This window comes from Pezoporus flaviventris, unplaced genomic scaffold, assembly GCF_033815535.1.
Source record: "Pezoporus flaviventris isolate CSIRO_AGI_PZ_B2104156 unplaced genomic scaffold, CSIRO_AGI_Pfla_v1 ptg000036l, whole genome shotgun sequence".
Classification (NCBI taxonomy): Eukaryota; Metazoa; Chordata; class Aves; order Psittaciformes; family Psittacidae; genus Pezoporus; species Pezoporus flaviventris.
In genome coordinates this window covers 39,968,746-40,112,924 of record NW_026892584.1, presented here as the reverse complement: position 1 = coordinate 40,112,924, position 144,179 = coordinate 39,968,746, and the positions used below count along the sequence as shown (strand labels likewise).

The 144,179-nt window shown below is 39.2% G+C and overlaps 5 protein-coding genes and 1 non-coding gene across 21 annotated transcripts in view; 2 read left to right on the top strand and 4 right to left on the bottom strand.

The window, feature by feature from the left end:
• TECPR2 (tectonin beta-propeller repeat containing 2) overlaps nt 1–41,835 on the bottom strand; it is a 42,020-nt gene extending 185 nt beyond the window's left edge. Inside the window, exons 1-19 of one of the 2 annotated variants that reach the window (XR_009745188.1) lie at nt 41,524–41,835; nt 41,286–41,414; nt 40,741–40,872; nt 39,627–39,784; nt 38,210–38,522; nt 36,771–36,903; nt 35,230–35,625; nt 33,599–34,590; nt 31,985–32,168; nt 29,887–30,060; nt 24,761–24,941; nt 23,273–23,414; nt 21,573–21,813; nt 20,670–20,759; nt 19,658–19,891; nt 14,373–14,521; nt 3,718–3,859; nt 1,846–2,483; nt 1–534 (exon numbers count right to left, since the gene is read on the bottom strand). The exon at nt 1–534 is cut by the window's left edge and continues 185 nt beyond it. Coding sequence is in view for 1 of the 2 variants with exons in the window: in XM_061464022.1 (XP_061320006.1) it covers nt 2,263–2,483; nt 3,718–3,859; nt 14,373–14,521; nt 19,658–19,891; nt 20,670–20,759; nt 21,573–21,813; nt 23,273–23,414; nt 24,761–24,941; nt 29,887–30,060; nt 31,985–32,168; nt 33,599–34,590; nt 35,230–35,625; nt 36,771–36,903; nt 38,210–38,522; nt 39,627–39,784; nt 40,741–40,872; nt 41,286–41,414; nt 41,524–41,832 (4,320 nt within the window). In the remaining variant the exon portion in view is untranslated. Of the gene's footprint in view, nt 2,484–3,717; nt 3,860–14,372; nt 14,522–19,657; nt 19,892–20,669; nt 20,760–21,572; nt 21,814–23,272; nt 23,415–24,760; nt 24,942–29,886; nt 30,061–31,984; nt 32,169–33,598; nt 34,591–35,229; nt 35,626–36,770; nt 36,904–38,209; nt 38,523–39,626; nt 39,785–40,740; nt 40,873–41,285; nt 41,415–41,523 lie in introns of both variants that reach the window. The other variant, XM_061464022.1, reaches the window with a different exon arrangement.
• Nucleotides 41,836–47,918: 6,083 nt separating this feature from the next.
• On the top strand, nt 47,919–53,093 carry CINP (cyclin dependent kinase 2 interacting protein). The gene is made up of 5 exons (XM_061464051.1): nt 47,919–48,094; nt 48,642–48,810; nt 49,426–49,549; nt 51,172–51,301; nt 52,766–53,093. Exons 1-5 carry the CDS (start codon nt 48,085–48,087, stop codon nt 52,966–52,968), a joined length of 636 nt encoding a protein of 211 aa, XP_061320035.1. The 5' UTR covers nt 47,919–48,084; the 3' UTR covers nt 52,969–53,093.
• Nucleotides 51,166–68,256, bottom strand: ZNF839 (zinc finger protein 839). 6 transcript variants are annotated; one of them, XM_061464029.1, is made up of 9 exons: nt 67,522–68,256; nt 65,661–66,593; nt 63,416–63,670; nt 62,588–62,680; nt 62,078–62,230; nt 60,367–60,507; nt 59,199–59,337; nt 57,035–57,475; nt 51,166–51,299 (listed from the first exon to the last, which is right to left on the bottom strand). In XM_061464029.1, coding segments are annotated over exons 1-9 (2,775 nt in total). In that variant the 5' UTR covers nt 68,140–68,256; the 3' UTR covers nt 51,166–51,297. The 6 variants fall into 6 exon arrangements, with proteins under 6 accessions (XP_061320013.1, XP_061320008.1, XP_061320010.1 ...); XM_061464024.1 differs by lacking the exon at nt 51,166–51,299 and adding an exon at nt 55,601–55,694 and having other exon boundaries at nt 56,522–57,475; XM_061464026.1 differs by lacking the exon at nt 51,166–51,299 and adding an exon at nt 55,601–55,694 and having other exon boundaries at nt 56,522–57,475; nt 59,232–59,337.
• Nucleotides 68,257–68,740: 484 nt separating this feature from the next.
• On the bottom strand, nt 68,741–68,814 carry TRNAI-AAU (transfer RNA isoleucine (anticodon AAU)). Its single transcript has one exon. It is a non-coding gene; the product is annotated as a tRNA-Ile (tRNA).
• Nucleotides 68,815–73,722: 4,908 nt separating this feature from the next.
• MOK (MOK protein kinase) lies at nt 73,723–95,851 on the top strand. The gene is given in 17 exon segments (XM_061464305.1): nt 73,723–73,797; nt 74,412–74,425; nt 74,644–74,736; nt 76,461–76,507; nt 76,510–76,549; nt 78,147–78,217; nt 79,081–79,083; nt 81,886–81,905; nt 81,907–81,961; nt 82,468–82,515; nt 83,444–83,512; nt 83,515–83,575; nt 83,607–83,654; nt 86,769–86,849; nt 86,851–86,865; nt 87,268–88,940; nt 94,930–95,851. Coding segments are annotated over 16 exon segments (942 nt in total). The 3' UTR covers nt 87,470–88,940; nt 94,930–95,851.
• On the bottom strand, nt 92,136–142,918 carry WDR20 (WD repeat domain 20). 10 transcript variants are annotated; one of them, XR_009745193.1, is made up of 5 exons: nt 142,588–142,916; nt 110,527–110,709; nt 104,280–105,557; nt 102,467–102,533; nt 92,136–93,026 (listed from the first exon to the last, which is right to left on the bottom strand). XR_009745193.1 is itself a non-coding variant. In XM_061464032.1 (5 exons), the coding sequence occupies exons 1-5, from the start codon at nt 142,632–142,634 to the stop codon at nt 92,973–92,975; spliced, it is 1,638 nt and encodes a 545-aa protein (XP_061320016.1). In that variant the 5' UTR covers nt 142,635–142,769; the 3' UTR covers nt 92,136–92,972. The 10 variants fall into 10 exon arrangements, 8 of the variants coding, with proteins under 8 accessions (XP_061320016.1, XP_061320014.1, XP_061320017.1 ...); XM_061464032.1 differs by lacking the exon at nt 102,467–102,533 and adding an exon at nt 141,673–141,748 and having other exon boundaries at nt 142,588–142,769; XR_009745194.1 differs by lacking the exon at nt 92,136–93,026 and adding an exon at nt 101,167–101,996.
• Nucleotides 142,919–144,179: the final 1,261 nt, after the last annotated feature.

Below are 144,179 nucleotides of genomic sequence, written 5' to 3'. Positions count from 1 at the left end.
ATACAGTAAACAAACAACTAGCAAGCTCAAGCCATTACTAAGATGACTTTGAAAAATGTAATACAAAAGTGTCACTATTAAATACCATCATTGTACTTGAGCATCTGGTGCTTGGCAGGGCACAGAGAAATACTCATGTCCCTTCTCCAAAGTGATTGACTCACATCTGCCAAAAGATACTTTTAAGTTGAATTCCAGCTTCTTGGAGTTCCAAGATATCAAGCTATGCTTGCATAAAACAGACTCGGTTACTTCACAAGCTGATTCCATTACAATCCACTGCTGGACAGGCTAAAAAATTCCTATGGGGTAATCTCCATATACAGATGAGATAGCAATGAAGAAAACATAATTTGCAAAAGGGAAACAAATCTGTACTCCCTGTTAGACTGAAAGGTAAGACTGAGAACTGACAGCCAGTATCACAAGTACTACTAAAGCCAAACTGACATAACTTGGTTCTCTCCACGGATTCACATTCTCACCTTGCACCATGTTTGTTCCAAGTTTAGTGCAGTACATGCATGAACTATTCTGAAAGAGAAAAAGGTTAAAAAGAAAACGCATCGTTTTCTATATGTATTAAGTTCTCAAAACAGAAATGTCCCCACTTTTCAACACTCAGCCTTTTCTGAAACCGGCTCTTTTACAGTATCGGTTAGCAGCTGCTTAAAACATTCTGATGATTTACAAGCTTAGAACAAACACAAAATAACTCCTCCACCTACATACTGAACTCAGGTTCTCTCATCTATATTTCTATTGCTTAAAAAAGATGAGGTATCTTTCAAAGAAGATTTAGTTTAAAGAAAAATAAACTACAATGATTAACTTAGGTTATTTCCCAGTTCATCACATACCTCTGTTGCAACATCTGTCAAATATAAGACACTTCAAAATTTAGCTAACATAGCTAAAAATCAGAATATTGTTAAGTATTTTCTCACAATATCACAATTTTTAACGGGATATATAAGTAATTCTATCAATTACCATTTTGCCTTTTAATACATCTAAGTACAGTACTCAAAACAATTTGAGTCCAAATGTTAAAGCACTGGCTGGAGGCACAAATACAGCACAACAGGAATTGTGAAAGCTGCCTTATACGTTCCTGCTTTGTACTACAACCCAACACGCAACTTCTTCCTATTCCAAAGTGGGACTTACCCCCCACAATCTGTCAGCTTCCTGATGGCTATGAGAAATGGGCAAAAGTCCCCCTGATAATAGGTGTAATCCAAACTTCTCCCTTATGAATGACGTCAAATTATGAACCAAATTTCTACAAATGGAAGGTTAGTATACCCTTGCATATATTTATATGGAAATGGATCAAACCGAGTTCATTTCAACACCAATGCTATGTAATCATGATGTTCTGAGATCCTGCTACGAAATACTTTGCCACATTTTCTTCCATGCTGCAAGGGAAAATAATTCTAAATATATGTACAACAGTCAGGTAGCATTCCAATCAGTTTGGAGTTCCAAGTACAAGAAGAAATTGAGAAATGCTTAATGTTTCTGCTGTAGAGAAATATTTAATGAAACAGAATTTCTTCTCAAAAGACGTACACATGTATTAGTGTGCATGCTGTTGTGAAGTAGTCACTTTCATTGCTAGTAGGATTAACTTAAGAGTTATATTTCCAAAGGATGTTCTACAGTAGTATGGTACAACAATTGTGGTATGCCACACCTAAAGAGTCTCTCAAGAGATAAGGGAACAACCAAGAGAACTCACAGCCTGGGGCTATTAACCGATAAGTTTTTTTAATACAAAAGTGCTAATATCACAGGGTCCAATATGAGTGGCTTTTAGATCCAACATTCTGTACATACGTTATAGAAATTGTCCTCCTGGTTTGTTTTTTCTTCACTGCTTCATAAGCTTGAGAGACTTCATATCACTTCCCATTCATCTTCAAAATCATCAGGGTGAAGCAGAACAGAAGTGTCATTATTTTTCTGCAAACTATGGGAATGGCTAAAGGTCTTAGTGAGGCGCTGGAGAAGGGATCCTGAAGTACTGATTGCCCACAGTTCATCCAGAGATGTCACTGCAAAGCATAAATTACCCATCTTTTAATTAAGGTAGCAGGTTCCAATTATAAACATTAAATAAATAATATTTGAATCTGTTTTTCTAATAATACCCAGAGAAGATTTTTCCTAATGTGATAAAGAACCCTTGGTGAAACTCATGGTCAACAAAGCATTTAGAGTATGCAGCTCTCCCTGCACATCTGAGCACATCTCTCAGAGCACCAGCAGGCAGAAGTCAAAGCAGACAACACAATGTTTTGGACTGTCAGACAGAACCAACTTGCCTGTTAAACGTGAGACATTTCCAGGAATCTTCTTCCAGTAATCTCCTGCTGGATTCTTGTCAGTAATGCCGTATCGACGAGCTACATCTCCATTAGGACAGCGTGCCCAGACAGTCCTTGTACTTATGGCCAGCTGACAAGCCTGTAAACCTAAAGATAATTGAACATGAAGAGGGAATAATCACAGGCTTTCTTATATACTAAATACACTTGCAGAAAAGTTCATTAAGAGAAGATGGCAAGACTGTGACTGGTTTTATATATTCGTATATTAATAATAGAGAAGACCTCTCCATTATAAAAGGCATAAAGAAATACCTAGTTTTCCAGGAGTTTGTCTCAGAAATTATTGGCAAGGAGAAATTCAGGACTATATACTTCCTTAAACTGACTTTAGGGGAGTTGAACAGAGCAGATGCTACTGGAATCTGAGCTTCTGGACCTGTGTAAACTGAGTATCAGCTTACACGTAGGCCACTTGTAGCACATAAAGCATTGGCTAACAAAAAAACTTTTTAATTGCAGACTTTTTACTCACAGCATGTATTGACCATAAGGATATCACGTTGTGGATACATCTTGTTATGTGGCCACAAGCAACAACCAATTAGAGGACCTTTATAATATACTTTTGGAGATTCTGCTGTATTTTACTACCGCATAGGGAATAATCCAGCAGTTGCCTAAAAATGGTTAATGTTATAGACCTTGTGGACTTTTTCTTTCCTCTTCCCAAGAAAGCAAGTACTCTCCAACTATGTGGCATGCATTTATGCAGTGAAAGATTTTTAAAAAGCAGACAGCATCAACACACAGTTACTTAGAAAGAAACAAGTAAAATTTAGTCTTCTTTACAGGCAAGGCAAAAATGTAATTACCTAATCCAGAACACATCCAGCACACAGGACTGATAGAAAGATGTGCAAAATAGCATCAGGGTTTTTTTGTTAGCCCCATCTAGAAAGGAACCATACATCGTACCACATTCACAAATGTGAAACTTCCCACAGCATAGTACTCTCCTATTGCTTAGGAATACTGTTTTCTAACTGAAAGGGAACTGTACCATTTATTAATTCAGTGGCAGCAGCCTGAAATAACACACAACAGAAGTTCATAAACTTTTTCATAAACTATTTCAGTTAGCTACTGTTTTTAAGTAAAACCAAGGTCCCCAACAAAAGGACACTTATCAAATATTTTACTGTGTTCCTTCAAATAAGAACATTTGATAGCTGGAAAAAAAATATTTGATTTAGGAACTGCTATCCAATTTGAAAAGCAACAGGGAAAAAAAACCAAAACAACAACCACACAAACAAAAAAATCCCACAACAATGACAAAATGGCAGAAAGAACAAGGAACCAATGCATTGATTTTTACCTGGTACATGTTCCCAGTCAGTGCCTACAGGCATTTCATCTGTAATTCCAACTCGTACATGGACATTCCATTTGTTATCAATTGCCCACAACATCTGATCATTCGGACTTGAATGAATGCTGATCAGGTTGATCCCTACTGGCTATAAAAATTAAGCACAGTATTTAAACTTTGTACTACTCTTTGTACTATTCTAACACTTGTTCTTCACAGAAGTATGCAAGAGAAGTAAAATATTTACCAGATACTAAAGACAGGAAGAAATGTAACTGACAGTTTATCTGTCATTGTACAAAATTACCCATTTTCCAAAAAGTCAATCCCTTCCTAAATAGGAAAGAAACATGAATAAATGTCATCCAAAGTTACTAGTAAAGATAATGTTCAGCATCTGAGTATAATAATATTAGTATCTGCAGTCAGGTAGTTTCAATTGTAAGCTGAAGAGGAAACTCTTCCACTGAAATGCATAAAGTGCATTATTTTCCTCTTCCCAGAAGTTTTTCTAACATAACTCTGTATTTTATTTCTCAACATATATAAGCAGTAAATTTGTACAGTCTGAATGCCTTCTCTTCACAATGAAATGGCAAACTGCTTTCTTCCCTGTACTCCATTCTACAGGAATAAAACCATGGAACTCGCTGCAGACCACTGCAGTATGGGAACAGCCACACCTGCAGGAGAGTATCCACAACACTGTTGGTAAACTCAAGTGAAACACGCTTCCCATTTCCACTCTGTAGTCCTTGCTCTGTTTGCTTCCATAGAGATTTACCTTTACTACTGGTGAAAATCAGTGTTACTGAGCACATTTTACAGACATCATGACGATGACTTTGAGCAGAATATATCAGCCAACACATTTAGTGAATGGCAAATATCCTGCAAAATATATATTTTAAATAAAATGCTAATAAGAACACGAAAAAAAGCTTTTCTCCACATCAGCCTAATAAAGGCACTGAAGAAGACAGGAAGATGCCCTGAAATACATTATCACCTCATGAAGAAGCCCCGCATTTCTGGCCTCACAGAACTTTCACTGTGATAAATAGAAGAACAAGCAGCTCTTCACATGTATAAACCTAGGAATACAGAAACATAGTCTGCATGTATCTGTAAGGACCCAACCCAGTCCCAGATGGGCCTTTTGTGTACCTAACAGTTACCTGGTGGTTTTTGCTTTTAAAATTCTGGTGCTGACATGCGTCTGACTCAGCTATAACCAAGTTCAACTTGGTTCACCAAATCAATCCTGTCTATTCATGTCACAGGCCTTTGAGACTATCTTCTCATGTTTCTGTTCTCATTAGGTACTTGCCCTTCTCTGGAATCTTGGGGCTGGCAGAGGGTTGATGAAGTGTTTACCTCTGGTCACAGTACATTCGTAATAGCTGCAGTCTGAAAACTTACAGCATGCTTTAAGTATTCTATAATCTATATAACAAGAAACAAAACAGCTGCTGTTAAAGATTAGAGTTCTGTCATAGCAGAACTCTGTGCAAAATCTATAAATCTGCTGATAATATTTCAGAGACTGATATCCATGAAAATTAATGAATTATTTCAGTGTAGCCTTTTCTCATCTGGTTTAACTTCCAACAGCATTCATGAGATTTATATACCTTGACTATGGTATGTGTTGTATTTGTAATCTACTGTAGATTGTGGAATTTTAAGGAATCTGTCACCAGTCTCTCAGCCTTCCTCCTCAGATGCTGACACACCAAACTGTTTATAGGTTTATCCACAGTACTCATCACTGTGACAGACTGAAGAAGCATTAATGGATTTATTGTTATCTAATAAATAATGGTGGAACACTGCTTTCATTTGACTTGTGGTGCCAAAAATTTCTAAAATCAAAGTATCTCAAGAGACTGACTGCTTTAGCCAAGAACAGAACACAGATCCTCATGCCCACTGGTCTTGTACCTCAGCTACAACTCTGTCTTTTGAAACTGTAGATTTTCCATTAGAGCCATGGGCTGCAACACATACCAACTATGTACTTTTCAACATTTCAAAACTACATACTAACAGCTGTGAATATCTTTATTATCTGCTACAAGTTAAACCAATTCAAAATAATATGCTAGTATCCACATGTCTGATGAGAAAACAATGCTGATCAAATTAAGTAAACTTGAAGGAGGCACTTCAGTGACAAATTATTAAATAACAAGAAGAAATAGTATATATTTAAGCTATAAAGTTGTCCATTAGCTTTATAATTCTGTTCAAGTCATTTCTGTTCTTTCTGCAAACCATGGAGAAATAAGCTTCAGTCTAAGAACTTCATTTAAACAATAGCAAATAAAACCCAAAGTAAAAGCTAAGGTGTTCACCCCTGCACCTCCCCTGCCCTACTACTCAAAAGTTTTGTCTTACCATAACTACTCCAAACCACAGCTGAACCCAAAACACAATGGTTCAACTTCTTTGTCAAGGAGGAAAGACAAACACATGCACACCAAGAGGCCATCGGAACATTTTCTACATCACTTTTCAGGAGCACAGAGTCCATATAATCAGCAGACCTCCACCATCTCCATTCTGCTGCAAATATCCAGGATAAGGAAGCCTAAACAGAACATTCCCAGTCTGCCAAAGCCCAGTCCTTCTTGTAATAGGTTGGTAGCTACATGCAGCACAAATATTCTCCTCACCTTCAAAAGACAAACTCAACAACTTCAGCTGGTCCAGGCCAGGCTGTAAGAAGGTCATATCAGACATACTTCTCACAATGTTGAGCATTCTCTGTGTATCAGACTAACTTGACTATTTTCATGGCTAACACACATCCAGACCTATTAACTAGAGTAACAAAGAATGCCACGTTGCTTAATAGAGGCCTAACTATTTGTATATTATTTTCTGAGCTCCATTTGAATGAAGGTTGTGAAGCAACAAGAGATATCAAGAAACCACGAGCAACATATCGACTAGAATGAGCAGTACTGGCTAGAATGTTTTACATTCAGACTTTGAGTAGAACAGCTTGGTAAATTAAGTGGCCCTTTTTTCTCTGCAGAGAAGTTGAAGGCAATACACAGGAGCAGGAAAGACGAATCTATGTTTAGTCTTCCTAGAAGCTACATGTTCTTCAGTAACGCTTTCACTGAGTAGTCAGAAAAAGGTTATTACTTACTGACTGAAAAACTGGAGCACTACTTTTCTCAGAAGCCTTAAAATGACATGACCCTTTCCCCCACTTTTGCCTTTAGTGAATAAATAGGCAAGGGCCTTAGTTGGGTATCTTTAGTATACAGGTAGCACAATCAGGAAACAAAAGGCAAAGCCGAGGAGACAATTCTTTGACCTCTCCTTTGTCAACTCTAAATTTTTCATTCCAAGGGTTTTTATTGCAGAAACATGGTAAAGACTACAACATACAGTATCAAATACTAGAAAAGGTCATACCAAACCCATGTGACCATGCAACATTATAAAGCTCAACAGAATCATAAAATACTTTCAAAATATTTAGTACAACTGTTCCTTAGAAGAAATGAAAAAGAAAAAATAAAAAGTAGTAATGCAATCACTTTAAAGGTCATACGAACTACAGGCCTGCTCAGGTGCGCCCAACTTAATTCTGGTCACACTGTCTTATACCTAAGATTATGAACTGTAGTTTAGGAGATAAGCTGTAATTACCACTGCATGTAATTTTAATAACATACTGAAAAAAATGAACTACTGCAACAAGAATAACTAAGCTTTTATAGAAATTAAGTAAACACTATGTGCAACAAATTCCCATGAAGCTGAACATAATTTAGCGCGAGGTAATAAAAAACTTGGTTACTCAGAGCTTTGCCTAGACAAGGCATTTGCTTTGTTTCCTAAAAACACAACTTTAATGAGCATCAGTAAAACACCCTCTCATGCAGTCTATGCCAGTAAAGTGCACCTCTCTAGTTTCTGAAACTGAAATACTCAAACCATGGGAAGAAAAGCATTTTTGTAAGTTAAAACACCCACGTTTTTAACTTCAGTCTCAGGGTACAATTACTACTGATCTAGTCATACTCATCCAGTGCTAAAGCTGTAGGCTAAGTACTGTCCCAGGTAAAGCATGGGCCCCAAATACAAGGCTATGCAATGTGTTAAACTACTGGATAAAAACAACAGCACTAGAGGGGTCAGATATCAGAAATGAAGTCACTGCCTCCCAGACAGATGAACTCTTTACTAGGTTACACACAGTCCAACCCCTTCTGCCTTGCTTAATTCTTAGCCTCATTAAATTTGGGTTCAGCAGACAGGGCCTTCCTACAAAACAACTATTTCACAGATCTACAGCATGGGCCATCCAAACATGAGAGACCCCACAAGCCAGCCCCCCAGCTCCCAGGGAAGGCAGCCGATTGCTTGGCTGGTCTGCAAATAGAGGCTGTTGGCAACTCATCTGCTTACCATAAAATGGGGAGACAGTAATACACTATGGGGAGAGACCTCCAAGTCCAGCAGCCTTCCCAGGGTGTCTCCTTACTTTGTGTGGATTTGTTAGCTCACTGAAGCTCTCTTTATCGACCATACACTCTGAGCTTAGCACGTATCTTTGCGGCCCCAGTTTACTTCACAAAAGCTAACCCCTAATTACAAACCTGTCAACAAGATCCAGCCCCTCCACAGCTTTAAAATCAAGCAAGCTGAAGATTAGTCACAAAAAAAAACAAACAATAAAAGCTGCTCTAACCAGAATTCAGAAAATGCAGAATTTAATGAAAATGAAACAAAACAAAAATTCCCCCAAACTCTTAGTTTATAATAGCATAAGTAATTATTTTTTACGAAAGTCTCAAAGTCACAGTTCAAGTATTCCTATTAATTACATACTTCAGGCTAGCACTTCCTACAAACACATGAACAGTTCCATGGAAATCAAAGCACATGCTTGCTAAATCAAGACACATACCCTTTATCCATGAATTTTTTTCACTATTACATTTTTATTTTCTAAATAGAATAATTCTGGAAAACTCGCAAAACTCAATTGTAGTTACTTTATTTACCCAACTAATGTTCAGTATATTTCTTAATTGGCTCCCAAAAATAATTAAATATGAAATTCTGTGCTAGCTAACCAAAATACAGGCACATTGGAAGAGTACAGATATGAGACTGCTTCTAGTACAGAAGAAATGAAAGTATGAAAACTGAAGGTTCTCCTTCCTACATTTTTTGTTTCCAGTGTAAGCTAGTCTCATCAAAAAGCAAACACACCATCTTGACATCATATTTAAAAGGAAATGGAATGATGATCTACTCAGTTTTCTGGGCGTATCATTTTGCATACTTTTTGTGATCTGAAGCTTCTGGTGCTGATAATTGGTATCTAACGGGACAGGCTGCACGCACGCTTTTCTGAACATGATGATAGCAATGCCTTAAAACAACTATCAGAAAGCTCAACTCTAAAACAGAAACAGACAGTACAATGTAGTGACAGCAGTTTTCTTAACTAGCAACAAAACAGAAATAATAAGCACTGAATGAGCAATGAAACTGCGGTGTGAGGCAACTTTAGTAAAAATGCTAGAATTGCATTTTTTCAATATCTAAAGCACCTTTTCTGTAACTTAGGATTTCTCAGAAACGCATGCCTGTGAGGAATAGTACCCATTTGAACTTAAACATGATGGTATTTTAAATCAGCTAAATAAAATACACTGCTGCAGGAACTTTGATCTCCTGTACTTATTTGTGCCCCACCTTGATACAGTTACCACTGCCAAACAGTTTTTATGTGCATCACCTTGGAACATGCAGTTCTCCAAGAAAACCCTCTCCCTGTTAATGTCTTCAGGAGGCCTCACATGACCAAAGATACGTGGAACAACAGACTAGCTAGCCTGGTCTGTAAATAACCAGAAGGTTTTATGAGCGTATTACCTCTTCAACCTAAGCAGAATTGGTCTGGTCTAGTAAAAGATACTTCCTCTGCATCTCATCTTAGCACTCTAAAGCAGAACTCATAGCAACTTAGATGTCTGTGTAACAGCTGGGTAATGCAAGCTAGTCTGTGCTAATGAAAAATCAGACTTGAAAAGAACAGTCATGTACATTAAGAAAGAGCAGTTTTTCATGCTCAAAAATAGCATGAATGATTCTGAAGTAAAAGTTATGAAGCATTTTCAACAGAGTACCATCATCCTCCAACACCCAGTTCTTAAAGAGCATTTCAAACAAACCCTTCCTACATTTCAGCTTTGATTTTGGCACCTACCGAAAGAGATGTAATGGCAAAATCTGATCTTGAGGAGGGCTCGTTGCTTCCTCCTGTAAGTACCACTTAACACAAAACTGGCCTTAACAGAAATCTCTCTGAAAAATGCAAAGGCAAGGCAGATGGCAGAGGAAGAAGGTCTCCAGATTTGCATTAAGTGTTCTCTAGAATTTTATTTAAAGAGAGGAAAGGAAAAAAAAGCTCATGACAACCATTTCTAACAAATCACCACTCATCCATAAGGCCCAACCAATCTCTCTACACCAGATGCAGATTAAGAAAACGGAAGGTACTGAAAACAAATGAAATGTAGTGTACATTGATTTTGCAGAATTACAGACACATTTCCTAAACTGTAATTGATATTTTTAACTACCGTTTGCCTCACAGTCTTAAGAATTTCTGAATGACAGTGAAAGCATGAACAGTCTTAATTATCTTTTTTGGGGGGGTGGGGGGTGGAAAGAAGGGGGAAGGGATAATGAGAAAATAGCTCCTCCTAGATCAGTAAGCATTTCTACCCTCTTCTCTTACCTGTAATAAAGTTACACAAAGAGACAATCACGAGGTTGTTTATGGAAAGAGTGGTAATCAAGAGTTTCCCTAACTTGAAATGCATATACTGCACAAGACCATTTTATGGCAAGCTAAGTGAAGCAGTACTGCTCAGACCTTAGGAACTAGAAAGCATCAACGAAAGCTTTGTACAGCAGCCAAACATAAGCTCCTTTTACTCCACCGCTTGGACAAGCTATGTGGCTATTCAAACAGACCTCTTGATTTACCAAAATTGCTTTTTCAATCCTTTTCTTTATGACATTTGGTTACAAAAGAGCAAAGAGTAACAATTAAGCAAATGGCAATTAATAAAATGTTTTCATCTATTTTTAGAGTAAGACTGATTGTTTCCATGCAATAAATGATTGGTCACTCATTACAAATACTTGCCCCGATCTTTGTTTCCTTTAATCCTCTTATATAAAGTTCTGCTTATCTGATAGATCTCTTAATGTAAACCTTAGAAGGTGGTTATTATGGCCAGTTTTTATGTTAAGCAGCTCTTGTAGAAAGTGAGCTTTCTCAAGATCACCTTTTGTCTCATCTTTGTCAGAAAATGACAAAAATCGAACCTGAAATGTCAAAGGAATTTTTTTCAAACAAGCATTTTTATTTGATCAACTTTTGCTCCATAATAATCCAAATTAGTCTTATTTACTATAGTAATTTTATATTTAATTTTTAATTATTATTCATTTAGGCCAAAAATATGAAGCATTAAATCTTCACAACTATATGTGCACACACATATATGAGCATACTTTATAGTATCTACGTAATATTTATATTTCCTGCTCATTCTTTTAATTAAATTTAATGTATATTGAAACATGCTACATCAGATAATAATTTTATCCTGTATATTAACAATAGAATGAAAACAACTTTCTATTTCCTGGACTAAAATTGTTTCATCAAAGAATTTTCATCAGCTTTGACAATGTCCATAAAGAAGCTTCCAAAAAACTGCTTAGCTACACAATTATTTTGACTTCTATGACTGCAGAACAGAATGGATAAAGCACAGAAAACATCTACACATAAACTGCTACTGCTCAAGATGCTGTAATGATGCTATCAACAACTTCTGAAGCGTTGGATAAAATTAAGAAGAGGGAGGGCAGAGAACATAAAATGTTTTGATTTGTTTTGTTTTTATGTCAAGAGATACTGCAGTAGGGACTTAAAGGGAAGAGCAGCAAATGCAAATGGCTTCAGTCTAGATAAAAAACCTCCCAAACCATAAAGCATCACAGAGAAAAGACTGCACTTACACTGCAGTTACAGATTTTAGCATGAGTAAAACCTCATCAGAACTATTGCCTCTGAATATCTTTGTGAAGTTCTGCAAAGATGGATGCTCTGCAATTGCAGCACTTCTTTAACAAGAAGTGACACCATAAAAGCAGAGTCTGTAGCTGCTCACAAGATGCTCATGAGTCATAAGATCTGGGATATGGCAAGTCACATTGGCTTTGACATTTACTAGGGAATGAAATATCCATAGTTGGTTTTAAATTGCATTATTTGAGAATGCTCCTGTACTTAAAGCAAGTGAAAGGCAATGATTTTGATCAATGATTTTGTTCTTCAAACAGAAAATGACTGAATCGTTCACAAATACTTCTTAGAGTATTTCTGTTGCTCTGAAGATAGAGTGGTACAGCATGAACTGTGTCAAAGTCAGTTAAAGGACAGATAGCAGTAAGGTGCTTCTAATAAGCAAATATTGTTCATGGAATAGTCCACTTCTCAGCCATTGTGGTGTTATTTGTTATATAAACACTAAGCCAGCATTTGGAAATAATTTTAAAGCTCACATATTTTCTTATTTTGCATGAAGCCTTTGTAAAAGCATGAATGGCTGCTCCTTCAGTACTTTAATGTACTGTTTTAACATGTTAGAATTGTCTCAAAATGAACACGTAACCCACAAGCTTTCATCTTTCCAAACAATGTTTGAATTTTTGCCCTTTCATACTGACTCATTACATTTGCATGTCAGGTCTTGGCAAGATAACATGAAAGAGAATGACACTGTTCTGGGTATCAGAAGGTTATCATTTTGGAAGGCAACATCATCCAGCTTCCTGGATAAACTGATAGGAAATAATTTGATTTTCAACCCTGTCCACTTAAAGACATTCTACAAAAGGAAGTTACTGCTAAATAATGAGCCACAACAAATCCCCATTTCTTGTGAACACCTTAGTATTGAGTAATTTCATCTACTTCAGTGGAGTAGTAGAGAATGCATTTAATACGGAGAAAACAGTATCAGTGCAGAGAGACAGCTTTTCAGGCTACTTTCCTGGAGAGGAAAATCTTTGGTAAGAAGATACTATACAAGTTCAATCCTGTGTCTCTTGGCAAACCCTATTTTAAGTGGAAAACATACTGGAATGTGTTTTGCCCCCTTTCTAAGAATACTACCCTTATGGAAGCCATCATCCCCAATATCCCAGTCTCCTCTTCCTGCTGCCCTACCCCTGTTAGCAGGGAAAATTTGTCTCTTACAGATTAAAGAGTCATACTTGCAACACACAAAGAACGAGCAGTGCTACCTAGCCTTTGTTGCAAGTGATATTGGTACTTATTTACTAGTCTGTTCTGCTCTTCTGCAAAACAAGTTGCCATTTCTCCAGGTCTGACTGACTACATTCCCAGTACAGAAAAACAAGTCTAACCAGTGCTGTGCTAACTGATGGGATGCAAATCTGCAGCTTCATTTCCGTGCCTTTCTTTGCTGTTACACCCTGAGATTCACAGGAGCTAATAATTGGCCAATGAGAGATAAGCAGAACTAAAAGCAAATGATGTAAAAACCAAATAAACTATTGCAACTCCACTGCCACAGATTTACTTTTATTTCTTAATATGCCCTTTCAAAAGTACCACATATTTCAAAATGTTCAAAAGAAGTTCTGCAACATTACAAAACGTAAATCAAGTATGCAAACACACACAATGCTACTATGCTAGGTCAGCAGACAGTTCAACTGACTTTGTGCCAAGGAGCAAAGAATGAAATCAGTAGTCAGAGGTCAGCTCTATTACAGCAGTCCCAACCAACACCACAGATATCACTACCATTTCATAGTTTAACTTGCAAAGTATTAGAGCAGCAACAAAAGCAAATGCTGAGGTTTAAAGAAAGATTAAAAAGGGAACCAGATGCTGGAGAAACATATTTTGTCCACTCTCTGTATTCAGAAAAGATGTTCCCAGGGTAATTTAAGAGGTTTCTTTCCACTGTGATCCTCCCAGCTGGCAAGCAGAAAGGCTACAAAGTTTGCCCATTCAGGGAACTAGAGTGAAGAGCTGTAATTGTTCTACACACTCACTAACTACTGGATGAAAAGGAAAGTCCCTAAAGCCAGGCACAGCACCTTGGCAAACACCCCAGACTCACATGGGTGAGGACAAAGGAGGAGGTAGGCAGGCACTTCAGTGCCACGTCACTTGAGCTGAGCCTTCCCACACCTTCTGCTTTGTGCTGTTGGCCAGGCCAGACTTTTGGCTAGCATACAGCAGATACGCAATATGCAGTTTAAGGCTGTATTGTACTACGTGCCTATAAAGCTGAGTGTTACAAGAAGAGTAAAGTTTCATTAAGAATAGAAAGGAAAACAAAACCTTCCACTTTTGAGTTAAAAAAAAAGCTATTTGCAATTTGGGATGACATGGTGCTAAGGCTGTATATTCAGAGTACATTATAATCCTGAATTATTCAAACGTGGGACAAAGTTTTAAGCTACAGATTTAAAATCTGATGCTATTGTTTTTTTGAGTGTTAAAAAATTTTCAAACGCACAATGCTACACCACTATGCTATGAAGAACTGTAATCAACATTTTACCTGTATAGGTGGCTCAATCATTATCCATGCAGGAAGCATCAAACTTGGGTTAAAAGGTTGTGTTCCTACACGGAAATAAACACCACCACTGGTGTCACAGGCCCAAACATGCTGATTTCCACACGTCAAGCTGATCAGCTTTACAGTACCTAATAACAAAGAGACTATTAGCAACCTGGCATTTTCCTTTCAAATTCAGCTAATAATGAGAACTTTTATTTAGACTTGATTAAATCAAACTAGCTTTAAACACAATCATGTAAAGGTGATTAAAATTTAATGCAACTTAAAAGAGATACCCCCCCCCCCGGATACAATGAATAGAATCAGCAGGTAGTCTATGTGGGGTACTTCTCTTATAAATCTAAAAATAAATGGTTTAGTCATAGGATACTGCAAGTTCTAAAACACACTAAAAATATGCTATTAAAATAACCAAATTCAAGCAGGGAAACATTCTACGACAAATGTTATCACTGCTTAGAAAACTTTCACATGACCTGATATGAATTTTTGTCTGTAGCTGGCCATGTTTGTAGACTTCTGAAGGTGTTGATCTACTAACATATTCAGCAAAGAACATTCCTAATGCTACCAGCACTTTAAAAATATCAGAGCATATGGATTATGCATTTCAGTGTTAACACACCAGTGTCACATCTGTAAATAAAGGAGCCAATTCTCAACTGGATTTATGTTCAACAGCATACTTACTTATTACAGCTATCTCAAAAAGCAGTGCATTAACCGCACGTAAGTCAGCACAATGAAAACAACACTGCCAAATAAGTATGTTCTGGAATTTTGGGGTGGGTTGCATTTTTGGTTGGTTGGTTGGTTTGTCCATACCAAATCATATCCAAAAGTTTGCAAAGATAGTAGAGAAGCATAACTGAAGTTTTGGACTAAGAAGAACTAGCTAGCCGGCTAGCTGTCAACTGGAACCCCTACTCTTCCACATTCATTTAAAAATAGCCATGTGACTATATACATCACATTTGATTTTGTTTTTCCTCCCAGTGTTAGGACAACACCATGCTAAGTAATGGAAAACACATTCTACAGAAAGAGGGACCCAATCAGTACAGATGTACTACAGAAGGAATGCTCTGGTCAAACTCCAAACTTAAGATTCTATAAATAGGCTTTGCTGGCTGATTGAACATGCCAGTGCTGCTTGGGATATCCCATCCTTGGTAACAGTTCTCTCTTCAGTGATGTGAAATCTGGCAACAACTCCTTGTAAAGTGCACCAGATATAGCATTCCTGAAAGAAGGGAGCACAATTTTAACCCACAGAGTGCAAGTTTAAAGCATTTATTTCTGCAGAAGGCAGTATTCTCTGTCATTAAGGCTTGCTGGGAGAAAGAACAGGGAACAACAGGACTACACAGCTTTATCATTAGGTTTTCTGTAATAGTAAACAGATCTTGTCATCAATTTGAATTTGTCTCACCAAAAAATGTTCTTTCATTGTACAGCTTCACATTAAAAACAAATGACAAAATTATATATAAAAACTTTCTACTGCTTGGAATAAAAACATCTAGAACAACTTTCTTTTGCAGGCAGGGGCCTGACATTCAGCTACAAAGTCAAAATCCTATCTAAAACCTCATTATTCCTTCTAACATAAAGTATGACTGGAAGCAATGGCTTTGTCACATGTCTCTGCTGTTAAACATTCTGATTCAAACCAGCATCAGAGACTCAAATGGAATCACATATCACCTACTTGGCATAGCTGATATTATTTACACCTACAGTACAATTTGACATTCAAAAATGCAGCCCTTATGTAAATGTTTTGGGGTTTCTCCCTCCTCCTACCGTTTTTAGCTTAGGAGAAGGTCATACTAACCACATTCACCTACTGTTTAGAGAAAGTAGCATGATTCAGAGGCATTGTTTATTGTTGAAACCTAAAGGTCATTCTATTGTGTTTAGAAACCTTGATAGTGATAGTGGAACTATAATAAAAATAATTTACTCCATACTACTCCCAGTACATAAAGGCAAGAGGAAGATACTACCGACATAACATTCATATTTCAACATTAATGCTGGTAACGACATCACTTCCATACAGAATTCTCAATGGCATTTTACAGCAACTTGCGTCTCCCCCTACCTAATGTTTCTGGAGTAAACTTAAATATACACTTGAAGAATAACGATAGTTCTCCAATTTCTTCAGCCCCAATTAGTGCAAATAAAAGCTCTTATAACCCTGGATATGCAGTGATCTACCATCTGCATTTAATCAGAGGAAAACTGGCTAAAACATTTTCACACTTAAATGTTAACACAGAGTGACAGGTAAAAACTGGGTGTTTGAAGAATTTCTTCACCCCAAATTTTTGCAATACCACCACCATGTGCCACAAAGCTAACAGGAACAGCTGAACATAAAGGTTGAACTTTCTGAACTGCTCAAGTTCACACGACAGATATTACAGCTAGTGCCAATTACACTGATTCCCTTTATGATGCTTTGAGATTTTCAGACAATAGCAAGAAATTATTTACTATTTCAGTTGAAAAGTTATTATCTAAATTGCTGGAAAGTAATGGCACCATGAGAAAAGTTTCAAACTGCACTATGCAACATGAGAAGGAGAGTGTGGACAAACCTATCCTGTAGGTCAGTGAAGGTAAAAGGTGTCAAGCAGTGCCTAAACTATGGTACATTTAGCGATTTGGAACCAATTCATCAGGTCTGGAAAACATGGTGTGTAACTGGCAAACAAATTATTTCCATGATGTATTCATTACTAACTGCTCACTAAGACTGTACATAGGGCTTAAAGTCTGCCAGCTGTGTCTGCCTTTCCCTAACCCTGATGTTAAAATTGCTTGTCTGTTTTCAGACCAGACACAAACATTGTCATTCAAAAAATGGAAAAGCTGCAAAACAGTTGAATTATTTTAAAAATGGTACAAGAATGCTGCATAGTCTATATTTCTTTTATCTTCATTTGAAACAGGAATGAAGGTTAACATGAAAAATGTTTTAACAGTCTTACTATCAAAGAAATAAATCTACTTGGAATATTGATGAAGCTGTCAGTCTGATTACTCCACAGCCAAACTGGGAGGAGATTTTTATGATCAAAACATGGTCAACAGCATTAGCCTTACACGTAGGTGAGGACCTAGTTCGAGACCATCTTAAGAACCTGAATGTCCACAAGTCCATGGAACCTGATGAAACTCATCTGCGCCTCCTGAAGGAGCTGGCAAATAAAGTTGCTAAGCCACTGGCCATCATATTTGAGAAATCATGGCAGCCAGGTGAAGTTCCTAATGACTGGAAAAAGGGAAATATAGCCCCCATTTTCAAGAAGGGGAAAACTGATTACACAGGCAATTACAGACCAGAGTCTCCACTCTGTCCCTGGCAAAATCTCGGAGCAGATTCTCCTGGAAGGCATGCTAAGGCACATGAAAAACAACAAGGTGCTTGGTGACAGCCAGCATGGCTTCACTAAGGGGAAATCCTGCCTGACCAACTTGGTGGCCTTCTGTGATGGGGCTACGGAAGTGATGGACAGGGGTAGAGCAGTTGGTGTCATCTACCTGGACTTGTGCAAAGAGTTCGACACTGTCCCACACGACATCCTGGTCTCTAAATTGGAGAGGCATCAATTTGATAGGTGGACCACTCAGTGGATAAAGAACTGGCTGGACAGCCGCACGCAAAGAGTTGTGGTCAATGGATCAATGTCCAGCTGGAGACCAGTAACGAGTGGTGTCCCTCAGGGATCGGTGTTGGAACCAGTCTTGTTCAACATCTTTGCTGGTGACAGGGACAGTGGGATTGAGTGCGCCCTCAGCAAGTTTGCCGATGACACCAAGCTGTGTGGTTTGGTTGCTAACGCTGGAGGGAAGAAATGCCATCCAGAGGGACCTGGAGACACTTGTGAGGTGGGCTGATGCCAACCTTATGAAGTTTAGCCATGACGAGTGCAAGGTCCTACATCTGGGTTGGAGCAATCCCAGGCACAGCTACAGGTTGGGCAGAGAAGAGATTCAGAGCAGCCCTGCAGAGAAGGACTTGGGGGTGTTGGTTGATGAGAAACTGAACATGAGCCACAGTGTGCACTTGCAGCCCAGAAAGCCAACTGTATCCTGGCCTGCACCAAAAGGAGTGTGACCAGCAGGCCGAGGGAGGTGATCCTGCCCCTCTACTCTGCTCTCATGAGATCTCACTTGGAGTGTTGTGTACAGTTCTTGTGTCCTCAACATAAAAAGGACATGGAACTGTTGGAACAAGTCCAGAGGAGGGCCACAAGGATGATCAGGGGATGGGAGCACCTCCCATATGGTCTTTTCCAACCCTAACTATTCTATGATTCTAACCAAATGAAAAGGGCAGTTAACCAGCAGCACACTCATTATGCTGAATCAACAGATAGGTATAAACCTGAACACATGTGTTACCCGCTGCATCACTCACGGGTAATGCAACACTTTGAGCATAATTTTTCCTTGACAGGATCTTACTGAAACTTTGATCACTCTTAAGAATGCATTTAACCACAAAATTCAGGGCCTTGCATATGCAACTGCCCAGGACCACACAATTATGGTTACTCTGTAGCACAAGAACTAGAATCAGAATAGTTCAGGTTGGAAAGGACTAGGCTAATTTAAATCTACAGGTACACCTGCACAGCACTCTGTCAGGCCAAGGTACCTCAGACTGACAAACTGTAAGAAGACACATACATATATAAAGTATCCTGTAAACAGTAAACATGTTGTCTCCAGCAAAAGGCTAAATGAAACACTGAAAGCCATAGCTGTTTCTGATGCTTTACAGCCCCCTGGTGTGAGGCCCATTACTCTAAGGCTGCCCATTACTGCCCTGGATGCATTGACCACCGAATGCTCCAATCCTCTCTACATTGTATACAACAACTACAGTTGTATACAATACTAGCAGTGCAACAAAGACCTTGTTCAACTTCTCATGGATACCGCAGATCCATCTCAAAATTGCCATGCCAAAGAAAGTCTCCATCTCCCGCACGCAAGAGCTAAAAAGGTACCAGGACCGGCATCTGTGAAGGGACTATACCAAAACTCGGTTCCAAACTATAATCTGGACTGGAAAATTGCCAACTTTGATAATATGCACTTACAGGAATCTGTAAAACAGCTTATACCGCATTTAGTCCAGTAAAGGTAATATTCTGTATCAGCAACCAAAAGATACTCTGAAGGAAAATATTGGCTGTCAACTAAGAAAGTTGAAAGTCTACTCAATAAAAATGTCATACCTAGTTGAGAGAGATCCAGTTTTGTCCAGTGCATCCCTGTTGGACAGCTGGATGAAAGTGTTCTGATAAATACCTGCCCAAGACTATCCAAACCCCAAATGGCATCCTGGCAGGCAGAGTAGTGCACCATTTCAGCCTCTGGCGGTAGCTGCACCGTAGAAGGATGAAACTGAGGATTCTGATCATTGACACAAAACAGATCCTTGTTGCTTTGGCACAGCCACAGAAAGCTCCCTATGGAAAGGACATTCTTGTTATTAAAATAATTCCTAATGCACCCTAAGACAGCTTACACATCTACTACTTACGGCTCTGTTCACAGGCTAAGATTCTGCAGCACAAATACACATTCTAAGCCCTTATTTTGGTACTTAAATACTCCTTTTCTCAAATCAAATAAGTAGTAAGTGATCTCATTTGAAGAAACACCTCATTCAAAGAACTTAACAGAAAGAAGACACACAACAGTGCACCATCTCTTCCCTTTATCCCTTGATAACTGCCTTTGAAAACCAGCATTCTTTTTCAGCTCTAAATCACATATTTTTGCCAATAAAGCCAGTGTACTTAGATAATGCAGCTGCTAACTATTGTAACTAGTAGTTGAATTACCTAGTGTGGTCACATTTTTGCAGGAAAATGTGCCATTTTTCCGCAATAAGTGCACTGACAGGAGAAGTACTTGGTTAGCATAGGCATTCCAGCAAAACATGCTCCAGCAATTTAGGAAGTTACTGCTCCTAAAGGACAACCCATTTCTCTGCTGAATGCCACTCCACACCAAAGATGTCCAAGTGAACAATATGCGTTTGTTTTTTTTTTTTTTTTACCGCTAGTAGCTTTTACCGCTAGTAGTTTTACAGATTTATTTCCACCTTACTTCAAATATATTAAATCCCTGCAGAAGGAAAAGGCATCCAAACTCTGAAGTAATTCAAGATACTTATCATCAACTTACTCTATTTAAACATCAAGTGCAGGTATTACATATATGGACTGCTTACTCACTAACCTTCTTTAGATGAAGCTGTAGAAGCCAACACAAAAATCCATTTTGTGGCAGAAGCAGTGCCACGAGGCACAATATTATTCCAGTAAGTGCCTTGAAAGAAATAACAGAATGGTATTAATATGTAACTCAACTTTCTATTAAAATTAGTTACTATTTCAATAGTTACCATTGAAAAGAAATTCCATTGCAGTCAATTATTAAATATCATCTAGACAAGATTTTCTATGCAAATCTTTTAAGACACTGTTGGAGGGGAGAAGGAAAGCTCCTCTTGACCTTTTTTCCTCCTTGTGTATATGTATACATACACATATATATACATTTAAACACAAAAACACAGAAAACTGGGAATGCAGAAAGAAGGATAAGGAAGAAGTTTGATGGTCTTCCCAATTTAGTGACAAGGTTAAACAGGCAACGTTCTAGGTCTGTTCTTGGTTTTTACTTGATAAAAGAAATGTACTAAATCAAGATTCTATTCTGAGAAATATACCACGAAAAATAAACAGTTCCTCTATTATCACTGTAAAACTGTAACACTACTGTTTTACATAGTCACATTGGTCATGAACCAGATGCCATTGTGCTAGATATAACAGGTACAATAGCTTAAAATTGCCTTCTCAGCTCAGAAAAGAGGCAAGGGTAGGTACTAAAAGTAGTAACTTGTGCATGGTTCACTTGTGAAGAATGATTTTTCCACTAAAAATATTTCCTTTTAATGGAAAATATTTAAGACTATATGCTAAAGAATCATTTAAGTTAATTTTTAAACATGGAATTGTTTGTTATAGCTGCCATGACCCGCCTTCGATAATTTTTGTGGTGACAGAACTGTAGTTGGTTATTCTCCCCGATCTGTTTTTCTCAACTTAAAAATACTAGACGTAAAAGTACACCAACCTATTAAGTTTCCCTTTGCCACATGGAATTCATTTTTGCCAGAAGAGATCCAGACTCCACTGCCATTAACCCCAAGGAGGCTGGGTTGACACTGAAGCTGCTGTGACCAAAATGCCATTCGAAGTTTATCAGCCACCTTCTCTACAGGTGCCTGAGCTGCTGTTGCCATTGTTTGAGTTGCCTGGATTATGGTCTGGAACAGGCTGTACTGGTCAAACACCACATAATCGGTGATGCTTACCTGGAGGAAAAGAAAAAGAAACAAAAAATAAAATGTGGTTTTGATGATTAATTAAGCTTTTGGATGAACTGCAGAATCTTTCATCAGAAGCTTTTTCTTCTGTGTGTGTCTTCATAATAAACCAGAACCACTATTAAACATCATCTTGCAACTCCCTCCTATACCCAACAATCCACTTTAAATTCTGCATTTCAAGAAAGCCCTTTGTTTCAGGATGACATCTTACACTCTCTTCCTAAAAACATACTGAAATCTTCAAACTAAGGTGAATTTTCAGTTTCCCAAAGGAAGAGAGAAATGTGCTTAGTGCAGTAATTTAAAGATCAGAAAAACTTGTATGTAATACTCCTTTACAACAACCTCATGAGCATTTTAAGTCATAAGGCAGAAGCAGGTCTAAATAAGCAACTGCCAAAGTTCTGTCATGGACAACTAGACTGGCAACACTCTGTGATACTCCTTGAAAGGAAAGAAGTGCTGAAGAGCACAAAAAGGAGAGCAGTTTGCCAATGACCTCAAAGCCAAGCTATTCATGATGCCCAAATGTAAGAAGAGTTATATATGCACATCAACTGAAATTCTTCTAACTTAGATGTGCAACTTTTTCTACGCCCTTCTTCTTCACCCTTATCTCTTGGGAAAATAAAAAAGGTGGGGAATAGAGTCAGGAATTCTAAATCAACACCAGGAAGTACTTGCTTTAACTGAACTGGTTTTACTCACACAATCTGCAACTGAAGCAAGCAGCCCCAAATGGTTCAAAGAAACCTCACCTGAATGGAAAGATGTGGTTTTTTGCAAGGTTACTTACTACATATTTCATCTAGTTAAACAAAAGGCTGATACTAGATTGGATATAAGGACGAAGTTCTTTACTGTAAGGGTGATGAGGCATTGGAATGGGTTGCCCAGGGAAGTTGTGAATGCTCCATCCCTTGCGATGTTCAAGGCCAGGTTGGACAGAGCCTTGGGTGACATGATTTAGTGTAAGGTGTCCCTGCCCATGGCAGGGGGGCTGGAACTAGATGATCTTAAGGTCCTTTCCAACCCTAACTATTCTATGATTCTACTAAAGACAAAAGACTGCATTCAGCAGCCAGACTTGAATGCTCTGCCTAAACAGAATGCTCTGCCTAAACAGCACATCCTATTGCCATTGTTAAGATACCAAGCTACATGCACCATTGATATGACCTGATAGAGCATTTCTTGTGTTCTTGAAGATGGCTGTGATGCTGTTTGGGATGACCATGAAATTTTTTTCCCCACACTTTTTTACAGCAAAGGTGAAAAACGATTTCAGCCATGGCCACACTGCAAGTTTAATATCTTGAATAAAGAGTGCTATAATAGACCAAACAATTAATTGAATTTTATCTTAGACTCTCATGGGAAAACAATGCAAATAATAAACCCAAGGTGAAAGACTAAACTGAGAACAAAACAAAAAAATGCCTACTTGCCACCAATGGTTATCATCTCCTTGTGGTTTCTTTGAAACTATACCAGTTCTGAACCACAGATTTCCATGGATATCCAAAGCCCATAATGTCTGCTGATCTCCAAGCGTTATGCACACTGGTTCCAAAGCTTGCATTTCACTGGAAATGCAAACAGGCAAAAAATTAAAAACCTTACTTCAAATTTATGCTTACAGTATTTTGAGGAAGCTGCTACAACGCTAACAGCAGTTCAAAATGATTGAACTCAGTGTGCCCAAGCTCAAAACCACATTTGTGTTCAAATTTTCACAGTTATTCAGTAATTCAAATTTTATGAGTTTGCAGAAGTAAAAACAATTCAACAAGAGTCCTTCAAAAAATGACTTCAGATTTGAAACTTGGATACATAACAATGTAACTAAACAAAAACTGTGTTTAGTAAATAAGAAATAAAAAGTTGTGTTCTTGAAGTTTTTGATAAAGTAATTTCATAACTGTATCTCCTCCAACTTTCTTGACCTATTCTGAGAACAATATCAGCAGTTCAGGGACCATAAATAGAAAACTCAATTATATGGCAGAGATAAATGTCGAATTTAGGAATGTAAGTTTCCTGGATAAGTAAACAGTTTTGAAGCTTGGAAAGTCAACAGGATCAAGAGAATTAGAAGGTTGCCAACAATGCTATTTCTTTCAGAGAACCTTTCTCAACAATTTAAGAACAATGACAGATTGCTTTGGGCAATTTTAATACAAAGCCCAAGAACATTAACTGTACCTAAGGTGTAGGTTAAGCAGATATTTTCTTTAAATAAACTAACTGAAGTACATGTAAATTCCAGATTTGAACAAGGCCTTTTTCAAGGGCTAAATATCAGGCTGGGAGGTTCTACAAGTTAAAGCTTCCCAACAGGATATTAGTAGAAGATAAAATCATATGACAACAAGAACTGGAATTTCTTCTTGTATTTGTTTCAGGCTGATGCTATAAGAGAGACTGTATTCTAGGTTCTCTCAGCAGTAAAGACTCAGTGCTTTTAACTTTACCATCAACTAACTACTGCGTTAGTACAGTACAAAGCTAAATACCGATTGCCCAGAACGTTTATATAAATCTGTGACTAGGAAGTGCCTATCCCTAGCTGTGTGGATGACCAAGGAAATGGTGAGATTTAATCTCAGAAAAAATTCACTTGCATATCTGAAGAGCTCATTAAAGCCATTATGGCACAGATTAAAGAAGCAGTATTTGATAAAAAAAGTCATACTGATAGACATTCCCATCCCTGGAAGTGTTCAAGGCCAGGTTGGATGGGGGCCCTGCCCATGGAATGGAGGTAGGAACTAGACCATCTTTCATTATATAGCAGCCAGTCATCAACATACACATGGTATGTGTACATATGAGTTCAGGTTTCACTTTTTCAAACATCAAGGAGTTCCAGGATTGAAAATAATTTTTGTGTCATCCTGCTTATGATGCTGTTCCACCACAGTGTCATTACCTGACAATATCACTCTTCCATTGTTCTCCTTCAGGACAAAAGCTGCGTACTCCCTCCCGGTACAGCAGGGCCCGCTGCTCACTCAGTGCCCACACAACATTATTTCTGGATGTAACCTGCGACAGTGGACAAGGGCAGTCAACCTTTACTGCTCGGGCACAAGGACGATCCACACTCAGGCCTAGAAATTAAAAAATAAGGACTGCTTTACAAACTTCGGCTTTTTTGCAACTAAAAGAGAGAAAGCTACCCAACCAAAGAAAATAAGGAGAAGGAATATCCCTGACATGCTAAATTTTTTCATTTGATCACTCTCTTCATGATTGACTGTTCTTTATATAAACTATTAATCACTTCCTCTAATATAGCTGAATTTATATTTTAAGAACTATAACACTGTCCTTCAACATCCTGCAGAGAACACAAGTCTTGTAATTTCTGTTCCTTTTCTCCCCCTAGTGTTAGTATCAAGAATCTCCATTTATAAAGCCTGTATTAACCTTGACAGAAACACCAAAGGAAAAGGCAGTAACGGAAGAACTTTCACCCAGAACATGCTAGAGATAGAAGCAACCTGATCTGAATAGTGGCAGCAGAGCAATTACAAAAGAGCATGCAATGATAGTGTGTAGTACTGAAAGGAGACAGGTTCTGGCAGATTCACAGGTAGGTTGCACGCATTTATACATATAATCTAGAGTGACAGATCTTCACAATTATACTGCAGCTTGATTTACACAGCTGTATGTGAAACACCTCAAGACACATATAGCCTTTGCTTAATCTTCTCCTGCTGCCAAAGCAAGTATGAACAGACTCATCTGTCTGACACTCCAAAATAACAAGAAGAACGCTCATTTCCTAACCTCTGAGCACACACTTCTGTTATGGAAGTTAGACAGGACAGTGGAGGGAACAAAAAGATCCTAGAGAAACAACCAGCACTGGTTGCAACACATTAACAACAAAGATAAACTGAGAATTTTTTGGCATTGAAGACAATTTTAGTACCCTTCAAAGACCAGAGTGTAACCAGATGTAATCACACCAATCTCTCACAGGCAAAAAATTTATGACTCAAATCTCCACAGAGCCTTGTGTGACTGCCATCAAAAGTTCACTCCTTATCACCACTATCCATGCTTGTTGCCACTATGCATATGACCTTGGGCAGGTCCCTTGATTTCTCTGTAACTATTACACTCAATTAAAATAAGACTATCTTTGAAAAGATGCTGTCCATTTAAACAGGTCTTATTCAAGAAGAATGTCTTGAAGAAGAATGCCTGCTACAGCAATTAAATCCACAAGAGACATTAGGAAAGTACTAGAATTAAATGGAAAATAAGTAAGAATTTTGATAGCCACTCTGAAATGTCCTGCTTTAGTGTGTCTTAATGTTTCCCTCTTGGCCAGTCCTCCTCTTACTTCTCCAGTACTTCCTTTATCATGTTATTTGTGAGAATTAAGGGGCAGGCTGGCAGGGGAGATACTGTTGTGGGTGTCTGTTACAGACCACCAGATCAGGGTGAGGAAGTTGATGAGGCCTTCTACAGGCAGCTGAGAGCGGCCTCACAGCCACAGGCCGTGGTGGTCGTGGGGGATTTTAACTTCCCTGATGTTTGCTGGAAGGACCACTCAGCAACCCAGCCACAGTCCAGGAGGTTCCTCCAGTGTATGGATGATAACTTCCTCCTGCAAATGGTGGATGAGCCAACCAGGAGAGGAGCGCTGCTGGACCTCATCCTCACTAACAAGGAGGGTCTGGTCGAAGCAGTAAGGGTTGAGGGCTGCCTTGGTTGCAGCGACCACGAGATGGTGGAGTTCAGGATCTTGTGTGATAGGACTAGTAGAATAGCAAGTAGAATTGCAACCCTGGACTTTAGCAGGGCAAACTTTGGCCTTTTCAAGCAATTGCTAGGGGAAATCCCACGGGCAAGGCTGCTTGAAGGTAAAGGGGCCCAAGACAGTTGGTTGGCATTCAAGGATTGCTTTTTCCGAGCTCAAGATCAGAGCATCCCGACACGTAGGAAGTCAAGGAAGAGGGCCAGGAGAGCTGCGTGGCTAAATAGGGAATTGCTGGGTATGCTCAAGTGGAAGAGGAGAGTTTACAGGTCATGGAAGGAGGGGCTGGCCACTTGGGAGGAATATAAGGCTGCTGCTAGAGGATGTAGGAAGGCAGCTAGGATGACTAAGGCCTCCTTAGAATTAAACCTGGCAAGAAGGGTCAAGGACAGCAAAAAGAGCTTTTTCATATACATGGCAGATAAAACTAACACCAGAGGCAGTGTAGGCCCACTGATGAACAGGATGGGTGCCCTGGTGACAGAAGATACAGAGATGGCAGTTACTGAATGCCTTCTTTGTCTCTGTCTACTCTGCTGCAGGCAGTCCTGAAGAGCCCTGTACCCCTGAGACCTTAGATGAAGTCAGGTCAACGGAGTGGTTTGCCTTAGTCGATGAGGAATGGGTTAGAGACCAGTTGAGCAATCTGGACATCCATAAATCCATGGGTCCAGATGGGATGCACCCACGGGTGCTGAGGGAACTGGTGGAAGTCATTGCTAGACCGCTCTCCATCATCTTTGCCAAGTCTTGGGAAACGGGAGAGGTGCCTGAGGACTGGAGGAAAGCAAATGTCACTCCAGTCTTCAAAAAGGGCAAGAAGGAGGACCCGGGTAACTATAGACTGGTCAGCCTCACCTCCATCCCTGGGAAAGTGATGGAACACCTTATCCTTGGTGCCATCTTAAGGCATATCAAGGATAAGAGGGTTATGAGGGGCAGTCAACATGGCTTCACCAAGGGGAAATCATGCTTGACCAATCTCTTAAGCCTTTTATGAGGAAATAACACGGTGGATGGATGACGGCAGAGCAGTGGATGTGGTCTACCTTGATTTCAGCAACGCATTTGACACAGTCTCCCACAGCATCCTCACAGCTAAATTGAGGAAGTGTGGTCTGGATGATCAGGTAGTGAGGTGGACTGTGAACTGGCTGAAGGAGAGAAGCTAGAGAGTTGTAGTCTATGGGGCAGAGTCTAGTTGGAGGCCTGTATCTAGTGGAGTGACTCAAGGGTCAGGGGCCATATTATTTAATATATTCATCAACGATTTAGATGAGGGAATTGAGTGTACTATCAGCAAGTTTGCTGATGACACTAAGCTGGGAGGAGTGGCTGACACGCCAGAAAGCTGTGCTGCCATCCAGCGAGACCTGGACAGGCTGGAGAGTTGGGCAGGGAATAACTTGATGAACTATAACAAGGGAAAGTGTAGAGTCCTGCATCTGGGCAGGAACAACCCCAGGTTCCAGTATAGGTTGGGAAACGACCTTTTAGAGAGCACTGTAGGGGAGAGGGACCTGGGGGTCCTAGTGGACGACAGGATGACCATGAGCCAACACTGTGCCCTTGTGGCCAAGAAGGCCAATGGCATCCTGGGGTGTATTAGAAGGGGGGTGGTTAGTAGGTCGAGAGAGGTCCTCCTTCCCCTCTACTCTGCCCTGGTGAGACCCCATCTGGAATATTGTGTTCAGTTCTGGGCCCATCAGTTCAAGAAGGACAGGGACCTGCTGGAGAGAGTCCAGCGCAGGGCAACTAAGATGATTAAGGGAGTGGAGCATCTCCCTTATGAGGAAAGACTGAGGGAGCTGGGTCTCTATAGTTTGGAGAAGAGGAGACTGAGGGGTGACCTTATTAGTGTATATAAATATATAAAGGGGAAGTGTCATGAGGATGGAGCCAGGCTCTACTCAGTGGCAAACAATGATAGGACAAGGGATAATGGGTACAAACTGGAACACAAGAGGTTCCACTTAAACTTGAGAAGAAACTTCTTCTCAGTGAGAGTGACGGAACACTGGAACAGGCTGCCCAGGGAGGTTGTGGAGTCTCCTTCCCTGGAGACATTCAAAACCCGCCTGGACACATTCCTGTGTAACATTATCTAGGTGTTCCTGCTCCGGCAAGGGGGATTGGACTAGATGATCTTTCGAGGTCCCTTCCAATCTCTAGCATACTGTGATACTGTGTGATACTGTGATTTGTAATTTTTCCTTACCAACTCAGCTCTCTGCAAAGCCTGCATGCCCAAGAGTCCTTGATACTCTTCTCCCTTAACCATAAAACCTGAAGCTCATTTCTTCATCCTAGCTCCTTGTATTTACCCTGACTATTGTTTGCATAACACCTTCTTTGCATCCTCTTCTAGTCACTGAGCAGATAAAACTAAGGCTATGAGTTCAAAGTTGCCACTGCAGTATACCTTTTTTGATTCTTGTCCCATTCACATCCCATGAGGACGCAGCTGTAAAGATTGCTGCTCCACAGCCCATTCCATTCCTCCACTGGCTTTGCTTTCTCTGTCACATAAAATACGTATCACTCGCCTATACTTTTAAAGCACTTCATGATCTTCTGTCTCAGCATACCTTCCTTTTATTATCAAGTGGTAATCCTTACCTCCAACAGATCTGTCCTTTTCAAAACATACAGCCTCTACTTTCCTTTACTTTTGCCCCCCTCACCTTAATTTCTTCTGAAGAGCACAGTCAGTATAGAAATGGGTGGGGGAGTGGCTGGGAGACACTGATTGCTGCTCAGGGACAGGCTGGGCATTGGTCAGCAGGTGGTGAGTAACTGTATTGTGCATCATGAGTCTTTCTTGGGTGTTATTCCTCTCCTTCTCTTTTTGTTACCTCTTTTTTCATTACTTATTATTGTTATATTTTACTTTATTTCAGTTATTAAACTGTTCTTATCTCAACCCATGGGTTTTACCTTTTTCCGATTCTCCTCCCCACCCCACCAATGGGAGAGTGAGTAAGAGAGCTGGGGTTGCCAGCTGGGGTTAAATCACAAGACCTTTCCATGTCATAAATTCTCTATATTGTATGTACTCTACACCGCACAAAAAAACCCCAGAGTGGCCATGAACTGGCTTTTCCAGTCTCCTGATTACACAGAATCTCAGAACTGCTTTCAACCATTTCTCAAGATAAAAAGGTTTCTCTGTGTCATGGCTGTGGATAAAAGATTAAAACAAGTTGTGATCATTCCACAGACTTGAATTCTATTAATCTTAGCTTGGAAAAATTCAAAGTGCCTGCAATTAATTCAAGTACCTGTTTGCAGATACAGATCTCCATTTGTTCTGATAATCCAGGCAGTGTCATCACTTAAAGCTACAAACACAGCTTGGGGTAGGGCCTCATACCAATGGCGTTTTCCTTTTATAGTTACTTTTCCACAAGCAAATGCTTTGTTAGTCTTCTGCTCAATCTTCCAGAGAAGAGCCCCTGTATGAGGAGTTAAGAGAGAACATAGTATCACTTGGCAATTACTGTAACAGACAGCCACTTGTTCTACCTCCACCTAAACTAATGAGGGGAAAGACAAACTAGTAGCATTTAAACGAAAAAGGCAAGAGCTAAAAATACAGTTTTGTGGGTTTTTTCTACCGCAAGATCAGAACAGTGGCCAGCTTTTCTAGGAACATTTACCATTACAGCATGTGTGATTTTTTAAATGTTCAAATGCAAGTCACTTCTCCTTAAAACTAACACTGAAAACTAACAGAACAAGTTCCATACAAGGGCCAAATAAGCCTACTATATTTTGCTTCTGTATTAGTTTGGTACACCCTCAGCAGACAAAGGTAAAGGGGTTAATTGTAGTACTTTCACCTTTTACAAATACTAGTAGTAAATCGTAACTGTCTCACACTGAAGTGGGAGTGGTATTACGTTCTTGTTACGTAGCACATCACAAGCAAAGAAAACTAAGAAATGCAACTGTACAAATCCACCCTGAGAACTTTTTCCCTCACACGAATTAGCAAGGATAGCTCAGAAAAAGAAAACCAAATGGAATTACAAACTTAACTGCTGCCTGGTGTCCATGTCAGTTCGTACCTGAGCAGCACGTTGTCGTATGAACTTCCCTTTTATAATTCCACAAAGTAACATTTGATCGCATTTTAGTGTTTGTGGTTAACATGTTCTTGGGTTAATACACCCACAATTAAACATGGATGCTAGAAATTGCCATAGTTTCAACTAAAAAACGGGTGAGTACCTCAAACTGAGGGATAAAAAAAAGAGAGAAACAACCTTTTGCCAGCAATCTCTCAACTGCCAGTAATTTCAATCTGAAACCACCAAGGCCAAATGTCATAGATGTTAGACCATTTCTTCTACTTTTCTGCAGGTATCTGGCTTTGACCACTGTTAAAGACGAGATACTGAGCTGGATGAAACTATGATCTCACCTAGTACAGCTACTCTTAAATTTTTTTAACCATATAAAGGTCAAATAGGACATCTTTCTTCTTGAAACAGACAGCAAATCTTCCCCTACAGAGAGAAGGGAATATTGACATATGCTTTTAGAGATGACAGGGGAAGAAAAGTAGTGCCAAGGCAGGAGACTAAGTAAGGAAAATGTCTGAGAAACTTGTATTTTCACACCAGTCCTGGAACAATCTGGAAGGCCAAAAATGATGCAAGTTTATAACCAAAACCCATTTAATTTTAATCCAACATAATCCTTATTCCCAACCATCCGGAACAAGCTCATATGCAAATACACAAAAAATTAAGTTTCTTTCTTTAGTATTAAAAAAAATAACCACGAAAATCAACAAACAAACCCATGCACAAAACCAACTCTACATTTAAAGGAATTTTAGATTTGGGAATCATAAGCAACTCTGTAGCAAAACCCAAGCTTTATATAGACAAAGACATCTTTGTTCACCTCTGCTACCACTGAACTGCTACTTTTGAAGTTCATCTTAATCAGGCACACAAATGTTGAAAACTTTCCAAAATGCAACGTGAACCTGCTAGAAAGACAGCCACTTTAAAACAGAACATAGCACTATGGTACACAGAAGTAGTGAAGATGCAGTCATATCACCCAGTATGACTTCAAAACAACAAACAACAACAAAAAAAAAAAACAACAAAACCCACAACACTACTTTTACATGAAACAAGCCTCATACAACGCAGGTTTTGGAAATACTGTATTAAGATAATAATAAACTGCCCATGTGGAAATTATGCATGCACTGAACCATATCAGTAATCTCAGAAAAATAACCAGTTTCACCTAATAAATAATACCCATTATTTATAAAAAGATAAGAAAGAAACAGAAATGCACAAGCATGTGCAAGTTTTGTATTTATGGGTCACAGAGAAGAGAAAGCCAACCAACCTGAAGGGGAAACTGCCACTTGCTGTACCCCCTCCTCGAATTTCTGCCACCGCAGCCCTGCGGCAGGCAGTGCGCTGCAGTACAGGCTGCCTCTGTAGTCCAGGCACCAAATGTATTTTTCTGAGACAACCAAGCTCAGGATGCCATAACCAGGGCCAGAGTACCCCATCCAGCTCTCTGCAAACTGTAGAGTCAGAACAGTGTCAGGTGTCTTCAAACTGCACAAGAAAATGTCTATATAAGCATAGCAGCTCCCATATTTTGATTTAAGAAGTACTAAACTTAAGGTGCATAAGTACCTTCATCAATGAATAAGTCATCTGTCAGTGTTCTCTAAAGTTGTTTGCACTGTGAAATAAGACTGCCAGAACAAAAGTTTTAGCAATAAAACCCCCAACCTCCACACTGTCACCTACCTTCAAAAAGTGGAAAACCTTCTCTTATTAAAGAACACACACTTAAATACCATATGCAAAAAGAATACATAAAAATGTACAGTCTGTCTTGTAGCCCAGTGATGAGCAAAGGTAACAAGATAGCTGAAATGCAGGCAGCTAAATATTTAACCATATGGTAAATGAGCCACATATTGCAGAAATTCGGTCTACAGACTGCCAGTTTAAATTCTGATAGCTTGCGTGAGGTCATGTAAGCAGTGCATACACGATCATAGCATCTGTGTGTGCATACACATACAAGCATCTGTGCAGCTTTTCTAAACATTCCAGAGACTAAGAATATCATAACCTGAAACTAAGATGTCTTCTACACTTCAGGTTGCAGTTGTTATTAGATAGGATATCATCATCTTACAACTCAACCTTTACCAACAAGTATTTGGTTGATCTCAGTACAAGGCTGTTACAGATTTTAAAAGAAACACAACCCCCAACCTAGAAAAACTGTATTTTCTTCATAAGACTTCTGCTAAAACTCCTAGTGGTTTTGGCAATTTTGCAGATTTCATCATTAATTTTAGTACTTCTTTTCTATAGTTTATATGTGAATTACTATTTCTGGAAATGCTCATGCACAAAATAACAATGAAGGAATAGATAACAGAAACAACAGAAAAAGGCATTTAAAATGAATTAAAAAGAAATTTAAAATTACATTTTAAATAGTACTAACTGCTACCTACGGCACAAAGAAAGACTAATCCTTATTCTGAGTATTTGCAAGTAAAACAATCCTTAACCAGGGCCAGCCATGTGAGATAATGAGCATTAACTCCCCATTAATTCAGTTGAAAATGGGAACAGCATCATGCAGAGTTTGGGCTACTGGAGGTTAAAAGAAGGAGCAGACTTTGACTTGGTTTTGCTGTTCACTCTTTGATGGATGGGTTTATGACAGCATTTTTGTTGAGCTGGGAATAATACAGACAGTGCAGCTTCTTCACATTGTAAGCACACATCAACCTTTCTAAACTCAGATACAACACATTTTGTAAGAGTTACAGTATGTACTGCTGTTTGGCTTTATGCTTTACTTGTTTACTCAAATCAGGTAAGAAAAAAATTGCTTTCCTGTAGTAGTAAAGGATTGCAATTACATGAACGCTTCTTTCAAAATGCTGCAATTATGTATTTTAACTAAATAGAAGACACATACCTGGTCAGATTTTAACAGCGTCATTTCATCTGGGCTTTTCTTGGCCACATCCTGGGAACCAGGCCCAGCACCAACTTCAGGCATGCTGGTCTCTGAGGATGAATACGGTAATCCATGCCCATAAATATCCTCTTCATCACTAGATGCAGATTTCTCAGTCTTACTGTCATGAGTGTCTCTTACCCATTCAGCAGTGCTAGTACTAGATTTAGCTTTGATTGCACCTTCAAAATTCCACCCAGAAATGGAAGTGTTATCGGAATAAACATGGTTACACATGTCAAAGTGGAGCACAGAAGGATCTGACAGAGCACTGTGTATTAGAGAGAGTTGTTGGTCTTCCCTACCAGTTTCATCACTTTCCTTTGGTGTCAGTGATGTCTGAACACCAAGTGCGCTGTCACATGCCAAAAGCACTTGGTCTGTGAGGTCTGGCTCTTCAAAAGATTTTTCGGTATCCTCCAGCTTCATTTTATCCAGATTTTCATCCATTTTACACAATGTAGAAAAATCCTGCTCCTCCTCTTGGTTCAGCTTTCCAAGACAGCATTCATTGCTTACAGAAACTATGCTACCGTTACCTTCACCACCAACGCTGCTTGTCAAGTCTTCTGTGAGGATTAGAGGAGAGTCAGATGTCAAAGTATCTATAACAGTTGAAGTACCCGTGCCACTGTCACTGTTTGGAAGTTTCTGTACATCAACCATATCTCCATTTTCTTCATTAATTAGTACAGTTGCAGACTCAGGAGACTGTAGGACACTGAAAGTTTCCGAACCATTATCTTCTTGCAAGATGGTATGGTACTCTACGCTACACATGCTTTCCTGATCTGGAGATCCAGTACTCAAACGATCAGTGCTACCACTCATTAGGCTGGAAGTGATGGAAAAGGAGTCTGCATTCAAAGAATGCGGACTATCACCAGATAGCTGACGCTCATAAATTGGTGTTCCTTCCAGAGAGCTGTGGTTTTTCCTGGTGCCACTTTCTGTTCTCATAAAACAAAACAAAAAGAGGGAGAAATAAAATTTAAAAAATCTATTAAATTTTGATGCAAAGTAAGAAACTAACATTTTTATCGCTGGGGAAGAATGGAGTTAAATCTAAATTTTGACTAATTTTTTTTAACTTCAACGCTAAATATTACATATAAAGCCAAAATAGTCTTGCTAGCAAAACATTTTAAAGTTGTAACACCAACACAGTAAACAATTAAAACCATCAAGTACTCACACTATTTTAACAAAACAAAAGACACAGCAAAGACATTGCCAGATATTCTAAATAGGATGATTTAGAACAGATTTTATAGAATTCCAACATAGAACTGGAAGTGGAGTCCACTGTATGTTACCATTAACCCATACATTAGAACCTTAAGCATGTTTAAATAAAGGAGAACAAAGTTAAAAAAATAAAACAAACAGATGCAAAAAAATTTAATCAATTTATCACTTCAAAACAGGCTTTTATCTTAAACATAAATGGCCCACTATAACCACTCAAGTATCTCAAGAGCATGACTACAATACAAACAAAGCATGACAAACACACTCCTTTGTGTGAAACATAAAAAGCAACACGTTCTAATACTAAGCAGTGGCAGGGAAAGTTCTGCTAGACCTACCTTGTTTCTTCTTTTTCTTCTTTTTCACTTTAATTGGCTTTACAATGAGTTCTTGATCGAAATCTTCAGAACTGATTGTGCTGAAACGTTGTGAAGAAAACTGACATTCTCTCTGAGCTTCTGAAAATTGGTCTGCACATACCATAAAGCTAGAGCCACTGTCCACGGAATTGATTGAACTGCTCCTGCTTCTTGATTCACTTACTACAGAGCAGCCCCTTTTTCTTGTTTCATTGCTCACATCTCCCACTCTATCAAAACTTTTCTCCAATAGCGCTGGAGTTTCCAGCTCATCTTTCACTAAGGAATCAGAGTCATTTTTATCACCAGTAACTGAAGGGGAAGTAACCAATTTTTTATCTGTTTCCACTAAAGGGCTAGATGATACAGATGCACCTATTGATAAGAAAAGAAGGTATTTGCAATGGAAAAATATACTAAGTTCACAACATTTCAAATACATATATGCACACACAGAGTGTATATTCATATAAATAAATCTATATGAAATTATTTTACTAAAAGAAATACCCCAAAGCCTGTATCAAACTTCAGTTAGTTACATTCTGAATTTATGTTTATGTATGAAGAATGATAGCAGTCTTTAGCTTGGAAGACCCAACTGTGTCACACACTGAAGCGTCACCCTGTATCTTTAATTTCTTAATTCAAACACTCGGTATCTTAAAAAAAAAATCTGACTAAAGCTATCAGTACCTGCAATGATAAGAAAGTTAAGCTCTCTAGCATTCAGTGAGACTTCACAGCATATTTACTAGCATTTTGCTAATACAAAGCTGAGATGGAGTATTTTAAACGCGTAAGCAGTTTTCGGTTAGTGTAATATGCTGGATAACGGTGTTTACAATCTTTATGACCAAGAAATCAGAAAGCACCATCATCAAGAAAGTATTATTAATCCCCTTTAGAGAGATCTAGTAACACAGATGCTGAAATTGGATGGCAACAAATAAGAAAATAAACTCTGAAATCATTTTTGCAATTTTAGTGAGTGTTCTTCAGGGGTTTTGCCAGTTCCTTTTTCACTGCTGGGAAGGTTAAGATTTCCTCTGGAATGTAGGTGGCACAGACTCAACATATTCAGGTATCTCCAGCCCAGACAACTGAGATTGATCAGTAAAGAGATAACCCTAATCAGGAATATAGATTGCTTTAAGTTATGGTTTAGAATAAGCTCTCAAATACACAGATAAGACATGCCTGGATCATGCTGATCCACTCCCAAGGAAAAGGAACAACAATTAATTTCTTAGTGCTCCTATTCTCACTGCAGCCAAAACCAGAAGCTCAGATGATTAGATAAATCAGATCTCTAAATATAACCTGTAGAAATTGGCAAATAACTCTACAGAACCTGGCAAGTTTTTGTAATAAGCTGAATGTTTTTTGTGTGGGGGTTTGTTTTGTTTTTGGGTAAGGTTGGATTTTTTTGTTTGGTTGGTTTGGGGTTTTATATTGAAAAGTACAATAGGCACCATGCACCATGAGGTACATATTAAAATTTGCTGATCTATACAAACCTATTGATGATACTCCTTCAGGTCTACTTGAAATTCGTATTATGTCTCTATCTCCCTTTAAGAAAAAAATCTCATTCTTGGTACAAGACACAGACACAATATCACCATATCCTTCCAAGCCACCAATCAAAGCCTATAAAAATAACACAGAAAGAAATAATTGGCATCAAATTTACATACTCTTTAACAAAAGCATTCACTGGAATTTAGTCAACATAGAATCATAGAATAGTTAGGGTTGGAAAGGACGTTAAGATCATCTAGTTCCAAACCCCCTGCCATGGGCAGGGACACCTCACACTAAACCGTATCACCCAAAGCTTCGTCCAACCTGGCCTTGAACACCGCCAGGGATGGAGCATTCACAACTTCCCTGGGCAACCCATTCCAGTGCCTCACCACCCTTACAGTAAAGAACTTCTTCCTTATATCCAATCTAAACTTCCCCTCTTTAAGTTTGAACCCGTTACCCCTTATCCTATCACTACAGTCCCTAATGAAGAGTCCCTCCCCAGCATCTCTATAGGCCCCTTCAGATACTGGAAGGCTGCTATGAGGTCTTCACGCAGCCTTCTCTTCTCCAGGCTGAACAGCCCCAACTTTCTCAGCCTGTCTTCATATGGGAGGTGCTCCAGTCCCCTGATCATTCTCGTGGCCCTCCTTTGGACTTGTTCCAACAGTTCCATGTCCTTTTTATGTTGAGGACACCAGAACTGCACACAATACTCCAGGTGAGGTCTCATGAGAGCAGAGTAGAGGGGCAGGATCACCTCCTTCGACCTGCTGGTCATGCTTAGAGAATAAAGACTTTATCTTATAAAAATAAAATAGAAAAAAGAAACAGGAAAGCACCCTTTAATCATGATGCAGCTCTTTTTTTATACTAATTTTAATTCCATAGCTCTATTCATTTTCTCTGTCCAAACTAGCAGCAACAATATAATAATATATAATTTGGATGCAGAAAAAAGAGCCACGGTACAAAAGTAGCTTTAGACAAAGATACTAGATCCTCCTCACTTTCATATGCTCTTTTAAGAAAACAAAATAGTGAACAGCTCATTCTATACCAAATAAAATGGTACACTTGTTTTTTTTCAGATACCAACAGTAATAGAAAGGAACATTTTATAGACCTAAACCGCTTTTTGCATTACTGAATTTTTTATATATGTTTTGCTATGTATCAGAATTGATTGTGATGTTAACACCTGGACTGAAAGCTTTAAATATATTTAATTTTTATACATAATACACCAAGCTAGTTTGTGACTATATCACTGCAATGACGACTTGAACGGGGGGGGAGAATAAAGGCTTCTTTGTTAGGTTTAAATACGGATTTAAATCATCAAAGTGTAATGGATAACCCAAACAGAGTTTCATGGCATAACACGAACAAAACCAAGAAAAAACACACAGCCACGAGATTAATCTACCTGGTTCACAGTGTCTAGTAAGTAGATGCTGTATTCATTCCAGGTCAGCACCCATCCTTCTCGGAAAAAGCACGAAACAAGCCCAAGGTGTTTCTCTGGGGAACTGTAACTTCCTCTGTCAGGTGGTTCCAAACGAGGATACAGTTCAAAAGTTTTTATTCCTCCAGCAAATACATCTTTCAGTAAGAATGTGGCCTGAACAGTTCCGTGAACATCAGACTTCCAGAGACGAAGCCCAGGTCTGGCAGCAAATAGTGTCAGGTCACTCTGTTTACACAGACCAGGTATAAAACATGCTCCAAATTTGCCAGTGCTAAAATGCAAAAGAAAAACTTATTTTGAAAGCTATATACTCAACTTAGAAACAATTAAGAAAAAAAAGGCACAAACTTACAACTGCAAATTAACAAAAATAACTTTGAAGTATTCAGTCAAATGTCTGAAGTACATTTGAAGAAATGTGGTTACAGTAAGACAAGAACAGTGCTCCCAAATAACAACTTTTCCCTTTCTTCTAGATGTCAGATACTACATCTATTAGGTAAGTTAAATGACTTCTCCTATCATCTTCATAGCCTTATCAGTACTTTGCCCATCTCAAAGATCCTACTATGCAGTCATCCTTCTCCCAGAATTAATGAAAACCAAGAAAAACACTACAAACTACAGTTAAGAAACTGACTACCTCGACATGCAAGAAGCACTTGAGGAAAGACCTCAACTGTTAAAATCTTCATCTTTGATGCATAAAACCACTAGTACTATCACCCAAGAAAAGCCCTTGTACAGAAGATGGTCTTGGCATTCCTCTTACTATTCACATCCTGTATGAAAGACACATTATAAATCATCTTTCAAGAGTCATTTTCCTTTACTTCTAGATACAGTCATGCTGTTCTAAGACTGTGTTCCCTCTTCCTTCATATCCAAGAATGATTACCCAAAGGAAGATGCCAGAAAGTCATACAAGAAGTTCCTAGCCTTCAAGTCAACTTTAAGTGCTTGCTATACACTTTCCCTTTGAAGTCACTTCAGTGAGCATAAGAAAACTTTGGATCCTGAGTTGGCTTTTGCATCAGATATTATACCATCCATTAGAGGGACAATTACAATGCTTGCTCACACCAAGTGACGGTAAACCAAGAGGGACACTAAACTGGAGAGGAAGTTTGGCAGTGATTTCAGTCTAAACCCTGAGAAAACATCTTAAATATTTCTGCATAATAGTGGCCTGAAAATATGACTTTGACATATTTGTAAATTGTCATTCATGTCTGAGCACACATAGCTACTGTAACTTTTTATGAGCGGACTGCTGTGTGGTATTAATTTCTCTGCTTAGATCACTTTTTCTGTAATTCACTCTGAAAATCTAGAATTAATAGATGTGCCTGCACCAAGATTTTATGAGAGTTACTTTTTTCTGGGCTGTGTTCCAACTTGCTTGACAGATTTCTCTTCTGTGTAAAAAAGCAGAGCTCGTTGTAAAGTAGACACCAGCAGCACTTTCTGGTTGTAATCCAACTGGACAATTGAAGATGGCTCTTCCAATACAAGGTTGGAGTTGCAAATACCCTTTTAAAGACATGTGCAATTAACAAGAGTCAACCTTTCTAAAAATATAAGGTAATAACTAACACTTTGAAGAAATTAATAAACCAAAGAAAGAGAAAACAAATAAAGAAACAAATATACTGTTGCACAAATTTCACTTAAAGAATGTGGAGTTCCTTTATGCAGATAGGAGGGGAGTTAGACTGTATGTACCACAGTGGCACACTACACAATTCAATTTCTCTTGGAATACTAGCTAACACAGTTCAGTTAAAATCCACGGAAACTCCAGGACACATTTTTCTCCTTGTTCTCCACTGCCAGGTCATACAATGCCGACTCAATCACTACATCTGGAGATGTTAAACCTTTCTGTCAAATCAAATAAGGGAAAATCACAGGTAAATCAGAATGGATGTTCTTTAACCTTTTCTCCCACATAGAAATTCAAGTTAATACTTATTCTGTTGACATCCCAGGCCTGTATTAATTAACAAGACAGTAAAAAATTTCCATTTACTGCTAATATTACAGTCACACAGTAGAACCCAAATATTACTCTCATTCTACACTCTACACTGAGATGCTGAAGAATTACTGAAAAAAATTACTAACAGATTCTGAAAGATCACAAGGGCAACATCACACCATTCAAAAGTACCCTTTCCTAACAAAGGATAAAGTACTGGCTGAAGGAAGATATGATAGACATTTCAGGCAGAAATGTGATGAAGTGAGAAAGATCACCACTTTTGGGTTTACTTTTTGTTTTTTAAAAAGGTAAGGCAGTTTTAAAGGATATCCAACAGTTGTCCACTTGAGTGCATGCACAACTGGCCAAGAGTATGCATACCAATATGACTGTTCAACTAAACACGTGATACTAAGGAATTAACTAACTGCTAAATATTTAAACACATAAGCATCCTTTCAGAAAATTGTGAATGGAAACTGAGGTCTCTATAATAAACGCTCACCTGGTCTAGGTCTAGAGCAGAGTAGACAATCTTCCCTTTGTCATCCCCAGAGAATAATTTCATTCCATTGGGACTCCAAGCTAATGCTGTAATGCTACTTTTGTGAATACCAGCAACATCAAATCTCCGAAGCTGTGAAACAATACAAAAGCAATACAAGAATGAAAGGAAGAGAAAATGGAGATATAAAGCCCTTTCTCAGTGACTCTTACAAACTGGAGAAAAAATACAAAAGCGCAGGTCATTCTAGTTTTTATTTAATCTAAACTATAAAAAGCCCCCCACCACTGAACAGCTCAGCCAGTTACTATAAATAAGGAATTTATCAAAAGCATTTTTGATTAAATATATCTTTTGCAATAAAAAGCATGCTTTAAGATTATTGCTTTTAGAAGCTTAACATGTGTAGCCTAAAACATATTCACAGATCAGGCAAAAATCCCCTGGTTTTCACTATTACCAAAAAAAAAAAATATCACAGTAACGCTCAACTAGGATTCACCATATTAAACCTCAGAGAAGTTCAGCTAAATACAAAGATTTACCTGTTTGTTTCTTCCAGGTAATGAAGACACAAGCTGAAAAACTGCAACCCGACCTGAGGCTGTACCAACAGCAACCAGATCATCAAAACAACTCAACAGCTTTACAAAAGTAATAGATTCACACTTCCCCTGTTGAAACAAACCATACATAAAACTCACAAAGTTAATGACACATGAACAGCAGCTCAATTCTGAGAAACTCAGCTTCACTAGAAGAGACCAAAAAGTTAATATTTACCTCAAAATTGTATTTTTTCATCTGGTTTAATTGTCTGCAGTAGAGATAAAGCATTCCAATGCTGCTCCCCACAGCAATGTAGTCTTCATTGGTATCAAGCGCTGTGAGGTATACCACAATAGAGCGAAAGCCTTTTTGGATCTTTGTAGGAATGGCATTGAGAAGATAATATAAGGGACAAAACTCCTTAAATATAACTGGTGAAGCCACAGATGCCATAGCAAGCATTGGCAGCAGCAATTTTAAGGCTGAAATAAACACATCTACTTGACCACATAAGGAAATCTGAAAGAGAAAAGCAAAAGACATATTATCTTTTTTGGAAAGAGTAAATCTTAACAGAAACCCAACATTTAGCAAGTAGGGATGGGGAAATTATGTTCTGCTCTGTATAAAGAAGAAGCAAGTTAAACTTTTCTGGGGAATGTAAGTTATTCTTAGAAGAATCTTTTCTTTAAGAATAAGCTTATTTCTTCAGTTCAGCCAGTATCCAAGTATGATAACCCTAAATCTGGGATAACCACTCTTTCTTGCAGCTGTGAGCTCATCAAAACTGAGTTCAAATGCAGCATTTCTTCTCATCTGGTTACTGAAAGAACTGAAAGGGCTCTAACACCAAACGACCCATTTTTTAGTCTACCTGCAAACTCTACCCTCACTCCTCCCAGTGCTTAGAGCATGGAAAATGGACAGTGCTGAAAGATCAAAGTGTCAAACTAGTGTTTATGCTCAACTCTTTAATGCCATGCACCCCATGGTTGAGGAACAATTCAGTTAGAGCTACATCTACTACATAATCAAATTACAACCAAAAGATCACAATAGTGTGAGAAGAGAGGGGCAATGCAAAGATGAAAGAAATCCTAGTTTGGCAAACACAGGTAACATCCATGTAGCAACTGAATTTACAGAGATTCAGAGCAAACAGAAAAAAGCACCATATGCTCATGTTTCCATTTATGGTTAAGCAAATAACTTCATACTGATGAGTGACAATGTAAATATTCTTAGATACCAGAATCTAAGTGTAACAGAAACAAAGATTATGTTTGCCTTCAAGAAAAAAATGTAGTGAGAGCTCGTCATAGTAATAATGTACTGGGATCTTCAGAAAAAAAGCTGATATGGCCAATGATATATGAAAAACATTAAAAAAAATTAATTAAACACAGCAATTTTTCACATCATGGGTTCAAAGCCTTGACAAGAACATTTTGCAGCAGCAGGTACTCTCCTCCTCATGGATTACTTTGGAACATAGCAAAGCAAAGAAACTTTTACTTCTTGAATTTTGCCAGAAGCAAGTCCGATTAACAGAATGGTTTAGGATATGCTAAAAATACCTGTTATATTTATACACAGATAAATAATATATATAAAAATATATATTATTTACATATAATATATATTCTATATCTATAAATAATATATATAAAATAAAATACATATATTTATATATATATTAAAAAAATACCTGTTATATTTTTATATATATATATATATATAAAAAATGCAGTTTTCCAAGACAAGAATTCTGGATTTCTGCAAACACAAAAGTTCTCTATGATTGTTTAAGCACGTAACATTGATGATTTCCTGAAGTTTCAGCAGTTATAACTTCCTTAGAGAAATAAAAACCAGAAATAGTCCAATTGACATCAGAAACACTTCTAAATGCTCAAAATTATTCTGTAAAGTATTTCTACTGCAATTTATGTGCCTCATTTTTATTTCTCTAAGGATGGAATATGGTACTTGTTTGGCAGCTTTACATATTGCTTATGGTATAAATCAACTAAATTAGAAAAAAAATATATAGCTGCTCTAGTTTTATATCTCCGCTACTGTGAGAAGCTCTGATGTCTCAATTTTCAAACTATTCCAGTTATTGTGCAACAGGATTCAGCATGCTGGCTTTGGGCCCTCCAACACTTGCTGTCAAAATACAATTCCACTAAATCCAAAGGGATTACTTGCATGACATTACCCATTCAAACCCATGTTAGACAAGACTGCAGGAACTGGTTACTGGAGCTTATTTTGTGTTACAAAAAGTGCCAGTAAATGAGATAGCAGCTCTTATTACCTGTTCTTAATTGTGATAAATTTTACTGCTTGCTAGATCTTAGAAATTAATTCCACTCTCCTCCAGTGTTTACTACCTGTCATGACACGTAGTTCATAAAATATTACAAGGATTAGCTGATTAATGTGTCCCAGCTATTTTTGAATGAAGAGTTCCTTTCAGAGTTGTTTACTAAGTGCTGTGTTTTAACCCCAGTCAGCAACTAAGCACCTCTTTCTCACACCCCCTTCGCCCCAGTGGGATGGGGAAGAGAACTGGTAAAGAAAAAGCAGTGAAACATGTGGGCTGAAATAGGGAGACAGTTTAATAGGTAAAGCAAAAGCTGTGCATGCAAGCAAAGCAAACCAAGGAATTCATCCATCACTTCCCATCAGCTGGCAGGTATTCATCATTCCCCAGGAAAGCAGGGCTCCATCACGTGTAACAGTTACTTGGGAAGACAAATGTCGTAACTCTGAACATCCCCCCTTCCTTCCTTCCTTCTTCCCCTGACTTTATATGCTGAGCATGACAACATATGGTATGGAATATGCCTTTGGTCAGCTGAGGTCAGCTGTCCTGGCTGTGGCACACCCAGCCACTTGCTGATGGGGTGAGGAGCAGAAAAGGCCTTGACTCTGTATAAGCAATGCTCAGCAATAAGGAAAACATCTCTGTTGCCAACACTGTTTCCAGCACTCCTGTGAAGAAAATTAACTCTACCCCAGCCAAAACCAGCACATTAACAAAAAACCTCAGTGCATCACTATTTACAATATTTTCACACACCATCTATTTCCTATCCTATATTTTGGGTCTTCTGCCCTTCCCTTCAGCATTTACTACTTTCTGTCTACAGTCAACTAAATTAAAAGAGAACCCACTGCTAAAGTCTGTTGTTTGCTGTTCTACACATGCTGTTTTGCCAGTTTAGTAATTTTTACTAGCTGCTTTGTTTTTCTTTTGTTTTTCTAATAAAATGAACCCCAGCCTTTGTCCTGAGTCCTGTACAAATCTTCCTTTGTCCCATCTCAACTTCTGCCACTCCCCAGCTACTGCCTCATGAATTTCACATACTTTGGTTTTTAAGTCCCCTTTGTCACTCCTACAATTCACATCTGTCATCATTCGAAGCAGTTCTTTTAGCTGGAACCATCTCATACTCCACAGTTGCCAAAGGATCCTGCAAGTCCTCAAAATTCATTCTCGCTCTTAAGTTTCCATCACCTACCCTTCCAGCTCAACCATACTGTTAAAAACATAGGAATCCATTACAAATTATGGAATTATGGAAATCTGTATTATCCAGAAAAAGATTATTACTTTTTCCTCTACAACAAACAATCCTATCTGCAACCTGATGTATGTTTTGTAAGTTTACACTTTATTTAAAAACACAAGAAAAAAAAAGGGGGGGAGGGGGTGCAGTCTGTTAGGGTTCCCCCTCCTCGAAAAAAATGGGAGGAATTATTTCTTGTCATATACTAAGTTAAGTTAAAAAACAATCAAACAAAAAATCCAATGAAACCTGCTGTCAGCTTATGGCTCCCACTCTTCACAAAATCTATATACAATAGATAATTTCAATATTCTCCGATGGCAAAGTTGAAACTTGTAAAAAAATGAAAGTAAGTTTTGTTCTCTATAACCCATTCACTCCGTACAATCAAAAAAAGTCTTAATAAACTGTAATTTCTTACCATCATACACAATCAGTTTCATCTTGAGCAGTTTAGAGACTTACAATACATTTGCACTGCTTATGTGAAAACATCTAACTGAAATAAGGATTTTACTAAAAATACTGCTAATTAAGCAATTTTATCTAAGCCAAAAAAAAAATTATAAAGGAATAGAGAACTGGAATGTGGTCTATATATTAAAAATCCCTGTACAAACATCACAATTCTCTGCTTTTGAGCCAAAAGTCTTCAACATCCCCCTAATCACTGTTGTGTATCACATGCAGTCTCTTTATTAACAGATTATTTGTTTTCTGGTTTTCCTGCTTCATTAATCAAAGGCAAACAGTTGATATAATCTATTTTCTCAGCCAGATTCCAGGATTGGATGCACACATTCACCCAGTGTCAGCCACAGTTACTTTGAAGTACATAACAGCCATACAGGGCAAATCAGCTTGTGCTAAGCAGCTATCCTGCAGCAGAGAAAAATACCTTATGTTGCACATCAAAAACAATCACCAGGCAGAAAGTCCTTCTTCTCAACTCACAGAGTTCACAACAAGCTTTTAACTACTGCATTCAAGGCCATGTTTTAAAAAGGAAACTTTTATTTTAATTTTCTCTAGCGTCAGAAACAGGAATGAGGTTCGGGGCTGCCTAACAGAGGCAACGAAAGAGAGATAATTCTGCGGTTAGATAGGCAATGGTTAAAGGTTCAGTGCCAGGGTATGCCAGATCGACTGCAGGAAGCTAAAGCTGTCACTGCATTTCTCTGAGCCCAAGTGTCCTGTCTGTACAAAAACAGACAACAGCTGGTGTTTTTTTTTTATTCTTTGGCATAAAAACTTAAATTTAAGCTCTTCGCAGTATAGACAAAATCATATATATATATATATATATATGACCAGTCTCTGATCTCAGCTTGACCTTGCCAGCTAAGAAGAAAAGTGGTTTTATTTTCTAATACTTCTCACCTTTTTACCCTAAGAGCAGGCCACCCAGCTGCCACATCTCCAGAGAGCTGCCAAGCAGCAGGGAACACAAATTCAAACCTGCTGAAGGGGCTCTGCTCTCATGCTTCCCAGTTGTGGGCAGAGGAGCAGCCAGCCACAGGTGGCAATTACCTACTATGCAACACACACATAGAATCATAGAACGGTTTGGATTGGAAAGGACCTTAAAATCATTCAGTTGCAACCTCTCGTGGGCAGAAACACCTTCCACTAGACCAGGTTGCTCAAAGCCCCATCCAACCTGGCCTTGAGCACTGCTAGGGATGGAGCATTTACTACCTAAAGAGGGCAATCTCTGCCAGTGCCTCACTACCCTCACAATAAAGAACTTCTTCCTTATCTCTAACCTGAACTTCCCATGTTTAAGTTTAAACCCACTGCCCCTCATCCTACAGTCCCTGATGAAGAGTCCCTCTACAGCATCCCTATAGGCCCCCTTCAGATACTGGAGGGCTGCTATGAGGTCTCCACGCAGCCTTCTCTTCTCCAAGCTCAACAGCCCCACTTTCTCTGCCTATCTTCATACGGGAGGTGCTCCAGACCCCTGATCATCCTTATGGGCTCCTCTGGACTTACTCCAAGAGCTCCATCCAAAATTGCTTCACACAGTTCATAAGTGGTGCATTTCTGCTTCACAAGGGTTTACTGAGGGAGGAGAAAAAGCCCCCCAAAAAAACCAAACCTGGATAATAGAAATGGAAAGTTCAGAAAAAGAGACACCTGGGGTCACAGTACATGCAGGTATGCCAAATGGGGGCAGCGGAAACCAAGCTTTATCCACTGACAGTCTTGGGACACCTAGTTTCTCTACGAAATCTTCTTTCCTTAAATGCATTACTGTATTCTGGCAGACGTTTCCAACCACTCCTTCCTAATACGCTGCTTTCCAGCACTCTAGGGGTTGCAGCTCCTGGCAGGTAAGAATACAGCCGCGGACTTCAGGACGGACTGCCAGCAATGCCGCCTCGCTCTCCCGCTGGATTTACCTCAGCTTATGCCGGATTTACCACCCTGACCCAGAGCTCCAGCCGGGCCGGGGGGTCGACAGAGAGTGGCAAAGCTCCTCCAGCCGCTCCGCGGGTGCGTAACTCGGCCTCCGCCGCCCTCCCCCGGCACCACCGCGCACCCTCACGCCAGCTCTACCCGAAAACGAGCCTCCGAGAGGCGGGCGGGAGAGCTGGCCCGCTCCCCTTCCCCGCGCCGGGCTCACCCGCTCAGCCCGGCTGCAACAGGCTGCCACGACAGGCCCCGCTTACAGCAACCAGCGAGGGGAGCGAGAGCCAGGGCAGACCCTCAGGCGGCTTTCCCACCATCACCGCGAAAGACGCGGTTCCGCTCACCTCCTCAGGAACGCGTAGCGACTGTATCTACTGCCGGTAGGCAGGCGGAAAGATGGAGCGAAACCCGCGTCGCCCAAACCCTACGGCAGCTGCGGCGACCCCAGCAGCCTGCGCCGCTCGGCGGGGCCGGGTCTGGGCGGGGCCGGACGTGAGCGCATTTCCGCGGGCTGCAGAGCGCCATCATGGCGGGTGAGTGTTGCTTGTTTCGCTATCGGTCAGTCCCCGGGGCTAGCTGACCTCAAGGTGGGAGCGAGGGGTGCAGGGCTGGGCCTGCGGCAGCAGGGAATGGCCGGAGGTCAGGGCTTGGTGCTCCCTGGGCCGGTGTCTGCTGTGCCTGCCCGACCGCCGGCGCGTTACTTTAACGTGAGTGCGGGCCAGGAAGGTGCCTAGCACTTCTCTTTCCCTCGGGAGAAGCGAGCGACACCCGTGCCTTGTCGTGGTGTGTGGGCTGTATCTTTATGCCACTTTGTAAGCGTCTCTGTGAATAAAAGCTAAAACCAGCAAGTGTGCGGGTGGAGCGGTGGCGTTACTGCTGAGCTTCGAGCTGGGCTTGCGGCGCCTTCGTGCTTCTTGGGCAGGAATTGAGGCGTGACAATGGGGCGAGGCAGAAGGGGATGCTCGCAGGCCTCCCCCAGAGTGGTGCTCCTGTGTAAATGGGGTACTGTCTAGCAGTTCCCATTGCTGCCATACACTGTGGTTATCATCTGGCTGTCATACGTAAACAGAAGACTGCTAGACTGGCTGGTTACTGCAAAGCCACTGCTGTCCATGTTACAATATCGCATCGCAGAACATGCCTGCATTTTTTCAGTAACATTATTTTCTTGTAAGTAGTAATTAAGCTTATAGATGAGGAATTAGATTTCACGACTGAAGGCAGCTCATGTAAATTCCCTTTTGCTTTAATCAATATTCAGCCATAAAGCAAGGAAATCACTTAAACAGTTGCCAGAGAGCATGCTGATTTGTTTCTGTACGCTCTGAATGGCTTGAATTTCTTTATTTTCTCATGCAGCAAAAAGTTCTGGTGATGGTACTCCAAGAAGACCTGTTTTGCCTGTTAGTGCAAGAAAAATTAAAGATAATGCAGCAGACTGGCATAATTTAATGATGAAATGGGAGAGACTGAATGACAATGGATTTACTACAGCAAACAAAATAGTCAACATGAAGATTAGTGAACAGTAAGTATGCTAATACATACAAGTAAAGAGCATAAGGGTTGCCTTTATTGAGAAATGAATCACTAGAAAGTTTTAATCGCTATAAAGTTCTTTTTGGAGGTGGGAAAATGTATATGTCAGAGTGGATAAGCTAGCTCTTAGATCAAACTCAGCAGCAGGACCTTTTAGTTACATAAACCATTTACATCCAAATAATAAAAGTCTCAAGAGGATTAAAATAACTTCATAAAGTAATGATATTTGCAAGAAATTAACTATGTTTCGCATTAACTAGTTAAGCATAACAGACATCTAAAATATTTTTATAATGTACAAAATGAGAATCTAACCCTATAGATATCAGCCCATGTGAGTTCCCTTTTGCATATTTACACTGAGGCCAGTATTAATAAATTTCATTGAAGTAAAAAATTTGGCAGATTTTAAGAAAGAATTGGTGGTTTATATGGACAGAAAAGTTAACAGTGATGATTAAAAAAAAAAAAAAAAACACCACCCAAAAATACGTAGCTTGCAAGAGAGATTCTGTAGGACCAGACCACATGGATTTTCAATCTCACAGCTTGGGTAAACCCACGTTGAAGTTATTTACTCTGCCTTATGTTTCTACTTTAGATTTCAAGACAAAATGGAGATAGCATGTGATAACAATGCCACAGGATCTGAAATGCCAGCTCCAAAATATAATGAAGAACTGGACAATTGCTGTGAAGAATTACTTGAGACCTTAAAGCATATGGTAGTGCTGATTTTTCAGTCTTAGTCAACATGAATCAGTTCCAAGTGTGCTCAAGTGTGACATAAGGAAATGTCCTCAAGTATTTGTGGTAAATAGAAAATCAGGATATTTATTCATAGTTCTTTGGCTTCAGACCTAGATGATTATCAGTCTAGTGTGCACCATTTATTTGCTTGCTTGGTAAATTTGAAAGTTTTTTTACATCTGTCTTCTGCTTATAATTCTCTTCCTCCCTTTATGAAGTGATCCTCTGAGAACAAGTTGTGTAAAAAAAATCCATTCTGAAGCTACACCCATTTTGTGTTTTCTCATCTTGAATTTTCCTTCTGTTTAGAACTAAACAAACAACAAAGCATAAAGCAGTGCTTTACCTGCCAGCAGGTAAAGCTGCCCTGCAGCTATCTTTGATCAGACATAATGCAGTTATATTTTTAGTCTGCCTACCTGAGCTTTCTGTGCAGAATTCCTTCTCTGGAGAGTAGACAAAGATAATTATTATTTAACCTTTTTTTCTGGATACTGCTAGAAATTAATGTCAGCTGCCAGTTTGACAGGAAACAAAAAGATTATTTTTTTTTCTAACCTGATACTGTAATTTAAAATTCTTATTAAAAATTACTTGTACACCCTTCTGCTGAAGTGGAGGCCCATGAAGAATATGATAGGTCTATTTTTTTATATAGACTGGATATCAGTTTGGTATTTAGAATAAGCAGGAAAGCAGCTAGATTTTCCTCCAGTTTTGTTCTGTAGGAAAAAAGTAACAGTAATCTGGGTGAGGGGGTTTTGTTGTTCTTCTTTTTCTGAGGTAGTTTTGTATCTTACCAGATGTGTATATGGAGCTTTTTATTACTCCTGAGTAAAAGGAGTGTAAGCAGGCAGTGTTAGATTGGATACTAAACATAGCTACTGCAGACATTTTATTTTTCATTCCTTATAAGTTTGTACCAGCTTACAAGTTTATAGAAGTATCTGTATTTTAGCTTCTTGACTTAAAGATGTTGCCTGCAAGCTCCATTTTGTTGTAAAAAATAGTCCCCATCAGTAATGCACAAAGTCATATGAACATGAATGAAGTGGATGGAATGACCTGTTTTATGAAGCAAGCTGTTAAATCAGCTTAGATATATTGTCAGTAGGAGCTTAAGCTGCTTTACTCACCTGCTGCTAACTTTTTGAAATCAAATTTAAGTCGTCTTGACATGGTAAAGTAAGAAAGCATGTATTCATAGGGCTTGTGCCATGCTTGTTCATAGGCAGTCTGATGTTTTACCCCAATGTTAAATTGCTGTAGGAAAAACCCAGAGAGAAGTGAAAAATGAGAGGATTTTAATAAATTTCCACATGGGGGGAAACAAAAGAATGTTGCAAAATCACTAAGTCATATCTACAGTGTTCAGAATTTTTGGGTATCTCATATTACATTTTTATATAAATTCCAGCTTTGATTCCTGTCTGAAGTTAAAAAAAAAAAGTGAGTTAGAATTGTTAAGACTAAATACTCTTCAGAAATCATGTTTTTTTTTAAAAATAGAATCAAGGAATCAACTAGGTTGGTTTAAGATTATAGTAGTTTGATGTTCCTGAGATATTCATTAACATTACATGTTCATCATTTTCAGACAAAAATACAACTGAAAATGGAAAAGCTTACTTCAACTGCTAAAGCAGTCTGTGACTTGGAAGCATTCCACCATAGAGCTGGGAATTGCACAGCACCCTTCTTTCGTACATGGCCCACACCATACTTCTGTAAGTAAAATACTGATTAGCTCAGCTAACTGCATTGTGTCATTGATGTCTTGTAATTGAGGACTGAAAAATAAAATCTTTTATCTGGATGTCTTGCCTTAGAGAGAAAGTGTATCTGTCTCCTTTAGAACTGACTAATCAATAAACACGTGAATGCAACACTGGCTTAAGGTTACTGCTGGTGACTGCTTGTATGAATTGCCAAGCATTGTCTGACATGTAACAATTATAGCATAAAATCTAAGCTGATCAGGATCTTGCAGTGTCCAAGCTGCAACAGCCACAACTTTTGTAGAGAGAGACATATTTGCAACTTCATAGTTTTAAGTATTAGGCTTAACTTGTTTGACTTGTTACTTGACACTGAAATTAAATCCTTGAGTGCAAAGAATTTATACGTCAGCTAATTCTTAGGCAGCCAAAGAATAATACCTTTGATCTCAGTGTCAGTCAAGGCAAGTAAAGAAATGTTCATTTACTGTCTACTGTTAATACCAATGCTTTTAGAATTCACTTGATGGCAGAAGATATCACCTCCCAGCTGGTATTACTGCAGCTTTAAAACTGAATTCCAGAGAAGCCTGATTGCATACAAACCAACTGCCTTCTTTGTGAAATGAAAGTCAGTTTTGTGAAGCACTGCTTCTTACTTCACTACCACAAGTTTTAGTTTCTGACAGTTTAAAAGGGTAAGAATAACAAGTGCTGTCAAAACACTCATTGTGTTTGAATCATTTAGTGATGCTCTTTACTCCATGAAAGACTAAATCCTCCTAAAAATAGTAACAGTTCAGGCTAAGTTAGAAACATTAAGATCAGTCTCTCTTGAAAAATAATTTGTGTGCATATTTTTTTTAGAAAGTCAAACAAAGGTTATTACATAGGTATATTTTAACCACTCTACCAGTATTATTAACGTAACTAGTAACGACATTAGTTTTTATGTTAAACATGTCAGTTTTAATCTCGTTTTGGTTTACTGTTATTTTTCACTATTGGTATCACTTATTGGTGATCATACATTGCTAAAGTTCCTGACAGCATGTGAGGGCATCCTTTAGATTAGCTAAAATCAAAAGTGACTCTGAAATGCTAAAGTTGTATTTCAGGATAGCATTCTCAATTTTGTAAACCAAATTTCAGTTATTTGAAAGAATAGCTGTAGTTGATAATGTTGCAGTGGATCCTGAGGATCAATACCACTGCTTATTCTGGAATTAAGAGGGGACTCATGTTAAAATCACAAGTGTATAAAATATATCCGAAATCAGAGTGAATTGTTTAGCATTGTGTATTCTAGTATACAAACATTACTGATGCTGTAAAAACCAAGATGTCTAGATATGGGGAATAGTTGACGCAAGGTAGTGGTTTTTAACGATTATTATATTACAAGTATTATGTAACTTCTAGACAATTTCTGAAATGTTCTGGTCAATGTGGTTTTTTTTTCAATCCGTTCAGATGAGGTTTCTCTGAAGCTCTCTGAAATGTACAGGAAGGAGCTACAACTCAAGCAAACAATTGTACAAGAAATTGCTCATTCTGCTGACCAGGATCTGATGATGGTCTATTTATCATCATGGTTATACCAGCCTTACATTGAAAATAGCAGCAAACTACTACTTGAAGCCATGCTGCTAGAAACAGGACATAGACAGTGCTAGAATTCCAAATGCTACATGGCTTCTTGTAATGATGCTTACACGAAGCTGAAATGGCAAACTGCAAAGCTTACCAAGTAAACTGAATTTTTGTAAAACTTATTAAAAATATTCCTATTTGTATTTATTATTTTGTCTCAGTTGATACTCCTTTCTCTGCATGGGACAGTCTGGGTTTGGTCACTTTATCCATTTTAAGTGCAATAACAAAGCTACAGGTAGGAGGCTAAGTCTTCTATAATCAGAAAGAGGTAGTCACTACGTGCTGATCTGGGGGGAATTCAGTGCACAGACACCTACAGAAAAGAACGTTAACTATTTTCCAAGTCTTGATAGTCTAAAATATTTACATATTGTCCCTTTCACCACAGAAATTCAGCACTTCATCTTTTGTGGGTTTTATTTGCATGACTGAACAGGGTGTGTGCTTTTGTACTTGCCTTATAAATGGGGAAAGGAAAAGCACAGAAGGCAGATCCAAAAGGGATCCACATGGTGGATGTGAATGGTATGTGGTTTAGAAATGCTGTCACAGACGCTAGTGTAAGTTCTATTTGATTATAGAGTGGTTGGTTACACCAGTCCTGAAGAGTGATCCATGCCTGAAGGAGCACACTAGGAAGGTTTAGTACAACTCACTATTTGACAGTCATATTATGAAAAGATCTTGTCTCTTTTAATTCATTGTAGAGATGTTATATGAAAGCATTTGTTGAATAAAATCAAAATCTGATTCAGGCATGGCCTTATCCCATGTTGTTTGCTTACTGTCATGAGGCTCAATGAGTTTTTCCTTGGATTATTGTTTCTGATGTCAAGTGGTTTTGGTTTAAAGGTGTGCCCTGCTGGTTTTTGGTTAGCAGTTTATGTGACAAGAATCAGCAGCTCAAACTCCTGCTTTTCCTTTTTCATGCTGCTTTCTTGGAAAAGGGAGTAGAGTGTATTCAGAAGAAACAGTTCATACAAAAGCTAAATGCTGAAGTGGAATTCATTCCTCATAGTTGCTTTTGCTTCTAAAGACGTAATAATCACTGTGGTGTACCATTATGTCAGACCTGGGTAGCATGGAGAAGCTGCTACACTTGCCCAGCCTTTAATAACTGTTAGCTGCTATTGCAGATTATCACTTTTCAGAAAAGGGCATTACAATGTGGAAACTGCAGCTGTATCACAAACTTTTAGTTAAATTCTTAATGTGCAGTGAATTTAGGCCTTCTGCTTACTTCATTATGATTAATGATAATTTATTCCTCCCACTGATTGCCTGTGTGACCGATTCATATATAAACTGTTGATTTCCATCTCCTATTTCACACAATTACTTAGTGTTTTTAAGTGCTGTTGACTCACTGATGTGCCCTGACAGATGTCTACCCTCAGTTCTCTTTTGACCTAAGTGACACAAAATGCATGCTGCTATGAAGTGTCTGTAACAGCTGTGGTTTGACACTAGAAAAATCTGATTAAAACAGTGGGAGATTCTGGACCAGATTTCTGATAGGACAGGTAGGGCCACTTACTTGAATAGTTCCAAGCTAAAACCCCATAAGCTCAGTAAGAGAAATGTGTGAGTTTCCTGCAGTAACAGAAAAGACAGACATGAATTAGGAAACTTTTCTCAAGATGTTACTCTGTTCAACAACGAGGTTGTTTCTGACAGCTTGATAGTGTTGTATTCTTCTCACAAATACCTATTGTCTAAAAAGAATCAGTTATGAATAGCTTTGTTGGACTTCATTATTTTTCAGTGCAAGCATTCCACCTAGTTTAACAGCCACCTGAATTTATCTGAGAAGGACCAAACCCTTGTCACTATGGAAACACCTTCATAGTGGAAAAGTATTTTCCAGGGAGAAAAGGTTGGTTAACTTACAGGATTGTTCTTTTAAGATGTGAGTAGGTGTATTGTATTTCTCAGCATGTGCAAAGCAATAGGAAAGGCAGAATTGAAGCAAATTTTCATTTTCTGCACAGGTAGGAATTGCGTTGTTCTCTCTTCATGAAGTCATCTTCATGTTCACAGAGTCCTTTGGTCATTGACTGCTGTTGGACACAGATTACTGCAAAATTATTGCAAAAGATATTTTGCCATTATAGCTTTAAGCAGTTGCTTATATTTTAAGTCCTCAGGTGTAGTTATCAGTCAGTACAAAAGAATGTAATAAAGAACTGCTCACTGTGATCAGACTTCAAAAGACCTTGCTTTATCTTGTGTCCTCTGACCATTGTCATCGCCTAAAAAAAGGGGGGGGGGGGAACCAAAACAAAACCTACACCATAAAACGAACTGCCAGGCAGGAGCTCAGTAATATGTGATGACATGTGTCACATCCACACATCAAAAGGCAGTGTTTTGGCTAATCAAATTCATCTTCTACTTAGGCAATCAAGAAAAACAAAACAACAAACCCTAAACCAAACTATGTTAAAAGACGCTGGTCATTTAAGGCTGTTTGTTTTCACCTGCTAAGCTTCTTCAAAGTAAAGACAGTGCCTTGGACCAGAAGCTGCCAGGAATTCTCCACAAGAAAATATTATCATCCAAGCAACATACTGGAAGTGTGACAGTAATACAAGACAGACAGAAGTACGTAACTAGTTTGGTAAGTCTTCTGTCTGCACAGAGAAACAGGGATGATGGTCAAGGATACCTTTTTATTATGATTATTACAAGGCAGTGTGAAGTTCATAGGAAGGTCCAAGCTTAGAACTGATAAAGGATGCATCATCTGAAATTAAAAAAAAGTGTGATATAAGTCTTAACAAAAATAGACCATCATGGACTAAAGAGAAAAAAAGAATTTGGTATCTCAGTAAGGCAGATCAGATCACTACTTAGCATGTTCCCGTTTCTGTCTAAGCAGTTTTTAAAGGTGTGGCTGAACATTACACAAACATACTTACATACATTTCCAACAGTTTTTGTTGGAAGTTATTTTTACCTCTAACTCAGTGCATGCTTATTTAAGTAAGGATCAACTAGGCTGTCGCACTTTTCGCAGTTTATATTTAAAACTGCCTATTTTTCAGGCAGATTTATGCTCTTCAAGTGTAAAAGGTAGCTTGAATATTTATTAGCATCGAGAAAGTGCAATAACAGTGTTCTGAAAATTTAGTGGCACAGAAAATGCCATGGTTTTAATACAGTTATTTTACCCATACATAGTTTGCCAGTACACCACACAGCAGTACACACTGGACAGCAGTACAACTTCTTGCATTTTTAGATTACTAGAGCGAAAAGGAATTATATAACAAAAGGGAACAGTGCTACAGTTTTAGGGTTGACACATACCCACTTTCCATCCACCCCCAACATATAAAACACATAGAATGCTGTTAAATCTAAAATTTTTGGTTGCAGTGCTGCTAGATTCATATAAACATAAGTTATAAAAAGTACAGGGCATAGAAACAGTTTACAAATAAGTTAAATTTCAATTATTTCAGTATTCACATTAGAAAAATACACATTTGATACGAGTCAGAATTTTCCAGAAGAAAGCATATAGTTCTCCAATTTATGGCTCCAATTCACTTTGCAAGAGCGAAATACCTGCACTTTGGCCATCTGCTTCCATTTCCAGTAGGGTTTCCACAGTTTCCAAAGGCATCCCCTCAGGCGTGGGGATGTGCATTGTAATACCATTGGAATCAGTTACAATAACAACGTCTTCTGCCTGAGACAGAACAGCAGTATCTGGGTGAGACATGATAAGCCCATCTGAAGTCTGAATAAAAATCTGTTCATGTCCCTGAGACAAAAAATCACGGCTCTCATCAGTAATCTCAAAGGCTACAGTTTCATCCACAGTAACTCTGTTCTCTAGCTCATGTTGTTCCTCTGTCCCACAAGAACAGTCACTTGCATTTTTAAGAGAGTTTTCATGGTTCACATGAGCAGACACGGAGGCTTCCTGAGCAGGGCTCTGGTTCAACTCAGTCTGAGCACTGTGTGTGTGGTTTACTGGCACAATGTTTGTTGATAACGCTTTTTCAAGTCCCTGCATCTCATCAGTAATATTTTCATTATAGAGTTGTTCAGAATGTTCTTTAATTGCAAAATTACAATTTTCTTCTTGCAGTTTCTGGTATTTTTGATGGTGTCCATTTTCTTCACTTGTTGCTAAGTTATGGCTCTCACTGCCCATTGCACCCTCCGACACAGAGCTACGAAGCTGAGGAGCTGAGAGCCCACCAGCTGTATCCTCACTCACAAAGTGCGCTTGGACTAATCCAGGCGAGCCATCTGCTTCAGCTGGTAATACAACTTCATGTAGCAGAGACTCATCATCTGCCAGATCTGATCCCTGTATCACCACACATTCAGAATACTCTGCCCTTGTTTCCACAGACTGGGAGAAGGTAGCTGAATTTCCAGCATCGATTCTAACTCCTGAATCAGCAAGTGAATTATGTTGCTCTGCTGTCAGTAATGTGCTTCCGGTTGTGCAGCAAGTGATGTGCCCATCTTCTGAAAGCTGGATTTCTCCATTTAATTGATTAAAACCTGAAAAGGTAAAATAAATATAATTTTGTTGAGCAATCTAATATTGCATGTTCAAAAAAATTTTTTTCAGCAGTAATTTTGGAGGAGAAGCTAGACTGCCTCCCTGCTTTCCTCCCCCCAGTTAGCAAACCTGAAGCACCTTACAAGACTTTCACAGCAATTCCCAATGAGAAAGCTTGTAGAAAAATTTATGGATAGTGAAATATTACTGGGTATTTTCATAGCAAGGGACCTCACATCAGAAACAGCATTTTTCAATTAATCCTGAAAACAACCTGGGCTGAAAGTCAAAATCTGGCACACAGCTTAAAGACATTTATGACATTAAAAGATAAAGAATATTACCATTAATAAACTGACAGAAACATTTAAACTTAATAAATTCTGTATTGATAATCAAGCTCATCCTGGACTCAGACTGTATCATCCAGTAACTATGTATCTAATTAGGTATGCTAGCAGCTCCAGGAGCACTTTCATCCTGTGACAGAAAAGGTTAAAAGCACTACAAAATTAGTGTGTTTTACCAGTTATTTGACCTGGACCAAGACTCAGGTGACAAACAGTTGAACAGTAACTAGTTAGCTGCAGTAATAGGAGCTGTCAGATTTTATAATCGACAATCAAAAGGAACCAGTAGGTTGTTTGGGGGATTTTTTTGTTGTTATGAAAGATACCACTGCACAACAAAGGAGGCCTCACACTGCAGAAGGGATATTTTTTAACTTGTACTGCAGACTTGCAAAAACCCTACTAGAAGATGCAAGTGAAACCAAATTTAAAAAAACTCCTAGCCCAGCAGCAGTAAATCATTAATACAACAAGAAATAAGCATGGTCATGCAGAGAGTCTTTCAGAGAAAGAAAAATAAACAGAAAGACATAAACACAACCCCTGACAGAAAGATGTGCAGACAGCAAAGCAAAGCATCACACCAGAGAAAGGTCTTTACAAAGCAAAAGGATGGTACTGATAGACATATCTTACTAGAGGTGGGCAAGGGCTGAAATCTTTCACAACAGTGATCATAATGCCTCTGAATTACTGCAATGCTGCTGCGTCTAAGACCAGTGGAGTTTTAGCAGATTAGGTGGGGACCCTTCTTGCTTTCCTTTCTAATCCGCCATTACCTTGCCAACCTGAGGGGCAGGGCAAATGAAGACAACAAAGGGATAAAAAGAAAGGCAACCATCCAAAGACTGGTGCAGAATCCTGCCTAAATTCCAATCTTAAGGCCTCACATCCTGCCTGGGATACAGGACAGCCTGCATCAGCTCTTCCACTCCCCAGTTTTCACCAAGCTCTGATGATTCTGCTCCTGCAGCCTGCTGGGGCAGAGGAAGGACACACATGCTGCTTCCTCTTCTACTCTCCTGCTCCTGGCACAAAGGTCATGCACCTTCCCTTCTATAAGGGATAAGGTGAATAGGAAGCATTCAGGAAGCACACAGTAGAGGACAGTACTATGCTCATAATGCTGCAGCAATATTAATAACCAGATTATCATGCATTCAGAATTGAGCTACTGCTGTGTTCTGCATCATCCATTACTTCCTCCCACCCTGCCATGATGCCTTTCCAGTTAAACAGCTGCTTTTGAAGTACCAGGGAAGCAAGTTAATAAATTAAAAATTGAGACAAAACCTACAGTAGCTTAAAGAATAAAGAGATTTGTTCAGCTCCTCCATGAACAGAACAAAATTGTAAAATCTGAAGAGGTTACCATCTTTTTCAGACAGAGTACATAAATTCTCACTCTTTTCTTTCACTTCATCTTGACTGGCATTATCATTATTCACATTCTCCATTACATCTTCTAACTTGGTCCTTTTGGCTGATGGCAACAGTTCCTCCCCTGAGCTCTGTCAATACAAGAGATAATTAACTGGCTGCCACCACAACAGCTGACAATACTGGAAAAGACAACAAACTAACTGGCACTTCATGGCAGTGAACTTATACCCTCCTTTAAAACAGGATTTACACTAAAGGTCTTCCTAAAAGGTAAGGCTTTTAAACACAGCCATCACACTTTCCCAAAGTGCCACAATTACTTTTGATATTTAGTTGAAAATCTGCCCTTGCATCAACATTAAGCATCTCTCTAAGACTCAGTTGTTAACTGTATGGCATGAAACCTCCAACTTCAAATCAAGGGGCATACACAGTCTGCCCAGTATTGTTTGGTAATGAAGAAAACATGATTAGCTCTTAAATTTAACTACAGGCAGCAAATGAAAAAAGCACTATTGTTATTTATCCACTACCAGAAACAACGCTGGATTAAATAAAAAGTAGAACTGTTAAGGGGATGGACCAAAGAGATGTGATTTTCAAGAGGAAACTGAGCTCCCTGCTACAGCTGTAAACAGGCTAAATCTGGTCAGCTGCCTTGTTAGAAAGAAAGGAACTGTTTTTATGCCTCTCTGCCTACCACCAGTTACCACAGCGACCACTTCTCCAGCATCTGAGCCTGCTGCAGCTTCGCCTTTTTACTCCAGCACAAATTATTACAATCTGGGGATCCTTCTCACTGTGCAGCTCCCATTTACCAGCATCTCAAATATTCCTTCTTTCCTGTATCATGACATTACCTGTAAGAGATTCTGTCCTGAATGCTACCAAGTGTCTTCCCAAAGTACACCTTTAGTGTCTCACTAACTAAAGTGTTCATGGTATATGAACTACCTATATACTCTATATATACTCTATATATAGCTAGTTCATATGTTATGCTATGATACCACAGTATGGAGTATTTCCAAACATCATGAAAAGCCTTAACACGAGTCAGATAATTATTCCTTACAAAATCATACTAGTATTATCTGTTTTAACAAGTGTTAATTTGTCTTAGTTTCATTTTTAATTTTCACAAAGGTGTTCCATACCTCAACTAACCGTTTTTGTCCCAGTATCTCCAGAGGCACTTGCTCACTAACAGTTTTAATTATAGTTTGTGAAGAAGAGTCTGCACCTTGTGTCTTTCCTTGTCCAGCAAGTATTTCTGTAATTCCTAGGGATTCAGCAACCTTTACAGAAAAAAAAAGTAAAAGTTAGCTTCTCCAATCTCAATACATAAATGCTGAAGTAAGGATTCATTTTCTTAAAACTCAGGCCTAGCCTGACAATCTGTTGTCACAGCTCAATAAAGTATTTAGACTCCCATGTTTTCAATCAGTCTCCACATTAATAGAACATGACCTTCATTTGAGGGTGAATATTCAGAGGCAAACTCAAAAGAATTAGGTGTACAATGGTTATATATAGAATCCAGAGACAGTTACCAAGAGCAGGTTTAATAAAGAACAATGTTGAGGCTCTACATAATTTGCCCTTACAACATTCAGTCTTTCTGTTTAAGAGTATCTGTAAGTAGTTAAGGATTTCTTTTTCCCATCCCCACATTGTAATCCTGTGCTTCATCCTTATGTAGGTGTGCTACTACCCAGACTCTTAAGGCTGGGTTGTTTAATTTGGTTTTGGTTTTGTTTTGTTGGGTGTGGTTTGTTTTTTTTTTTTAAGAGCGTAATTCTGTATTAAGAGTGCACATTAAGACCGAAGCAAGAAAGAGGTTCCATTTTCAGACACCACTATCAACAGCATCCCTGTACTTGGTGCAATTTCATTTCACCAGATGGAAATGTCAGTGTTACAGAATAGCCAAATGGGCACTCAGTAATTCTAGAAATTTTTTTAGTAAATACAGTAAATGTCACAATTTATTCTGAAACATACATATTAACCCCTGCTAACAGTCCACACAAGACATCTTTTTTATTTTTTAAGCCAGGATTGTAAGAACCAAATTCTTATCTCCACCACCCCTACCCTAACTTTTCCAGTATGCTCCCCTCTCATGGTAGTTGCAAGTTCAGTGCTAACATACCTTAATGAGCACATCATTTAGAAATTTTGTTGAAGATATTGCACAAAATAGTATTTTCACTACTGGAAACTGAGAAGGGAAAGCCAAAAATATGTTAAGCACAAAGAGCTGTTTTATTCTAAGCAAAGGGAACATAAGATTGAGAAGAATCCATGAGGAAAAAACAGATCCACATTAAAAAAGAACAGCAATACAAAAAACAACCAGAAAACCAAACCTACACTTTCTAGATACAGCTGCATAAGCAATGAATTGAAGAATCATCGAAATAATAGTTTGCAGCTTTATTAATGTATTCACTACCTTTCACATGTTACTACAGCTGTGAACTGCATATATGCATTCAGTTTGTCCTCATTTTGCAATGGAGCTATTTATCCCTTTAAATCAAGGCCACTCATTTTAAATATATACCCTTCCTTCCTAGTTAAACAGTAAGATGCACTTTTATTAGCAGTTATTGCTGAGCCCACCTTGCAGTAACATGCAGCTTCATACTACCCCAGATACACAAGACAAGTACCAGTGCTGCTGGATCTTTTTAATCTACTGTCTAGTTGTATCTACTGCCATAAATTAGAACTACAGTTTTATTATGGATTTCTTTTTCTCTTCAGTTAGTTGTTGGATTTTTTACAATAATAAAAAAATAAAATAAAAATTAAAAAAAAAAAAAAAAAAAAATCACAGCTCCAAACAGAGTGCTTTATTACCTTAGCATCTCTTATTTCAACAGGCTGCTGACAACTCAGCAAATTTGAATTACTGAGGTGACGATAAGCCATTTTCTTTACCATATTATGCAAGTCTTCAAATTCCTTATACACATCTGGGAAGTAGGCTTTGCCTGGATACCCTTTTTCAACCTAGAAATAACAGGGGAAAAAAGGGTTTGTTTCCCCTCCCCCCATATTTTAAAACCAGGGAAATTAAAGTATGCCAGTTTGTTTCGTCCAATGTTTTAAAATAGCAACATTCAAGTGAAAAGGTTGTGGAGTATCGAAAAAGCCACTGAACCAGTCAGCAAAAAGTGAGGCTTTCAATCAAGAGACCTACAAGAGCTTCACCTGTATAGACTGAAGTGATGTGTGGAACAATGCTAACTAAGGAAATTCAGATACATCTCTAAATGAATCTTTTTAATGTATACTAAAGAAAGTCTCCCTAAAATAATTTAAATAGTTTTACATAAAAAGAAAAAAAAACAAAACAACACACCTCACCTTCATCAACAGAAATTCAAATACTGTAACAACTTTTGTGAGACGTGGGAGAGCCAGCTCCATTAAGTCTTCATTATCGCATTGTTGTATTAACTGTCAAAAGCCAAAGTTTATTAGAGCAGAGCAGCCTACAGGGGTTATTCATCCCACATTCAGAACATTAAATATCACTACTCTGTTTTTTAAGGATACACTATGTGTTTAAGCAGCTTAGAGAACAGATGCAAACATAACACCAACAGAGATAAATCGGAAAACTTCAAAACAGTTTCTGCCCTTATACAGACAAAACTCATTCCCACAGATGCTGCCAATTCATAAAGAGCAACATCAGTACATTTAGTAGCCATAAAGGATCTTCCACAACACACAGGAAACAAGCAAAAAATATGTTAACTGCATGGATTTTAACCCCCATTCCATCCTCCCCCAAGAGCTTCTTTGTGTGTATTTGTTTTTTTTTCTTTTCTTTTTTTTTTTTTTGATGTTTCCCAACTTCAGTTGGGTTTATTTCCTTTTATTGTGTTTGAGGAGATACGCAGTAATAGATAGTAACGTCATTTCTCCAGAAAAATGATAGCGAGAAGGTATCTACATTTCAAAAGTCCCTTTCCAGACTGAGTTCCCATATCCCCTTTGCCCAGTGTTCTGCTAGGTGTATTTTTTCCTTAAAAGACAATTTAATGTTTCCTTAGGCTTTCATCTTGTCAGTACACAAGGATGAAAAAAAAATAATTAAAACCAGCTTTTTTAAAAATGATTCCTTGAAAATAATAAAAAAAAAAGAGGGGAAGGTATTTGTGAAGTAATTGCAGAAGAGAACCATACCTCTTTTAACCTAGCTTTTCTTTTTCTGTATACATTGCGTTCTGCTGACACGCTACTGAGTGATTTTGAAGGGGATTGACCAGGTCTGCTCAGCCTTCCAGAACACCTGGACCTTCCACCCTTCTGTAGTCGACCATGTCTCCTTGATCGTCTGGGTCTTCCAGGTCCTTCTGGTGTTACAGGTTCCTGGTGCCCTGGACTGCTTTCTTTTTGTTGTTCTGCCAACAAGGGTCTGCTTTCTGGAGACTTACAGGTCTTTTTAGAAGAAAAAGTATTTATTTGCACCTTTAAATACTGTTTTGAGGAAGACAATTTTATAATTAAGTTCTTCATCTATGTAAACAATAAACAGTGTATTAAAAAAGGTGGATACAAGCAAAACTTCAAAGAAAGTTGTAGAATAAATTAAACTAATAAGTAAGATAGTTACTTTTTCAACACACGCATGCTATTATTTGCAAAGGTAGCATTTCTGATTTTTGATACAGAGATTAAGAGAACGCAATTGGTTTATGCCAGTTAAATACATTTAGTATTTTGTAAAGTAAAGTATGTCCTTTTCAAAAAAGAGGTTGTAGAAATAAATCTTAATTAGCAGTAAAACATACCCCCCAAAAAATCTGGGTTTCACTGTAACTAGGTCAACGCATGAAGACTTAATGTGAAAGACAGAAACCATGAACAGCAATGAAGAGTAACAAGTTTGGCAAGTAAAAAATCAAAATGTATTTTGGTTTCCATGTTTTAAATTCCTTACTCTTCCCTACAAACACTGCTAAGAAGCAGCTCCTGTTATAAGACCACATGGCAAACTCTTAGCACATTTTCTATTTTTAAGTTGCCATTGTGATTTCAGAGCAATTTTTTTTACTGATCAAAGCAAAAATTTCTCACTGAACACATCTTGTATTCCTTTTCATGTCAGAATTTCTAAGAATGTCCCAGTATTTTTTCTAAGAGAGGGGTTTAGAATAGTACTGAAGTACATCAGGCTTCTTTTCATAACCAGTACATTTTCATCCCCACGTTCAGTAGCTCCCTACTACCTAGTAGTTAGGAAGGCTCTAAAAAGGGCCAATTTATGTCAGTTCTATCCAAGGATTAAATTATTAAATTAGTTCTAAATATAACATAAGATTAGATTGAGCGTGGGAATCTTTACTGTCTTCCTGTCTGTATCAATGTACCTGCTTCAATAATCCTGCTAGTCTTTCTTACCTAGCCCAAAACTAGAACAAATCAATGTCTTAAAAGTGCAAATTTGCAGAATCCATATTTGGTAGTTAAAAGTAGCAGGTCCAATAGCAATCTAGCAGTCAGTAGTAGTATTATGTATGAGGTTGACTAAAATTTTTTCAAAATTCCTATCATCCTGAGTAAAATAAAGTGCTGCACAGGGAAGCAACAACTATGAAGTAACACAGAGAGCGGACTTCAGTATTCTGCCATTCCCTTTTTCCAAAGATCATAGAAGAGCATAGAGGATGGGGGAGGTTTGCTTGCTGCACTGGCATCTTAAGATGTAATTTTCACATTCTGAGAACAACTTCACATTTATAAACAAAAGTAACAAATGTCACACTGCCAAATGAGTATTTTTTTTTTTCCCCTAAACTGCAGCTGTATTAGTTCCTGCTGCAAGATGTTAGTGTCATTTTAATATTGAAAGACAAATTTTACTATGAAACGACCAGTTTAAAACATCATAGGGAAAAAAACCTGTAGCTAAAGTAGCTTCCAACCCAGGGACTGATGTGTCACCAGAGTTTGATTTGCAGGGGTAGCTAAGCCGCACTTTCAAACCCTGCTCTAGGAAAAACTGCAGTCCACTGCTAGATTCCAAATTAGGGATTTTTTCAGTAATGACACTTTCAGTAACCAAAACTGATAGAGGAGATGATGTCCTGCTGTCATGCTAAAGGTTGGAACTGAACAACACAATATTTTACACAAATGCAGAGAAGAATGCTATTTATGCAGAAAAGGTTTTCTCAAGCTGAAAACTTACGTCAGAAAACCATTAGCAAATGAACACTCAGTAAGCATTTTGTTTTATGTGCCTGTGCAAGAATACTGTTCCTGCAATACAGCAAGAAATAATAATTTGATTTTTAAAGCACTTCAATAGGAAATGTGTTTAATTTGTTGCGTTGGTGGGCATTTCTGAGCACTACAAGACTATGCAACTACAAAACCGCCATCCTACTTTCCACAGAACTGACAGCTTTTCTAAAGAACACATTACCTGTTCTCCAGCTTTTGAATCAACAGCTCCTTCCAGACTGGTAGTTAGTGCATTTTCCTTATTTAAAGTGGCAGCAACTGAATCCAAATGTGCTGGACTCATCATTTCCTCTCTTATTCCACAGTCATTGTCCACCAATATACTTCCATTAGGCTTATTTAAAGGTATTTTTTGAGGTGAAGACTCCAGCTCTCTATGGCCTGGGTTAAGTTTATAATGTCTTGTTAATCCTCCTTTTCCTAGATAGGATTTTTCACAAGTCTGACATTGAAACGTTTTGGGGTTCAGATCATAATTTGAAGAATGGAATAATGTATCTTTTCCCTTCACCTTTCCTTCTTCATCATCTTCTACACTCAGCTCAGAGTAGTCATCAGAATCAGACCGATGACCATAAGCCAAATCCTCCATTTTAATGAATTTATAATCTTTAGCTTTGTATCTGGGGGGGCGTGAAATCCGTCCAGAACGTGTTTTCACTTTCAAGGATTTTTTTAACTTGTCATCTTTTTGGTTTTTTTCAAGACATGGTACCAGAGTGTTTGCTGAACTGCCTGACACCAGGTTAACATTTGAAGATCTTGCAGCCGATCCTGTGGCACATGCAGCTTTCTGTCCATTTAGCATCTTAGGTGTGGGAATCTTTTTGAGAGACGCTGATCCACATGATGGTAAAGGTTTCTCCATTAGCAGCTGAACTGGAGACTTGGAAGAGCTATGCAGGAATAGCTGCTGCTGCTGCCTAGTTCCTGTAACAGGCTGTAACCTAATTATCTGGGGATTAACAATACCAAGTCCTGGCATGTTAGAATTCCTACTAACTGATTGACTCAGCCTTACAGTTTTGGGCTGGACTGGGGCCAATGATGGCACTGGCCTTTCAGTTTCCTTCATCTGTCCTGATTGAACTTGGACACGAATGGCTTCCAGCTGCTTTTGTGCAAAAAAGGAAGAGTTGAGATTACACAAATACAGCATTTATAAATAAAGACAATACTATCAAGGTGATTGATACACACCTTACATGTCCTTAAAGCAAAGGGCACGAAGAAAGCAATGCACATCATTAGTTTCCCATTTTAATTCATCAAAGCACAGATTCCCTTCAAGATACAGGCTTTTCTGCACATTTACTGTTGTGGCTGCTGTTCAACTAAAGCATGTGAAGCTTGCTCTTAGGCCATGTCACAGCCTTGTTTCCTGCTGACAAGCTTGTTCTGGAACAGCACAATCAGCATCATAACCCAGGAGATTCATAACCTTCAGCAAACCAAACACGGGAGAATAACAGTATGCTACATGACACACAGTCATGTATGACACAGGCCCAGTACCAGGTCCAGAACATACTGTAAGTGATCAGTTCAAAAAAAACCTTTGTAATGATGATTAAGGAGGAGTATGTGTTACTGATCATCTCCCTCAGTCTCTCCTCCTCATTCAAATTTTTGCCTCAGCTTGAATCAATTGCTTGACAACCCCTGCACCCCAAAAAGTGGACTGAAAGCCCAGGTACTGTCATCTTCCGTTAGAGGAGGATGCATTCTCCACCTGTGCATCACCACTTAACCACTATGAAACAGCTCTTCTAACTTGTTTTAGCTGCACGTGTATTCAGATCGAAACACTTACCACAGCAGCAAGTATTTATTCAAACGCGGATTTTTCTAAACCACATTGAAAGTTGTGTCTTCCAGCTGTGAGACTCCAGTCTGCACCCGAGGGCAGGTGTGACCGAGGAGAACGGAAAAAACCCTCATAATTGAAACCGCATTAACCTCCCCCCTGACGCCTGCCCTCGGCAGTGGATTTCATCACCTCCCGGGAGCCGCAGGCTCCCTCCCTTCCCAGCCCCGGTTACCTTCTGCGGGAGGAGCCGGGTGGCGGCCACGGAACTGCCCTGCTGCTTGGCGACCTGCTGGGCAACGCTCCGCAGCTGCTGGGCGGCGTTGTGCATGATGCTGGCCGGCGGCGGCCCCAGGCAGGGCTCCGGCGGGGCGGTTGGCGGCAGCTTCTTCTCCTGGGCCTTGCTCACCTGCTCGATGACCCGCTGGACCTCCGCGGGGGCCAGCGGCGTGGCGGCGTGCCGAGGAGGCGGCGGTTCCGCCGTGCCCGGCGACGGGCTGTCGGCGGCAGCCAGCAGCTGCTCCAGCAGCAGCCGCACCTCCACGGCGCTCAGCCGCTCACCCTCCACCACGCTCCCGTCCTCCTGCACGTACAGAACTGTGCCCGCTGCCGCCGATCCGGCTTCCACGGCTGCCAAGCTCTGCGCCAGCTCCCCCGCTGTCGCCAGCAGCTCTGGGCCCCCCGCAGAGGGCAGGGGGTTGGCGGGCCCTACCGCGCCCCTGCAATCCTCCTCCTCCACCGCCGCCACGCTGAGGGGAGCCCCGCAGGCAGTGGACGCTCCCCCGGGAGGCTTGTCCTCAGCGGGAGGAGGAGGTGGCGGAGCCTCGGTGTCCCCCTCCTCAGGTGCCGCCATCTTGGCAAGCGTCAGCGGGCGGGAAGCGCATCAATACCCCGGGAGGTCTCGGCGACGCGAGGCAAAGCGCGGGGCATCGGTGGCACGCAGGCCAATGGCGCTCCCGGCACAGACAGCCTCGCCCCTGGGGCGGGGTCGCCCGACACCAACGGCGGCCTCTCGGGAGCAAAAACCCCCCTAGGTGCGGCGGGCGCGGCGAGGGTGGTGGTGGGACCCTGGGGAGGTACGAATCAGCTGGTGGCGCGGGCCGGTTTTCCTCGTAAGACGATGTCTTCAGCCCGAGACTCGCTCTTTCCGGGCGGGGCTTAAGACCAACACAGGTAGCAAGTGAGCCATGAGTCACTTGGAACCCGCACGGAGGAGAACGCGCCTGATGGGGTGACCCGAGCGCGTTATCCTACGTGCAGGAGAAACATACTGCCGTTGCCGGCCCGGGCTCCGACAGCCCTCGATGGAGCGCAGCCCATGCTGTGTGGGGGTCTGTCCGTACCCACCTAGCGCACCGCGGCCGCGTCCTGGTGCAGGGGCAAAGCCGCGCCTCTTAGCGGGCAGCTAGGAGACGCGGCTATATAGTGAGAGCGAAAAAAGTTGACTGGGTCATTGGCCCGTACGGGGATCGAACCCGCGACCTTGGCGTTATTAGCACCACGCTCTAACCAACTGAGCTAACCGGCCCGCCGATAGCCAGCTTTTTTTTTTTTTCCTGCTGACAAGTAACAGGACCCCGGGGGCACACTGCCCATCCTGGGCGCGTCGGGAGTGGTGACGAGGCGAACGCGTTTGGCGCGAGAGCGCCGGAGCCGAGCCCACGCGTGGGAGCACACCTCGGACTGACCCTCTACAGAGCCGCAGCGCCACACAAGACGTGTCCAGGGTGTTCGCTGCCACTCCAAGTCAATAGGCTAACGCTTCCTGGATTTTCTAGTTTACGATTCGAGTTTAATAATTTCTTTTTTTTGGACATCTATTTTAAACCATTTACTCTTCTGGCTATTTAGCACACTGTTACGATCTTGGTTTGAGTGCAGAAATGACTCACTTTTTCCTAGTATTTTGCTTTTGGCTGTATACGCAGCATTTAAAGGACTTCTCATCTGTGAAGCCTACATTAAAATACACTGTGTCCGTTTAGCAAAGGCAGGCGGCATGAAAGGCGGGTGAGGACCCCTCTCCAAAATGCAGAGTTTGGAGATCGGCCCACCGCAGCTCGGCGCGGGGAACAAGGTTAATGCGGACCCTCCTCTCCCAAAAGCACTCCCCGTGCAAGCTGGCGGCTGCTGGTTTCACATCGCGCTCCCCCACAAAGCCTGAACGGCCGCGCCTGCAGCGAAGCGGCGAAACCACCAGGGATCAGCACACCACCCCAGATAAACCCGAGCTCGTCTGTGCGCTGCGGAAACCCAGCGCTTGCACAAGCCCGGGGACACTGATGTCGCCGTTGGAGCACTCCTCGGCAGGGACCACAGCCTGCACACACCGGTCCCTTTATCAGTGGAGGGCTCAGCTCCACCGCCCCAAGGCAGACAGGCAAGCGAGACGCGGAGAAAAACCGCTCCCCACAAGCACGGAACACGCGAAGACTGAAGCGCCACGGTGGCGCCACCCAGCCCCCGCCCACCGAGCAGCGGCGCTACACACACCCCCGCCGGCCCAGGAACCCGCCCGCGGCACATGCGCGGTGCACGCAGGCAGTGGGAGGCCGGCACTGCCTGGTGCCCACTGCGCCTGTGTCACCTCGCTCGGCGGCGGCAGGGCGGTTGCACTGCGCCTGCGTGGATCGGCGTGTCGTAGCGAGAGGGTTGTGACGCTGTCCGCGGGGGCGGGACCGGAGTCTGCGCGGTTGCCAGGGTGACGGGAACACAACATGGCGTACTGGGGGCCGGGCCGGCTTGAGCGCTGTGCTGTGGTCGGGCGGGGCCCCTCCGCGCTTTCGCTCACCCGAGACCTGCAGGAGAGCGCAGGACGAAAAGTAAGGGGGTGCGGAGGAAGTGGCGGGCCCTGCTAGGTGCGGATGCCGCGGGCTTGTATGAGGGGCACAGCTGAGGAGGCCGGCGGTTACCGGTGACAGTGGCCCCAGGGGACCGGGGTCCCGGGCGGCGCGGGGAGCACCCGAGCAGAGGTGGTCGCAGGGGCTCTGTAGGCATCTGCAGCCCGTTGCCATCTTCTAGATACCCCTGCCGTGACCGCACATGTAAACGCCGGTGTCTGTGTGCCGGTCTTCCTCTTCAGCAGGGTGCTCAGAAACCTGCCTCCCGTGGAGCTGTAGCCGTTTGGTCTTCTGGTCCCTCTAAGTACTCTCTCAGAAATTTCTAAGCTTTCTCATTCTTTGTTCAGCAAGCCTTTCCTTCCATTATGTAGCATCCCTCTTCAGATCATCCCATGTCACGTCCTACTCATTTGTCATGTTTCTGAATGCAATGATCATGTGTCATGGCCTCCTCATGACTGAACTCGTGAAGCTGAACTTCTTGTTGCTGGTTTGTTTTTGGGTTGTTTTTTTTTTTGCTGTTTCTCTTTTCTCACATGCAGCAAAGTCACCTTTAAAGGTAACAACATTTTTTTTTCCTCAACGTCTTAACATCTTTGCAACAAAATTATCTGGTTTGGGTTTATTGTTTAATACCAATGTTGTAGTGCTGTCTTTGCTGTCAGTCTGTACTGGATTCTTGGATTCTTTAATTCGAAACGATGATTGATTTTTCTGTGGTCTCTAGTTACAGTAATACAGGTGTGGTGCTTGAATTCCATCACTTGCCTATAATTTTAATTTATGTTCTTAATTTCCTGGGTCCTATAGCCTATTGCACTTTCAACTGTCCTCACGTTTTCATGGGCACTTTTTTGGTGTTGGAACAAGTTCAGATTGCTACAATTTACTCTTTCTAACCTTCATCTGCCTTCTCCCTATCCATTGTAAGTATGAACATCTGTGTGCTGAAACAGAGGGGAGGGAAGAGGTTAGGTAATACTTAGCTTGTTACAGATGCCATGAAAGAATTGCTAACGAGTGATTAGGTGTTCTTTATTCTTTAATGTTACATGCAAGCCTGATTAAATCACTGTTTATTTAATTTCAGCCCCAAAGCTTTCAGTCTTAAAATGCTGATAAACTTTTTAACATTTCTGTTATTCTTCAGCTTTGAATACCACAAACTTGGGTAAACTAATCGGTAATTAGTTATGGTTTGTAGCTGTAGTAAGTTTCATAGCTTAATATTGACAGGCTTTGTCCTGCTTGTTCTCTTTCAGTGTGTTTGAAGCCCGTTGTTCTGGTGGGGTTTTTGTCACCTGGTCACTCTCAAAGGACCAGTTATGTGGCGCTGAAGTGGATTTTTAAGAATCCCCAGAAATTGTGGCTTGTGGTACACATAAAAATTTGTATTGGATTGTTAGTAAATTTGGAGTCTAAATTTTACTTCTTATTTTATATAAATTTATTATTTCTAACAATCTTTCAGCTTCTCATTAAACAATAACTAACTTGTCACATGGTTGATCTCATCTTCGCCTTAGGGTAAAGGCTTTCTCATCTTCAGTGACCTGTTCTGTTGAGAGTTTACACGTTCATTTTCTGCATCATAGAGACATTTTGAATAATGTGACTTTCATTCTTGAGTCTTCCTTATTCAATCAGTTCAAATTATTCAGGTCCCTGCTGTCATTCTTTTCACTGGATGGCTTTCTCGTAAGTGCCAGGTTAAAGCCTTAAGTGTTTGTCATGAGTTTTATTTTGGATATATAGCACTGTATTGTAAAAGAATAAAACACAAACCTTACATGCTTATATGAAAAAATCTTTAGTGCTGAAAGTATATGTTAAAGTGTATAAAGAATTAATTCTTCTGAGACTATTAGAACTCTTCAGTTTAAAAATTAAAAAAAAAATCAAATTCTTTTGAACTGTCATTTGGACTTCTCTTATAGGAGCAAAATACATGTATAGAAGAATATACAAACAAAACTAAATGATATAAACATATACTATCTGACTTCTTTATAGATCTAAAAATATTTTCAAGAAATTTGTGCAATAATACTTTTCCTAAATTACTTCTTCCTAAAATACTTCTCTGCCTAAATACTTTGCTCCATTAACACCTATGGCTGGTGTATGTATAGATATTAAGATCTTATTTTCAGATAATAAGATTTTTATTTATTTTTTTTTAAGCCAGAGAATCAATCACTTGCATTTAAGAAAATGACATTATGGGGCTGCCATTTGTTAGAATCAAAGTGTAGGTCAACAAATAGCTAATACTTTTTTTTTGTATCTGCCTTGGGAATTTTTTGCCACAGCGACTGGCTCTGACATTACATGAACATATAACTTACTATGTATCTGACTGACTGGAGAGTATCATTTGCTACCAAAAAATCTGTCGAGACTTTTTCTTTGGGATTCTGAAAGAGTGGTATTTAAATATGCTGATTTATGATAGTCACCTTACATTTAGCTATTTACATAGGAAATTAAAACCTAAGGTAGGGGTAGGAGAATCGTGCAAACTGTGATGTCTGCTGACAAAGTGTGTTACTTGCTCAGTCACCTTGCTTGGTGAATGCTGAGGATCACCTTGCTTAAGGCACTGATTGACCAGTTATCAAGTAACAGCCACATGAATTAAACAGTCTCATGGTGTCTTCCCTATTTTGGAGTCTCTGTTAGAGATTGCCTCCTTACCCATAATGATTTTCAAATTCTGATTCTGCTTCTATAACAGTTCTACATGTAAACTGTCTGTATAGATTGCATTAGATGGGATCATTGAGTTTAAATTGATATGTTTTTTTTCCTATTTTCCAAATGTAGATGGCCTAATTAGTTAGTTTATGATCCAGGATGATGGGTAATGGTAGAAAACTGAAGCAGAATGTGATAAAAATTAGAAGAGCAACTGACAATACTCAAGTCCTGCTCTGCTGCTGTATTGGAGAGATTTTCAAGGGGAAGGTTTTGCTAATTAAAATATAAGCATTTTTTTACATGAGTAAGTGTGAAAGTTGGGGAGGAGAAAAGAAATGAAGACAAGACAAATTGATTGCTAGTTGGAGGACAGCGTTAGAATTGTCCCTGCCTAAGTAACTTTTCCCTCCACAAAATTCCTTGGCAGGCTTTCTCCACTGTGAGGCTGTATTTATACTTGTAAATTAAACATATCTGGAAATCATCTTGGACACAAAGTGCAACTGACATAAAATGGCCCACATGTATGCTAACAAATTCTCTTATTTTCCAAAACAAGGCAGTAGGACAAAAACTGCTTGAAAAATGACCTTAGGAGTCCTCACATCAGGCTGGGAAGGTGCCTCAGAGAGTAGTGGTTATCACAGGCCAAAGCCATGCCAGGGACTGTTGTCACAGTAACTAGTACAGACAACTACACTTCACTGAATTCTCTGCTGTTGATTATGTTGATTAAGACTCCTATGGTTATTTTGACTCCCATAAAGGTTGAATATGATAAAAGAGGTTTTGTACTCTGCCTCCCTTAAAATGACTACTTTCGATCTTTCTTAAATAATAACAGTGTGTCAGAAGCAAGAGCAGCATAAAGCTAACCAGAATAGGGTTTTGCTCAGATGGAATTACTGGAAGAATTACGAAGGATAGAATCTGTAAGTGCTAAAAATAAAGGGGACCAGGCACTGGGAGTGGTAAGGAACAGTTAATCACAAAACTGCAGGAGAATAGAGGAGGGAAGAAAAGAAACATCAATTCTGGAGGAAGTTAGGATAAGACTCAGAAATTAATATAAAAAAGCTTTCTTCATAACACTTATGTTACCTGCTTCATCTCTTAAAGTTCTGCACATCTAGAATTGACCAATTTTCACATTCTTCTGTTTGGTGCACTTTGTTATCAAAGCCAAGTATTATTTTTGGCCTAGTGCAATAATTCGGATCTGAATTTAATATGGGAATAAAGCTTTAAAATCAGGATCTGCTTTGCTAAAAAAAAAATAAATATTTCCCCACCAAACAAAACAAACAGACAAAAACCACAACCCCCAAAAACCATTCAACCCAAAACAACAGAAAAAAATACCCACGTTGGGACAGTGACAGGGTACACTTGCTTTTCAAGTACAATCTAAGTAAAGGGTTTGTTTTTGGGGGGGTGAACAAAGCAAAGAATAAGTTCAGGCAGGAGTTGCTAATGTGCTGCAGCAGAAAAAAAGTATAAAATGCTGTGTGCAGAGGCATCATGTCTCTGAGTGAAGAGGTAGTAGTTTATTGTCTAAGATAGAAGTACTGGATTTTACTTTCAGGAATACAGATTTCTGTAAGATGGACAGTACAACTTCCATTGTTGTTTTTCATTGTATTTTCTCTCAAATAACATGTTAACAAAAAAAAAGCCCTTTATTTAGAAGTTTTCCTTTAGTCAGAATTTAACAAATCAAGTACGGCTTGATAGGCAGTCTTCATGATAATTTCCATTTTAAACATACTGAAACAGCACATTTTTTGTTTTAGAATATAAATGAATTGGTAATACAGAAGAGGGAACTTCTCTGATGTTCTGAAAACACTTGAGTTGAGTTAGGGTGGAAAGTACTATGCCTGTAAAGGCATGAAGCCACATTTTGAAAGATGTGTATAATTCATCATGTACTACAGAAAATCTTATTTAAATTTGGTGGGGAAATGTGAAATTTTGACTAAGTGAAACTTTTTGAATATACATGTATATAAAATATTTGCATGTAGCGCAGGAAGGAAACTGCTGCTGGTGGTACAGAGCCTTCCCATTTGGCATTGGGGTAATTTCCTTGAATAACTGATGTCACCCACCATACTAAATGCTGCCTCATCACTGGGTTGAGGGTGAAACAAGAATGAGGACTAAATAATTTCTGCCTTTCCAAATGCACTGAGTATACTTGTGCTGGTTTTGAGGAAATGTGTCAGTCCTCCCTTTGGACAGTACTTTTTCAGTCTTACTTTAATTATCTTTTCAATGCAGGTTAAGACCACTGTATTTATCCTTAGTCCATGTATAGCATCTGTTCTGTTTCATATCTGCATATGTATTTAGTCACATCCATCAGCAAGATGTTATATGGTCACAAAATAGGTGCTTTTTATTGGTTAGGAAAACAGAAGTGACAGATTTGTGGAATTAGACATGGACTTGACATTCTCCTACAAATATATATGTGCCAAACAATGCCTTTTGGATCACTGACTTTGTATTCTCAGTTAAACATATTAAGTTTCTAATGAAGTCACTGGGAGTGGCACATTTGTATGTGCAAAGTAAAATGGGACATTTTGCTCTTAAGTGAGATTTCACAATGTAACTCCTCTTCACAGATTGTAAGTTAAAAATAAAACACAGGGAGAGAGAGAACTCAAATATCTTCAAGTAATGTGGCTTCTGATTTTCTGTTGTGTTGTTAGAGCACTGTTGGTTCATTTATATGTTACCTACAGTTGACCAAGTTGTCCAATTTATGATCAGAAGGGTATTTAAAATAACTACTTAATTATGTCAAGGACAAATGGTACATAATTCAGTGGTAGGACATAACAAACATACTTTTTTATGTTTAAAACATCTTTTAGGCTTTTAATAAATTGACTGGTGTATTCTTTTGATGAAATGAACTCTTTTAGCAACAATGTTCTAAACAGAACCTGCCCATAGAAGGTATTTCTTCTAGTTACAGATTCGAAAATACTGTTTTGGTGTTTACCTTTTAAGTCTGACTGTGAAAAGGTGTTTGTTTCCTGTTCATGTAATGGTGTGCAAAGCTGTCTGTTTTCTGCTGCCTCCCTGGCGTTTCTGTACCATGTAGGTTGGTTGCTTGTTATAGGTGGGCAACATAATTAAACAACAGCAGAATGGTGCCTTTTTTCATTTAAGATGTTACCATCAAAACTTAATTTTAAATGTTAAGTTTGGCAAGGCTAAATTGTCATTTTCAGCATGGTGCTGAGCAGTAGTTGAAATGTATACTATACCAGTACAGAATAAACAGTATCATACGTGCCATTACGCAACACGAAATTCCTCCTAGATAGTTCCTTGGCACTGAGCTGATACCTGGAGCACAATATATTAGTACTTATCCTACTTGGGTAAGTCTGGCTAGTCCATGCTACAAGAAGGAATAAAGCCATTTACTGATCACCGATACGCTCCATAAAGAAACAAAGCAGGCAAACAATTTATCAGGTCCTGCATTTAAAAGTTCAATTGCAGACTAAAGTGCAGAAGGTTCTGACAGTCTCATGGCAGGGAAGAGCAACAATTATAATCCAGTCCCTGACTGCAAGTCAGCCTTCCTTTTCGCTTTTTAATTCAACTTCTATATGGACCAAGTGAATAATTGGAGACAGATACAAGCACTAAGGAGGCTTGGCCACATGCCAATAGCCTTATGTTACATGAAGTTGTTTTGTAACTATGGTGCATTCATTTCTTACTTCTTTATTTGAATCATATCCAGTAACTTTGGGGTCTAGAGCCAACCTGTAGGAACTTAACCATCTTTTTATTTCTTTTTTATTATTATTATTACTATTTTATATTGAGAGATTAAAAAAACACAACAAACACAAAACAAAAAAAACAAAGTCTAAAGTCTTTGTGTCGTTTTTGTAAGAAAATCTAATGTAGATGTCACTTTCTATGGCTTTCTTGCAGCAGACCAAAAATATTTCAAGATCAATATTCAAATTACACACTAGATATATATTTTAAGCATAGCTAAACTTCATGTCATAATATGTAATACTTGCTGGTGATTTCGACCAATGTCCAGCGAGTGATTTAACTGCACATCATGTCTGCTGGAAGCTGGAGTTTGGTTAGACACACTCAGAGCTGATCTGCTGGAATAGGCTCTGTTTTCAGGGATCTTGGTTTGACTTCTCAGTTTAAACTAAACTAGGGATCAAGGCAAATTATTTGGCAGTATCATTTCATAGGCAACTTTACAGATACCCCTTTACAAATAACAGAAGTTTAGGTCTCTGAATTAGGCAGCACTGAGCTGTGAATTTGGAATGAGACCAGTCAGTGCTAAAGTTGAGTTCTGTAGCCTCATTAGGCACTTAAGTGTCTTCTGGGGACATGTTCTGTCTCACAGAGAGATCAGGTTTTATGACAGCAGTTGCTCCATTACAACATGTGTTACACTTCACTATGCAACAGCAGACATATAATTTATTATTTAAATACTTGACATGCAACTTGTTGAGTAGTCTAAAATATTTTTTTCTCGCTCTTCAGGCTGTCTTATTCTTCTGCACAAGGCTCTGGTACTGTGCTGTTATTGACAGGCCTGGTTTTACCAATGCATGGAGAACCAGTAATGGTGTCAGCAGTTTAGCTTCTGGAATTCTCAGCTTCAGCTGCTGTGTTGTTAACTCGGTGTAATCCAGATGGCCAGCCAGATCACCCACCTCTGTCACAGTCTGGCTGGAAACTGAATTGCAGATTACACCCTCAACCTTTTGCTGTCTGGGTTAATGGAACATTGCAAAGGGGATATACTTTAATGCAATTATCTTGCAAGAAAAACTAAAGACCTAAAGTCATCTGCAAGGCAGTGAAATAGAAAATAAAGTATCAGAGGTATTACCATATCATGTAAAAAATTAAAATTGCTGTTGTCAATAGAACACTACTGGTGACATAGCTAGAAAGTATTTTCATATATGGTGCAATGGCTTTCCTACCTTCTATTGTAAGACTGTATCAGTTAGTTTACTGGAAATTTCTTGATACCAATCAGTGTGATATGCCAGGAAATGTGCCTCAAATAACTTCATGGAGTAAATCAGTTAACTCTTGTAATGGATGCTGTGGATAGTATGAACTAAAACTATGATACCTCAGACCCTAAGCTGAAACACTTCTCTGAGAAAGTATCAATTGAAAATTAAAATGACCCTTTTAATACTGGTTGAACTATGTACTTTTTCCTATGCTGTGTACAAATCGATTTGTACATTTTATTTCTAGCTTGAATTCTCCTTATTTGTTTCTTCAGTAATAAAATAGCTGGCTCCCTTTCACTGATATGTGAATTTATGGATATGAATATTTATGAGCTGATAAAAGGTATGTAGTATATGCTTAAGAAACACACAAGCCCTCTTTGTGTAGATCCATTTTGTAGATCACAAAGTGGAATGAATTATTTTTCACTTGGTTGTTCAGAGTTACATGCTTTAAAACTCGTAAGGAAATTTTGTGTTCTACTGCTTTACACTTCTTTCCAGTGCAATGTAAGCACTTGTTTAAGGCATGGACACATGCAGGTTTCTAAGGAGTCAGGCCCATGGCTATCTGTTTCTACAGTTTAACTTGACATGAAAACAGGAAAATAACCTTGGTGGCAAAACAGAAAATAATTGCTTTATGAAAAAAAAACCAAAAAGAAAACAAAAAAAAACCCCAAACAACTTAAAAAGGTTCTTTCTTAGGTCAGGAGTGCAGTGATACACTCGTGTGTGAAGTGAAAATTATTCCCATTTGTTTCAAAAACTACTGAATCAACAAATAATGATTTTCAGGTTTTATATCTAGTAAAAATGCCTTTTAGAAAGTTTTCTCTATAAAATCACATTATTCCCTGAAGCCTCCTATATGTGAAAATTCTCGAGATGTTTGTCAAAGCAGATTAGAGCCCATGACACTTAAGGGACAGTTCCTATATGAAAGTTTAGAACAAAAGCTGATTTAAAACCAGATCACGTATAGACACCAAAGGACCTGGATACAGCAAATGAAGGGGCACTTAAAATTTGGTATTAAAAGAGGAATTATTTTTTTTCTGAATAATTAAAAAATTGTAATGCCTTAACAGTTGGGAGATTCATTTAAATAACTGAGCATGCAACTATCATTCAGTAATAGGATAGATAAAAGACTTGCTCCCAAACATTACATTAGTGACAGTAGCATTCAGATCTCTAACAAAGGGAGTAACCCTGTTCCTGACCTAGATAAAATTTGAGATTAAAATACAGTTGTTTGCAGATCACTGAAGCAGACATTAGTGTTTGCTGGCTTTAATATGATGTTTCATTCTTTCAGGATAAATTTGTTAAGTTGGAAGGCCAGAGTAATAGCATATAGGAAAGAGTCCTCTTAAAAACAATCCAGCAGCTTCTTCTTCCAGGAAGGATACTGTAGTTCAGTCATGAAAAATCAGAATGTTTAGGTTTTTTCTTTAACTCTTTTGGTTACATTTGTCAGTGTCTCTCATTCTTTTCATGTGAAAAAGCCTGCTACATTAAGCATTGTATAGAGATGGGACTTCGTCTCATAGTTTCAGTATGTTTTGCTGTTTGTTTGTTATTTTAAAATACAGTTTTAATCAAATTCAGGTTTTCCATAAGACAACTGTTTTCCTACCACTTAGTTTTAAAAACCTCCTTTTCCATGGCATAGAATCATTTCAAAGTGAATCTGTGTTCAGTTGTAAACTGAAGTGCTGCAGTTAGGGGTTATCTGAACGTTAATCTCGGTCTACCTAAACTTCTATTAATTGCTAATTAATTTGTTATGGCCTGGATTTTGTGTCTGGATTGATTTTTCTATGATACAGCGGGTTTTTTTCACTTTGCATAGGGTGGTGGCAGATGGAGCAGAGCTTGTCAAATCATAGGATAAAATGGGAAAATGGAAAACAGATTCTTATTGAGATTGTAATAAATTAAAATATATTTTGATATTTTTAAGTATTAATTTGTGCCAAGTGCTTTGCATTTTTCAGAAATGAATTTTGGAGTTTCAAAGTAGATGTGTCAACACCACGGTTTCCTATGGGGCAGAAATAGGTTTTTATTTGTTTTCTCCCCCAGGCAACTCTCCTCATGGCTTATTGCAAAGCCATGCAGTGTAACATGGCAATCATCTCCAACAATAAATAGGGCAAAGACTTCAAGTACATAATTAAATTAGAAAAATTAATCTTAGTTCTGAGCCAGACCAGGTATTGACTGAGGATATCTCGGAAGCAATGGCAGGTGAAAGAGCTCCTTTTGAATTTTCAGGGCTGTGACTTGAAGGAGTGCATTACTAATTTGTAGAGCAATTAAGCTGTTCATTAGTGATGTTCTCTCACAAAACAGGTTTCAGAGTGTACAGAAGTAGTTACATTTCAGATGATTTGTAGTCTTTTGTAAATTCCTACAGTGTGTAGTAAGGTGAATGCCTGTCATTTCCTGACCATTCTCTGTCTTGCAAAATGAAGTTTAATAGAGGTGCAGAGCAATTTTATAAAGCGTTAAGTTAGACAAAATTCTTGAAGCAGGGGTTGACGGAAAAAGCATTTCTAATTTAACAAGGTGTATGGAGACACTTCTGTAATTATGAGAACAGTTCACTGTAATGCTACGAATGTGGAAAGTTGATCTTTTTGGTGTTTTCCTTAATAAACTGACAGATTCACATTATTTCAATCAATACAAAGCTATTTGTCTTACAGAGTTGTAATTCTCCTATTAATTATTAATATTGGTATCACAAGTCATTTAATAACTGAAAAATGGACTTGCCTTTTGTTTAATCAAGAACAGTTCAGACATATAAAGTGATGAAAAAACTATGTCTCAGAGAGAGGTGGGGAAGATGCCCCAAGCAGAAATGATTGCCGCCTCAAGTGCTATGATTCGCTTCATCATTACTTCCAAATGGGGTTTCTCTAATGATAAATCTGGAAGTAGAAGAGCATCTGCTCCAGATTTTGTTGGTGATCTGTAATGAAAAAACAATTGAGCATGACTTTTTTTTATGAAGGTCTGATTTCTTAAATACTAATAATGATCCAAGTTGGTCTGAATACCTGCATTTTATAAAATAAAACTTTTCTACCATAAATGACAAAAACCCTGGTGTTGAAAACACTGTTGATCTCTACTGGGGTAATAATACCACAGTTCCCCATGTCAATGGTGCTCTGTTTCAAGTGCTTTGTTATCTAATCCTGCTCAGTGGATTATGTGGCTGACTGGAGGAGTACTGTAATCAGTTAGGAACACAAGTCTTGCTGGCTGCTAGGACTTGCAGCCTCAATGAGTTAGTGTCCTGATAATCTCCCTCCTCCTCCTCCCCAGCCAATTACTCATACTGCTGTCATCAGGCAGATCAGTACCTGCTTTGTTTTTCAAAAATGTGATCATTTCTGCCTCCCTTGATGACATTGCAGTGTTACATAAAGGCATTATAGCAAGATTAAAAGGCCTTTGGAGCCTATAAACAAAAAAGCTGAGTAGTTACTGAATAGCTCTTGAAAAACAGATAAATTTTATAACAGTCATTATTGTGCAACAGCAACGGCAGGCTAAACTACATAGGTTAACCTTTAATTTGCAAGTCAAATGTGAATCACTCATTTAAGCACTGCAGTAATGTGAGGTGATTGATATGAATCTTGAACCTTAAGGGCAGTTATTTGATTTAGAGAGGAAATCAGATGTTTAGAAGTGTAATACTGCAGTTCTGTTAGAACTTGAGGAAACAGATACTGCAGGAAAAACATGCAGTAAAAGCAAAGGTGGATTACATACTACTGAATTGACAGCTGAGCTATTCTAGTACATGCTGAAATCTAAATTATGTCTGAGGTTGAGTGGAAATGGATTGCAAGGCTACCAATAAGTGATGGAAGTAGTATAATTGAAAAAGGTAATATTGATGCACTGCTGGAAGCTGAAGAGTAATTGGGTTTTATTCTGTTGTTTGCTAAAAAGGACTTGTACAACTTGAAATTTTAATTCTAGGAAGAAAGCCATTACCTGAAAAAAAAAATTAAGAACTCCATGTACTAGTTATGCAAATCTCTTGATTGCATACATAGGTAAGAAACTTGGTTCAACAGCAGCTTTACAGTAAATGTATCATGCATTTATTCTAGAGTCATCTCTAAGCAGAGACTTAGAGTTGCCTGGGGCCCCAGACTGCTGCAGGGAGAGAGCAGGCTGTTGCACAGACGCATCTTTGCCTATAGCAGAACCTTGGGGCAGCAAGTGAGCAGCCCACGCGGCCATCAGCTCCCAGAGGAGCTCTGGTACATGCTGCAGGAAGCCCTGTGGGAGCGGAAGGCCCTTGCTACCTCTGGTAACGCTGGCGAGAGCAAAAGCAAAAAGCCTGGCCTCTCCTTCCTGAGCTTGCCCTTTCCCGACTCCCATGCCTGGAGCCATTGTCTCACTATGGTGCAAAATCCCATTTTTTTTGCTATGCTGTTTGAAGAAAGTGTTAGTTTTTTCAAGGGTTTTTGTTTGTTTTTTTGCAAATAACTGGAAGCACTGATAATGTATCTCTTTTTACTGAACTCTTTTCTCTGATGTATTTATATTGGTACGGAAATGGGATATTTCACAGAGATGTGAAACCAGAAAACATATTAATAATGGTAATCCATTTTATATGAGAATATTTAACTACAAGTGGAGTGTATCAGTATTTTTCTCTTTTGAGAAGGTAATGTTTCCTCACGAATAAAAGCACAGGTTTTAAAAAACATATAAGCAGTTTTCTCTAATACCATATTCCTGATCCAAAGGAATGAACAGGAAGTTTGTTACTGGCTAAAATCTGAAATGAATCGGATGCATTACAGGATGCATTACAGCCTGCATGTACTCACTGTAATCTAAAAATCTGTTCTCTATAATTTATTAATATATATCTTCCTTTCTGTGTTAACCTAGGAACAAGCAATAGCATTCAGTTCTGCAGCTCAATCTTTCTACATTCAATTCCTACATTTAGTGGAAGTTATACAAATAGAGCAGAAGGTGTCAGCTTTCAGAAGATTTCTTCATTGAAATCTATTCTCCTGACTATTTCAGAATGTTATTTTGCTAATATCTGACAAGAAAGGATTTAAAAATTCAGTTTATGGAATTTGATTTTCTGGACATAAATTTTTCTTGTAAGTCTTAAAAGTGTACCGGAGGAGCCATTACAAACAGGAGCCAAAGCCACCCGTTATATCACTGTTAAATACAAAGACCCTCAGAAAATAACAGTCCAGATGTTCTATTTAGCAGTCTTCCCCTCAGTAATAGTCCATATGTTTATCTGTTAACTCTTAGGTCTTTCTTTAATGATGTACAGAGGGTATTTGCACATACTATGGGACACAGAGACTTCAAGCCTGGACTTACTTGCTATTTAAATGCAGTTTTACTGCTACTCTGGGGATTTCTGAAAGTTTATTCTTAAAGTAATCTGTGCTTTCTTTTATAATGACTACTTCACACATTTAAAGGAAATTTTTGCTTGAATATTTCAGTGTTTCTAATTTGTGAAAAGACTTTATTTTTGTATCCTAACATCAAAATACCCTGATGTTAGGAGATTTTGGATCTTGTAGGAGTATCTATTCTAAGCAGCCACATACAGAATCATCTCCACATGCTGGTACAGAACAAATGAATGCTTACTAACAAGTGGTTACTACAGTTACTACAGCTTACTAACAAGTGGCAACTAGTTGCAAAATTGGTATGTGATGTGCTGGCTGTGTCTTCTATGAAATTACAAGGTACAGTGTTCAATGGAGCGTTTTATTATTAATGAAGAGAATCAAAGGTAAATAAATCAGGAGCAAGTGCTATGGGTAATACTGTCTTTGTTTTCAGGGTTTTGTGGAAAGTGATTAGTCTTCAGGTTCATGAGGCAGTAATCTTGCCTTGTCTGGCACTCTTTTCACCCTATGGCAGGCTAGTAATAAAGCAGTGGGATGTTCAAGAAAACTTAATACCAACAAAACTATTTACAAGGAAAACAACATTTTTGAGCAGCTGATTGTTTTGTTGTTTTTCCATGTGTCCGTCATCCCCCGTCCCCCCCGGGCCTCATATTTGAGTTTGGTAAAAATGTATTTTCTCTGCTTTATCTCTGAATAATGTATGGCTCATCTCCTCTTATGAGCATCACTATTCTCAATCTTGTTAAAGCACTTGATGGTAGAGTTTTTTCCTCTTTTTTTGCTATTCTGCAAAACCAGAGGGAGTGAGAGAAGACACTCCTCTGATTTACTACTTTGATTTATAATATAGTATGTTTAAGACCCATGTACCAGGACCTGATGTCCTGGAGTATTTTGAAGTCAGATTCCAATGAAGCAAGAGATCAGGAAAACACAAAGTCCTTTGAGCTTTTTGATGATGATGAAAAAAATCATCACTAGTCCTCAATTAAAAAGTTAAAATCACCACCATGACTATTTCTCCACTATCTTTGTGCCCTAGCAACAGCAGCAGTTCTTCTTTATTCTCTTCCCACGCTGCTGTCTCTGATATGCAACCAGGAGTGGTAACATTTGCTTTCCTTCTTTCCTCCTCCTCCACATGGCAAGTGCAGCTGCTGCCATCACCATTGCATTAAATGACAACCCTTATGCTTTGCCTGCTAAGTTGTAGAAACAGCTCTACCTCGGTCAGAAAACTGTTAACCAAAAAAAATCCTAAATGTGGCAGTTCTCTTGCAGTGTAATGGGACCAAAAGCTTTAAAAATGCCGTGGATTTCCATTTCTGTTTGAATCAGGTGGGCTTTGAAGTTTGTCAAGAAAATGACACACCACAAACTTGAGTTTTCTTAGGGCAAAAAACCTCAAAGGTATTTCCATGTAATTTTAGCTTAATGTAGCAATTTCATTTGCAACCACTGCATATGTTCAGAGACCTGACAGATGTGCTCAGAGAGAAATGAGGGATGTTTACTGGGAATTACCAAATTAGAATCTTGCCAAGCTAAAGGAAGCTATGGACAGGTTGGTTTGTTTTTAAATGCATTTTGCAGTTCTGCTGTTGAATGTTTTGTGAAAGCCTTTATGTTCCACACCACATTGTGTAAGAATTTTTAGGTTTTTTTTGCAGCTGTGCTTATCTTTTAAATCATGCTCTCCGTTTGCTCCTTATAAATCATGATTCCTGAATTACATTTTTTTTTGGTGGACTACACAGTTGTTCTTCACTGTGTTATTGTTTTACGTTTAGCAGAACTAAACTACATTTGGTAGTTCGCGCAAAAGCTACTACCAACTGCTTGTCTTGATGTAGCTACAGAACATGAATCGGATCTCTTTTCTTCCTCTACTCGAAGTTTTATGAAGACATTCAGAGAAGTGTGCAACCAGCCGTTTGACTGAATTTACAAACAGTTAAAAGAAGTTTCCTGTCTACAAAGAGGGCAGAGTGTTTTCCTTTCAAGGATCATGTGGTGCTACTGAAGTGTTTCTTCAGTTGTAAGTCCAAGGCAATGTTCTGCTGATACAGGAAAAAGCAACATGTACAAGAAACAAATGTTAGTGGACCTAACTTGTTACGTCAGATTGCTCTATTGTGATAATAGTGTTTTCAAGGATTCTGTGCAAGTTTTATATTAACTGTGAATCAAGCTCAGGAGTGCTGTTCAAATTGCCATCTTTCCAGTACTGCGGCTTGCAAAGAACCTGTGTGTCAGGAATGGAATGTTTCTTACAAATACATATTTCTGTGTATATACACAGCAAGAAGAACTGCTTGACTCTGCTGTCTTGAAATGAGGAAAAAATGTCTTTTTCTGGGATCTGCCACTTCACTAGAAGAAAACACAATCCCATATCCATTGCCTTTCACCAGGCAGTGTTCTCTTTACGTATTTTATCTCAAACCTGTGAGGAGAGGGCAGCTACAGGTTTCTGTTCAATAACCCATCTTTCCATCCAGACATGCAGTTGTATGAATCTGCTGCATACATTATCCTTCAGCTGTTGGTTTGTATTTAACTATCCACAAATGAATAATTCTAAAATGTATCTACCACATAAATGAATGATTTTTAACCAAAGTGGCAGTTGTGCCACTTTAATTATTTTAATTGTGTCTTCTCATGAAGTTCAACAAGGACAAGGTCAAGGTCCTGCACCTTGGTCTGGGCAATCTTAAACACAAATACAGGCTGGGCGGAGGATGGATTGAGAGCAGCCCTGAGGAGGATTTTGGGGTGTTCGTTGACAAGAAATAAAACATGACCCAGCAGTGTGTGCTCACAGCCGAGAAAGCCAACCAAGGGGAAAAAAGCCAGAAAGCCAAAGAGAGGAGTCTCTCCCTCTGCTCTGCTCTGCTGAGACCCCACCTGCAGTACTGCATTCAGCTCGGGCTCTCAACACAAGAGGGAAGTGGACCTGTTGGAGTGGGTTCAGAGGAGAGCCACAAAGATCATCAGAGGGCTGGAGCACCTCTCCTATGAAGACAGGCTGAGGGAGTTGGGCTTGTTCTGCCTGGAGAAGGCTCTAGAGAGACCTTCTAGCAGCTGTCAAGTACATAAAGGGGGCATACAAGAAAGCTTGAGGGGGACCTTTTAAAAGTGCATGTAGTGATAGGCCAAGTGGGAATAGCTTTAAGATGACAGAGGGAGATTTAGATTAGGTATTGGGAAGAAATTGTTTAGTGTGAGCATGCTGAGGTGCTGACACAGGTTGCCCAGAGAAGCTGTGGCTGCCCCATCCATGGAAGTGTTCAAGGCCAGGCTGGATGGGGCTTTGAGCAACCTGGTCTAGTGGCAGGTGTCCCTGCCCATGGCAGCGGGTTGGAACTGGATTATCTGTAAGGTCCTTTCCAACCCAAAGTATTCTATGATTATCTAGTGCTAATACCATCTCTTACCTTGCAGTTTTCAGCCTCTCTTTCGTGGATCTAATGAGCTGGACCATATTTCAAAAGTCCATGATGTTACAGGCATTCTGGCTAACAAAGCACAAGTTCAGGCAGTAAGTATGCGCCTCCTTAATCTCACTGTTTAAATATCCACTGTATGACTGTACATCTGCAATTTCTGCTCAGGGAACCACCATGCTAATCTAACTCCACTGGGACACCAAAGAGCAGTGTCCTCTATCCCTACCCAGAGATCGTCGGATTCATGCTGCTTGTAGGCAGAGCAGAGGAAATCTGAGCCTGTATCACTCTTATATGGCCTTTTATTTCCATAGTATCTTTAAGGCCAATAACATGTTAGGAAAGAAAACATTTCCTCCCCCCCCCCATTATTACAGACTTATCTTTAATAAATGATTACCTAAATCAGATGAGAATTCTTTTTTTTTTTTCAGTAATGTAATGCTCTCTGAATATGAATGAATAACTGTTTGCTCTCAACTTCCTTAACACAGGTCAAGAATTGCAAGGTTTGGTTTCTCCTTTAAAAAAGGAAAAGGAATACCTCCTGCAGTTTACCTCCCAAAGGCTTCTCTCCTGTATGCAATGATAAAATATGATCCTGATGAGAGAATTGCTGCCCATCAAGCATTACAGCACCCTTATTTTCAAGAACTCTGGCAAGTGACTTCGAATCACTTCAATCTTGAAGACTAAAATTAAAAAGTGGGGGGAGCCCTATGTGCTTATTATTTAAAGTGGACTGAAATGAAGTTTGCTTACAGTGGTAGTACTAAGCTTGCAATACAATGAACATAATTCAGTTATTTGCACTGAGTCCATACTTCACCTAAAGCACAGCTGATGTTTTACTCTTCTTTTTTTCCTCAAACTTTTTAGGGCAGGTGAAACACAAAAAATTAAGATTACTGAGAAATACATCAGGGCAGGTAATTCTGTGGCACATTTCAATGGCAAGTCAAAAGACAGGTAATATTTAAGTGGAAGAATTGTCAGACCACTTAGAGAAAGTAATTTGTGGCACTGAGCTTGTTAGCTAGAAACAAATGTTTTACTTAAGCTGACTTAAGGTTTTATTGAGTCTGCCTGAACACTGATCTTGATTTGGTTTCCCCCTGCCCCCAAGCCCTGAAAACACATGAGTTAGAATTTAGAAGCTGTGATACCACACAATCCCTTCAGCAGACTTTTATCATAGTTGCTTTTACTTAAAGAATCACTTCCACATGTTTGTTTTTTTTTAATATAATAATCTTTTTGCTGTCTTTGAACTAAAGAGCTTTATAGAAGTTGTAGCAGAGGCACAAAGTGCTTTTGCCTTTCTTCTCAGGCCTTCAGTCTACATCTTGAGCAAGTAATTTTTTTTACTTAATTATCCTATACTTAGATGATATCCTAAAAAATATGAAAATGAAGAAAATAAGAAAATGGTAAAATCCTAAACTTGTATTTGACATTGGAAATTAAAAAAAAAAATCTGATTAAAAGTTCTGGCAAACTAAAACTCAAGTTTATGTTCAAGCTATGTGAAAAATACTCAATATACTCACTTAGAAGAGTTCCCTGTATCAGCAAGGTGAGACAGAAGTCAGTACTAATGTGAAAATCCCTCAAATACAGGTTTTTCTCAAAAAAGCAAACTGAATTAGCAAAAAAAAAAAAAAAATTATAAATTATTTTCTGCTGTGCATTTAACCTCAAAGGCACAAATTCTCCTTCCATAGAAGCAGCGACTTTTTCCACCAGTTTAACTCTGCCGTTCATCAGTGTAGGCTTTGTAAGGAATTCCTTTGGGAAAAACTGCAAGAAATATCAAGTGAGGCAGGAATTTTTAAAAAAGAATTAGCTGAAGTGGCATTTGGCAGAGCTCAGTGAGCTCAGTACACACCCTGCATCGAGCTTTTTATTTTTCTTTTAGAACCTGATGAAGGAGAAGGTTTGTTAAAAATAACATGAAAAGATTCTTTGAGCTTCAGTATTAGAATGGAATATTATCTACAAAATACAGGATTTCATATTACATTATAAATGACACCTAACCTTTGTATAGCTTTAGATGTAAAAAAATCTTTATTTTTCAGTCAGCTCTGGCAAGTGCTCACCTCCTGTGTTCAGTAACTTCAACCTCCACTTTTACTGAGGATGTGCCGATTACGACTCGTAAGAGGTACTTAATTTTGATGCAGTTTCTGTAATTGCTGAATATTGCTAGAGAACTATAATGTAGCTAAAAACTAAAGCAACTTTTTATCTGATTCAAAGCAAATAAAATGTAGTTTTCTTCAAGCTTTAATAGAGGCTGATATTGCAGCTAGTTGCTTAAAAGAGTAGTATGGGCTTTTACCTTATGTTTTAGAAATTTTGCTCAGATCATCAGTAACTGTTTCCTAGTAATTAAAAGGCAGAGTTTTTAACTCACTTGGAAAGAGCCATTATTGCAGTTTCATACTATTGATTTTAAATCTGCGGTAATTTATTTGCAACGCTTAAATTTGGTGATGTGTTACAAAACAGGTTTGCTGTTTAAGAAGCAAATGTGTTTGTACAAGTCATACTTAGCTGGGGGTTTAAAAGTCTTCTGCCTACCAAGTACGCATGCAAGACAGGTTTTGCCAATAACCTTTTTTGTGGGTTTTTTATTAGTTCTAAAAGCTACTCTGCTCATAACTGGGAAGTGATTAGCTTTTCTTTCAGTAATGACCCCCCTCTGGGGCTGCTTCTGCTCAACACTTTCTGTATAATGAACAAATGAAACACAGTCAAAGACAAGGCAGGTGGGGGCCATGTTGTATATACAAACTCAGTACAGGGTTTTTATGTATATATATATGTACGTATGTATGTATAAAATAAAGGTGTGATGCTAAGCGTAGGAAGTAGAATTAAGGACTGTAGGTTTGCAGGCAACAAAGCGTAACTGTAACCTCTGACCGCGTATCTCAATCAAAAGTGTCATGAGCTTATCCAGTGTTTTTTCCCAGAGGGGAAGATGGTGAGTTGCTTGGTGCCAGTATATTTGGAGTTAAATATGGTATGCAGCAGTAAAAATGGTCTAAAAATAGGTAACTTATTATATCTATGGGATCTTCTTGCTCTCTGCAATTACTAATTTCTTACAAGATTAAAAAAACAAAAAGGACAAATCCTTCTACTGACATCTGACTGATCATTCAGTCTCAAGAGTTCTATTCCTAGCATTACACGTTAGGCTGAGACTTGTATTATCAAGAGTATCAGGTAGGTAATTATTCATACACCAGGAAAGTGGTTATTTTTTGATAAGGTCAGAATTTTGGTAAGTTTAAACTTGGAGAGAAACAGCAATCAGCGTAAAGTGTTGCGTATTTTAATTCTGTCTTTCATAGTCACTATCTACCTGTGGCTGTCAAGGCTGTTCTAATGAAAAAGGCCATTTCACATTCAGCAGATTGCTTCCAATATGAAAATTAGAAATGTGAAGGGAAGGGCCACATTGGAATTTTTCTTTATTTTACACTGTTTGGCACATATGGTGCGTCACAGTTAATACCAAGTTCTCTGCTGTTATACCTCCGGAGAGAACTTGGACTTCTCTGGCTGTTGATTAGTTGGCAAACTTGAACTTTCCCACCTGCTTTATAGTTAAAATACTCTCAACTTTAAGCTACAAACTGGCAAGTCTTCTTTCTACTCTCATTCTTCCAGCTAAAATTCCATAATGAACTGATCTGTGTTCCACTTGCTTTTATTTTTTAACATAGTTGGAAAATATTATGAAGAGCTGTGTCTATAGTAGAACTCAGAGTTCTTTTCAGGTAAGTATCCCTTTTCTTCCTGGAGTATTTTTTTTTCTACATGGAATAAAGGGTGGGATGGGCAGTTCAAGCTTCCAGATGACATCCTGATAGCAAAAAGGAGGCTGAAAAAAGAACTACCACAGACGTTCCTTGAACTGTTGAACTATGTTGAACTATGAGAGACATACTCCACAAACACGTATGCAAGCAGCTGCAATTATTATCCTAATGTTGGATACGCTGATCCTTTCCATAGGGGTTTTGTATTTTTCCAGCTCAAGGAAAAGTCTTTTAAAGTCATTACACATATTCTCAACTGTTTCATTTTGACTCAGACCGTATGGAGCGTTTACATCAGGGAGGTAACTACAGTAGTTTTCAGTGCTGAGGTTTATCTGTATTTTAACAGTTAAACCCACTATGTTAATAAAACAAAACTTCTGAACAATAATCCTGCTCAGTTTCAGTGCTTTCCCCATTCCTTATACTTTAGAAGTATGTAAGAAAGAATTGTGAAGTACAGTTCCATCTTTAATAACATAGACAAGCTAACTGCCAGCTTATAAATGTATTGGATGGTTTTCTACACAGTAGCTGAATTACAAGAATTAGACTTAGTTACAAGTAGCTACTGCAGTTGTTTCTTCCCAAATTTTCATTCATTTCCTGGGAAAAAAAAAAAAAGAAAAATTAACTTCTTATGCCAGAAAATATCTAAACTTTACTTGCAGTTTAAAAAATTCTACCCCACTTTACTACTGCAAGAGCAGGAAGGGCATTAACATGTGCCCTCAATGCGCGTGCGTACTCGGGCAAGTTCCACGTTCCCAGGCTACTGGCCTCTATTCTGCTCTGCTCTGCCTGCTGCAGGATTCAGCAAAAGCCTAATTGAGAACACTGCCATATAGGGAATAGAGGAAGATACAGTAGGTACTTCTGTTCTCTGTCGTTCTGGGGCTTGACACAAAGCAGTATCTCTTGGGGGAAGGGGGGTGAGGTGGGGGTGGGGAGTAATCTTTGCAAGCACTATTGAAAACAATTTAAGTGTTCTGTTGCAGACTGATTAAAATTACCACGCATTAAGACAGCCAACAGTGAACTGTACAAATACACCACTACGTCTACCTCCGTAACACTTAGCAGCTTAAGAGTGTTGAATTATAAATGAGACATCTGATGTAAGACAAACAAGTTGTCTCAGAAACACATCAACTCCAATATGTTGACCTAATTTTAGATTGCCAAGTCAGAAAGCGTGTACATCTACTGCTGCTGGATCTTCCACTTCACAACTCCTGGGACTGTGTGGTTACAAAATCCTTACCCTGCACGTTTGTCTGTCTGCACAATTTTTCCTGTATGATGTATTTAGAGATAAACCATTACAAGAAAGAGCAAAACAATGTTATTTTACTTTCCTAATCAAAATTCAAGTATATTAAATATGAAGTCATGTTCTAGATGAGATAATTTTGAAAGGAATTTGTTGTACAAAGTTTAGATGTTATATCTGTACCAAACATTTAATTCAACAAAGGATTGATTACATCAAAAGTGATTGAATTTGAACAAAAAGTAAACAAAAATGCATATTCAAGATAGTTTAATATGTATTTTCTGAATTAGAAATATCACTTTCTTAAATGAATGAGAAGTTCTAGTGTAATGATCCGTTACTCCCCTTCCCATCACTCCATTACATTATTTATACATATAATACAGAGCCAATCGCAGTTGGAAACAACAATATTAAAATAAATGTTTAATAGATACAAAGGATCTTTTCTTCACAACGCAGTTTTTCTGGTGTCTGGACACCATTTTAAAAGTAATTTTCTATTAGCATTAAACTATTTAAGTGCAAAACAATTTTGTTTTAAAAATCTATGATTGCAGCATCCATCTTCCTGAATAACATTTTGAAGCCAGAAAGTAATGACTTTCATTTTCCATGAGTGCATTCCAGGCTGTCTTCTAGCCATCTCTGGTTAAAAAAATCAGTGCAAAATAAACAATGGTGAAGTACTAGTTTAACCATTGAACTTACTTGAATTTAAGAAACATACTTTATTTTACATTATGTATATATATCTTTTATTTATATATTTATAGAGAGATTAAATTACACTGTACTTGAAAAGTATAAAGAAAACCAAAAATGTTACTATTATTTCCTGCAGCACCAAAGGAAGCTTTCCCCCTGCCACAAAAACCCTTCCTTGGGTGCACAGATTAGCAGTATTAGCTGTAATAAGAACTCATTACATTATTCCTTTGCAAATTACTATGTGATTCACATAATTCCGTGTTTACACTCTGCCACATTACAATTTGTGATGCTCTTTGCCTGAAGAACAGCTCCTGGTTCCACTGTCATTACTTCTTGTCCTGCGTTCAGAGGTTTGCTAGCAGTAGTGTGATGGCTATACTACAGTTCCACTTGGAGAATTGGCCTGGTTTTGGGATGACAATAAACCCTGCAAACAAAGCAATTTACATTAATCCAGCAAGAGAACCTGACATTAAGTTTATAAAGTTCTTAGACTGAAGCTAAAATGAGTACATTTTATTTTTACCACCAATTGCTTACTTTAGACATCAGCACCTTCTTCCCTACAAAAGAATCTAGGCCGCTATTGTATCAGTCAGGCAGCATACAAAAGAGCTCTTGGTAAGTAAGAAAGCAAGCATGTGCGGTTATGACACACAGTGACTCTGATCCCAGCATTTGATTTAATCTACCTTGCATTTTGATTCATTGCAAACTGCAAAATGTTAAAAACCGTACATCAGAAAAGTGATCAGTGTTTTATTAGGGTACCAACAAACCAACCTGTTCCAGTATCAACAAGGTTGACATCTAACCTGATACAGGGAAACAATCTCTGAAATGCTACTGAATTATTACAAGCTTCAAATAGAAAAATAGATTATCTACCCAGGTAGTTATTCTGGTAATTTGAAGAGAGAATGAAACACTGAGCAAGACTTCATAAAATATTCCCCATTACAATTTAAGTTTGCATTCAGGAGAGCTTTTCACCAGCTCGTTTAACAACATCACTGCTTAAATAAAATGAGACTTACTCATTTCAGACGTCACTGCACAACTGCATGGCACCCGTTGCTACACAGAGGCTGCTGTAATGATTTAAGACAACTATACCTTACGGATAGGTATCAATGAATGAATTCCATTTCAGATTTATGTATACTAGCCCCTTTTCAATCATTTACATAAAGATAACTGTGTATCAGACTTAATTAGGAAAAGCTTAATACAAAAATACAATCTGGTCTTCTTGTAAGGTCACGATTTAGTTGTAGCAAGTGCCAGCAGGCTGAGGAGGACAACGGCAGTTAAGCTGGAAGCACACCAGTGAGTATCACTGTGTGACTCTACTATGCAAGCATGGTAAATGCACTTTTAGCAATTCCTCTCAACAGCTACCAGCTTAGGATCTTACCTCAAAATTAAGATCCTGTGACTCAGACCCATCAAACTAGACAAGCTCAGGCAGACAACTGGCATATAACATAGAATTAGCCTACAACTTCAGAATCTACAGGAGCTCTTTCTTGCTTGGATCCAAGAACTGAAAGATCATAGCTGGGGGAAGAGAACCCTTTCCACAGAAGAGGTGGAAGGAGGGCTGCACTGGCTGGATTCAAGTCATCAAGTTCCTGCTAAAACCATAGCCTGCCCTTTCAAAACACATCTAATCTACTGGCTCAGATCTGATTATTCTGGATACATCTGCAGGATTTATAGCAGACTATGTGTATGTGTACACACATTTATATAAAACAAATGTATGTGGTACTTCGTTTGGTATCCTCCGTAGATCACACCTGCAGGAACCAGAACACTTTATTTTTACTTGTTTACATAGTGGATATCAGATTCAAACATCATTGAGGTAGACTGAAGTAGGATGTTCTTTAAACTTGTTCAACACTCAGTACAAAGATACTGCCTATTTCACAAGAGGAGAACAGGAAGTTTCCTAGCTATTAGTTAAGGAATAGATGGTGAAAAAAAGGCAGAATTTTGAAGCAAACAAGCTACTGAAGCACTTCTGAAAACGTTTACCAAGAGAATTTTGTTTGAAAGTAATGGAGATGAATCAGAACTCTATATAGTTCATTACTGAACATTCTTCTTAAAGCCAGCACTGAAAACAGTTTCTTACTGGAAGGTCTTCCTTTTCAGAAGATTACATCCCCTAAGCAACTTTAAGTACCCTGGAAAAAGACATCCAAAAGTATTATTTTCAGTCTTTAATAAATCAGTGATCCAAGTTGTTCATAGGCAAATACATGCTTTCAAAGCACATAAAAAGTACCAGAAATGACATAATACTGGGTCTTTTTCAACAGGTTCATAACCGTGCTTTGCAGACAAAGAGAAATAAGCACTATTCTACTATCAGATTTACACTGGAACACAATCAGTTGTTGGGAAACAAAATGAAGAGTTATTCATTTTCCTACAACTCCTCTAAAAATCCTTGCTCTGCATTAATTCTGCAACTGTGAGCAGGCAAGCCAGAGGATCACCAAGTGGAAAGAATCTGACAACCGCTACCCTTTTGTTACTGCAGACAGGGGAGAGGTCAGAAGTTTTGTATATTCTCCCAAGTACTGAATTTCAGAAGAGACCTCAGATTTCACATAGGAACAGCAAAATAATTCAGTTTTAGGCACAGAAGTTTTACCAAAGTTACGAGTGTTCTCAGTTGGCCCTGAGTAACAAAAAGATTCTGCAGAATTTGCCATTGTATTGCAGCCTTTCAAGCAAGGGCAGTTTAAGAAATCATGTTAGGTGCAACATAGGAAACTTCAGAAAGTCATGTTAGAAGAGCAAAAGAAGGCTCAAAAAAAGTTAAGTTTGATACAGAAGCTACTCTTAAGAATCTGATCTGTTGTACAAAGCATGTGGTACTAGAATATCTGTAATTGCATTCTCTGGGAATAATACAATAGATAAGGTTATAAAAAAGCCACAGAAACCTCCTGCCTCTAAATGAATAAAGAAACTGGGCTGCAATGCTTTCTGTGATGAAACCATCCAGCCTTGGCAACAAGGTGGTAAAAGGTGGAAGAAAAGCTGCAGCAATTAATAGTGCAACAGCAGAGCTGTACAGTTCAACAACCATGACCAGAGTTGAGACATGAGCACTGCAGATCTCCATGTGGTACAGTGCATCAACTCAGAGCTAAGCAACACATCACACTGAGCGAGCAGCAGAAACAAATTAGGAGATTGTTCAAAAAAGTTCTGAAAATAAAGGGAGTCTTTTATTAGTGGTGTCATTCTGTAAGCATGTGGGTCTTAGCAGGGGGTGGGAAACAGAACAGCAAGGAGACCCAAGTCAGAAATTTGCTAAAGCAATCCTCAGAGAGGGTTCTCCAAGTAGGTCCTGCATCTTCTGCCATCATAATGGATTACTCTGCAGCTGAAACATGCTTCTTTCCCAGAGGATGGTATTTTTCTTACATCAATTAGCAAAGGGAGAGTACTGCATGCAGGCTGTTTCAGTGCTAGTTGCAAAGTCTGCTCCAGGTTTGTCTCTGCATTCTTTGACTTCCCTAAACACTCAGGACTTGGCATATTCAGTAAAAATAGGCATGAACAGGTAGGAATGAAAAGCCATTTAACAATTACGATCCAAAAGGTCCTTTCCACTGACAGCTGTAGCACTCACAACTGTCCCCTGTCCAGAAAGGCCCACAGCAGTCTTGGGGTTAATCATGCTCACAACAGACTGGGGGGGGGGAGAGCAGTGTGGGGTTGGTGTTTACAGAATTCCACATATGCTTCATCCAGAGTCTGTTTTTTTTCCCCCAAAGATCTGAAACACAAGGTTTCACAACAGAAACTATGAAACACGAATCCAGAACTGCTGTATTTAAAAAAAAGTCAAGACGATACCAGTATTAAAAAAAAAAAAAAAGGCACCAGTAACTACTGAGTTAATATTTTCTTCATGTAATTAGAACAGGATTCACTGGAGCCAAAGATGCAATCATATGCTGTTTCACTAATATAGAAAATAAACTGCAAGTCTGAACACACAAGCAGGAGATGGGAAATGGATGGCAATGTGCTACCTCACAATGCTCCTGGCACATGCTCAGCCTTCGCCCTCCTCCAGCCAAACAACTCAGCTCCTGCTCAGTAACTCGCTGGACTGCTGTCAGAACTCTGCACCTCTTGCCTGCTTTCTGTTTAGAAATCAAAAAGTAGAAAAATGAAAGGGTCCAATGTAACAACCAACATAAAAAAACCCTGGGGTGTCTCCCAGTGCACTTCACTGAAACAGTTAAACCAAGTTTTAAAAAAGGCTGAATTAATCACTGCCCATACAAAAATAGCACTGATTTGTTAAAGCATTTCTGCTATTGCTAGTATATGAAATAATGGGGAGGGGATTTATGATTCAAAGAATATTCCATATTTATTCCTGTAAATAAAAATTCCTGTAATTTATTCCTGTCCAGAAGTGTGATATTCCTGAAGTAATGTGAAAAAGCCATCTGGACCTTTGTTTGACAGAAGAGCCCACAGTCCAATACAGTATTTGAGCAACAGCAAAATGCCAAAACAGAGTGAGATTTTTCACATTTGTTTAAAATTCTGTAGTCAAATCAGCTGAATTGGTTTTAAGAGTTACATGAACAAAATCTCCAACAGTTTCTTATCCAAACGATTCAGCATTTATTAGCTTAAGTCTCTGAACCGCATATACTCACTAAATTAAGATACTAATGTAATGGAGTCATAAAAATCAATTGAGAATGGTCAAGGAAGCACATGCTGAACATTTACATAATATACAAGATACATTTTGTATGGGATTTAGGGGGATACAGCAAAGCTGATAACTTTACATAGTCTATGTATTCACTTAACAAGAGTTTTAAGTGTATTATTTGTCTTCTGCTTCCCCTTTTAATTCTTTGTTCTAGTACTGTTACAGGAAAGTATAAATGCTTAAACCATTTGATACTGCTAAAAGCATGTAGCAGCATCAAGGGAGTTTCACTTTTGACTTTTCTGTGTACATGAGGGAGTTTCTTCTCCTGAGAGGTGTATCACCATTTATTCATTGCCAACAAAAAGAAAAATCAAGCCTGCTAGAAAGCCAGCAAACTAACTAAAAATCTGCCTTGTGGCATTAGGCAAGAGTGCTTCAAGACCAGCATAGGACTGGCAAATGGAAGATACACAGATGCAAGAGAAAAAAAGTAAGATGCTACTATGTGAATCAGAATCACAGACTACTGGGTTGGAAGGGACCTCAAGAATCATCTGGTCCAATTTTCTAGGCAAAGTATGACCTAGACAAGATAGACCAGCACCCTGCCCAGCATAATCTTGGAAGTGTCCAATGCTGGGGAATCCACCATTTCCCCAGGGAGATTATTCCCATGGTGGATTGTTCTCATTGCAAAAATTTTTCTCTAGTGTGCTGGGAAAAGCAGAAAAGGCTTTTGCCAGCAGAAACCTTATCTGGCTCGAGCAATAGAACTTCAAGCTTCGTTTCAGTAGTAACAGCTCCCATACTTAAAGGTTTCTTCAGCTTCCTCAAACACAAAAGCCACTAAGATTTAAAATTTTCAGATTAGAAAAGAATGAAATTGACCTAAATCAGGGAAAATATCAGGGAAAAGCATATGACTTAAAGCAATACAATTTGGGTTAGTTGTAAAATAAGTGTGGTCTTAGCAGGAGAAGAAATGAACCAAATGAATTTGGTAAGGTTGATGAGCACCTACCAAAAACCCCACTTCAAAATGCAGAAAATAATGTGAACATACAAGTTATTTCCTCAAGATTTTTGAGCAATGTTATTAAAGACAAGCAAGACAACTTTCATGTTCCATGACATCTTTTGCCAAAGTATCTTCTATGACCACAGAACTTGTGGAAGATAGTTTCATTTCATCCTTGCATTGACTGCTGAGAAACTAGTTTGACCAACCAGTTCTTGCATCATTTGACGTAACTGGATGTTCCCAGAAGCTATCAGGACGGATTTCATTTTGTTCCTCCATTGGTATTTGTTCTTTATACTTGTATATTTTTATATTTTATATATATGTATGTATATACACATATATTTGTATACACACATATTTGTATACACACGTATATATACACACACCATCACAGTGGTCAGTCAATACCTTCTGAAGTACCAGAAAGTTCTTAAGTTCATGTAAGAAAGATTGATTTCCTCAGCTTTATTCTACAGAGCATTTTTGCTTAACAGATGAACTGAGTCCTACCTCAATTAGTCTCGGCCCAAAGCAGCTAACTGCTTCTCAACAGTTAACTGAAATTTCTTAAAAGTGCCTCTGAAACACTTTAGTAAGTGCAAGTTATTTGGCTCCTTCATCGGTTAACACAGAACCACAGCTGCAAGGGTGATGCAATCCCTAGGCCACTCAGATGGAAGGAGAACATCTTGAGTCTTCACCTAAATTGGTTCCAAGAAATTTTGCAGCCAGAGTTTTGGACTGGTTTATAGTTTTAGTTGAGACGAACTTAGTTCTAGAGAAACCACAGCTTTTCTAGACAGAAACACCTGAATCAGCCATACCCGCAGGGCTGTAAATTCGGCATTCATTAGGTAAATATCAAGATCCAAGGCTGGAATAAAAAACATACCCCGCACCAAAGTCCACTAAGGAAAGAGCTCCTGTAGAGTCCTAGAATAAACAACACTCTGCCCCAGCTCCTATTTCACAGGTAGGCAGAGAGGATCTAAATATGTCTGTGTTTAACTGAATCTGAGTTTAAACCAGCTTGACAAGTCGTTTGGTAAGTATTCTATTTCTTATTACTCTAGTCCTAAACAAAAGCAAGTATCATGAAACATGACCTTATCAGCAAGATTTAAACATCAAAACATACGCATCATCTTGAGATGAAGTGAAATATTTACTCAGAACAGGTTACAGGATGTGATTATGTTCTTACTTTAAAATATGGCAAGTTAACAGCTTTCATTGTGGCCATTTGTTAAGCACGTTACGTTAGCATAAGACCACCTAAAGACTGCAAGATAAATTAAAACTCAAATGTGGAAAGGACTATTGAAAGTTATCTACATTTACAGTTCAATCACACATTTTTATTTAACATCAGTATACAGAGGACAACCCCAGCAAGTTATTTTGTAATGTCAAGTATTTAGTAAAGTTCTTCAGCTGTAACAGTGACAACAGAACAGCTAAAAATAAGCAGTATGAAACAAACATGATCTTCTTAAAATTATAAATATACCAACAATACTTCTTAAAGCTTAATTATTGCAACAGTTAAATTAACAATAGTTCATGTTAGAAAGGCTCTATGAAATTTATTCAAGTTGTCAAGAAATTAGATGGAAGTGTAAAAAGGAAATACATATGAATTTTACTTCTGATTTTCACTAAAGGTAGTCAATACAATTTTGTACAGTATCACCTAACATGTCAATCTTTAACAAACTCAGTATACAGAATTCATAAAATGCAGAAAAAATAGTTTAATCTTTACACGTAAATTGACAGTAAGTTAACTGACACAAATTTTATTACTGTAACATAAGCAGGCCAGCATTTTAAATATTAATTTAGTAGCTTTATGTTGTTAAAGGGGCAGACGTATACAGTCATTCCAAGTACATATTTTGAATAGGTGATAATTCAGAACATGGGTTTTCTAAAACGTGTTTAGTAAAAGTAATGTTATTTCCTAATCCAGACATCCTCATCATAAAGCCTTTACAGGGTTATGATCTCTCCTGGCTGTATTCAAGCCACTAGTCACACCTCCTCACGCACATGCCCTGCTATAAATACACATACCTTGCTATAAATATCACACCAGTGTTCTAGGTTTAAATTCACCCTGACAATGCAGGTATGCTATGTGCAACTTTGCTATTATGCACATTACAGAAAGCCTCAAATTTTAGCTTGGTAACCTGAAGTCATATAGCTGTGTTTCAGTTTTACTATAATCATCCCTGAAGTTTATACAGATACCGTATCACGTTGAAAGAACTCTATTTGATAGTACTTAAATACCAGCAATTGAACTTCAATTGTAATGATGAAATGATCCTTTCCACTGAGGAAGAATTAGTATGTATAGCTGCTCATCTCACTCAAATATAGTACATGAATGTTTAAGTACTTTCACTAAAACAGAAGTCATACTAAAACATGATACTGTACTACAGTTGTAGTTAACTAGAAAATTCAAGGATGTTATAATTTAAGTCTAAGCTCTCCTGTACAATAAATCAAATAAATAAATTCCATGTGCATTTGTTTTACAAAATGGTAGCATGTTTATCTTGCCAGGTTATACACTGCCATTTCACCTGTTCATTCTCTGGCCAATCTTACCTTGAGCTTTCTTACAAAGGAAACTCATCAGCAAGTTTCACTTAGATAATATGGAGTCACTGTACAAGATGATCAATAGTTAATTCTGAAGTCAAACACAGGAATCACATAGATAGTTCCTCTGATTGCTAAGTTCAGAGAAAGCTTGTTTTGCATATCCAGGTACCACTTTGGTTTTTTCAGAGTTCTGCGAGTTGTTTCTGAGTGGGGTTGTTTTTAATTGCTTCTGCAAGTCCTGTAACTCAGTCTGAAGTAGCTATAAAGATAGCACATGAAGTTTACCTTGGTTGCTTTAAAATTACTTTTCTGTGTTTTCAAATGAATACAACACTTCTATAATCCCATTTAGAGTTCTCAGCAGGGCCTAAGAAAGATGGGGGGGGGGGGGGGGGAAGGAGGCAACAGCTAATTGTTACCATGTTGAGAAGAAAGTTCTTACTCTTGCTAAGGCAATCTATTTTTCTCACCACCCTGAACATTCTTCCATAGACACAGGCTACAAAAAACAAGAGTAAAAACTGGAACTAATGAACCCTTAGCCTCATTCACCTTGTTTCTAATTGAATTTTGCCATTCACCTCACTCTGAATGGGCGTTAGTACAGCAGTTCTGGAAGTGCAATGCAAGAATGGTATATCCAGTGAGGAAGCTCAAGGTATGATTATGTATACACAAAGCAATTTAAAAAGTTTATAACCAACTGTCAGGCCCCTCTGTAAGGGCTGTACAGCCTAATAAATATCATAAGGATGACATCTGAAGAGACATTTATTTCTCCCCCGTCACCTCCCCACTAAGGGCAGCAACAACCCAACCAGAAGAGAACTTGTCATACACTGTCCAATTATCCAGCACATCTTTTGATGGCTATTCAAAATGAGAGAGAAAGGTAGCGCTGGCTCAATGGAAATTATGTTGGACACTGCAAGCCTGCTTCAGTTTTCCATCCAATTCTTTCTTTAGACTGGCAGTGGCATGAATTTAATGAAGGCCTTCAGAGGCAATGATGGAAGAAGCAGCAAGATTCAGAGGCTTTCACTCTAGAGTTGGCAGACAAAAAAGTGATGGAGTTTCAAGATCACTTGGGGACCCACATTTCAAAAGGAAGACTAGAAATAGCAGCTTTAAACCCCAGAGTAAAGGGACAGACTAGGATAAAACAGCTGGCAAAATGGAAATGATGGCATATAACCCAGTAAGAAAGACATTACCACGAGTGTTTCATACTTCAACAATTTTCATTAAATAAAATTAAGTGCTTTCCCATAAACAAAAAGGGTGCTCATAAAGTCCTTCTGGCACAAATATTTTCCTATCGAAGCCCTGTAAACATGCCACCAAAGTTTAGTTTTTACCAGCAGAGTGAGCTCACTAGAAATGCAAGTGAAATCAGAAAAAAAAAAATCATTTCAAAGTTTCTAAGTAAATACTTCCTAAACAATATGGCATTTACATCAGTGTGCAATATATTAATTTTGAAAGTGATAACTTCAGCATGAAAATTACTTACCTGTAATTAAAGTTTTCCACATTGGCCAATACATAAATCCTGATTTTTGGTACTGCATACTTTATCTCTGAAATATTTGAAATGTCATATTCCAAATCAAAGTCAACACACAAAAATATTTAAGTTATACCCAGCCTAACAAAACCCACCTCAGCCACTGGAAGTAATTTAACAGCGTAGTGTTTAGTAGTACATAAAGGAGTTTTAGAACAAAAGGAAAATATAGGGCACACTGGAAATCTGAAGCAGTGCTGTACATTTATAAAGTTAATTCATGAGACTTGAATTGCACCAAGTCACAGAAGTGGTAACTGCCTTAGCATTTGCATTCAGGACAAACATTTTAAATAGTTCAGTATTTTGGGGGATGCTCTTTTTTTTTTTTTTTTTACTAAATTAATGCTGGCTCTGTAGTTGTGAGGCAAAAAATAGTTTTAGGTAAACTCTTCTTCCTTCTCCCCAAAAAAGGGCTTACAACTTTTAGGTTCAGATTCAGCCTTCAACTATGCATTAAGATGCAGAGCAGACATAGCTCTGTGCATACCTGTGTTGTGACAAATTTGATAACATCTCAAAGATAATTACACTATACGAACAAGTTTAAGAAAAATTACCGAGTTTTACTACAAAGCTTCTATCAATGAAGATGTGGTATATAAATATATACAGTACCTCCACTTCAAAAGTCAGATTTATGAACCAAATGGTTAAAAGCTTTATGAACCTAATGAACAGCAGATTTTCATTTAGGCTGCCCAACATGGCTATTAGCAGATTACTTAATTTTCTTCAGGTGATAACCTACATTTTCACAAAAATAACAGTGTTTTTTGGTAGATCAACTCTGGTGATGCTTTCATAGCTGTATTCCTTTAAAATGTTGCTGGCAAAAAGAGCTATTGTAGCACAAAGTACTTTTTAACAAAATAATCACTATGGTTAGCTTCATTCAAAATTTAGCTTGCTATGCATTGGACAGAAGTAAAATGAAGTTTTATCTGTGTTCAAGTGCATTTAACAACACGATTTAAAACTTGTAGCATATCTTAATGAGGGTTCAACTGATAGAATAGGTGCCATCAAAAAACACAAGTTTGTTGATGATCAAACTGCCTAACAAAACCGACAGTAACTGAAACTACTCAGAGAAAGCTGGCATGGTTTTCCCTAATTTAACAAATACATAAATCAAGACATGGCTAAAATTAGAGTTCTTTGATTATACCGAGTCACAATTTCAAGAGCATAAGCTACAGTCAGTAAAGGGCTAGCAAATTTGTGCATAAAATGACTGATGGTTTAATAAGAAGTGATTTTACATTAAAGGCAGGCCACCACAGAAAAGGATAGACGAATAAACACTTTGGTTTTAATTTTTTTCAGAGGCTCATATTTCTCATTAGACTTAAAAGCCGCAGCTTTTCACAAGCTACTCTCACTAGAAGTGTTGTATTTTGTAGAAAACATTAGAAGGATTATCATTATTTTAGTGATGGACAGGTTTTACTTCAATCTTCACATAAACAGCTTTCACCATATTGTGGTTATGCTTAAGTATAAGAACACTGATCAATAGTTTAGATGCACAGTATTTATTTCTTCTGCTGGAAGGCAACTATACTTAATTGTATCCAAGACACTTCAAATCATTCAGAAATATGGCATGCAGTATCCAAAAGTATGGCTCTGAGGATTTTTTTTTTTTTTACATTAAGCATAAAGAAATTTTATAGTCAACATTCATTTATATTTCAAGAAAACTACCTATTCAGAGTTCTAGTTCTTTGATGCAGCATTAAGGATTAAAACTTACCACTTTACCAGGCCTTGCCCATGTGCAAATAAATCCCTCCTGACAAGCAGTGACTATACAGTCTTCAAGAAAAATTAACACAGTCAGTCTTTCATGTGCTATCTTTTTACAGATAAGAGGCTCTAACAAGGGAACATCTTCCATTCGGGGACAGAGAGGTGTTCCCAAAGTTTTAGCTGGGTCCGTTTTGGTTTTAGTAACTAGGTTCAGTTTGTCACTGCTCTTGCTAGATATATGTCCCATGCTATGATTTCTCTTGTGATCTTTTTCATGGTGTCTTTCCTTCCGATCATGTAGTGATAAGGTTGCAAATTTACTAACGCCAGAAGCAATGGCACCATCCATGACACTGCTTTTACTGCCAGCATTTGAGACTGCAGAATGTGGAAGGCTGTTTGACCGTGGAAGAGGAGGGGGTACAGAGTTTCCAGGTGTTGTGATACTGTTTCCATTACTTCCTGGGTTAGTTCCACCACTTCCAGCAGGTGGACTTGTGGCATTCATGACATTTGTATGTGTCCTTGCTCTTGAGAGAGGTTGGTGGGGGAAGAGGATATCTTCTGTAAGATCCCACAAACAGAGCTGTGTGTCCTGGCCTACGGAACCAAATCTATACGTAACGCTTACTGGACGACTGTCTGTAGAGTTCCTTTTGGATAGCCTAGATTGAGTACTATTTGCTCGATCTCTGCCAAAATGAAGGTCTTGGAAATCCTCATCACTTCCACTAAATTCCATCGGGTCACTCTCTTCTACACTAGTGGTATATGGATCAAATGCAACAACACTGACCCATGACTTATGTCCGTGGCCTCTCGCTATTACTCGACAGTCCACAAAAGACCATACTGTTACCAAGTCATCCTCTCCACCTGTCACTATGTATTTCCCATCAGGACTCCAACACACGCACAGCAGTCCTCCAAAGTAGCTTTTCATTGTACCATGCAATTCCACTGAATCAAAGTTAAACACACGAAGAAAACCATCCTGGCTCACACATGCCAAGAACTTCCCATCTGGGGAAAAGGCAAATTCATTCAGGGCACCCTCACCTACTGTCCATTTAAGCAGAGGGTTTCTTGTAGATTTACTCTTGCAAGTGTGTACTGCAAAACTTTCTCCTTGTTTAAGTAGCTGGTAGTGCGGGACTGTGGTACCACAAGTGTGCTCCACGTTATACAAGTACATATTGCCACTGGAATGAGCTACTAGGAAAAGGCTTTCCGAACCTGGTACCCATTTTACACAGGTTACTCTGGACTTGTCTATTAGTCTCTGCGAAAAACAAAGAAGATACACATCAGAAAGTCTGAAAATTAAAGTTTTAATGATTAACGGTAAATCTCAGCTTGGGGAGAGAGTGGGATGGGGAACAATACTTAAGTGAACTCAGCTTTCTAGGAGGGAGCTATGTTACTGCATTTGCAAAAACTTATCGGGCAGTAAAGAGGAAATTATTTTTAGACAAAATGCTACCAAAGGTTATTATTATGGTCCAGTCACATTCCACAAAGAACAAACTTCAATCAAGCCAATCTGTTGTTATGAATCTAAAGGCAGTGTTCTTAGCTTTATTTTTCACTGTGTAGGTTGAAGAGCTTGAAAAGGAAACAATCAAGAAAACACAGATTTAGCTACAGGGAAAAAAGGCAGTTACTGATCTATACTACATAGGTTACAAATCAATAACAGTAAATTCAGACTCTGGTTTTACCTGAAATCACAAATAAGATCCATCCTCTCAAGAAGAAATTAAAAAAAGGAGGCTTTAGGAGCCTTTACCAGGTTTTACTGATTCGGGGAGGAAAAGCTACAGACACATTCACCCTGTTATCAGGTGGCTGGAAAGTTAGTAACTAAATGCACAAGGTTCAGTGAGTGAATTGAAAAGGCACCACATACTCTTCACCTGGGAATCCCCACCCTCCAATTACTTTTCTTTCATTAGCCAAGGACCACTCAGTTACCACCTTAGAAGTTCCTTTTTAATAGAGTCTACCACTGCAAAAGAATGAACACACACATTAAACAAGCATTCCTGATCATAATGTCTTCAATTCTGTAAGAACTGAGAGATAAAGTCTGACTCCTTGAATTTGCTAGTGTAGCTCTGGTGGACCAAGTTGGCCATAGCATGACTCAAATGCAACTTTGAGACAAGTAATTCTTTACATGCACACTGAAGATTTGCATTTGACATAAGACTGGTAACAGGCTGAAAGAAAAGGTGAGTTACACTAACAGCAAGAATGCAAAGACAGAGCCTAAGGAAATACCAGGACAAGTTACAAAAAAGTTAAAAAAACCCCAAACAAACAAAAACCAAAGAAGAAAACCAAGCAAAACAAAAAACCTACACCAAAACAACCCTAAACCCTCCCTATGCTGTTTATCACAAAACAAACCCCAACAAACAAACAAAAAAACCAACCAACAAAACAAAACCCAAACTAACGGATAATGCATTAACTGTTATCCATTCTGGGCCTGTACCTAACACCAGAAAGCAGCATCTGATCATTTTAGATCATACTTTTGCATATACTTTCGCTGCTCAGTGTCAAGACTAGGAAGCCTGTCTCCTGTGATTTCTCATTAGTTAAATTAGCCATTTTGTACTTGAGAGCTGAGGTATGTAACAATCTGGGCTTTTCCTCAAATGCAGTAACTTCAGAACAACGCATTCTTAGCTTCTGTTGTGATATTTTAGGTAGTTTTTCATGTGTTCATTGATATTTACTATTCATATTTTAGAAATGATGGTATCAAGTATTAAATAGTTACCTGGTACACACCAAGAGAATACAGTCAGAGAACATCAGCCCAACTGGCTTGCTATAAGCAGAAGTCTTCTCATCATGAAACTACCGTTAACACGGCAACACAGCACAGTTTCTTGCTCTCCTGTACTAGAGCAGCTCAACCTGACATACACCCTCTACTCACAAGAGCAGTTGCTCAACTTTTAAATTATAAATGACATTTTAAGTCCATAATCATGTTAGGCTACACACTCTTAAATACTGTACAGGAATCCTGGAAGTCTGATCATTACTTCAAGGAGAACATGAACAAAACAGAAGACTGCCATCTACAATGAGAACAGATTAGCTCAAGGAGACAAGATGCAGAGAGACTTTAAGCTGTTATGTAGCAACTGACTACATACAACTCATCCTTTTCTCAACTAGCAGAGCTTTAAATTCAGCAAGATGATAAAAACTCTAAATTTAGCACTTCCTGAAGTTTCAAAAGCTTTCAGCTGGGCTCAGGCACTTCTGCAGCACAGCGGAACAAGACCTGAAGTCAGTATGACCAACGGCTGCATTACAAAAATGGACTGAAAGCAGTACAAAGCAATCAGGGAGATAACTGGGATAAGGAGCTTATGTCCAGTTTGGTGAAGGAATAGTAAATGAAGGAGCTTCAGTTAAAGTCAGAAAGACAAGGCAGGCCAAGATTATCCTGGTAGCCATGTTTTGCACAAGCTTGAAGGGACAAAATTATAAACATAGGCCTCAAGGAGTGAAAAAACTGAGACAATCAAGAATGGGCATTAAGGTCTGAAAAAGAGCTTTGGCAACACAGGTATAGGAAAAGTATTAGGAAATAAAAATGCAACTTAAGATTTTAGTTAAAATAAACAAAAGAGTAAGATGAAAGAATTCTAATTCAATTTGCTAACTTGAGAATAAACAACTACCACCTGAAAACAACTGAATCTGTGAGGCATACTTGGTTGGTTTTGGAAATAAGAAAATGCCACTAATTAAATTCTGACACAGCTAGAAGGAATACTGCTGCTGTAACAGACTGATACAGATAGGCAGCCACAAGCTTTATAGTAGCATGCATATCAGCCTTTCAAGTCCCTACCGTCTTCTATATCAACAGAATTAAAAAGAGTAACAAGTTAAAGCTGCATTAAAGTCTTTGCATTTTAAGTTCAACATAACTTTCTGTGTCATAACAGGTAAAGTTATTTCACATATCACATATGATTAAGTGCTATCCTGATTGCTTTATCACAAGTGATAGTCAAAAGACAGCTTTGGGCTACCTGAATCACCAAATTACTAACAGGCCAGGTGGTGAATTCTATTACCTCCAGCACTCCTACTAAATCTGTCAAAATATATGAACCCTTGTTTAGACGACCTTCTGCCTATGAAGACATGTTTATTCTCAAACACTCAACCCAACAGCCGAGTTCATCTTGAAGCAAACTGGCTCCAACTCAATGCTCAATAATCTTTGAAATGGCTTTTAGCTACAAGCCCAAACTTCAAAACACTTCCAGTCCAAACTTCAATACTGTAACTCACAGATCAAAAATACAGAGTTTTAGAATTGGTTCCACCTGCAGATAACATCAGTGTAAAACCAAGAATTTGTTATTTAACTCTAGCCTACTCTGCACGTGGTTTTGGTAGCACTGAACAAATCCTTATGCTAGCTTTGTAGAAAACAGATAATCTCTTTTACTTTCCACCAAACTGCCAAAGGATGCATTCCCACCACAGGGAAGTAATGCTTCCCAAGAAAGAAAAGACAAGAGTGTTGAATGGAAGCGGCTTCCATGCTTCTATCACTTGTGGACTACCACAAGCTGCATTGCAGACTGTATAGTCCTTTAAACTGTAGACACTAGACAGTAACTAACAAAGGCATATAAACACACACTGGACCTTTATTAAATATTTCATCAGAAGTTTTTCCCAAAGCAACCACAGTCCAACTACAAGAGTGGGAACTGTTCTGTGATATGAAACTCTAGCTGTTATAGTACTTCTAATGCCATTTGTAATACTTGCACTATTACCATGCAAGGTTAAGTTGAAGCTGTACTTACACAAACAACTTGTTCCCATCCAAATTAGCACTCCCAGTGGCGAGTTTGGTGTGTTTTGGTTTAGGGTGGATTGTGGTTTTGCTTTTGGGGGGGGGGGGGGAAGAGGAGTAAAAGGGGAGTGCGGAAGTGCAGGCAGAAAAGTGTTAGAACAATGCTAAAATGAACATTTCAACTATGTATGCAGAAGTTTCTACCAGAGTGCTCTGCAACATTTAGAGAATCTCCAGCACTGTTTCCCACTCGACACAAGCAGACAGAGCAGGTGGGAAAATGCTAGGTAAGAAGAAAAGCACCCCTCTTCTGATCTAGCTGTAGCTACTTTTAGAAATCTGAGGAGGAATTAGCTCTAATTATAAAACATCCCCACTGAGAACAATAGTTCAACCTTCTCTGCACAAAGAGCAAGGCAACACATCTCTCTGAGGGGGGAAAGATATGCTTGCTCAGTTTGAAAGCTGAGCAAGGCTTACCTTTATCTGCAAAGCTTTTATCCAAATTTTAAATAGCTAAAAAAAAAAAAAAAACAAACCACCAAAAAACAAAACAAACCAAAAACACACCCCAAACCAACCAACAAAAAAAAACAACCACAAACCCACAAAACCAAACCAACCACCAAAGCTCTTTCCTATTTGCTATTATCCCCCACAGTTCACCTGCAGCTGGATTAAAACACAAAAGGGAGAAAAAAATCCCTCACACCCCAAAAATACCAATCATCTCCCCCAACCCACCCGAATTCCTATTGCTATCCTCTGCAGAAAGTGCTGTCAAAAGTTGTACCAGTTACCAGATTTCCTTCCTTGTTCGCATCTAGACACTTGAAATTCTAAGAATGCCAGTACTACCAGGTAATGGGAGCCAGTGGCCCGGTAACTAGGAATTAGTACCCCCAACAGTACCCCCTTCTATGTTCTTACCACACAGCAGCAAAAAAAAAAAAAGTAGATGAAGAGTTTCTTTCAGGAACATCACATGGCTAAGACCTCACAAGCCTTTGGCTTTTTCTATGCAGCATTCAGCTTGATATCTTAGTCTTGCCCATGCAAGCCTATGGGAATCCTTGATACAGACAGTGTCTGCTATAACATCCTACCCATAAAAATCAGTATTTTCACCTTATTTAATATGTTGACTAAAATAACTGTAATTAACACTAGTCACAGTATTACGCAAACTAGAAAGTCCTAATTTTTGATCTTAACCCCCAAAAATTTCTTCATGAATAATGTTTTTGTGTAGCTATTTCAAGACAATGAAACAGCTGAAAAACAAAGGTGGTGACTGAACAATAAGCCATATAGACGAAGAGTCACCTACAGGACTTTGAGAATCTAGGATCTTTGATACCACAAACACATTGCATGCAACAATGTTAAGATTTCTACTTACTTCCTCATTAAATAATTTGCTAGTTTCTTTTTTAATAGGGTCTATAAGTTGGACCTGGCCTGCAGAGAAGCCCACTAGAAGAGAGACACTTTCTGCTGTGGCTGTTAAGTGATTGAAGTCATGGCATGTAGGTTGTGTTCCTTTGTATATCCTTTTGTCTATTGGTTTACTCAAGTCCGCAGCCTGCAAAGAAAACAAACAGAGTTAAAACAGTTTATCACAATGCATGCATATAACCAGCTATATTTGCAAATAAGGTTTATACTAAGCAATAATTTATGTAGTCACAAAAATCCTACTTTTAGAAGAAACTATTTATCAAAGACATCCCAAGATGTTGTCAAAAGGTCTGTCTTTTCATATAATACAACACCTCTGTTTTTCAACTTTGCTAAACACTATCTACCCCTAGCCTTTGCAGGTTGTCACAAACCAGTGACAACTGTTCAGTAAAACAAAAGCTACAGTGAGTCCTCAAGTCAATATATTCCCAGAAGAGGCATACCATCACAGAGGCAAGTTATCTTCTACTTTCCTACTACCAGCTTTCTCAATATTGAGTACAACCAATTTTGGATTAAGAACAGCATATTTTCAATCACCTGATTCTTCTACTGTAAGTCTATCCTTTTATAACAGACAAACATAAGATATTGGTCTCAATTAAAAAAATATCAACGAGATCCTAGGACAGCATTTTGCTAGGAACACTGACTCAAGATGCTGATGCTGTGATTATAAGCACATTTTAAGCCATTAAGCTACAAAGTAATTGTGCTTCTGACACTGAACACAGACTTCAAATACAGAGCTAAAATAAGACAAAATGAGTGCTAACAAAACTGAGGAACTTCAATATAAACAACTGAAGATCTGCTACTAAAGTGTCAAAAGAATCAAAAGAAACAGAAAAGCAATTTAAAAATGCCTTTTCAGTTTTGTCACCCATGTTTATCCCCGTATCACTTGTGAAGACAACCTAACCTTTCATCATGCAGAAATTAAACCCCACACATTTCATATGCAAGATCATACATCAGGTTCAACTTTTGTTTTTTTTCAATCCCTATTTACTAGGCTCAGAGTCTATAATTAGAAAGCTGCAGATACTCAACAATATTCCAGACCTGTGATGTAGACCTCAGCCTGAACCATGCTGAACAATCAGAGAACCACAGACTCTCCCAGCCAGCAGAAAACATGAATATTGCCAGGTGTTTCTCCTTCTGAATCCTATCCTTTTCAGCAGCAAAGGATCAATAGGTGGCTATTTTCAGACTGGAACTATACCTCGCTCTTTTGTCTGACTGAGGTTTTATATCACTAGCTTTTGTTTTTGTTGTCCGACAAATTTGGTGTGACTGAAGTTCCCAGTCTTCTGAAATTGTGTGATAATAGATCTAGCAAGACATGAAATTCTGGTAAATTAAATCTAAGCACAGACTTCACCATGCTTGTTATAGCTGTTCTCTGGGAACCAGATGGCAGTGACAATCTGTCTGAATTTAAATGAAGTAAAAATAAACTAATTCAATCCAGAATTAAACAGGCTTCTACTGACAGGGATGCTCCACCTTTTGTTTACATGCAGCTAGCGTTTTCAGTTAAAATATAGTTGTCTCATGGAGATAAGTCAAATCTCCAAACACAGACTCTACCAATCTCGATATCTCTTAATTGAAAAGACAGGGTAGATTCAATGAGCATAAGAACTAGGAGACATTTTCTTTATTTCTGCATAGCAGAATGCTGCTATTGGATTTTGCTAAGAACAAGTAAAGTGCTACTCAAAATCCAACCATGCCTGGGACTCGGCATTTCATTAGCTCCCTACTAAATCCATTTGCTATAGCTATTTCATGGAAGATCCAATTCTCAGAAAAGAGCTTTTACATGAGATCTGAGTCCATAACTGCCAAATCCCAGGATGTGATACTATCTACTGAAGAAGATGTGAGCTGTCACCCTCTCAGAAGAACGATGTACTTTAAAAGAGAACAGAAAGATCTTGAGATTGTTACTGAACATGGAGGTTAAAAAACACAGATTAGGCACTCTCACCTCCACCTGAGCTGGCAGCAAGCTATCTGCATACTTCCTGTCTCAGTTCCTGTAAGATTTTCCCCTGAAAAGCACTCAGCACTGTTTCAGCCTGTCCACTTTGAGAAGCTTACTCCATTGTGGACGACTTGTGATGAGAGCAACAATTTGTAATCGCAAATGAAAGAAGGATGGGGCATCTAATGTAAGGCTAAGAAAAAAATACCAGCCTCCCTTTCAATAAAAATCTGAAGCCATTGAACTGCATTTTAGCTAATGAAAACTCTGGTATTAGCACCTTGGCCAAATGATACCCACATCAGAAGTCTTTTTTTTCCAACATACAGAGTATCTCATGTACCCCTTGGGCAAAGCAACAAGGAATGGTGGTTATCAGGCAACAAGAACATGAGGAATTTCACACAACACCTGTCTAAAGTCAGTGATACAGCTGAACAAATTCTTGTACCCTGGGCATCAGCAGCTTCAGAGTCCTGCCTCAGAACAGATTTAAACTCTCTAGAGAGCCCTATGCTTACTTACAGAAGAAAAACTGGCCAACTTTGCCTTTTAGTTCTTAGTGATAAATTCATATTCTAGAAATAAAATGTGAACTATGTAACTCTTCTGAGGATTTCCTAGTGTCATTTACTTAACTCTTACAGCACACTCTCTTAGCTAGATTAGCCCCACTCTGAAAAAAAACCAAAAAAACCCCAAACAACTAACAGACTAGCATTTGCACATTCACCCTGAATTCATGACTTCCAGCAGAAAGGCAGTCAAATAGAACATCTTAACCACAGTGTGGTAGCCTGACCAGGTGCCCACCAAGGCCACTATATCACTGCCCTCAGCTAGACAGAGGACAGAAAATACAACAAAAGGCTCACGGGTCAAGATAAGGACAGGGAGAAGATCACTCAACAGTTTACCATCATGGGCAAACCAAACTTGCCTTGGGAAACTAGTTTAATTTACTACCAATCAAGTCAGGGTAGGATAATGAGGAAATAAAGCCCAATCTTAAAAAAATTTTCCCTTCACCCTTCCTTTCCTCCTGGGTTTAACTTGGCTCCAGATTTTCTCTGCCTTCTCCCCCACAGCAGTGCAGGTGGATGAGGAATGGGGAATTGCAGTCAGTTCATCACAAGTTGTCTCTGCCACTCCCTCCTCTGGGGGAGGACTCCTCACATTCTCGCCCTGCTCCAGTGTGGGCTCCATTCCACAGGAGACAGTTCTCCATGAACTGCTTCAGCATGGGTCCCTCCCATGGGGTGCAATCCTTCAGGAACAGACTGCTCCAGCCTAGGTCCCCTGCGAGGTCACAAGTCCTACCAGGAAACCTGTTCCAGCACAGACTCCTCTCTCCACACAGCCACAGGTCCTGCAGGAGCCTGCTCCAGCATGGGATTCCCACAGTGTCACAGCCTTCTTCAGGCATCCCCTCTGCTCTGGCATGGGGTCCACCAAGGGCTGCAGGTGGATATCAGCTCCATCAGAGACCTCCATGGGCTTCAGGGGGACACCACACCACGGTCTTCATCAAGGTCTACAGAGCAATCTCTGCTCCAGCTGCAATTGCTCCTGCACACTTTTCCCTCCACTTCTTAACTCTGTTATTCTAGAGGTGCTACCACTATTGCTGATGGGCTTGGCCTTGGCCAGTGGCAGGTCCATCGTGGAGCTGCTGGCATTAGATGTATAGACATAAGGGAAACTTCTCATAGAAGCCACCCTGTAGCCTTGCCACAGAAACCCAATACACACAACTTTAAGTACCAAAATACTAGGAAGAAAATGGGGAAAATAAATAATAATAATAAAAAAATAGTTATGTGAGTCTGAAGCAAATCATTTAAGTTTTCAGATTCCAATGTTTGAAATGTCTGATTAGGATGGGCATCAATAACCTCTGTTCCACAGCTGTATGTAATTCTAAGGTCAAAGCCAGATTAACACCTACCCAAGATTCATTCTTTTTATGTACTATTGATTCAAGACTTAGAGCTTTCATACTAAGATTTCCCAAAGTGAATCATGTTATTTCAAAGTCAGCATTTAAACATCCTTCTCAACAAATTTGATTCCTTCGTGTACCTTTTCTTTCTTAATTTGCACCTTTCTGCAAATTTTAGTTGAATGAAATTTATCATAGATGCTACATTTCCTTCCAAGTTACAAAACATCCGAGTTCAGAAAAGGAAAATAGTTAGTAATTTATCTCAGATAATTTCAACTGCAGTCATCAAAATGCTCCCTTCAGATACTTAATAGTATTTAATATCACATTTACCAGAAGACTGGCTTTCAGTGGATCACAGCTGTGAGAGTGAGACAAAATATTAGGTCTTTAAGCCTAGAAGTGAGGACAAACATTCAATAAAAATTTTACTTCTGAAAATCGTCTTAAGAAAATCTGTCTTGTCCAGAGAATTAATTGATCTTAAACAGAGGATTACTGGCCATGTACATAAAGCTCTACTGCAAAATAAAAAGAGAAGACAGAAAGAACCAAGACACTGTACTTTTGAAAGCAATTTCCTCAGCATTTCTGGAGCTTGGAATTCACAAGTGATTACCCATAGCTTCAATACTTTGCTGCCCAGGGATTTAATGGTCCCTGGTCTAAAACCAGAACAATTTGAGAAAGCTGAGCTTGTTATAATGCTATACAAGTAACATGAGTAATAACACTAGGAATTGATTTCTAAGTGAACTTTACTGAACTTCACAGACAACTCTTTAAAACCTAGCTGGAAAAAAGAGGCAAGGTAACCCCTGCTGATGCACCTTGCCAGTACCCCCTCATGAACAGGGCAGTCTTCCAGGACCGACGTGCTCACTGTATTAGCAAGGACAGGGAAAACTAAACCATAAGCCCCCTTAAAGCTTGTGTAGTTTTCCTCCACATCTGCGCTGGTCTTCTTTTCCTTACAGCAGAGCTAGCTGAAGGTCAGAGAAAGCTGAGGAATATGGCAAGAAAGCAGAGTTATGCTAGGCACTTTTGTAGAATTTTCTGGTGGGGTCTATTTTTTCTGTATGCAAGTATTTCTACCAGAAATACCAGCTTCAATATTCACTCTGGAAAGCCCTCTCATTATTATCAAAGGAGTAGATTCCCAGATTATTTTTTTTAATACAAAACATACAATACAGCTCACTTAACATTAGCAATAAAATCATCTGCAGCTATTTCCCAATTGCTTCAAGCTGGTCTGACCCTGCTTTAGGCAAGAGGTTACACTAAACTCTCAGTCTAGTGTAATACCTGACTAACCCTTGAATCCTAAGCTTAGAAACAATCAAAACAGCAGCAACATGGCCACTCCCAGCTTACTTAACAGATCTGGCTTACGTTTAAAAGGAACTTTATGCAGGAAGAAAACTACAGAAACAAGTAAGGCATCTTTCCCTATGAAGAGTGCTGATGTAGAGAAAAAAATCTGCTTAATTTATATGAGACACACAACAAAAAGTCCAGGCAATGCTTCCTGCAACTACAAAGCCCTAATAAAACACTTCAGTGCAGTTCACAGTGCCAGAGCCAATCTGCAATAAGCTGGCTCCTACAAATATAACTGCATGGCGGCTGACAAATTGCTGACTAATGACCTTAGCTCTCTCAGCGAAAAGTTTAATGTCTGACAAGAACTCATATAAACTCCAGTCAGATTCAAGAACCTTTCAGGTACCGTACAAGTGAACATGCATTCAGGGACACTTCAAAAGCCCCCCCAAAACTTATAAACTAGTCTGAAATCTTCAGGGAATACTTGTAAAGTAAAGGAGTATAAATTCTCTTCAGGATTCTATAAAAAGCCAGTACACAATCACCATCTGTAAAATTGCTCTATTTACACCTATCTATGAGAGGTTTCTTTAAGGATGGTTTCTTAAGTAAGAGCTGCTTTTTCCATACCTGAATGATGTGCTTAGCTTTAATGGTTGCATAATAGGTGTTCTCTGTGTATACACAGACTAGTTAGAGTGTCTCCCAAGCCTTGCAAAGCCATTAATGCTAGGGACATTACAGGTCTTTATTTGGCAACACTGTGTTCAATGCAACTGCTTCAGATTGCCCACATTTCTTAACCTCAAGAAAATTAGTTTTGCTTCTAAAATCTGGCTAATCTTTCAACTCCATGAATTGAGGCACCAAGAGCTTGACACTACAGCACAACTAGTGCTGGATTTGCTGCCAATTTATATAGGGGCAAGTATGAACTAGAACACATAAGCTCATACAAGTATGAACAAGCATATTCATTCACTTTCCCTTATTCCTCACCAATTGAAGGTGAAAGAAACTATGAGCAAGAGATGAAAGCTGCACTGGGCAACATGAACTTTGAAAATTAAGAACTACAAAATTGGGCCCACTGTAGGAGATGATCTGATTCAAGACCATCTTAAAAAACTGAATGTACACAAGTCCATGGGACCTGATGAAATCCATCCGTGGGTCCTGAAGGAGCTGGTGAATGAAGTTGCTAAGCCACTGTCCATCATATTTCAAAAATCATGGCAGTCAGGTGAAGTTCCCACTGACTGGAAAAAAAGGGAAATGTAACCCTCATTTTCAAGAAGGGGAAAATGGATGACCTGGGGAATTACAGACCAGTCAGTCTCACCTCTGCCTGGCAAAATCTTGGAGCAGATTCTCCTGGAAGGCATGCTAAGGCACATGAAAAACAACAAGGTGCTTAGTGACAGCCAGCATGGCTTCACTAAGGGGAAATCCTGCTTGACCAATTTGGTGGCCTTCTATGATGGGGCTACAGAACTGATGGACAGGGGTAGAGCAGTTGATGTCATCTACCTGGACTTGTGCAAAGCGTTCGACACTGTCCCACACGACATCCTTGTCTCTAAATTGGAGAGACATCAATTTGATAGGTGGACCACTCGATGGATAAAGAACTGGCTGGATGGCCACACACAAAGAGTTGTGATCAATGGCTCAATGTCCAGCTGGAGACCAGTAACAAGTGGCATCCCTCAGGGATTGGCGTTGGGACCCGTCTTGTTCAACGTCTTCGTCACTGACATGGACAGTGGGATTGGTTGTGCCCTCAGCAAGTTTGCCAATGACACCAAGCTGTGTGGTTCAGTTGATATGCTGGAGGGAAGGAATGCCATCCAGAGGGACCTTGACATGCTTGTGAGATGGGCTGATGCCAACCTTATGAAGTTTAACCATGCCAAGTGCAAGGTCCTGCACCTGGGTCGGAGCAATCCCAGGCACAGCTACAGGTTGGGCAGAGAAGAGACTCAGAGCAGCCCTGAGGAGAAGGAACTGGGGGTGTTGGTTGATGAGAAAATAAACATGAGCCGGCTTCAGTGTGTGCTCACAGCCCAGAAAGCCAACTGTATCCTGGGCTGCATCAAAAGGAGCGTGACCAGCAGGTCGAAGGAGGTGATCCTGCCCCTCTACTCTGCTCTCGTGACACCTCACCTGGAGTATTGTGTGCAGTTCTGGTGTCCTCAACATAAAAATGACATGGAACTCTTGGATCAAGCCCAGAGGAGGGCCACGAGGATGATCAGGGGACTGGAGCACTTCCCGTATGAAGATGGGCTGAGAAAGTTGGGGCTGTTGAGCCTGGAGAAGAGAAGGCTGTGTGGACACCTCATAGCAGCCTTCCAGTATCTCAAGGGGGGCTATAGGGATGCTGGGGAGGGACTCTTCATTAGGCATTGTAGTGATAGGACAAGGGGTAACGGGTTAAAACTTAAACAGGGGAAGTTTAGATTGGATATAAGGAAGAAGTTCTTTCCTGTTAGGGTGGTGAGGCACTGGAATGGCTTGCCCAGGGAGGTTGTGAATGCTCCATCCCTGGCAGTGTTCAAGGCCAGGCTGGACAAGCCTTGGGTGAGGTGGTTTAGTGTGAGGTGTCGCTGTCCATGGCTGGGGGGTTGCAACTAGATGATCTTAAGGTCCTTTCCAACCCTAACTATTCCACGATTGTATGATTCTAAAATTGGGGCAAAACAATCATCAGAGAGGAAAACAAGACTGGCTACTTCTAACACACTGCCTCAAAGGCTTTAGCTTGCTGTCTCTAGAAAACCTCCAGAAAGTGTAGCTGCCAATTTATGCCATTTTTATTTCTATGTTAAAATCCCAATCTTCAAGACATGATTATTATTAATTTGGCATAGGTGGCATATCTTCTATTTTTCTAATACATATTTTTAATAATCTCACTTAAAGTTTAAAATAATTTGCATTTATACCTGCTGCCAACGAAAGCATTTCAAGATTTACTTCCACTTAACAAAACCTTTATTCTCCTGAACAACACAGTTCCTCATAAATGGGTTCCTGTATCTTTGCAGAAGGTTTTTTTATGTTACAAAGCACTTGATTAAATGCTGAACAGGAACACTTAAGGCATGTGAAAAGAGTTTCTAGGATACTGTGCAAGAACTGCACTGTTCGTAAAATTACGTGGTGTCCCTGTTTTTATTTAACCTAATTTTTTCAAGTGTTCCACACAATTTCTCCATAACAAAGTCTTAAAGATCAGTTTTGTACAAGGCTGCCTGTAAATTTGGGAATCTATTTGATATTCTTCTCCCTTGTAGATTTTACTTCCACTCAAGGCCATAGAAGGCATACATGACTCTTTAAAGGAAAAAAGCATTACTTAACAAGATTTCAGCATTTTTTTCATACAAGAGACAACTATAACCACATACATTAAAGTAAAAGCTCTCATCCAGACAACTGGACATAAATCCACATTTAGGCAAAGATTAACTTAGGTTTCTGAAGCATCCAATACACTAATCATATTCTGTTTCTAGCAGAATTATTCTGAGCACTCAAACAGAGCTAAAAGCATCCACGGGTCTGAAATTAATCTATGTGACATTCACTGAAGCAGTATGTATACAATTGGCAAAATCAAGAACGTGGATGCAAACACCACAAAGAACCCATGTAAAGGACTGGTTGATTTATGACTTAGTATAACAGTGTTATAAACTGTTGGTTTTAAACCAAAATATTTGTCAGTTTACAGTATAGATCATCACATCCTATTGGAAATTACCTAACATGAAAGCAACAGCCTACCTACAGCTCTGGAAAAAGTAGACATTTTTGTTCAGAAACTCAGAAGAGCAGACTCCCAAAAAAAGACAAATCCTTTTTTTCTCAAATCCCCATTACTTCAAGGTGCATATAGAATCAACTCACTCTTTGTTTCCTTGTAAGACTGGCCAAAGAGCATTAAAGTAGGACAGGAATGTTAACATCTCTGAACTACTGTAAGGCAGGGAGGCTGAGGGAAAGTCAAGTAAGGCATTGAACCCCTCAACTTAAAAAAAAACACAAATAAACAAACAAAAAAAAAAACCCTCCATCTTCTGAGCAGAGAACACTGCTGCTGCCTCCACCTGTCACAACCCAAAAGAGGTCTTAAGTCACTGAAATTGTTCCTTTAGAAGCTTATTTTCAATTCAATACATTACTCATTTGGTAAAATGAGTAATTTTTATTATGAGACTCAGAGACCTTTTTTTCCCTTTGAAGGTGGTGGACAGTGTTGAATGTAAGCATAGGCCAAGACCCAGCATATTGCCATGATTTGTCCCATCCTGGTATGACCAGGATGACAACACACCTCATTTAAATGTTTTACTAATTTTTCTGGATTTTGCACTTGTTCAGTGGTGAAGTTCCAAAGCACTGGAGGGGCCCACTGGCCTCATACTTGCCCATACTATCCCACACATGCTGCAACTCATGACTGTCCAGCCTCACGGAAAAATCTCTTGATCCTTCTATATTGTGATCTAACCCTAGACAAGACCCGAACTCGACCCTGCTTAACTTTTGAGATCAGATGAAATGGTCATGGGTAAAACACACTCTGTATGTGTGTCAACATGGTGATCCCCATCACAATCAGCAGGCAGGTCTCAAGGGTACCCAAAGGCCATTCAAAACCTTCAGAACTCTCAAATGATGCTGTAAATAGTTGGGGGTGGGGTGGGAAAGTAAGGGAGTGTCTCCTTCATAGGCTGACCACCCAAGGAGGAGAAAAAAGATGCACAATTGCTAAACATTTCTATTATATACCTCTCAAAGTATAGAAGTGGTGACCACACTGGGAACGCAAGCCAGATCAGTTTCATGAACAATGAGTCTATTGTATTACAGGTCCTGAATTAAACTGAGAATGCTCAAGTTTGTGATTCTGGATGAGTTCATGCTGCATCACCTGGTTTTTACTATGGAAACTCCATTTTAATATTTGGGTTCAGTAAATAATGAAAATGATTTGGTAAAATGACTAACATTTTACCCATAACACCCACACTGACAATACTCCTTTTGAGTAGAAGGCCAAACCACGTAAGTGTGACAGCGCTGTTCAAAGAGCCAGGTCAGACCCAAAGAATTCTTTCTAATGAACTGCCCACAGCCTCCAGCACAGCTCTCCCAGAGCAAGCCTGGTCAGCCTGAAGAGGTCTATGAGCTTAGCATCTCCAAATGAAATCAAACAGCCTACCAACTCCAGCAAGTAGACTGGAAGCGCTCCACGTAACTCAAGCAATCTTAAGCTGCGCTATAATTCAAATCATTAAAACTTCAGGGAAATGACATGACATTGTATCTTAGCTTTTCAAAAGGTGTTTGCGTCTACATATTTAACTAAGTCAATTTTTACTATACCTGCAGAAGAATGTGTCCATCTCCTCCCTAGAAGCACTCCAATACTTGAGATCACTCCTCACACAATACTGCTATGATAAAGAAAGAGCACAAGAGCTTGAACTTGCTCTTGAGCATCTAAAGAATTACTCAGAAACCTGTACTGAAGAAAAGCTAGCAAAAGCAGTATTTCACAGTTCCTTTTGCAAAGTTCACCTTAACTGTGCGTGTCAGTTAATGACATGATCAATTCAGATAAAAACAGACTTTGATTTCAATGTTAGGCATTTGGTCACACTAAATCTGTAAACAGGCTGCTTAAACTCAAACAACTCTGAATATAGCCACTGTATCACACACTCCCAACAGACATGAACTGAATTAGATACTCTATTTTGGTTTAAGCAACCCCCCCCCCTTTTTTTTTTTTAAATAGGAAGAAGAGAAAAGGTGGCGTGATATCAGTATTATTTTCTCTTCCCAGTGGCTGGTCTACAGAATTCTGGCTTAACAGTGGCTCAGCCTGCTGGATAAAAACCTTTCCAACAGAAACCTTATTCAGAAGCACGTATGTTCTGCATGCAATGCAGACACCTTCCTCCTCTTCTCCCCCTACTCAGCTCTTTTTAAGGATATATGTAAGAAAGAGATCTCACTGTGCAGTTTTAAGTTCAAAACAGTGATCTCAGGGCTATTAATAAACCATGGGTGATGGGTCACATTTTTATACCGGTATCGCCCTCCCTGGCTTAAAAATTAAGACACAGATCTAACAGGTCACGGCACATGCATATTTCATAACCATGGACTGCAGAACTGAACCACAGTCCAAGACTTTGTACTCCAATACCATTTATTCAATGGTAGGCAGAAATAAGTTCCAAAAGGAAATTCAAGGAGTTAGCTGCATTAATGGATTGCTGTCCATGCCAGATTTCTTCCAGAAGGACATTTAAATTTATCCTGGGTTCAGCTCTAAGTTACTGTTCTTCTTAGTAGCTGGTGCAGTGCTGTGTTTTCAACTTTAGTCTGAGAACAAACCAATGCTTTTAGTTGTTGCTAAGTAATGCTTACTCCGATCAAGGACTTTTTCAGTCTCTCGTGCTTTACCAGTGAGGAGGGGCACAAGAAGCTGGGAGGAATCAGAGAGAGGACACTTGACCCAAACTAACCAAAGGGGTATTCCATACCATAGCACATCATGCCCAGTACATAAACTGGGGGGAGTTACCTGGAAGACCCAGATTGCTGCTTGGGTCAGGCTGGGTATAGATCAGCAGGTGGTGAGCAACTGTATTGTGCATCACCTGTGCTTATTTTTTCCCTTTTCCCACCGCTTAGTTTTTTATACTCTCCCCTTTTACTGCCCTTATTATTATTATTATTATTGGTGGCAATACTAGTGGGTTTGTATTATACCTTAGTTATCGGACTGTTCTTATCTCAACCCATTCTTTCAATTCTTCTCCCCCATCCAGGAGCAGGGGGGAAAAGGGAGGGATTCAGTGAGCACCTGCATGGTTCTCAGTTACCAGCTGGGCTTAAAGCACAACAACACTGCAATTAAAGAAGTTTTAGAACCCTTTATAGGATTTCTTTGCATTAACAACTGCGTGGAATTGCAAATATTGCCATATTTTAACACCCACTTTCTGTCCATTATTAACTCAAATGATCAAAGCAAGACATCCTGATAAAGTTAAAAATGTGGAAAAAGTACTCGTTCTGAATTTTGTTCCCCTCTGGTTTTACTGAATATCTTCTTGTTCCCAGGACGAGACAATGATGTCTCGCTTTCCTTACATACACAGCACTTACAATGCTTACTAGAATAAGCACTTGCATCCTTCTCAGTATTCCCACAGAAGTTTTCAGTTAATACAGTTTTCACCATTTCTCTGAACATTTTTGTAATAGTACTTTTTAATTTAAGACCTGGATGAACACTTAGAGATGCATCTACTGATTTATACAATGCAATATGATTTATTCCATTCTTGTTTCTAATAGTCTTCATTCTATTTCTTACAATAAAGAAAAGCTAGGAATTGAGTACTGATCAATTAACAGCTATCTATAGCAATACCCTCTTCTTTTTGTGTAGCGGTTTCAAACTGACTCAAGTTCTTTCCTCCAGTATGTGCCACCAAAAGCTTAGTGGGAACAAACACTCCTGCTCAGTTACCTAACATTAGTGTGTCTCCCAAGTTCATTACAACTGCCCCTTGCCAGTTAGTGAGTTAAAATAGCCCACCTTCAATTTCTGCTGCTTTTCTCTTTATTTCTTTTCCTGGTGTTACGGATCTACCACAGAACTCTAAGTTACCATATGTTAAACTTTGTGGGATGAAAGCTATTCAAAGTTTTATTTACTACTGCTAATCATTGGCACAGTTCATCTCATCCCAGGTCCTCCACATTCTTACTTTCAAGTTAAGCCCTAGTATAATCTTCCAGATTTTTCACATTCTACCTTTAATTATAAAGTGATCAGTAAGTCCTCCTTAAAGAAGTCAGCAAAAGGCACAGACTAACCTGTCATACAGTATAATCATGACTATTTGTCTGCAGCTCAGCCTCTTAACACTTAAAACTCATGGGAACTCCTGAACACCATTTCAGCGTAATACTACACAGCATTTCACGTTCAAATAACGCCACTTCCTACTTAATCACATCAAGCCTGCCTTCCTTCCCAAGACACCTTGTGCTTGTAGCACAGGTAAATTAATCAGTTTCTCAATTATAACATAAACTGATTTCTCTTAGCCTACAACTATCTAATATAATCCCCAATCTAGACTATGCAATGCATAATGCATAAGGTCAAGCCATACGTTAGGCTAGGTGCACACAATCTCAATGTCCAACTCCAACTCCAGCCTCACTCTTCATAAGCTTTTAGTATTATCTCTCTCAAGTCACAGATTGGCATCTCTATGTAACAGCTTTCCCTTTTGGAGCAGACAGATTTTTTTTTAAAGATGCATGTAAATATATATCCTAATTTACATTCAGAAAGAGAGAAATAACTGCATGATTTGCACGCAAACACACCTATAGAAAACTGTACACCAGTCACATGCAATATCAGATTTTGCCAAGTATACTGACATGACTGCAATATGAAATACTGTGTTCCTAGACTGTTCAAAGACAGCTGATTAAACAGGGAACCTATCAAACTGGAAATCACCCTGTTAAAATACTAACATACAGATCTTTCTTACAGTTAGCAGCCTTGAGACAGACCACAGAAAAGTGAATTAAATACTGCAAGATCTTAAACATACATAGATCATTAAAAAATATAATATAATCATGAACACACAAATCAAATATATACAGATCCTATATATGATCTAACACACATATAATCACTAATATAGACAAATCATATATGTATAGAGATCACCCTAGTCATATCTGTTAAACAAGACATGGCACATAAATTACTTGATTACAGTACTTATGGTTGTAATTTTTTTCAGTCTCCAAGAGGCTATGCTATTCACTCAACATCCTTACAGTTAAGAGAACAAGCCACCAATGAATGTCACTCTTCCCCACTTGTGAATATTGTCTGCTTTGTGTGAAACTCTTAACTGGCAATTAAGATTTGCCTGATAAAAATAGGATTTTAAAACAGTACTCTTTAGAAAATAGACTCTAAAAAATGATAAACAACTACATTTACCCTCCAACGCAATTATTTCAGTTTACAAGTTTTCTTTTGTGTATCTTAGTTTCCGAACTTTGGCATGAATTTCCTACTGTGTTTGCCATGGTAACCAAGCAGCCTGAGCCTCTACTTGAAATTCTGTTTAACTGTTTAGTGCTGTATATTGACCAAGATACATTAACATCCTAATGCATTCCAAGGAACCGCTTTATTAACTATTGCAAACCTCAAAAGTTTTCTGCTGTTGTTTAACATGGGAGGATAACTGGGAAACTTCATTTCATAGCTACATACACTCAGGTTTGAGGAACAGGGTATATTTAATATATAAGGAGCTACATTGGATCAGCAGAGTCTCTATTTGAGACTATCTTCTCTCCTGTGAGTCAACACTTTACATTTATGTTAGAAAGGAAATACTTGTTTCAAGTATACATTTGAATGAGAAAAATTTTCCACACATTAAAGCTTACGTCCTGGTGGAAAACTGATCTGTTGCAAGAAGAGCCAGGTAACTGGCTAACATCTTACTTGAAGATCTAAGATTAACAGAACAAAGGCAGGCCACAATTGCTAGCTTCTCTTTGTATCTGTTTTGAAGGAAGCTTTCTTCAAACATTTATCTTAAATACAGGCTCATGAATAAGAAAACACCTGATTTAAGTGCATGAAATCTTTCCTAATCCCCAGAAAATACAGTTCAACATATCAAAATTTAATTTAAAAAATAAGTAAAAAAACAGATTAGGAAAACCGGGGGGGGGGGGGGGGGGGGGGGAGCGGAGCTTACTGCTTAGTTTTTTTCAATCTCACTATTGCATATAGTTAAAATAAATAAACAAACCCTAACAAATATAAAACAAGTATGGGTTGGCTGGTCACCTCTTTACAGTAAATAAATGCAGCCACTATCACCTCATGTTACTATTCAAGAAAACCTCTCATTCTTTACTCTGTTTATGGTTCAAGACAGAATGAAATAGTTCTGACCTGCTATATAAATGCAAACTTACAATACAGAGAACCATTTTCAACAGTACCCAAACCACAAAATAAACCCCCTGGAAGCTTCCCTACAAAACTACTGAGATAGTTTTACCATAAAACATAGCATGTTCTTTCCATGATATCTGCAAAGCCAGCTGTACCTTCACCCTTTCATTGGACTTTACTGTTTACAGCTCCTCCAGCATCTTATAGTTCATTTACTCTCCTGCATCTAAAAGCATGTAAGATAGCCTCACTGGGTACGCCACAGATAGTTGGACTGCTAAATCTATAAACACATTTTCTGCATTTTGTTCATCTGGCTCAGCTCTTAGGAAGCTTCTGGATGAAACATCCTACCTCTTCTTAGAAATCTATTCTGTATTTCCCATAGAATCTGCAACCTATCACACCACAGTATTTTCATTATGCAATTTAACTATCAGCAATAGGTTACAGCAGGGCAGGTCAAAGAGCATGACTTCTGAATAGTAAATTCTGCACAACTGGGATTCATGTGAGACCTGGCAATGTCTCATACATCTAGGGAAGGTTTTATATTATTTATTCTCTCCTGTCGTTCTTCTCTTCTTCTGTTTACAGCTTTAAGAAATATTGATTGCTTTGCTTAGCTAACTAAAAAAAAAAAAACAACAAAAACACACACTCTTCTTTCTCCAGTTTTACATTTGACACCATCTTCTGCTAGTAGCAGGAGTTGAAAATCACCTTCATCAACACAAGTGATCAGAATTTCATACAATATTAAAGCCATTTTTTTCAATGCCTTGTACAGTGGCACTAAAGATGCTTCCTTATTTCTATTGGTAAACTTCATTTGATGAATTGCTCCTCCTGCTTTCAACAGCTGTATCACAGGCTGGCTCAGCTTGTGGTCAACATTACACTCTGGTTATCATCTTTTCAAAGTTTTCTGGCTGAAGGAAAAATTCCATATGTATTTTTTTTAATGCATTTTAACTTCACTTACTGTTCTGCTACCAGCTTGTTTCTTGTTATAAAATACTCTGATTACAAACTGATGCCTCACAACTTTAAGAGAATTTTGCCATCATGTATGTGTGCTTACTTCTTTGACCCAATGTCACCAATTAAAGTACTGTTTCCAAACCCACTCCTAGAAGACCTCTACTTGAGACTCTTGAGTTCTCAAGAGTTGTCACAGTCCTGGTAATCAGTAAATTATGTAAAAAGATATCAAAGACTAAGAATTTTAATTCTCTCCGCATTTCAGAGCGGAGTGAGTTTAAGGTTCTAGTACCCCCTCAGTTAAAAACATCTGATATACTAATCTAAAACTGCTAGTATATACAAGGACATGAACATAAGTTTTTCCTTACTACCAGAGTGTTACACTAGAAACACTGAGCAGCTGAACTTCAAATAAAGCTGTCTATATAATGCCCATTATACATTAATGTTTTCCTACTGCAGGGAAACTATCTTTTACTTTAAGCAAAACAGAACACACAGAAGTATACTACCTCTTTCAAAAGCTAGAACTGAAAGTAACATGAAGCAGTTAAAAATTCTCAGGGTTTTGGATTTGGTGGGTGAGTTTGTTGTTGTGGTAGCGGGTGTGTGTTGAGTAGCACTCTTGTATGTTTTTCTCCAAATACAATCAAGGGTGTGCCTTAAGAAAATACCTTCTTCTCACTAGCAGTCAAATGGGTTTTAGCAGAAGTTTTGACTATTAGGAATATGGAAATGATTTCAGAATAGCAGAGAGCATACCAAATATTCACTGAATGAAGTTCATGCTGCAATACTACTTACAGACTGCCACATGCCACATGTAAAGAATATATCCCCTTTTGTAAAATTGTAATGCACTGAAGCACACATTTCAGTCTTTTCACTTTTGAGGAACTGAAAAAATTAACTGCATCATAACAATTACTGCTTTCCTTAACTACACTTCATAATTAAGTTCTGCAAGGTACACTTAAGATTTATGCTTAATTAACTGTAACTCCTTTCTTAATAGTCACAATCTAGAAGTTATAACAGTCATAGCTCTGAAGTAAAAAAGCAATAGCTACCTTTCTGATCTTCTCTTTATTCCTTATCCTCCAGGGGATAGTCTCATTTCCTCCCACTCCTCCAGTCTAGTCACTGTTGCCTACACTTCTAATCAGTCCTTTCTCACCTGTTTGTAAATGCTGAATGAGGCACGGTTCAGATAAGCTGAACAAAGGTAAGATACATATACTAGACATAAGAAATAAATTCAAATAAGGAAAATAGGTATGTAAGTATCAAACAGCTTTCAAGTGAAACCACACATTCTGGCACAATTCAGCAACTGTTCTCATTCCGTTCACAGGCTCAGGTGGGATACTTATTAAACACTAAGTTACTTTCACTGGAAAACTTTAAATTGACTCAGCTCTGTAAACAAAACTGGTTAGAAAGTTATATCTCTTCAAGATGACACTCATTTAAATTAGAGGTCGCAGACTGCTTTTCGATGACCCCCAAAACATGGAACAAACTGGAAATATTACATGCCTGAATGATAGCATCTTCTCCAAGTTGCTCACCATGCACATGCAAAAGTTAGCTGACCTGTTGGACTAGTGATCTAGTCAGTCATACCTTCAAAGTCATTACTTTCACTAAATTTAGCTTCGAGTCTTATTTTTTTTCTGCTCCAAAACATAGCTATGATTTTATACGTAGCAGAAAAATGCACTTTAACAATACATGCGCAACTACCAAAGCATTCACTGAGGCTGACTTTATACACAACTTGCCAGAGACAGATTTGCAGTTTTTGAGGTTTTTTTTTTTCTTTTGGTGATCAGACATCCTAAGTTTCCTTAAAATACATCACAGAAAATTAAGTTCCCTGTTGAAAGACTAAGGCTGGTGTACCTTAATCACTGAAGTTGTTCAAAGTTCATTTCTTCTAACTTTAAGAAGATCAAAATAGAGTAACACTCAAGAGCTGGCCTTACAAGAGTGTTTCAAGGCAAAAAAATCCAACACCTGCCATCCCTTGACAATACCCTAATCTTTTCCAATTTTAACAGTGAAGCGTTAAGTAGAACATCTCTCTTTTTAAGGGCATTCAAAAGTATCCAAACAAAACAGAGACTTCACAGGTACAAAGAACAAATAACCAAAAGACCTGATTCAGGAAACAGCATTAGGACTAAACTAAATTGATTTACTTGAAATTTGCAAGCTACAGTATGATCATCATTATTAAATTAGAGCAAGTTCAGTTTCATGTAGACTTGTCAACAGGTAGAAGTATAAATTCATATTAATACAATATAACCAGTATAGCTTCATTATACTAAAAAAACATACAGACAATTAGTAGGAATAAGTTGAATTTCTACCAGTCTACACATTGGTATTTATCTTTGAAAGTTTGCACAATCCCCTTTTCAGCACATAAGTTATTTCTTTAGGACGGAAAATAAACATAAAAGGCAACAACAAAAGAGGTCAGGATTATCCACTGCTATAACAAAACGATGTTTTAGTCGAACAGTGTAAATTCACTGTTTGTAAGAAGTTGTGTGTTGCAGAAAAGCAGTCTCAGTAATTGTTCACTGCATTCCCTGTTGCTATAGAAACTTAACTTCACTGTAGCAGTTGTTAATTAATTTAAATTTTTTTAATTACAAAGCTCCATAAAAGTCAAACACAAAGCAATGTCTGTCCAGCAAGCTGAATTATGCCTTTTCTGGCTACTGTTGGATTTCGCAAGCCCTACAGGAATGCCAGACATTTCTGATACAGTGGTTTTAAGTGACCATAACTCCATCATATTGCAGCATGTTAATACTACCAGAACAAAGCCCTAATTACTTTTGTACTAAAAATAAGATTCAACTGCTCTTATTCTAAGAGCTCCAGAACAGTCCTAAAGAAGTTATGTGAATAAATTACTGATCAGGTATATAACCTATGCTTCAAAAGCAGAATGAGGCCCACCGATTAATGATTTTTCTGATCATATTTAGTAACAGACAAACAGCACAACATATTTGCCTTAACTCTTATTCTGAAGTTGTTACTTGCAATGCATCTTCCTTCTGGGTGCTGAAGATGTATCATAACAACCCAACACAATAACGTAAAAACCGCTATAGAACAAGAATAGCAGCACAGGCTGCTAGAAAGCAAATATCAAGGACCAAACCCCTAACACAGATGCACTGCAGTGAACTCAGATTTCTCACAATCCCACAGGTAGCAGTTCCAGGATATCACCTAGTCCACAAACCAGAATCCTGCTTCAGAAGTTTTAGAGCAAAAGGCAGAATGCTCCCAACTTCAGCACCAGTGCTCCAAATAGCTTTATTTTTAAGTAAGGAAAGCATTAAGATACTTCAAGTAATAGTAAGTGCTGACAGTTTCACTGGTACAGATATGGCGGGGGAGGGGGGGGACGACACAACCAACCTTTTGCCTGCTAGCTATTAATATCTTCCTTTAAAGATTACAGTGAAAGGGCTAAAACTGTTAAATGAACCAAATGGTCACACAACACTGTTTCTTTCCTCAGGCTGATTTTTGTCTCAAGAGCAAGAGGCAGTGATCAATCTATCTATTGCCACCTACTGATCTACTTGCAGACAGTAGCTCAGGCCACTGAGTAGCTGCCCGTATCTGAAGCGTTTGCTCAAGCTCCTAACAGAAGCCTAAATGAAGGCACAGAACCAAACACAAGCTCCTGAGAGGACATGGGCCAGGCATTAAATCATCCCTCCCACTGCTACAGGCATACTAATACTAGGGATTTCTACTGTCAAAAATACCTTTATCCAGCACTGATATCAGCAGACTGTCTTAATCTAAATTTCTTTTATATCAGCCTGCACTGGAAGTGCCACAGCTGCAAGATGCCTACTAATCAGAGGTGATAAAAATGAAGAAAGGGTTCCCAAATGACTGAAGAGAAGGCACAGCAAAAGCATTTTCTAGCATCGTAAGACTGGACTTCTCCAAGCACTGGTCTTACAAACATTCCCATTTGACTCTCTCTTATGTACAAGAAAATCCACTATCAATTTAGGACTAACAAAAAATACACAGATCAACCAGATCCATGCAAGCCAAACACTTTTTTGCAAGAAGGGCCAACTATCGCTCAGAAGAAATACATGCATGCTGATGGGGTCCATCTGTCAGAGAAGAGGAAAAGCATTTTCAGTCATAGACTTGCCAAGCTGGTGAAGAAGGTTTTAAGCTGAAGTTGCCAGGAGAGGGGAACATCAATCCATCCCTTTCCTACCACTACCATGGTGGATTAGATGCCAGCAACAGATGTCCAGAGCCTGGAGAGGGATCACGGGTCAGCAGGAGAGCACCTGAAGAGCAGCACAAAAGGATTCAGACAATCCAGATTGTAAATCAGCTTCACTGAGGGCCCAGCATTAATACCTCTATGCAAATACACATAGCATGGGGAATAAACAAGAGGAATTAGAGATGTGTACACACTTGCAGGGCTGTGATCTTGGAGATCTCCACAGGCTGTGCATCTTGGAGACCTGGCATGGTTCCTATAACTGGAGTGTTGGAATGGAAGAATACAGATTCTTCAGGACAGACAGGAAGGGGAGATGAGGAGGGGTGCTGCCCTCTGTGTCAGTGACCAACTGTAGTCCATATAGCTCCATCTCAGAATGGATAAGGAGCCAACCAAAAGCTTATGGGTCAGGAATAAAAGAAAATATGCTAAGGCACGTGGAAAATAAGGAGGTGACTGGTGACAGCCAACATGGCTTCAATAAGGGCAAATCATGCCTGGCAAATTTGGTGGCCTTCTACAATGGGGTTATGGTGCTAGTGGATAAGAGGAAAGCAACTGACATCATCTATCTGGACTTGTACAAAATATTTCACACTGTCCCATGTGACATCCTTGTCTCTAAACTGTAGAGGCACGGATTTGAGGAATGGAACACTGGGTCTGGATGGTTGCACTCAAGAGGTCAACGTCCAAGTGTACACCAGTGATGAGTGGTGTTCTGCAGTGCTCAGTATCAAGACCAGTGCTGTTCAGCATCTTTGTCAGTGACTTGGACAGTGGGATTGAGTGCACCCTCAGGAAGTTTGCTGATGACACTGATCTTAACTATCCTAGTTCACTCTAATGCTTTTACAGAGGTTGCATTTTGGCTCAAACATAGAACTACCCTTGAACAGTCACTTCACTGGCACAGAATCTATTCTGCCCACCCTATCAAAAGGTCAGAACTTTAAAAAGCATCTTACAACTTGGCAGGCATTTGCTAACTGTACATGACACAGAGCCCCAAGTTATTCTGTACAAGAGACCACAGAAGTCACCTCTTGAGATGTATCACTAGTACTATTAAACAGCAGCAATTCTCTAGTGAACCCAAGCATCTTTCTTTTACAAGCTTCACCTTGTATTTCTGAAAAAAACTCCTCCTGGATTAATATATCACACTGAACAGCCACTCTTAAAGTTGGGTTTTTTTTTATAATTCTTTCGTTAATTATGAAAGAATAGATCTATGATTTGAACTGACATATAGTGACACATGCAAGATGGGTTATAAGACAGCTAAGAAATCCTGCATTCAGCAGCATTTAGTCTGAAAAATAAAACTGTTTGCTATATAGATCCTAGGAGGAAATAAAAGTGGAAATTTGAAGGAAAATGCAGGCTAAGCCTCTAAAAATCAGCTAACTGTATTGTAAAGCCATAGACAGAGGTAGTATTTGCTATTCAGAACACTAAATTATACAAATCCAAATATCTAAACTATAATTCAAATCTTATGAACATAATTTTAAAAAAGAAATCATAACTATTTTTCTAAAATACTGAGGACAGTAAATAAAAGAAAAGCAGGAAAAAAAAATCAAGACAAAAAAAAGTACTTTACAACAAGCTTCACTAAGGGGAAATCCTGCCTGACCAATTTGGTGGCCTTCTATGATGGGGCTACGGAAGTGATGGACAGGGGTAGAGCAGCTGATGTCATCTACCTGGACTTGTGCAAAGCGTTCGACACTGTCCCACACAACATCCTTGTCTCTAAATTGGAGAGACATCAATTTGATAGGCGGACCACTTGGTGGATAAAGAACTGGCTGGACAGCTGCACGCAAAGAGTTGTGGTCAATGGCTCAATGTCCAGCTGGAGACCTTCTATGATGGGGCTACGGAAGTGATGGACAGGGGTAGAGCAGCTGATGTCATCTACCTGGACTTGTGCAAAGCGTTCGACACTGTCCCACACAACATCCTTGTCTCTAAATTGGAGAGACATCAATTTGATAGGCGGACCACTTGGTGGATAAAGAACTGGCTGGACAGCTGCACGCAAAGAGTTGTGGTCAATGGCTCAATGTCCAGCTGGAGACCAGTAACAAGTTGCATCCCTTAGGGATTGGTGTTGGGACCTGTCTTGTTCAACATCTTCATCACTGACATGGACAGTGGGATTGGTTGTGCCCTCAGCAAGTTTGCCAATGACACCAAGGTGTGTGGTTCAGTTGATACGCTGGAGGGAAGAAATGCCATCCAGAGGGACCTTGACACACTTGTGAGGTGGGCTGGTGCCAACCTCATGAAGTTTAACCATGACAAGTGCAAGGTCCTACACCTGGGTCGGAGCAATCCTAGGCACAGCTACAGGTTGGGCAGAGAAGAGATTCAGAGCAGCCCTGCAGAGAAGGAATTGGGGGTATTGGTCGATGAGAAAATGAACATGAGCCGGCTTCAGCATGTGCTTGCAGCCCAGAAAGCCAACTGTATCCTGGGCTGCATCAAAAGGAGCATGACCAGCAGGTCAAATGAGGTGATCCTGCCCCTCTACTCTGCTTTTGTGAGACTTCACCTGGAGTATTGTGTACAGTTCTGATGTCCTCAACATAAAAAGGACATGGAACTGTTGGAACAAGTCCAGAGGAGGGCCATGAGGATGATCAGGGGACTGGAGCACCTCCCGTATGAAGACGGGCTGAGAAAGTTGGGGCTGTTGAGCCTGGAGAAGAGAAGGCTGCGTGGACACCTCATAGCAGCCTTCCAGTATCTCAAGGGGGGGTATAGGGATGCAGGGGAGGGACTCTTCATTAGGGACTGTAGTGACAAGGGGTAACGGGTTAAAACTTAAACAGGGGAAGTTTAGATTGGATATAAGGAGGAAATTCCTTCCTGTTAGGGTGGTGAGGCACTGGAATAGGTTGCCCAGGGAAGCTGTGAATGCTCCATCCCTGGCAGTGTTCAAGACCAGGCTGGACGAGACCTTGGGTGATATGGTTTAGGGGAGTTGTCCCTGCCCATGGCAGGGGGGTTGGAACTTGATGATCTTAAGGTCCTTTCCAACTCTAACTATTCTATGACTCTACGATTCTGCCAAAATTTCACTTCAATGACGTCTTCAAACTTGCACCAGGGTCATGCTCCAACATCCACCTCTAATCTGAAGAAAATCTGCACAACTATTCAGGTTTACTGTGTTATCTGTGTGACTGTGCAGGTTAGAGCATCCTGCAGGCATTGCTCCAACAGTTCACTTCATCAGGCTTGCGGATTTTTAACAGAAAGTTTCAGTATGTATTGGCATCTCATGTTGTCAAAGTTCCCCTTTTAGTTGAAAGGGAGCACTTAAACCATAAACTGGAGATCTCTCAAAGTATGAGATTACTTCCCTGACAAAATGTATGTAAAGTTCCTGTAAGATAATACTATTATTATTACTATTCCTAGGATAATGAAGTTTGCTTATAGCATCCAATGTTTTCTCCCTCCTCCAGGGCATTTTAAGTTAACCTAAATGCTAGTTAGTCTAAGCAAGAATGTTACTATGGCATTCAGATTCACTAGGCATAAAAAATGAGGCATTATTAAACCAAGAACTGCTTAATACATCTATGCTCTAATCCCACACAGAATGAAAAAAGTATTTATTTGACCATTACAGCCACATGAGAACCTTATGATTAACTCATGAAATTAAAGACAGATTACAGTTGGTAAACCAAAACTAAAATCACTTCACAGAAACTATCTATTAGAGACCTTATCATTCCATTATGAACAGCTTTACTGAATAATGCAATAGAAAAATTCCAGTGAAAGTTGACACTACCACTGAAAGATTTCAGGTGTAGCGCCTGGTGGTCCTGCCCACAAAGACTACAGGGCTACATCTAGTCTACCAACAGTCTGCCAAACAAGCCAGAACAACCAAAAGCAGCTGCTTTATTTTAAGTTACAGAGGGAAAGAAACTGGAAGAATGTAGATACTAGAATATGGACTGCGTATACTTTTGGACTTAAAAGGGGAGGGTGAGGAAAGGAAGGAAAAAATACTCAATTTCCAAGAAGGATACAACAGAATATTATTACTTCAACATACAGTATGGCACATTTAATGTTACTGTTTAGTTTTCTTAAGCTTTCCAAGAAGATAAGGGTATTATTAGGCACTAGTGGCACTGTTTTCACTACTAATTTGTCCGAGAGTGTCAACTCACAGTCATAACAACTGGACAGCAAGTGGCCCTCAGATACCTGTCTTTCAAAAAAAAAAAAAGAAGTATTTTAAATGGTCCCCCCTACAATAATACTTCAAAATAGGGCATTAAATTTGATTCTAGAATGTCAAACATGACAATTAAGGCTTTCAAACCTCTGAGAGATGGGTCTAGGCAACGTTTAATTAGCGTTTGAGGCAACCTGAGTGTACATTCTAACTATTAATGGTTAACAAGTGTTTTGCAGATTATCAGATGTCAAAGCATAATGCAAACTTGTTTGTTACAAGTGACCACTATTTGCATCTGTGAAACAGTGACTAAAATTTTGTCAATCTGCAAAAATTAAGCGCTACAATTAATGGCTTCACACTAATTCAAATTCCCCCAACTGAATTCATGCAAGTACAGTATTACTACACATACACTCTGATACAATAAATAAATCATATCAGCAGTGGAACAAAAGAAAAAAAGGGGGGAAAAAAAAAAAAAAAACAGACAAATCCCCGACAAATTCACTGTTTTTAAAACACTGTGTACCAGTTTGGGGGTTTGGCCAGCACAGCTTAGTATTCACTCTCAAACATGCCAGCCAAACAGGCAGCCTTAGATAAAAGAACTGTTACCTCAGAGAGCAATCCTTCAGAGGCTATACTGCAACAGCTTACTGAAGTCAAAACAGTTGCGATACAGGCTTGAAACACAGGCTAAGAGATGTAAAAGCACTTCAGACTAATGCCACTATCTACAGCTCAGAAGTAGCCTCCAGATAGCAATCATCTTGCAAACTGTCAATTGCAGATATCTTGCTCTCTACCACAGCAAGAAACATTTAACAGTTTAACAGTGTCATTTTAAAGCAGCTTTTCAGTCTTTCCCTGAGCCAGTCCTAACTGCTCTATATAAGCTTCACAACAAATTGTGAAAAAAAACATCTATCTACTTGATAAAACTCAAGGTGGTAAGTATATCCATCCATTAAACACTTGAAACAAGTCTCCAAGACTTTCAAATACCTTCACAACCACAGATCAACAGCTGATCTGTACTACTGATCTAGGCACAATACCTCCACAGGACTAGCAAATCCAGTCCCAACATAACTATTGTCTACAAGACAGAGAAGAAACAAAAGCTCAGGAAGAAATTAAGGGATTTCCGGGTGGGGAAAGCAATATAAAAGAATCTACAACACCCTTTTGAAGCAGGACAAAACAGAGTGCCACATCCAGCACACCTGAGACATGTGGACTATGCGAATACCTCCAGCACAGAGTATCTTCCCAGCTGCAGGATGGGATCAGATACCTTTGAAAAAAGTCTTGCTCTTTTTACTGTGGTACGTACATTAACCAATTTGCCTGACATCTCTTTCATAATAATAGTGATGTTCAATTCTGGTATAAATAAACAGTTAAATGCAGCACACTTTGTAGTAGAATTCAACTAATAGTACTAAGCCTTTCTTTGGTATCAAAACCACTGAAACAGATCAGACTATAAGCACCTAGACAAAGGAGAATAAAGCACACAAGATAAACTTGCATAAAGCAAGCACCAAAAAACTCTAATAGCCTTCTGAAAAATAACTGGACTAGAGAAAAAGGTCAGCAGCAAACGTAACATGTGGTTTTTAGTTCTCCTTAACAGATGAAAGCACACATCACATCTGTACATGATATCAAGAATGGAAGGATTATTTTGCAATATGCAGCACAATCAGAAATAAAAACACTCTAATAAATGCAACAAAAAACCAATGAAAATGGTATGTAATATTTATAAACAACAACAAAAAAATCAAAGTATGAATAAAAATGGAGAAAAGTAGCAATATGATAAGAAACACTCCAAGTAATTCTAAGCAGAATTAAAAAAGGCAACATTATTCAACACATTAGCAAGAATATTAGACACAGCAAGCAATTAACTGCCCTTACTCTGCACTGAAGTCACAGTGGAAGTACTATATATCTAGTTTACCACAAATGCAAGCCAACAGAAGCCAACAGAAGAGTAATCAAACATTTGGAATTCATGATCTCAGAAGAAAGGTTAAAAGAACCTTAGGAAAAGTGAGAAGACAGATTAACAAGTTTTCAAGTATGTAAAAGCTGAAGACAATAATCAACTAATGTCTATGTCCTCTATGTCCACCACAAATAACTGCATACAGGCTGTTTGGTTGTGAGGTTTTTTGTTGGTTGCTTTTTTTTTTGTTTGGCAGTTTGTTTTGTTTTGTTTGTTTCCCTTGAACAAGAAGTTTAGTTAGATACTGGGGGGGAGCAGAAGGGTGAACTAAGCATCAAAACAACTTATGTAGGGAGGTTGTGGAATTCTTGTTACTACTGCAAGTTTAAGAACTGGTCATGAAGATGTAGGTATATTTCCCTCTGCTTCAGAGGGAGTGTATTATCAGAGATCCTTGCAAATCTCAGCATTTTTATAGCTCATGTCTGCTATTAAAAGGTGCATATTTTTCAGGGCCCTGACACAGATTAGTGATGTCTAAATATACAGTAATATAAACTCACTTTCCCACCACATTTTGAGAAAATTTGCTGGTTTGCTCCACAGATTCCAGCTTCCTATCCAGGAGTGTCTCACACTACCCTTCCGAGAGCAATATATTAAGCACAGTGACAAATGCCACCCATTATCATTCTGTTGTTGCAACAAGATCCTAGCTGAACAGTCTATAGAATAAAAATCACCACCAAGGATAACACTTCTCAACTGGACAAAGATTCTAGTATCAAGCCAGAAATAAAAAAATGTAATTTAAAGAACTTCAAAGGAAGCAACGCTACATATCATCAGTATTTTTACTCATAACCAGGGGCTGCCAGTTTGCTAATTCTTAATAAAAGAAGTTGAAATACAAGATTACTTTCATCTTAGTACAAATATAATTGCTTTTAAGCAATTTGCTCAATGTAAGGTTAAAAAGACTGTCAATAGACTCTGCCCTTCATGTCTCTGCCAACCTGAGCTTATCACCTACATATGCTTCTACTCCAACACCATTACAATATGCTATAATATATACAATTATTGCCCGACTGCTGCTTTAGGTAGCTGCGGGGGGTGTGTGCGCACATTTAATTTTTGAATTATTACCTTACAAGCCTACTCCATGAAGAAGCAAACTTCTGAAATAATAAAATGGGCTTCCTTTAACACCTATAACTCTCAATCAAAATTAAGTCAACAATCCCATGCAAACAGATCCTCTAAATATGACTTAAGGCTGAAGTAAAGGCTTTATTGGGGAGAGACCTCATAAGGCAGGGGATCTGACCCGACAGCTCAGGCCACTGAAGGGGGTAGCTTTGTTCCTTCCTCTCACCCAGCACCAGCTCCTTCTTTGCTCTCACCGTTCCTGCTAATACCTGACCCCAAGATGAGGCAGTGCAACTCACCAAATGAAAAGAAAACCTACCCAGAAAAAGAGCAAGTACTTTGCTGCTGGCTTAGCAAGCTGAACTAGCTCAACCAGAGGCTGAGCACGGCCAAACATGACAAGGAGATAGGAGCACACTGCCGAGAGGATACAAGACAGCTAAACCATCATTTCAAGCTGTGACTAGATCATTTGAGTTTATGAAAATTTACCCCTTCTGTTTAACAAGAGATCACTGTACACACCCAACCTGAGAACCAAAGTTAAGGAGGACTGAAAGGGAAACCCTACTGACAGTGTAGTTGAGAATAACTACATACATATGTAAGTAGGTAAAGCAACCAGATATTCCATCACAACTTAATCTCTCCTTACTAAACTACAGGTTTTTATGTGGGTTTTCTATGGATGCAAGTCAGAAAGCAGCAGTTTTCTGGAGGCCTGCATTGCCTTATTAACACAAAGATAGCTGCCTAGGTTTTATGATAAAACCAACAATGCACTGGCTCATAAATGATGTGCTTTCTATGACACAGAAACCATGGGAACATAGTGATATTTCATAGCAATGGTAAAGTTCAGTGGGAACATGGAAACATGAAAAAGTAAAAGTTCAGCTTCCTTTTTAAAGAGGCAAATACCAAAGTTGGGAGAAAACACCTTTTTGCTTCAGAATGTCTCTTAAAGACAGCCTGAACTGCTGTCCAAAGCTCTCTCTTGTCTCTCTGCCAAACTATTATCACTGTTTATTACTACTCCAATCTCCACACCACTGTCCTAGACATTAGACATAACTTTTGAACCAAGTTCTGTGGAACAACAATCAAGGTTAAGGGAACATCACCAGAAATATTTTTTTTCTTTATATGGGTTAAATATCCCAAGTAGAACACATAAATTAACAGTCTACTTTAAAAGATGACTAACAAATTAACATTGCAAATGCAATGTATTTAGAATTTAAGGGAAACTAGAAGAACCTTAGCACTATTGATTTCAAGATGTGTCCTTTCAAATGGTACCTTTGATTCAATGTTACAATATTTATTCTTAAGTGTTGTTCATGGCTTAAGAGCGACTCTTACTTCATGTGTACTGATCTGCAATGGATTACCAATGCAAGAATTATCTCAATATCCAACAGATACAATTACTTAAAGTCTTGGTGGTTCTTTCACTCATTTTATTAAAAATATAACATTTTCTTAGCAAGAAAAGAAGATCTTAAAAATGGTAAAAAAAGAAAAAAGGCAAAATCATATCTACCTGATACATACACACAACACAGCTTCACTGAATTCAACTCATATTCTAATATGACTTTGCGAAATTGACAATTATAGTCTTAAAGTAATTAGGGAATTTTTTTTAAGGGATACTTAGATAATTATGAACCAACGGTTAAAGCTCGAGTTATTAGCATATGTATTGTGCAGTGGATCCCAAATAGCTTGGTCTTCAACAGATGAAGTCCCTCTCTCCTCCTGCCCCCAGAACCAAGACGGCATGCAGAGTTTGAGAGTTTGTCCTTAAAAGGCAGAATTACATACTGTCAATTTAGATAATAACAGCTCTCTCCCTTTTATGATAGCCACAAGATATCTTTTGATTCTGGAAAGCTCAAATAATCAGTTTGAAAGACTGTCAGCCTGTTTCTATGTCAACTTTGTACACAGAAAAAGCAATGACTTGCAACTGAATAGTTTCAAAATAAATTCTAAAGCTGCGAGTATTACAAGCTTAAGACAGACTACCTTCCCCATTCTCATTTAAAGCATTTTTCTTCATTGCATTTCAGTCTATTTCAGCTATTTCTCTAGGTTCACTTCACTAATGTATTACATACACATACAGAATATACACTGTATTTTAAATTGCTATCACTGTAAAAGGCTACTGGAATTAATTCTGTTCTAATAATGTGTATGTTTTATACTACTTGGAGAAAAAAATATTCAACACTAACAGGTACGCTTCAAAGCTCTCAATTTAACAATCTGACAAACTAAAATTATCTCAGTTACTGTGTATCCCACCAACAGCTTTAGCATCTTAAAAAGATTAAAAAAAAAAATCACATACTCAAAATGATTTTATAATTTGAAAAAGTTATTCAGGTCCCTATTTTTAATGAAATTCCAGGCTTTAGTTTTTATTTTTTAGAAGTGTAGCAAGAGATGACTAAGACAACTTGCAAGAATCACATGTATCATTACTAAACTACATAAAGGCCTGCTCTGCAATCTTAGTGAGAGAACTCTTCAGTTACTCTGTATGGAAAAAACAGATATATCAGAATCCAAACATGGTAATAATTTAAGATACAGATTTTCATAGAAAACTGCCAGCCAGAATACCTTGTAAATAGTAAGCACAGCAGCTGCTTATAAACAGCAAATACTGTTTGATAGAAAATATTGCATGCTGAAAGAAACTATTAAGTACTACTTAAAACTAGACTATTAAAATTCATTAAAGGATGAAACTGAACTTTATATGCACACTTTCCCATATAATTATACAGGACATATCAGATCTGTTAAGTCACAGTCAACAGATAACCACATAGCCTTTATTCTCCAGTTGGTGCTTACACTTTTTACTGAGGAGAAGTGAAATGGACGCTAGTTTAGAACACCATAGATTCAGATATAATTCCTTGCTCATGCACAAGCTTCCTGCACATCCTCGTGTATGTCACTAGTTCTCTGTGCCTTCAACCCACATTGAATGGTGGGCTAAGAGCAAAAAGATTTCAAAGTAGTCACACTCCGGCAGCAGAGTCCTAGGTATGTAAGGTAACAAACACCCGCTTTTGGAAACATAAAACAGAAAACTGACAACCATTGTACCTGCATTTACATATATCAGGAGTGACACTGGTTCACTCAGCATGACAAATTCTGAATCCTCCTCTAAATCCCATAAAACCAAGGACCTTAAGAAACAACAAGTAGAAAGTGTTTGCTCACAAATGTGGTGACCCAAAAGATCAAATCCATGCTGTTAGTCCTGCATCAAATAATGACAGGTAAAGAGTCTCTATCAAGTGCATCAATGGTTCTTGCCTGTAAAAGCAACTTTATCCGTGTTAATTATCTGACATTTAAAACTCAGATCACCTCACTGCTCCCATTTAAAAACAATCCCCAAACCAGTTCACACTTCAAAGTCACAGTGAAGGCCTAAAATTAAAGTTAATATTGTAGCCACTCAATCAAAGCTAGAAAGATTCTGGAAGCAGGGACTGACACCACCGTAATTATGACAGGCACCAGCATTTAGCAAACTCAGACCTGAAGCAGCAGGTGAAGGAGGCCCAGGGTTGACTTACCAATGGAAAGCCAACCTTCACTCTTGCACGCCAAGGAGGATCCAAACAATCGCATCCCTCCAAAGGCTCAAACAACCGTTGGTGACACCGTACTTGACGTGGCCCGCTAGTACGGAGCCAGCGCCGGTCCCGTCACACAGCCCTCCAAGCCAGGCCTTCACTGCCCCTGCCCTAGCGGCTATGCCGCAGGCCAGTTAATCGGGAGAGCAGCTCAAATCCCAGCCACAACCGGGCCGCAACCGAAAAGCTGCCAGGCGCAAGGCCGCCGGGGGGCAAGGGGGTCGGAGGAAAGCCGGCCCAATTGGGCGGCCTCGACCCCCCGCCCACGGTGCAGCTCCTGCGGCGGGGCTCCCACGCTCCCCGGCAGCCGTCGGACCCTCGGCGGGCGGGCGGCGCGCAGTCCCCACCATTCCCCCCTCAGCCCAGAGACCGAGCCCCGGTACCTTGCGGACCCCCTTGTAAATGTAGAAGTAGAGCTCCCGGCCCACATTGAAGCAGAGCCGGTCCCCGTTGCCGCTCTGGTCGTTGACGTTGACGAAGGAAACGCGGACCGGGTTGGAGCCCTGTGAATTGAAGGGCACCCGGTTAGGTCGGCTGTACTCCGAATGGGTCAGCAGCTTGTACAGCCCCTCCCGGGTGGTGAACTGAGTCTTAATCTCGTTCATCTCCTTCCCTCCTCCCTCCGCCGCCATCTTGGAAAGGAGCATTCATCCTGCCCCAGTGCCCGGATGTAGCGGCACTGCGCAACCGTCACCGCCGCCAGCGCTCGCACGGCTGTGCACAGAGGCGGCCACGCAAACGACGTAAGGGGGAGGAGCGGCGGCGCCTGTTTACTGCGGGGCTGCGCACACGCTGGGTCGCTTCGCCTGCCCTTGGGTGGGCCCTCGCGGGGCAGGGCGGGGCACCGGGTGGCGTGGGTAACTCGCTGTAGTGATGGGGCGCGGAGGGGTAGAGGTGCAGGGGAGCTGCTGCGGAGGACAGGGAGAGCCGGGGCGCGGGCTCTGGCTGGAGGGTGTGAGGAGGAGGAGCTCTGGGCGCTCACAGGGTCCCGTTGCCTCGGGACGTGGGCGGTGCGTGGGGTGAGGGCGTAACCGGCACCGCCTGAGGGGCCGCGCTGGAACAGGAGGTGTCCGCCTGTGCTGGGGCAGAGCCGCTAATGCGAGGCTCACGGTTCCCGGGTGAGAGGTCAGAGTGAGGCGCCGTCGTCCTCGTTGTGTCCGTGGGCGGGTTTGTCCATACGTTACTGCCGGAGCATCCACCAGCGCCTGCAAGCCTGGTCAGGTGTTGGCTGCTAAACCCCGCTGGGAGCGTCCCGCGGGTAAATCAGTTGAGGCAGCAAATGCAAGTGTGCAGCTGTGCTTTGACGCTTCATGTCAAGCCCACGCTGCCCCTGAAGAAGACAGCATAGGAATTCCTCCGGCTCTGCACCACCTCCAGCTGCCAGCTGCACTCAGAACCAGGCTGGGGAGGTGACCTGAAACGGTAACCTGAAAAACTGGTTGTCAGATAATTCACCTCATTGTTCTGATCATCGTGCAACTGTACAAGCAGCTGTGTTACACAGCGAACCACATCAACGTCAGGTGGAAGTCGTGTAGGGTTGGAAAGATTATTTTCACTGGGCAGAAGCAGGACTGTTTCTTTTGGCAGCAGTCTCAGCTTAAAGAGCTTGACTAACGAGAGCCTCATGGTTGACTCAAACTAAGACTGATCTCCATCTGTAAGAAAGGGTTCGACTCCTATCTTCAGGTACATATTTCTATTACCTCCCTTGTAACCCTTGTACCCCTTGTAACTAGAACCCCATGGTTCTAGTAACCATGGAACCAAAGGCTGCGTCAGATCCACTTGAAAACTAACACACACAAAGAAATTACAGGTTCTTGGGTAAGCAAACTGTCGATCAGCAGCCAGACCAATACAACTCATCACAGAATTGCTAGGGTCAAAATAAAGAGGGACTTGGGAATGTGCAACCAGGGGAAGACAAGTAGCACAGAGTTAGATCACCATATTAATAGTAAAAGCACACTTT

Excerpts from the sequence above, each read along its gene's own strand:
- CINP (XM_061464051.1), top strand. Across the intron at positions 48,811-49,425 it reads AACATGAAGATTAGTGAACA|ATTTCAAGACAAAATGGAGA; the intron begins GTAAGTATGCTA and ends TTTCTACTTTAG. Across the intron at positions 49,550-51,171 it reads TTGAGACCTTAAAGCATATG|ACAAAAATACAACTGAAAAT; the intron begins GTAGTGCTGATT and ends CATCATTTTCAG.
- ZNF839 (XM_061464024.1), bottom strand. The coding sequence starts at position 68,139 with ATGGCGGCACCTGAGGAGGGGGACACCGAGGCTCCGCCACCTCCTCCT. Across the intron at positions 62,231-62,587 it reads TTGAATTTCTGTTGATGAAG|GTTGAAAAAGGGTATCCAGG; the intron begins GTGAGGTGTGTT and ends TGTTATTTCTAG. Across the intron at positions 60,508-62,077 it reads TTGAAATAAGAGATGCTAAG|GTTGCTGAATCCCTAGGAAT; the intron begins GTAATAAAGCAC and ends TTTTCTGTAAAG.
- WDR20 (XM_061464038.1), bottom strand. The coding sequence starts at position 142,851 with ATGCTCCTTTCCAAGATGGCGGCGGAGGGAGGAGGGAAGGAGATGAAC. Across the intron at positions 110,710-142,587 it reads TTTACAAGGGGGTCCGCAAG|GCTGCGGACTTGAGTAAACC; the intron begins GTACCGGGGCTC and ends TTTTCTTTGCAG. Across the intron at positions 99,349-104,279 it reads GGGCAAGGCCTGGTAAAGTG|ATTCAGTTAAACACAGACAT; the intron begins GTAAGTTTTAAT and ends GTTTAAACTCAG.